Source organism: Calliphora vicina, chromosome 2 (genome assembly GCF_958450345.1).
Source record: "Calliphora vicina chromosome 2, idCalVici1.1, whole genome shotgun sequence".
NCBI classification, from domain to species: Eukaryota; Metazoa; Arthropoda; class Insecta; order Diptera; family Calliphoridae; genus Calliphora; species Calliphora vicina.
In genome coordinates, this window is record NC_088781.1 from 37,345,382 (window position 1) to 37,468,960 (window position 123,579).

Here is a 123,579-nt window from a genome sequence, read left to right on the forward strand (position 1 = left end):
TTTATTAGTTTTGAAGATATAAGGTTACCGAATTTACCCGTTTTTACCCTTTTTTACCCCCTAAACGTTCGAATTTCCAAAAATCCCTTCTTATCGGATCGTTTTGGGGAGGGAGGAACCCACAGTTAAAATTTCGTGATTCTAGCTTCAGCCGTTTGTGCTGTGCGATGATGAATCAGTCAGTCATTCAGTCAGTCAGTCAGTCAGTCAGTCAGTCAGTCAGTAACGTTACTCTTTTATATATATAGATAATAGCCAATAAAATATTAGTATTCATTCAAAATTATGTTTCATTTGAGTAGAATCACAAGCAATTTTTTTTTTTCGTGGATCGGTCAGGAACATTCAGAAACCATAATCAATTTTTTCCTACTTGAAAAACCGGCAGGTTTTCAATATGTTATATTGTTTGTTTCTGTTAACGGGTTTTTACAATTAAGAACTTTTTTAACTTTTATGTAAGGTTCGCAATTCACAGCACAGCCGAATATAACAATTTTCTTGATATTTTACATATGACCTCGAATACATAATCATGTTTCTATTACTGACCTTTGACATACAGTATAATTTACAATACATCATTTGAACATGTTGAACACAAGTAGCTTGCAATTTTTGCCACTTTGACAGATTCTTGTTAATGCTAAATCGAATGATTATTTAAAATTATCTATTTATAATAAACGATCAGAAATATGATGCCTTTTTTGTTGTTTGTATTCAACCATTAATTTAAGGAGATTAACGTTTTATTCAACTTTTATCCACATTATGACATTAAAGCCTTTGTGGTAAATAAAATCGTATATTAATATTGTTAAATATCAGGTTAGTTGTCATAATTAAAATTATTATTAATAAACATGTTGTGATTATAATGAAGGTTTTTTGGTGGCTGGTCGGTTATTAAATATACCTACTTCCATACACGCAGAGAAAAAATATGCTTCGGCATGGTTGCGACAACTACACTATGTTTTTTGTAACAATATATTGTTGTCGTACACAAAATTTATTTTTTTTCCAAAGTTGTTTTTTTCATTTTTTGGTAAAAAAAAATCTTTTCGAATTGTTTTTATAATTTGTTTTTGTTTTTTCAATTTTAAAATTTTTTTTTTAATATTTACCGAAAAAAACTTTTGGTGAAAAACAAAATTCGGGTTAAACAATATTTTTTTGGATTTTGACCCATTGTAGGTCCAACTTACTATGGTCTTATATACGTTGTGGCAAAGGTCTTTGAAATATCTATCATTCTATATTCATATTGTCTATATTAATGACATAAATAGGTCCTGGTTTTTCCTTATATCTCAGCCATTTGTGGACCGATTTTCTCGATTTTAAATAGCAACCAAGCCGGAAGAATCCCGGAGATATTGATGTATGATCGTGTATGTAAGTTATTTGGGGGCTTGGGAAAGTTGATTTCAACAGACAAACGAACAGGCAGACATTGCTTAATCGTCTCCGGTATCTATAAGGATCCGGAATATATATACTTTATAGGGTCGGGAAATTATATTGTGGAAACTTATATATAACCTTCTCAGGAAGTTGAAGGGTAATAACCATCATAGTATGTTTAAGATGCAAACAAAATATGATTACTTTTAATAATATATTGAGCTTACCATTTGTAGAATGCTTTTGCATTGGTGTCTGTGGTTGGTGTTTGTCTAAGCTATTATATGATTGATCGTATAATTACTTTTTATGACAATATTATTACTTTGGGTCCTATTATAATATGATTGCATTGGATCATAGTATGATTACTTCATAACATATTATGATCATGTATGACAATGATATAACGACTGTATTTGATCATATAATATGATATTTTATGACACCAAAAATCTTATCATAGTATTTTGCTCTTAGATTGTGTTTACCACAACCATATGCTTTTCTCTGCGTGTACTGCTGCCACTAAATTCAGGTGGACTACTCTCAACATGCTATCAGCTCTGTTTCATACATAAAAAAACTAAAAGTGCAACAAACAGCGACACCAACAACAAGCCATAACATTGGTACGACTAAGATCCATGTAAAATAAAATATTCTTAAGCACTTGACAGTGAAATATTATACACATGTAAACACTCATTCATTACATATTTGTAACTTGTCTTGATTATGATTGTTTTTCATTATTTTTATTTATTTTTATGTTTTGTATTGTTTCCTTTCTACTCGGTTTTTTTTTCTTATTGCCAGCCAAGACCATCCTTGGTGAATAAAAGACAATTTTTATATTGTAGTAAGTCAACAAAATGTTGCAACAGTTGCAAGTATTAATTAGCTGACATTTAAGTTACACCCGTATTGGGTTAATACGTTACATATGGATAAACAGACAGCCAAATAGACGGACATATAAAGCAGCAAGACTTTTACCGAATGTGTTTGGGTATATGTGGAGGTATAGAATTTCATTTATTATCAATTTTATACTTTCTTTTTTTTGCTGCATCGTAGATTAAACAAACAATTAATATTTAGCGTATAATATTTTGAAAATAGATTTAGGATCAAAAATTTTATTATTTGAAATATCGTATCGCATTCAGTTAACGGCATAGAAATATACAAAATTATCTTACTAACAAGTAAGAGAGCTATATTCGGATGTTCCGAATCTTATATACCCTTCACCAAATTATACTTCAAAATACAAATTTTAAATATTGTTAGGTAAGCAAAATTTACTTTTTTTCCAAAGCTGTTTTTATCATTTTTTGGAAAATTTTTTTTTAAATTTTTGGTGAAAAAAATCGGGTTAAAAAATATTTTTTCTGATTTTGTCCCATTGTAGGTCCAACTTAATATGGTCTTATATACGTCGTTGCAAAGTTCTTTGAAATTTGACAGAATTACTGAAGATTTGGATCCCAAAGATATCTGGGGTCTTCAGAAGATTGATTTCAACAGACAGACGGACATGGCTTAATCGACTCCGCTATCTATAAGGATCCAGAATATATATACTTTATAGGGTCGGAAAATTATATTGTGGAAATTACAAACGGAATGACAAACTTATATATACCCTCCTCACGAAGGTGAAGGGTATACAAATATATACCAAAACATCGGTTGCAAAATATTCAGACCAATTGGGAAAGACAATTAAAATAGAAATTAACCGTTATCGGCAAATTTTATAGGGTACATAGACTATTTTTACCTTTCTAAGATTCATAAATGTTCCAATATGAATTATACAATAACTTTGCCTAATGTTCCTAAAAATTTTAATAAATTTTAAAGTATTTTGAATATTTCAAAACATGTAAGAGTGTTGTATTCGTCTATGCCGAATCTTGTATACCTACCATCAATATGTCACAATAAAATATTTGTCTGATATAAGGGTTATGTGGGGGTTAGTTTCGGTCAATAATGGACCGCTCCTCACAAAAGTTGGTAAAAAGATTTATAAAACTTGTTTACGACCAATTTCATCACGATCGTAATTATTATGAGACATATTTGAATGTTCAAGTCATTTTCTGAGGGGGTCCTTGTATGGAAACTAGTTACTAATGTTACCCTATTTTGACCATACTTTACAGTATAATTTTAGAGTACTTAGAACTAATTTAGGCAAAATTCCATCAATATTGCCGCATAATCAACATATTTATGACTGCTCAGTAACAGTATTCCGGGGGGACATAAATAAGGGGGCTAGTTGAAATCATGGACCGATATTGCCCTCTTTTTTTGATGGTGGGTATAAAAATATAATGATGGCCCTTTGGGGTGTTATTAAGGTTATCATGAATTATATAAGACATCAAAAAATCGGGTACATACTAGGGTATTCAATCGATTAACCGTTAATCGGTTAACCGATTAATTTTGGACGGTTAACTGTTCGAATAATTTAAAATTGCCGATTTTCAAATAACAAATAAACCGATTAATTTGTGTCGATTAACCGATTAACCGAAATTCCTTTTTTTGCACTTTAACATATCTTTTTGTATTTATTTTTCCATTTCAATTCAAATACAAATTTCAAATTAAAATTATATATTTTTTCAAACATCCAAGAAAAATGTTTAGTGAGAATAACAACTGACATATTTAATTTACATGTATTTGAAACTTTGTTTGCATTTACATGTTTATTTTTTATTTTTTTTATTTTATTTTTATTTTATTCAGTAATAAAAAGCCAATTTGGCCAAAATAATATTACATAGTAATACAATAAACCTAAGTATAAAAAGGTTTAAATATTCAATAAATTTCATGTTACAATACTTTCAAATGGGCAGAACTTAACGAAACTATAAAAAGTATTCAATATTTAAAACAATCCGATGATATAACGAAATATTTGATATGCTTAGAAAAAAACTAAAAAAACCGAGATATTGGATATTCTTTATCATGCTTTCGATTTCTCCAACATCTACAATCATCGAGAGAGTTTTTTCCAAGTCAAGTTTTATTAAATCTAAAGAAAAAAATCGTTTAAGAGGAAAAAAATTAAATTATATTCTTTTTTTTAAAACATTATTTCAGAAGATCTCACTAAAATCCTAAAAAAAAATTTAGTTTTTTGTATACAAAAAGGATCTAAAATTTTTGTACCCAAAATTCGTGGTTGTATTTTCAATGTAAAATTAAAATAGACATTATTCGGTTAATCGAATAATTTTAAATTAACCGATTATTAACCGAATAAATCTAAACCCCGATTAATTATTTGCTCGGTTAACCGATTAAACTAGAAACCCGATTAATTGAATACCCTAGTACATACTCTTTAGTCATTTGTACATTTCCATTTTTATCTTTTAACCTTTCACCATGAGTGGCAAGGGTATTTCTAAATTTTTTTTCCAAAATCAAAACTTTTTTCGATTTTTTTTTCAAAATTGGCCCTTTTTTCGCATTTTGGAAAAAAGTTCGACATTTCAAAAAAAGTCAAAATTTATATGTCTTGAGTTTATTTTGATAGATATCCCACTAAGCGACCAAAAAACTCTTAAAGTCTCTTTTTGAGCAAAAAAAAATTAAAAAAGGCCCATTTTGGAAAAAAGTTCGATTTTACCAAAAAAAAATTAAAAATTGTATGTCTTGAGTTACAAAATATTTATTTTGATAGATATCCAAATCGCATTCCACTAAGCAATGAAAAGGGTGCTCAAGGAAAATATCTAGACTTTCTTTTGAGCAAAAAAAATAATTAAAAAGGGTACATTTTGAAAAAAAAAATTCAACAAAATTTTTTGCAAAAAAAAGTCAAAAATTGTATGTGTTGAGTTGCATGGATAGATATCCAACTCGCATCCCACTAAGCGACCAAATAGGTGTTCAAGGAAAATATCTAAGCTTTCTTTTGATAAAAAAGGCCCATTTGAAAAAAAGTCAAAAATGTTTTCGATTTCTAAAAAATTTCAAATTTTTTTTATTTAAAAAAAAAATAAAAATTCGAAAGATTGAAGAATTAGCTATCTAAACTATTTGGGACACGTTTTGCTAAGAACAATTTAAATTTAAAAAAAATGTTTAAAGTATAATTTGGTGAAGAGTTTATAAGATTCTACACAGCCGAATATAGCTCTCAATACGTTTGGAGTATTAAGGAATTAAGACAACAAGCCCTGAATGCCTTAATTAAATTGCCAAGATAATTAATTTGATTTTGAAAATGGATTAATTCTTTCGAACCTTGTTAAGCATTACAAATTTTAGGGAATTTGTAATACTTAACTCAACAATTTTGCAAACGATTTTCGTTTTGTTACCCTCATTAACAGGAAGTCTGGTTATGTGTTAACTAATAGTTATACTGTCAGTTAAAATTATTTTTGTATGAAAACTGTTAGTATAACTATTAGTTAAGGCTTCCTGTTAATGATGGTAACAAACAAAAGCGAAAATCGGTTGGAAAATTGTTTTACGGAAATATATCAACTTATTTTTGCTAGCACTAGTAACCATATGATTTATTTTGGTTAAATTTATAATCGAGAATTTTTAAAATTAGAACCTATGCTATGTATATAATTTAAACATACAGATTTAAACATACAGAATTTACTTTAGAATTTTTTATTATTGATGTTTAAAATATATCTCGAAAATTAAATTTGCCAAAAAAAAGGCAAGCTAAATATTTAATAGAAGCTTGTTCACCTCAAATATAAATTTTCCCCAAATAATATATTTTCATTTTGAGATCTTCGCTTCCAATAGCAAGCAATTTTTAATTTAACGTCTTATTTTCCCAAGTTTAAGCAGATGTATTGCATACTTTTAGGCATTGAGTTATTTTTAACATTGACTGAAACACCCCGTTACAAACATAATTTAGACAATCACCCCCTAAGATAGCGTTGCCAGAAAGTTGATGAATCACAAACAATATGATTTGATTGATATATAATAATAGGAAACAAAATATTTTAACGAATAAATTACAGAAATTACAGACACTTTATAATGTACACGAATTCACTTGAAAAACACAGCACTCAGTTGATGTTTATTCGAAAAGCGTCTCTGATAAACTCACTCACTACTGCAACCTCTGCCACTATTTATAACACTGCCATCTGCACTCTATATTGCTCTTTAACTGTCAAAGTTCGTATATTCTAGAGATTTCTAATACATACGCCATCTGTGGTGTACTTTCTACAATGTTCTTTAACTGAATATACGGTCGCAGCAAACAGCGTTGCCAACTTATGATCAATGGTCAACTGAAAGCTTTTATTCAATGTTAATAATTCCCACAGATATGTTACAGTTTGCTATTACAGCACTGTTATTTAAAAGCATTCTGCTACTTTTAAATCAGCCGTTAAAATCGTTACATTTGAATTCACGTACAATTTCGTAACAATATTTATTATATTGTACTCGTTTGCTCAGTATAATGGAATTATATGTACTAGGATCGCCCGTGGCCGAAAAATAGGTTTGCAGAAAAATACGATAAGTAATTTTGAGATTGCTATGTTTGGTTTTCCAAGTGGACATTTCGCCGTTTGTGATAGTTCTGTTTGCGTAATATTGGTAATAGAAACTAAATTTTAGTTTATATACATATAAGACTTTTAATTTCAACATGAAAAAAATATAAAACAACAAATACTATACAATAACTATACATTTTTACAAGTTATTACAAATTGTAATTGGAAAAATGTTAATTTTCAAGATAACCCAAAATCGAAAATTTGTATTTTTATAATTTTAAATTGTTTATAGAATAAAGGTAATATCGGTAATTGCAGTTATTTCGGGGTAACGTTAGCCAATCTTAAGAGAAAAAAACAAGAACGTAGGAATTTGTGGGAGAAAAATTTATTTACAAATTGTTACTAGTTATTTTTTACACCTGTAAGAACTGTTTTGTATTTATGCTATTGTCTGTCTAGTTTCCGGTTTGTGTTTTGGAAGCTTTATTTCAAATTTATAACTACAAATTTTAAAAATATAAACGTTACAAGATATTAGTTAAAAGCGTATTTGGGATTAACATATTTGACTGATCTCAAGAATTCATTAAATTAGAAAAGTTCACTAAAAAAGACATTGCTAACCTTGATTTAATACCCCTCATATATCCAATTCCTGGTTAAATTAAAATCACCGCAAGTGAAAATTGTCCATTGACAATAAAGTTATCGTATTTGGTCCAAACATCCCAGAGTCCACTGTGACAAACCTTTTATATTCATGACAATTTTAGACCATTTCTCCTATTGAAATCACGAAAATTTATTTACATGTGTAATTTTTTCCCGTATGTGTAATTTAGGCATGAGGCATGTGTAGTTTATAATTTTATCGGTGGCAACACTGACATCAACGCACCCAACAAACAGCTGTTCAATGTAAATATTTATCAACACCAGCCAACAAACAGAATCTAAAAATGCTCAAAGAAATTCTTAAATTCAAAAACTTTGCATGTTTTCGTAATGAAAGTAATAAAATAATTAAACGTGGAATAAATTGTATAAAGAAAGTTAAAACATGAACGTAAATATTTTAAAAGCCCAGAAAACCAAATGACACTGTGCAGTTGCAATTTGCAAGTCACACGGAAAGGACACCAGTTCTTTAAACGAAATAGAAAAAGTGGTTGCGGCCGTTTAAATAAAAGAAACTATTACAAAGTAATTGAGAATAAAGTTTAAAAAAAAACTTATATTATATTCAAACGGAAACTAGGCGTTAAGGCAAGTGCTGAGAAAACGTTATTTGCTGACAGTGAAATAGAAAAGCTTGCCAAAGAAGGCAGGTCAATTGTGTTGTGGCTTTAGCAACTGGTGGTTGCGACAAAAATTTGTTTGTTTGCCATCAAGTGTGTGATTGTGTGACTCAGAGTTTTTGGATTTATTTAAATTCGCATAAAACACGCTAACTTCTTTTTAAAACAACTACAATAATTACTTTAAGATTATTTCGATTTAAAAACGGAAAATACAAACAACTATAACAAATCAAAGTATAAACAAAAATGTCCGTTTATGCCTGGGTAAGTTTCATCAATTTGTTTTAAAATTTGAATTGCAAATTATTGTTTTTATGTACTCCGCACTATGTTTGTAGTAATGGTGTAATAAAATTAATGTTTAGATTTGTTACATTTCCAATTAATAATAAAAAACTGGGTCGGGCTGTAACGACTGTAATAAACGTTAACACTTATGTATGGTTTTCAAGTATGTATACTTTTGTATAAATAACTTTGTTTCGAATTTTACAACTACATGATTGATCAGATATTTTGAACACACGGCTTTCGTTTATATCTCATACATTTCTAGTAATTTGTGGAATAAAAAGCTGGTGAGGAAAAATTTTCCAACCACTTTATTCTAAATACTTTTTAACAGGTATTGCAACATGTGACGTGAAAACGTCTGGTCGCATATTCTGGGCGTTTTTCGGCCAATCCTCATAATAGATGGCCTCGTTTGGTCACACCAAATACAGTGCATTACCTTACCGACATGGATATTTGGCTTTGGTGTCGATTCGGCTGTTTTGCCGGACTTTACATACGATCTCTTACGCTTCAGATTATCGTCAAAAACGATTTTCTTTTATGTCGTTCTTTTTTATAGCGTTCAGGTATCATAATCATTGGGAGCTACTCAATCCCAATGATTTTGCAAGCTCTTGTTGAGTTTTATAACAATATTCATGAAGTAATGCAACCAATTCTTGGTCTTCAAACTTTTTTGGCTGGCCTGCGCGATATTTGTCATCATTGTCAAAATCATCACTTCTAAACCGCACAAAACATCTCTCGCACGTTAAAACTGGTGGAACACACTCACCATAAGCTTTGGTGAGCAATCGGTGAGCTTCAGCGGTACTTTTTTTTTAAAATTAAAAAAGTAAAGCAAACTTCCCACATATGACGATTCGTTGGTACAAAATTCAAAATTTTCGAAGCAAAAAAAAAAAATATTTGTTCATATGTACTGTAGACTGTCTTACTTGTAAACTTGGGTTCCAGTCTCCCTTCGACCATCTTACATTTGTTTTCAGATCACTGCCTCTTAAATTGTATTTGGATTCATTCGCAAAGAGAACAGTATTTCATTTCTGTCTCGACCAGTTTAAATGTTCTTTGGAAAATTATATACGAGTTGAAAACAAAACCAGCCTTATAGCTAACAGTTCAAGAACAATTTTCCAATTTTAAATTATTGATAACCTCCCGGAAAGTCATTTATGCCCTTTTTTAAAATGCTTTGCTATTAAATGACCTTGTTTTGGAGTGGTTTTGCGAGGTCTTCCTCCCAAATGTTAAGTTTTTACAGTAGTTGTCTCACGAAATTTGTTTAAAACTTTTGAATCTGTTGATTTATTAATTGAATATTTATTTCAGATTGTTTTTTGCTGCAATCCAGCATTAAAATCGTTTATTATTTATTTTTAAAATTTTTCCAAATCTTAAATTACATTTTTACGAACTACATATTTAAAAAATTTATTTTCTTACATATTAATTATATTTAAATCCTCTTGCAGAAGTTTAAAAGTTTCCAATGTATGTATTGTCACTCATTTTGGAAAAATAATTTTTATATGAAATTGGAGAATTTTTGAAATATTTAAGATTTTTTTTGCTAAATTTTCGAATGTTTTTTTATTTTTTTCTTTGATTACATACATATTTGCAAAATTTATGATTTTTTTAATTCGAAATTTTACATTTATTATTAATTTAATATTTAGGCGTTGTTGAATTGCTTTAAATGAATTTTTATCATTTATGTTTCAAATTCGCAAATAAAAGTTACGAAAAAAAAAAATTATAAATAACTCATCTGTCAAGCACTAATCCCTAAATGATCTCTTATAAATCACTCACTCAGCGATATAATACAAAAAACTATTTTTAAAAAATTAATCATTTAAATTAAAGTGGACCCAGGCTTTTTGTTTCGTGTTAAAAATAATACAAATACCCCTAAATAGAGTTTTTACAATTCGACTTTACTGATTAAACATAAATTTATATTTATACATAAACTTGTCATACCGTTGATGAATATAAACATTTTTAAGTATGTATAATTACTTTATTTTGTTTTTAATATGAAGTTCTTTATTTACTGAATTTACTTTACTAATAAATTTGTTTTAATTTTTCCTTTTTTTCTTTAGGGCGCAAATTCACATGGCCAACTTGGCCTTGGCTATGAATCGGAAATGTGTACTACACCTCAAAAATTAAAGAAATGCTCATTTACACCTTCAAGTGTGCGTTCAATTAGAGGCGGTGGTGGTCATGTTTTAATTTTAGATGCCTGTGGCCGTGTGCATGCCTGTGGTTGGAACAATCGAGGCCAACTAGGCTTAGACTCAATTCGAGATTGTTTAAGTGAATTTAAGGCTATACCGGGAAAATTCTTTCAGGTACGTTTAATTGATTACTAAAGAAAACAACAGTATAAACGAAGAAATTGTGACAATTTCACCAAAAAAATAAGTAAGATGATAAAGTAGAATTTTCCTATAAATCTACCACTATGACAAACAGAGAACTACACCAGCTTTTATTGAATATACGCTCGGGAACGAAGAGAATCTTACTCTTACAAATATTGTCAAACCAGCGACAACTGTATCAACATCAACAGCCAGATTTAATTGTATTTCAGAAATGTCCATGCATATTTCAGAGTATTATTTTTATTTTTAAATAAAATACATACAATACATGATTGTACCATGCATACAATACAATTGAAATTTCTGCAATACGATAAGAATTGGAAATAGTGTTGACAGATTAACAGAATGTCAGTTGAGCTCCGATGCCGTTAAATTTTTTTTCTCTAGAAAAATTTGTTTATTATAGATTTTTCTATAGAAAAATTTGCGTATTGCTGTTTTTTCTGTAGAAAAATTTGTGTATACCAGTTTTTTTCTATGGAATATTTGTGTATAATAGTTTATTCTTTGGAAAAAGGTGTGTATAACAGTTTTATCTATTGAATAATTTGTGTATAACAGTTTTTTCTATGGAAAATATGTGTATAACAGTTTATTCTATGGAACAATTTGTGTATAACAGTTTTCTCTATTGAATAATTTGTGTATAACAGTTTTTTCTTATGTAAAGTTTTCTGTATAACTGTTTTATCTGTGTATATAAATTTATTCTATACAAATTTGCGTATTGCAGTTTTTTCTGTAGAAAAATTTGTGTATACCAGTTTTTTCTATGGAAAATTTGTGTACAATAGTTTATTCTTTGGGAAAATGTGTGTATAACATTATCTATTGAATAATTTGTGTATAACAGTTTTTTCTATGGAAAATATGTGTATAACAGTTTATTCTATGGAACAATTTGTGTATAACAGTTTTCTCTATTGAATAATTTGTGTATAACAGTTTTTTCTTATGTAAAGTTTTCTGTATAACTGTTTTATCTGTGTATATAAATTTATTCTATAGAAAAAGCTTTGTATAACAGTTTTCTCTATAGAAAAATTTTTTCTCTATAAAATAATTTGTGTTATTTCTATAATTATTTCTATAGAAAAATGTGTGTATAACTGCTTTTTATACAGAAAAACTTGTGTATAACAGTTTTTGCTATTTAAAAAATTCGAGTATAACGGTTTTTTCTATAGAAAAATTTGTGTATAACAGGTTCTTCGTTGGAAAAATTTGTGTATAACAAGTTTTTCTGTGGAAGAGTTTGAGTATAACAGTTTTTTCTATAGAAAAATTTGTGTATAACTGTTTTTTATATAGAAAAACTTGTGTATAACAGTTTTTGCTATAAAAAATTTGAGTATAACGTTTTTTTCTATAGAAAAATTTTTGTATAACAGGTTCTTCTTTAGAAATATTAGTGGATAAAAGTTTTCTCTATAGACAAATTTGTGTATAACAGTTTTTTTTTACAGAAAAAATTGTATATAACATGATAACAAAATAATATCCCACAACTACTTTTAAGCTTCTTTACTTTTACATACTTCCTCTTTTTGTTTCCACTACCTCCTTCTAGGACGATCCGGTCGATGTTATAGCCTGCGGCTGGGATATGTCGGGCTGTATAACAACATCACGTAAACTTTACGTTTGGGGTTCAAATGCCTTTCAACAACTGGGCATATGTCAACGTGGTTTTACCTCAATACGCAAACCCTTTCATATGCAACTACCACGTAACGATACCCCAATACGCCTAAGCTTTGGCATGCGACACACTGCTGTACTTACAGATGATTCGAAAATCTATATTTATGGTCGTTTGAGAGTCTCTGATATAATGCCCGACGAAATAATTATAGTGAAAATAAGTCAAAGTTCTATGGTGGTGAAATTAATACCGCGCTTAAGTGGCGAATTGGCCATACAAAATATAGTCAGCGGGCAAAATCATCTAATGATGCATTTAGCAGCAGCCGAAGATCAGGCCGAGAATAAGGCACCCGCCAAACGGCTATTGGTATTGGGTGATAATAAATTTGGCCAAGCCAATTCGTTTCAATTCGACGAAGTAATTAAAGCTCTAGCATCCGGTTGGACTCACAATGCTGTATTGTTGCAAGACCATCGTATACTCTTATGGGGTCGAAATTGTTATGGCCAATTGGGTTCGGGTAGCTACACGGAAAGTCATCCCACTCCCATAGAATTAAAGTTTTCCAAGGCCATCATGCCGGTGCAACTTCATTTGGGCTCGGAGCATGGTTTGTTTATGTCCAAAGAGGGTGATATATACACTTGGGGTTGGAATGAGCATGGCAATTGTGGCAATGATTCTACCAATAATGTGTAAGCATGAAATTAATATATTGATTTTGAGATTTTAATAATTTTTAATTTGCTTTTTTATTTCCCTTTAGTTGCAAACCAAATCTAGTCGATTTGCCTACTTCGTGTAAAATAGCTGGCTGTGGTGCTGGTTTTTGTATTGCCATTTGTGATAGTACTAATTAAAACTTATGATTTGTTTTTGTACATTTGTAGTTTTATTCTATGACGAAAGTAATTGTTTGGGTGCCATTGAGTGTCTTAGTACTATAATGTGTTTTAATTTTGTATACTTTTTATAAGATTTTTATCGAAAGTTTATATTATTTGCCGCTTATGTATGCTTTCATTCTGTAACACATAATAAGAGCAAATTTCTTAAGCACAAATAAAGTTGTTAACTTATTTTAAAATTGTTTGTGTATTTTATTTGAAATGAAAGTCAGTAGTGAAGGTTTCAATGATGCGGATTTTATATTCTTTATTTGTTCAGGAATCATAAAACCTATATAATATATATTATATTATAACTGATTTTGCTACATAAAAAAACAATGTATATAAAAGATTTTATATTATTGCATACAGATAAATTTTAAAAACATCATGTTTTCTTAATTTTTTAATTTGTGAGAAATTTCTAGATCTCCTCTTTTAGGCCCTACTGACATTTTGTTCCAAAATTTCATGACTTCAACAGACAACGAATGGACATACATAGCTATAATTTTATTTATAAGAACCCAAAATATACAAGAACTCTCTGAGTTAGAAAGGGTCAAAATTTAACATTTTGAAATTTTGTTGAATTTTTTTTTTTTTGCTCAAAAGAAGCATAGGTCTTCTCCCTTAACACTTTAATGCATATTGTTGCCAATTGTCTACATACCATTTCCAATTAATTTTAGACGAATATAACCTTGATACTAATTCAGATTCTAATGCAGAAAAATCAAATGGAGTACGAAAAGTTTCAGTTAAAGAAATTCTAAATCAAACTAAAGCTAAACTCAATATAATAAATAAAAATCAACTAAATATTTGATAATTTATAGAAATAAAAGTAAAAATAATGCATTTAAGTCTCTGAGTGGGATGCGACTGAGATATCTATCAAAATAAAAGTAGCCTCACCAATCGCCAGATCTCAATCTCGTGGAAAAATTATGGGAAATTGTAGATCGACAAAATACGGTTATAAGGGAATGGCAAAATATTTCGAAGAAATATTAAATTGATTCTTTAATTGGTACAACAAAATACTGTGTCACTAAAAGGGCCAGCAAATTTGTATCCAAAAACTTAAGTTTCCCATGTTTTATCAATAGCACAATTTAATTAATTATGTTCTTATTTTATTTTTGTTAATATAAGTAAATAAAAGTACATATTAATGAAATACTAAAAAACTAAACTTTTTTGAATTGAATATGTATTTAGAAAAGTTTCCATTGTATTGTCAACCACTGTTTGGTGAATTTTTGAAAAAAAAATATCCTGAAAATTTTTGAAGCCCTCTTTAGTTTGAAGCCCTCTTTAGATGGAAAATTAATTTTTTTCAGTTTCTCTAAACATTTTGGAATTAAAAAATTACTTTTGCTAATTAGTATAAAAGAATAGAACTGTGTACGTAATTGTCGTTCCAACGAGATATAAAAGACAAAAATTGGTTAAAAAAAATTAAAGTTATTAAAAATTAACCCTTTCCCTGTCCTGTGCATCACATATGATTCACAGCAAGTTTCTTTCACACATCCGTGCCTCAAATATGATTCACAAATTATATTATTTTTTAATTAACAAAAAAAAACTTTGGACGTACGGCATAAACTTTTTTTTGTATGGGGACAGGCAAAGGGTTAACGTGTCTGAGGCCACTAGAACAAGAAATGTAGGAAACAAATTAATATATTTTGAGAAATATTAAAATAAAAGCTCATTTTTACTTAAAATGTATCCATATTTACCTATTCGCAGGTATGATTAAAAAATTTAATTTTTTGAATGGCAGTTTCAAAACTAAATTTTTTCTAGAAAAACTAATTATTTGGCCATATTTTGGCGAATTACTTTACTGTTATGAATTTTAAGTAAAACCTATTCAGAATATTATAGTCCAAGTAATTCTAAATATATGTAGTCTGATAGTTTTACTAAAATCGGAAAACTTTAACCATTAAATCGTGAAGGTCAAATTTTTCAATATTTGTAATTTCTCATGGAAAGATAGCGAAATGTTATATATGGTTGGGGCGATTTTGAAGAAACTTAAGAAAAATATAACATGAAGTCTAGTATTTATAATAAGGGCACAAAACTTAAAATTAACACTTGGGGTAAAACGATCCCAAACTTCTAAAATTATTAAAAACCTTGTCAATTTCAATAGTGCTGATCAACATTTGATTTTTAAAGCAAGCAAACTTAAAAATATTGTTTTAGCGGTATTCACAATGTACATATGTATATAATTTTTTTAGTATGAAAAAGTGCAATATTTTTGAAGGATGGAGTTTTAAAGTAGCATATTTTTAAATCTAATTAAGATATTGACTTGAAATTTTTTTTGTAAGACCTTATCTAAACAAAAAAAAATATAGCTCGGAATAAATGTGGATCAAATTGTTGCTAACATTTGCAATCCTATTAAAATTTTGATATAAATTTTAGTTTTACAAACTCAATGAATACCCAGCAAAAAAAGTGAGGAAGAAGATGCAGAATTTTCACAACAAATAGCATGCTTGATATACTTCCAATTTTGGTGAAAAAGCTATGAATTTTACATTAGCTTGTCATTGGAGGGATGTTGTTTATTTTTGACAACTTTTTACTTAATAAATTCGATGCTTTCGATGCGATTAAATTTCGATTTTAAGGTGTTATTTTAATGTAGGTAGTGGATACCTATATTTTTGGATCTTGGATGGAAATATAAATAATAGAAAAAAAGTGATGTAATTGAGCATTTATGAATTGATTTTAATGTAGTTATAAAATTTATGAAACAATGGTTGATTAATTTTAATGATTAAAAAATGTAAAAATTGTTTGTATACCAATTTGTACAGGTTTTAATAAATTTCATAAAATTCAAAAATAGTAGGAAACAATTACATCAACGAAATATTTATAATTCAGTGTCAAATACCCATATTTAAAATCACATCTTCAGAAAAGATTCATTTGCAACTTTAGATGTGATTAAAATGTCATATGTAAAGATGCACTTCCATTATTTTTTGCTGGGTATGTAATAAAATTATTTATTTATTAACGAAACTCAATGAAATTTTCAAAGTTTTTTAACTTTGTCATTCTAAATAACAAGGTGTAAAAAAACTTGTCAAAAGGTCAAAGGGAATCCCGCAACTCCTAAAAATTTGAGCGAAAATCACAAAAATGATTTTACAATTTTGCCTTCGTGGATGGGAAAATACTTTGGCGATAAATAGGGAACACATCAGTGTTTCCAAAGCTGCTTTTTGTTTTCTGATCCCAGCTTTGGGATTTTAGAACATGTGGCCCAAACTTGAATTTTTGATAAAATATAGGTCAAATTCCGAAAGGCGTAGGGGCGACATAATCGAAGAATATGACATGCTTTTTATATCAAAATGTTCTCCGTAAAGATATCTTTCAGATAAACATAAAATTGTTATATGTTCTTAAAGAAAAAAATCAACTATTTTTTGAATACTTAAATTGAAAATCGTTTATTTTTGGATCCATAATTGATATTGCTCTGAAATCGTTTGTATGTTATTCGTAATTTAGTTGTCTAACATTCGGTCCAAAAGTACGACCCATATTTTTAAAAAATCGGACAAAGGTATGGCAAAATTTTAAAATTTCAATTTTGAAATGCCTATAAATTATAAGAGATAAATAGCACACGCAAGCATGTTTTTCAAGACATAGACGAGCGTTTTCCAAAAATATAAACATCTTTGAAATCGGATAGGAAACAAAAAAATTGCACGTGTTTAAACATTTTATATGTCGAAGGTACCCTTCTTTGAGCACCCATAGCGCCGCCGCTGGATTATTTGTATGGCACATTTTAATACCTTAAACTCAAATACTCCTTGGCTACGCCCACTTCAAATTTTATCCCGATCGGACCAGCCGTTTAGAAATGCCAGATTTATTTCCAAAAAATTTTGATTCTGCCCCACTGTGCACTACTATAATAGCAAGTTAACCCTTTCTAAAAAATTCTCACAATTTTGACCACATATTTTATTGTATTTAAACCTAATATTTTTCGTGATTTTAAAAGTGGAGTGCTATTAATTTCCATTTTTGAGCTATAAAAAAATTAAAAGTTCAACTTTAGCTATTTGGTCGATCATTTCAGAGTCGATTTAACGATGTCCGTCCGTCTGTCAATCCATCGGGATGGCTGTCCATGTAAATTTGTGCGCAAAGTACAGATCGTAATTTGTATTAACTTCTGCTAAAGACGAAGCCTATTGAAACTAGTAAAAATCGGTCCATTACTTGACCTATCCCTCATATAAATGTCCTCCCGAAATAGGACTTTATCGGCCATAAATGCTTCATTTATATAGATATATACAATAATTCACAAAAAAGTTTTATATACGAAAACAAATTGTCAGCAGATCGATTAATAATTCACCATAGCTCTCATCTATGATAAACTTCAACACAAACAATTAATATAGAAATAAATCACGCGACCAAATTTCATGGCGATCAGTCCATAATTGGTCATAGCTACCATATAAGGTCCACTGTGAAATACCAATTCATTTTTATAAGTTTCACTTTTAAAAATAATATTTTATGCATTTTAAATTGGTACTGCATAAAATGAACTTTTCAGTTTAACGAACAGGCTTGGCAACTTATAGGTTCTTTAAAGAGGAAAACTACTGTACTGTATGATAGATTAAAGTCGATACATACCTAATATAAATAAAATACTTGTTATATATTTTACTTGCTTACATTTTAATAATAAATGCAGAACAAAAATGATTTTCCAAATGACAATTTCACATTAATCCATAGAAAATAATTCAATAAAATGGAATAAAAATAATTTAAAATTTAAAAAATATAAATAAATAAAAAATTACAACAAAGTAAAAGCGAAATTTAATTGTTGTTTTGAGGTCACATTTATACAAATTAATTAAACAACAAATTTCAAATAGAAGTCAAACAAGAAAAACCGTTAAATATAAAAGCAAAGGAGAAGAAATACTTTGGAATTTGCTTCACATTTAGTACAAATAATGGATCCTCAACAGCAGATGCAGCAAACGGAAAAAATAATTGTTGAGATGTTGGAATTTTTAGAATGTAAGAAAACTAATTTCAATTAAAAATGTTACTACAAACTATAAGGAAACATTTTATGTTTTTGATAAAATTATAAAAAAAATCGTTTTACATTTAGCTAGCAGCGAAGAAGAAAATGACCTTGACCATCCAACATCAGAGAAGTGCCCTGAAGATGCCCAAATTACGAGTATTAAAAAAGATTTTAATGATAATATTGTAACGGAAAAGCTTAAAATAAATACAAAAACTGGAAATGACTCGAAAAAATATAAGAAACCCACAACAGCTATAGCCAAGGAGTTAAAGAAATTGAAACAACAATTTCCCATATGGAATACCAAAGAAATTGGTAAGTAGATGAAGAAGAAAATAAGAAAACTGTTAACTGACTTTATGACCGTAATAACTCCTTAGCTAAGAACTATAAAACATTGCCAAATCTCCACAAAGCTCCTGAAACTTTGGATGATTGTTTAAATTGTAAAACATCTGCATCCAGATTTGATAAAGCCAATGTGCAGGTGGATGCTGATATTCCCGCTTCCGATTATGCCAATGTAGAGTGGCACAACAAATTAGAAGCTAATTGTCGTCGTAGTACTAGCAATTCGTACATACAAGAGATCCATAAAGCTATATATCAAGATACAACCGGTCACCCTCCTAGTGGCTCTGCGGACTACTATCAAGCAGCGCAAAATTATGCGCTTTATGGTAAACATTTTTTAGATTTTCCTGAAAATCTACAAGCTGTTCTAAACGATAAAAACTCACAAAATACCGGCGGTGCAGAAAATTCCAATTTGATAACAAACTTTGGCAACGATCTTTATGCGGTAAGTTGAGCTTACTTGCATTTTACTTTTCGTCATATAAAATTTTGAGACTTTTGTCGTAGTCAAGTCGTATCCGACAATCGTAATACGAATTAAATCGTAGTACGAAGTTAACAAAAATATTCATTTTCGAAAACAAGGACATTCGTAATAATCTTCTGAAACACAATCTCTTTCAGAAACCTAAAACCGCAACTCCAAATGCTATAGCTGCTCCCCTTACATCAGCAGCTGCAACCGCCGCCACTTATTATCAAATATGTAATAGTATGCAGGCACAAGCAAGACCGCCACCAGCTCTATCTAATAATACTCCTAGAAACTCAACAGCTTATGGTATATTTTTGGGCAATAAAGTCACTTACGTAGCCGGCACACCAACAAGCCCATCATTGATTTATAATCAACATAGTGCAACTACAACAAATTTCGTAGCGAATAGTTTAGCCAATGCAGCCCTAGCCACATCGCCAACCATCCTCTATACGAATCCCATGTTGACCACAACGACACAACAATATCTGAACACTTTCTTCAAAGAGTCTCAATTTCTAAGTACAGCGGCATTAACGACAAATTCTTCACAAGCGGCTACGGTGCCTTCGAATGCCAGCGGTGCTGGAATTTATGAACGTTTGCTGTACGCCCAACTGTTGCAACAGCAAATATATCAAACACAACAGGCGGCCGCCGTAGCAGCAATGTTCCAACATAAACAACGTGCCGCTGTGGCGGCTGCTACACTAGCTGCGGCAGCACGTCAGTCGAGCACTGGACAAAATGGAAATGTTATTGCAAACACCAACCGGGCATCGCCACAACATTTAACTACAGTGCCTTCAACAACTGCCAGCAGTAATGGATTAACTTTGAATAGTTGTATGCGACAAGCTAGAAGTAGTTCGCCATCAGAATTGCTGCGAATGAAGCAACAGATAACTCCCTCAATTCCGGCATCTGGTAATAATGAGAGCTCTAAATCTTCGAGCGATTAAGTTGGCAAATTTTATTCCTTTAGTTGTTAAAGAATTTTTCGTTTTATATTTAGTTTTATTATGAGAGTCGTTTTCGTAGTCGAAGTCAGTTTTTTTCGACAACTAATAATTTCAATATACAAATTCGAACTTTTTCGAATATTCCGTAAACACCTTAATTTTCCATACGTCAATGGCTCTCATAATAAGGACAATTCGTTTTAACTTTTTATTTCTTTTATAATACAATAATTTTCATTAGTAATTTCCTTGTAAATATTTGTTGTTAAATAAATTAACTAGTTAAACCGAATTTTAAGATCTTATATTATAAAACAAAACATTTTGAAACGGAAATATTCAGGCCTGTCATACATTTTGTTCCGAATGGTTTCAATTCCGTAGTTTTTATTCCGATCGATTTCGTTTTAGGTTCTTCAGAATCCGTGTAATTTATTAATTCGTTTTTCACATTAAAACAAATGTTAAGGTTTTGGTACAGAAATTGATTAAAAATTTTAGAAAACCAAATAATTACAATCAAATCTCAATTCCACTTTGAAAACTGAAAGTTGTTTCATTCCGAAAGAAATTTTCGTTTTACTTTTTCTGTAGAAGCAAAATATGGAATTAATTCCACTTCCCATCGGAATGGAATTCTGTGATAGGCCAGATTGTTTCAAGAAAATTAAAAAAAACAAGTAAGAGGCTATATTCGGCTGTGCCGAATCTTATATACCCTTCACCAAATTATACTTCAAAATACAAATTTTAAATATTGTTAGGTAAACAAAATTAATTTTTTTCCAAAGTTGTTTTTTTATTTTTTGGAAAAAAAATTTTCGAATTGTTATTTTATTTATTTTTTTTAAATTTTAAAATTTTTTTTTTTAAATTTTAAAAAAATTTTTTTTGTTTTTAAATTTTTTTTGGTGGAAAAAAATTCGGGTTAAAAAATATTTTTCCCAATTTGACCCATTGTATGTCCAACTTATTATGGTCTTATATACGTCGTTGCAAAGGTCTTTGAAATATCTATCATTAGATCTACATATTGTCTATATTAATGACTTAGTAATCCAGATATAGATCAAAAATATGTAGGTCAAAAATCGAGGTTGTCCTGGTTTTTTTTATTATATATCACAGCCAAATGGGTATAATAAATATGCCAACAAAGTGAGTAAAGGTAGGGTCACACATGGCAAATATTTGCTCAAAAAAGCGTAACCACTTTTTTAACACAAATTTGTTTGAAGTGTTTACTCTTACAAATGTTTTGTAAGATCAAACAGCATCAGATAAAATAAAACAAAATTTTTTGTTTTGATTCATCCAAAGTGAAATTAGTTTTTGAAATAAATAAATGACTTCAAATGTATTTTATTTAGTGGTTACGTCTTTTTCGTCAAATATTTGTCATGTGTGACCCTACCTTTAGTAGAAAAATACCCAGAGATAGCGGTTGCAGTCTATACTATATGTTATTATTAAACATATTTCCAATTTAGTGTATTTTACAGCACCCTGTGCATAGGTTGTGAACTTTACTAATAAACACAAGTTATACTACAAACCACCAGATGACACTTCTACAAAAGTTACTTATAGACAATTCAGTGTTGTCAATAAAGACATTAGAACCGAAAATAATTACTGTAAGCGACTGGTTGTGAACTTTACTATTAAACAAAAGGGAACTTACACAAACTTGTTACGGAATAGTTCCTGGATAGTAGAGATCACCGATGGTTCTAAAGCCCCATAGAGCGTTTAGATAGAGAGTTGCAGTTTTCTAAAACAGCTGATATTTTGAAACGTACAGTTCGTTATTGAGTCAATTACAATACGGCTGTGGCATTTGCATTAAAAAGCTATTACCTATTGACTAGGGTATTCAATTAATCGGGTTTCTGGTTTAATCGGTTAATCGAGCAAATAATTAATCGAGGTTTAGATTTATTCGGTTAATAATCGGTTAATTTAAATTTATTCGATTAACCGAATAATTTATATTTTCATTTTAAATTTAAAATACAACAACGAATTTTGTGTACATAAACATAAAAAACAGCAAATAAGGTATTTGAGATCATTTTTATAAACATATCGCCTATTTGTTGCAACAACGTCAAAACTCAAAATCCGTGTTTTATGAACTGAGTAATACAAAATATACGCTGTTCTATAATCTTTCATATAGTTTCATCAGTTTTCAAAAAAGTCAATTATTTTTTGTGTGTGAGAGTTTTTTTTGTTGTAAACATCAAAATTAAAATTCATGTTTTCTAGTATAAGTATAAGATAAGTGAAAATTTGGTTAAATACAGATTAGAAAGATATTAACATCTACTGTTTATATTTCTGAAATCGCATGATTTGTTGAAAATTTATTTAAAAAATAGTAAAATGTCATAAAATATTCAAAGACGTTTTTCTCGAAACGACTTTTTTGAATTATGACGTTGTTGCAGCAAATGAGCGATGTGTGAGTTTTTTAGGGTTTTAGTTAGATCTTCTGCAATAATCTTTTATAAAAATAATATAATTTAAACGATTTTTTTCTTTAGATTTAATAAAATTTTTTTTGGAAAAAAACTCTCTCGCTGATTGTATATGTTGGAGAAATCAAAAGCAAAATATTCCTTTTTGGATTGTTTTAGATTTTTATTAATTTAATAGTTTCGTTTAGTTATGATAAAAGACTAATTTCAAAAAAAAGTTACGTCTACACATGTAAATACAAACAAAGTTTCAAATACATACATGTAAATTAAATATGTCAGTTGTTATATATACACACTATGCATGTTTAAAAAATATATAATTTTAATTTGAAATTTGTATTTGAATTGAAACGGAAAAATAAATACAAAAATGTGCAAAAAAAAGGAATTTCGGTTAATCGGTAATCGACACAAATTAATCGGTTTATTTGTTATTTGAAAATCGGCAATTTCAAATTATTCGAACAGTTAACCGTCCAAAATTAATCGGTTAACCGATTAACGGTTAATCGATTGAATACCCTACTATTGACTGTAAAATAAGCAAATTCAAATTAAAATTATTTTTTTGTTTTTTAATTGAATATAATATAAACAGTATTTTCGAATATTCAGAACTAGAAAATCCAACCATTTATGGGCTATTATTATGTAAATACATATTTTATTATTTTTATAATGTTGTAAATTATTTTAGTAAAATATAATGCAAAGTAAAGTATGACAAAAATATAAATTAATACTACGGTTCTTAATCGTAAATATTTTCCCAGGAATAATGTGTCGGGAATTTCTTTATACATTTTCTTCTTAACATTACAATATTTAGATTGGTTCCGAAATTTGTTGCTAATCGGTTCAGGCAACCGATAATCAGTTGGCAAATAACCATTATGATTGAAATAACTTAATTTTTGTCTCTCAATTAAAATTATTCAGCCACAGCAGTAAAATTTTGTTCCAGAATTAAAATATTCGGAATTGATTATATACCGATATTGTTTGTCTAATTTGTATTCATATTTATAAAAATATCCGATAAATATGAAAGTAAAAAGTTTTTTAATTGTTTAAAAAAAAAAAATAAAAAAATCATTTGTATTTTATTAAAATCTAATAAAATGTTTGTTTAGACATTGAAATTGTATTATGATATATAAGTTCTTGATAAATAGTAAAGCATTGTTCACTTAAAATCCGGTCGCACTTAAGCTTTAATATCTACAAAAAGAAAAATGCGATTTCATAATGTTCAACCATAAATTTAATCTTATTTATTAACAATTATGAATATGCAAAAAAACTAGTTAAATATCCTTATTTCTAATAAAAATTCTAGTTTTTGTCTTTATGGTACCCATTAATTTTTGCACAACTTTTCGTTCCACCTGTGCTTCATATTTATTCCAAGCAGATAACATTTTTTTTATTGTCGATAATAGCGCTTCCATTTTTCTTTAATTTAGCTTTGACAATAGCTTAATATTTTTCAATTGGCCGAAGCTGGGGCCAATTGGGTGGATTCATATGTTTTGGTATTACATCGACTTTGTTGCTTCGATACCAATCCATGGCAGCTTTGGAATAGTAACAGGAGGCCAAGAATGGTGTTATCTAATAAAGGGTAGCACACGTTTTTGAAGACATTCTTTGATGTAAATTTTCGAATTCACAGTTGTAGAGGTTACAAAAGGAGCCATCTTAAGACCGCAACTGCAAATAGTTTGCCACACTATTACCTTCTCACCAAATTTATCCATTTTCGTACATTTGAATTTTTTATTGACATTCTCGCGGCTCTCTGCAACATAAAATTTACATACCGGTAGCTGTTGAAGGTCCATTGTCACGTACGTTTCAACATCCATGATAAGGCAGTTATTAAATTTTATTCCCTGGAAACTCTCTGCATAACCAGATTTCCTTCCCTCATGTTTGATATATTTAAAATATACAGATCTTAATTTTTCATGAATAAACAAATATATATTTCATCTATTTATTTTATGCTAAAACCAATACTTTATTATACAAAATTAATAAAAAGAGTCTAAAGCTCTAAATAGTTCTATATACATACAGAAAGTTCGTTTTAAATTTAAACGGCTGTAGCGAAACCAACACGGTTGTTGGCCAAATCGAAGATGGAGTAGTATTTGCCAATGAAAATATCACCCAAAATCCACATATCCATGCCAATGTTTTCGAAAGCAGAAGAGCAGACACCTTCCGATTGGAGAATGTAGTCACTGGCTTCAATGGTGAATGTAGTACCACCAATGTTCAAAGTCAAAGCGGGCAAGCTATCGACAGTGGAGCAATCGACGGTGTAGGTGTAGTAATCGTAGTTGAAGGTGGCACCAATGGCCGCTTGAATGTTTTCGTATTGAGAGTTGGGAACAGCAATGAGTGAAGTGCCAGTATCGGCAATAGCTTGGCAGTTGTCGCATACATTGACACCATTAACCTCAGCAGAGTTCATTTGGAATTGCCAATAACCTTCAGTGGAGACTGGAACATAAGTGATATCACCGGTATAGTGGCTATCATCAACACCACCCAAAACAAGAACACCACCATCATTAGAAGTACCTTCACGAGTCAAATAGAAGGAGAACAAGTTGGTGTCAACCAATCCTTGGGAGTACATGTTGTAGAAAGGAGGCACAACATTGTCTTGAGAAATAGCTTGATAGCCCATGCCCAAAATACCATCGAAGGGAGAGTAGGTGAAGGTGGTGCCGGGTTCATTAGTAGCAGCAGCGAATACTTGATTTGTAATAGCCAAACCATCAACTGTAACGGTATCTTCAACCAAATAGCCAGACAAACTGCCACTACCGTAGGCAATGGAGAAGGTTTCATCATTTTGAACATAGGTTGAGGAAGCACTGGGATCGTAGGTATTGTGGTTTTCACAGGCAGAATCACCGGAAGCACAGGGAGCTACAGGTACCCACAAGTTAGAGGAACCGGTATCGAATAAAACCAAGAATTCTTGAGCTGGAGTACCAATGGTGATCTTGCCATAGTACGAGTCATCGACGTAGTTCATTAAACTTTCTTGAACACCATCTCTGGGTTGGATTTTGATCAAATCATTGTATTTGCTCTTCAACTTGTACAATTCATTGGCCTTGCTTTTGGGCTCCTTGACTTTGTGCAAGGGCACAACAATGGCTGCCTCCGAGAGGAGAGCCAAACTCAAAAGTGTTACTACAAACTTCAACATGTTGTTAAACTATAAGCATTTCACCAAATTCAATTGACTTATATAGTCAACGAAATTGACTTGATTCAATATAGGTGCATATTCTGATATTGTGAGGGAGATTATAAAAAGCTTAAAAGAAATGATAAACAATTGTCAATAGGCCACTTATTATGCGACAAGTGCAACTTGCATTTAATATAATAAAAATTGTGGGAAATTAATCATGTAAAAAATGGCATATATCAGGATAGACAGAATATGGTTGATATATAATTTAATGATAACAACTCGTATACCTTATTTTTATCACCTTAAGGTATTTACAGACAACAATACTGATTATTAATATTTGTCAAGAACTTATTCATAATACAATTTCAAAGTCTAAAAAAAATACAAAATACATATGTATATTTTTTTGGATTTTTTTCAAACAATAACGACGATAAAAATAAAATGTGCTAAATACCGATGGACAAAGAATAATAATTTTAAGCAATATCCTTTAAGCAAAGATAATGTTGTAAATTATTTTAGTAAAATATAATGCAAAGTAAAGTATGACAAAAATATAAATTAATACTACGGTTCTTAATCGTAAATATTTTCCCAGGAATAATGTGTCGGGAATTTCTTTATACATTTTCTTCTTAACATTACAATATTTAGATTGGTTCCGAAATTTGTTGCTAATCGGTTCAGGCAACCGATAATCAGTTGGCAAATAACCATTATGATTGAAATAACTTAATTTTTGTCTCTCAATTAAAATTATTCAGCCACAGCAGTAAAATTTTGTTCCAGAATTAAAATATTCGGAATTGATTATATACCGATATTGTTTGTCTAATTTGTATTCATATTTATAAAAATATCCGATAAATATGAAAGTAAAAAGTTTTTTAATTGTTTAAAAAAAAAAAATAAAAAAATCATTTGTATTTTATTAAAATCTAATAAAATGTTTGTTTAGACATTGAAATTGTATTATGATATATAAGTTCTTGATAAATAGTAAAGCATTGTTCACTTAAAATCCGGTCGCACTTAAGCTTTAATATCTACAAAAAGAAAAATGCGATTTCATAATGTTCAACCATAAATTTAATCTTATTTATTAACAATTATGAATATGCAAAAAAACTAGTTAAATATCCTTATTTCTAATAAAAATTCTAGTTTTTGTCTTTATGGTACCCATTAATTTTTGCACAACTTTTCGTTCCACCTGTGCTTCATATTTATTCCAAGCAGATAACATTTTTTTTATTGTCGATAATAGCGCTTCCATTTTTCTTTAATTTAGCTTTGACAATAGCTTAATATTTTTCAATTGGCCGAAGCTGGGGCCAATTGGGTGGATTCATATGTTTTGGTATTACATCGACTTTGTTGCTTCGATACCAATCCATGGCAGCTTTGGAATAGTAACAGGAGGCCAAGAATGGTGTTATCTAATAAAGGGTAGCACACGTTTTTGAAGACATTCTTTGATGTAAATTTTCGAATTCACAGTTGTAGAGGTTACAAAAGGAGCCATCTTAAGACCGCAACTGCAAATAGTTTGCCACACTATTACCTTCTCACCAAATTTATCCATTTTCGTACATTTGAATTTTTTATTGACATTCTCGCGGCTCTCTGCAACATAAAATTTACATACCGGTAGCTGTTGAAGGTCCATTGTCACGTACGTTTCAACATCCATGATAAGGCAGTTATTAAATTTTGTCAAAACTTGTTCGTAAAGTAAGCCAGCATCCAGGCGTATTTTCCTGCTGTACTACGACTGGTTTATATTTTTTGGCGCGATCATTTTCAGATAAAACAGGATTTTCTTTAATACAACGCACTATTTTCGTTATAAGAACTTGGTCTCGTCTGATAACTTTTTTGGTTTATTTTTTCTTACGATCCGTGCTTAAGTTTCCTCTGTAACGTTTTATAATATCATGCACAGTACTTTTTGGAAACTTCAGTTTTTTTTGCTATCATTGCACCTGATCATGTTGGGTTTTTTCTAAATTGATTTTCCATTGCTCGCCACGTGTTCAAAAATTAATATACTAATTTGAAATTTTTATAGAATAATGGTTTTAAAAAAAGAAAACAACAATGTTGCCACTAGTTTTTTGTAAAAAGCTTATACAGTGCGACCGGATTTTATGTGAACAATTCTATAATACTCAGTATTGTCGTCTGCAAATACCTTAAGGTGATAAAAATAAGGTATACTATTTTTATACCCTTCACCTTCGTGAGAAGGGTATATATAAGTTTGTCATTCCGTTTGTAATTTTTTATTATTAAATTTTTTATATCAACTGTATTCAGTTTATCCTGATATATGCCATTTTTTTCCAAGATTAATTTCCCAACATTATTCACATATTTTTTTCGAATATCCACTTTAAATTAAATGCAACTTGCACTTGTCACAAAACAAGTGGCCTATTGACAATTGTTTATCATTTCTTTTAAGCTTTTTATAATCTCCCTCACAATATCAGTATATGCACCTATATTGAATCAAGTCAATTTCGTTGACTATATAAGTCAATTGAATTTGGTGAAATGTTTATAGTTTAACAACATGTTGAAGTTTGTAGTAACACTTTTGAGTTTGGCTCTCCTCTCAGAGGCAGCCATTGTTGTGCCCTTGCACAAGGTCAAGGAGCCCAAAAGCAAGGCCAATGAATTGTATAAATTGAAGAGCAAATACAATGATTTGATCAAAATCCAACCCAGAGATGGTGTCCAAGAAAGTTTAATGAACTACGTCGATGACTCGTACTATGGCAAGATCACCATTGGTACTCCAGCTCAAGAATTCTTGGTTTTATTCGATACCGGTTCCTCCAACTTGTGGGTACCTGTAGCTCCCTGTGCTTCCGGTGATTCTGCCTGTGAAAACCACAATACCTACGATCCCAGTGCTTCCTCAACCTATGTTCAAAATGGTGAAACCTTCTCCATTGCCTACGGTAGTGGCAGTTTGTCTGGCTATTTGGTTGAAGATACCGTTACAGTGGAAGGTTTGGCTATTACAAATCAAGTATTCGCTGCTGCTACTAATGAACCCGGCACTACTTTCACCTACTCTCCCTTCGATGGTATTTTGGGCATGGGCTATCAAGCTATTTCTCAAGACAATGTTGTGCCTCCTTTCTACAACATGTACTCCCAAGGATTGGTTGACACCAACTTGTTCTCCTTCTATTTGACTCGTGAAGGTACTTCTAATGATGGTGGTGTTCTTGTTTTGGGTGGTGTTGATGATAGCCACTATACCGGTGATATCACTTATGTTCCAGTCTCCACTGAAGGTTATTGGCAATTCCAAATGAACTCTGCTGAGGTTAATGGTGTCAATGTATGCGACAACTGCCAAGCTATTGCCGATACTGGCACTTCACTCATTGCTGTTCCCAACTCCCAATACGAAAACATTCAAGCTGCCATTGGTGCCACCTTCAACTACGATTACTACACCTACACCGTCGATTGCTCCACCGTCGATAGCTTGCCCGCTTTGACTTTGAACATTGGTGGTACTACATTCACCATTGAAGCCAGTGACTACATTCTCCAATCGGAAGGTGTCTGCTCTTCTGCTTTCGAAAACATTGGCATGGATATGTGGATTTTGGGTGATATTTTCATTGGCAAATACTACTCCATCTTCGATTTGGCCAACAACCGTGTTGGTTTCGCTACAGCCGTTTAAATTTAAAACGAACTTTCTGTATGTATATGGATCTATTTAGAGCTTTAAACTCTTTTTATTAATTTTGTATAATAAAGTATTGGTTTTAGCATAAAATAAATAGATGAAATATATATTTGTTTATTCAGAAAAGAAATAAGTTCTGTGTATTTTTAAAATTATCAGGCATCAGAGGAGGAAATCTGGGTTTGCAGAGAGTTTCCAGGAAATAAAATATTTATCTACATAATAATAGCCCAAAAATACTTAAGTATATTGGATTTTCTAGTTCTGAATAATCGAAAATTATGTTTATTTTCAAAGCTTGTATACATTTATTATATTTTCAATTAAAACGCAACAAAAATAATTCGAATTTGAATTTGCTTTTTTTATCATATGAGGGTCGTTTGATAAGGCTGATTGATTGAAAATTACAAGCATTAAATATTATACAAATTATAAAGGATTTGTCAAGGTCTTTAAAAATAACAATCAATTTAAAAGATACTAAATTATTTACCCAAGAAATTTCATTTTAAAATCAACTAGTAATTTATTAATGTACTACACATTTCGGGTCACCTTTGCTGTCATTGATTTCTTCAAACAAAATTTAATAAATTTTAAATCAAATTTATCTTAAAGTCAATAGTCGCTGGTAAATCTTAAAATTTATATGGTCGCCCACCACCGAAAGCAGACGCCGAGAAGATTATGCCGCGTATAACAAGATTCGTTCTGGCACAGCTGAGATCAGGATGAAGCAACAGGCTTAATGTATTTTGGTCCCGCATAAACCGTGCCGTCCTTAACTTGTAACCACTATAAGGCCATTGTCCTCATGGCACCCTCCACATATTCAACTATCCAGCCAATCCTACTTCACAACTTCCAGTGGATTTATGAATTCATCCAGTCGAAGTAGCACAATTCCTTGGAATTGTAAAAACAACAATATAGAATATATTTACTTTATGGGATCGCAAATGTATAACTTATACACACTCATGGTGAAGTATCAATATTACAAAATATCTCCAGATATACCGGATAACCTATGTTTTGGCAGTACTGATTTCTCATTTGTTAGATCAATTCGATCTAATAATTTACTTGATCTTTGAATTTTGTGCATGATAAAAGCTTGAATGTGAGCTTAAATTAATCAAAATTCAACATTTCCCATAAATATTATTTAAAAACATTTCCCAGTAGGTAAATATCAAATTGTTTGTAAGATAATAGGCAACAACATACTACCCTTAAACAATTGTTTTTATGTTAAGAAATTTTGCTATCATTAGATATGTAGAAATTTTTAGACTCCGTACAATATGAGTAAAAACCCAACCATTTTCTTATCAACTTATAGAAAGTCCATTTCATATTAAATTCAACTTGCACTTGTCACAAAACAAGTGGTATATTGACAATTGTTTAACATTTTTTTTTGAGTTTTTTTTTAATCTCCCCACTATACCGCTAGATATCGAACTGAGTCAATTTCTTTGACTATAAAAGTCAATTGAATTTGGTGAAATGCTCATAGTTTAACAATATGTTGAAGTTTGTAGTAACACTTTTGAGTTTGGCTCTCCTCTCGGAGGCAGCCATTGTTGTGCCCTTGCACAAGGTCAAGGAGCCCAAAAGCAAGGCCAATGAATTGTACAAGTTGCAGAGCAAATACAATGATTTGATCAAAATCCAACCCAGAGAAGGTGTCCAAGAAAGTTTGATGAACTACGTCGATGACTCGTACTATGGCAAGATCACCATTGGTACTCCAGCTCAAGAATTCTTGGTTTTGTTCGATACCGGCTCCTCCAACTTGTGGGTACCTGTAGCTCCCTGCGCTTCCGGTGATACTGCCTGTGAAAACCACAATACCTACGATCCCAGTGCCTCATCCACTTATGTTGAAAATGGTGAAGCTTTCTCCATTGCCTACGGTAGTGGCAGTTTGTCTGGTTATTTGGTTGAAGATACCGTTTCTGTTGAAGGTTTGGCTATCCAAAGTCAAGTATTCGCTGCTGCCACCAACGAACCTGGTAACACTTTCACCTACTCTCCCTTCGATGGCATTTTGGGTATGGGCTACCAAACCATTGCTCAAGACAATGTTGTGCCTCCTTTCTACAACATGTTCTCCCAAGGCTTGGTTGACACCAACTTGTTCTCCTTCTATTTGACTCGTGAAGGTACCTCTAATGATGGTGGTGTTCTTGTTTTGGGTGGTGTTGATGAAAGCCACTATACCGGTGATGTCACTTATGTTCCCGTCTCCTCTGAAGGTTATTGGCAATTCGAAATGACCTCTGCTGAGGTTAACGGTGTCAATGTATGCGAAAACTGCCAAGCTATTGCCGATACTGGCACTTCTCTCATTGCTGTTCCCAACTCTCAATACGAAAATATTCTAGGAGCCATTGGTGCCACCTACAACTACGATTACAACACCTACACCATCGATTGCTCCACCGTTGATAGCTTGCCCCCTATGACTTTGAGCATTGGTGGTACCACTTTCTCCATTGAAGCCAGTGACTACGTTCTCCAATCGGAAGGTGTATGCTCTCCTGCTTTCGAAAACATTGGCATGGAATTGTGGATTTTGGGTGATATTTTCATTGGCAAATACTACTCAATCTTCGATTTGGCCAACAACCGTGTTGGTTTCGCTACTGCCGTTTAAATTTCAAATTGCGAACTGGCTATAAAATAATTTTTATTCTTTTTGTATAATAAAGTATTGGTTTTAGCATAAATTAAATAAATGAACTACATATTTTTTATGTATAAAAATTTAATATTTGTGATTTTATTAAATATCTCAAGATATCTGTTCGAGGTGAGAGTTTCCAGGGAATTTGATTTGTATATACAAAATAATGTTGAGAGGTTGTAGTTCTGCTTCGAAATAATAATTAGTTTAAAATATAATACATTATTCACCCAATTCCTTTTTAAATCAAAGAATACTTTTGAAGAATTTTATACAAAATTTTGTTTCACTATAAGATATTTATTTTACTAATGTTATTCAAAAGGTCATAACATCATACTCTGCCAAACATATTAAAATTTTGTTTGAAAATTAAGGGCCTCATTTTATAAAATGCAAAGACAAACATTAACCCAATTTTGTATGGAATGTCAAGTTTATAACCTTTTTTCCAGTATTCTTCATACAAAGTGCTTATGTTTCTGAACGCTTCGTTTTATAAAATAAGGCCCTAAATTTGTCTATTAATTTCAAACAGAATCCCTTAACCGGACTTGTAAATTGCGATTGAAAAATCCTTTATATGAAAATTATAGGACTTGATCTTAATGAAAGCTGTTAACCACATTGTTTGAATACTGGGATGGGTTTCATAAGTATCATCCTGGAAATTCACCTCGAGTGTAAACATTTAATTTCTGAATGATTAACATTCTGGATAAATTTAAAAATTTTGAAATTAGCTAATTACACTGCCCAACAGCATTTTTATAACGACCCTATAACTCTGAAAGGGCATGTTGAGTAGATAATTTTTGTAGAATAAACTTATAGTCCAGCTGGTCTGAATTTTTTCTTAACAGTGAGTCAAAGTTTTAATTTTTTTGACTAAAGCTAGGTACTCTGTTCATATTTGCGAAAAATCATGGTTTTTTCATGCGAAAAATTTTATATGATGTTTGACAGCTTGCTGTTGCTTTTAATTTCGTGCGAAAGAAGTGCTGCGTATGTTATTTCGTGTGGAAAAATAAGGTTGCCAGATGTATTTCACATGTTTTCCACAATAAAAACAGAGTACAACTTTTGCGAAATTATTTCGCATATATTTCATTCCAAATATTTTATATGTAGTTTGACAGCATTTCGCACGAAATTTTGAACAGAGTACCTAGCTTAAATGGAAAAAATGTTGTAAGTTAATGTCTGAGAGAATTCTTATTGTATATGGTGGAATTTTATGAGGATTCTTAGTGGTCAGTTTGATCCGCTTTTCGAGAAAACAAAAAAGTCCTTTCAAAAAGGACATTAAGGATTCAAATGTTCCACGAAAATATTTGTAGGAAAATTTTAGTGCACCAAAGTTGCACGCTTAATTAGCAAAATAAGAAGCCATATTGGGTCTCACATTTTTTAAAAAAATTGCCAAAAATCTATTTATGATCCACTCCAACTTATCAGAATAAAATAAGCAACTTAGTTTATTTTCTGCTACTCTCCGGAGGCTTTAGAATTTTAAATTCTGCGTACTATAATATCAATTGCACTTCGAATCCTAATGAAGTCCGAATTTTTAATTTGACTGTCTTTATAAAATACCGTCAAAATCGGACATCGGAATCTGGGGTCTGAGGAGTTAATGTGTTAAAAACAATAATTTGTTTTTGGATAATTTAATTTTCAAGGACTTTCCATGTTTTTCGCTTCTAATCTTATTTCCACAAATCCTTGAAGTTGAAATTGGAGGTATGACAAACCTGTAAGATCTATATAAATTGTTTACTAAATACATTTTTTTTCGCGCGTACTTTCCAGTAACTTTAATTTAGAGCGAAAAAATACATTTACTCTCAATCTAAAAAAATATCCAAAAAGTACGCGAACAACAATTTGTAACAATAAGTTGTATTTTATTATAAATCAATTCAAAACTTTTGTTTTGTGATATTTTACTTCTTTTCTTTGCAAGACTTGTAAATTCTTGTCTCTCTTGCTCTCTCGTTACAAGTTTTTAAAAGTAAACGAACGGAATTCCGTAACTTTCAGTGATAATTTGTACAAATTATTACAAATTATCAAGTACGCGAACACAACTTTTGTCTAAATAATCCATATGATAAATAAGCTGCCACTGGTTTTTCCATTTTGTGTGTTTCTCAAAAGTACTTACGCATGCCAATAAAATCCAAAACTTTATCAAAAATCAAAACCATTTGTTTATTAAAAAGTATTGATTAGCGTTTTTAAATTTAGTATAAGTATTTTTTAGTAATTTGATATAATGCAGTAGATCTATTAATAAGTGGATTTTGATTTATACTCTAAGTACAATTGTATCGTATCAAATATGTGCGCTGATAGTGTTAAAATATATGTGATATCTCTACAAGTATTTATTTTGAATTAGTTCATAGAAATTTTGATTAATTTTAGAGGCCTGAATGTTTTGTTGTCCATATGTTGGGTTTTTATATAATTTATATATATAATAAAAATAAATGACGTTACATCCTGTTGTGATACTGTTTTAAAAGTTCTATCCCGCCTATCAAACCAAAAATTACGCTTTGTGATTCATATATCAGATCTTTAGAAGCTTTTTTGTAATTGTTAAAACAAACAAGGACTATACAAGGCGTACATAAATAAAAAATCCTTTTTTCAACACATTCTCCTTAGAGCTCTATACACTATGTCCAATGTTTTTTATATTTTTTTATCCTTCCAAAAAATAAGATTTTTCGAGATCATCAAAATATGTATTTAAATCACCTCGATAAACCTACTATTTTGACTACTGTTTGGTTTCTGGTGTGTTGTGGCGGATCCATGTTACGTCCACGGTTACAAAACTAGTCCCTATTGCAGTTGAACAACGCCAAACACTCCTGCGAAGTTTTCACACAATTACATAAACGCAATCGATTGTGAGCAAAGGCGGCACCCATCTTCCGGAAAGCATTCTCTTACCCAAGTGATCATTCAAAATTTAAACAATAGAGCCGTGTGAGATGCCTATGGTTTGCACAATCTCTCGCACTTTCAATCTCCAATCGGCCATATTTTTTTCAATTGTTTCGGGTGTTTAGATCTCAAGTGGGCGTCCAGAACATTTTCATCCCTATCTAGGCCCCATCTTGCCTTATATAGCTACTCGATTGTCTTAGAATTTTATACGGTCCTAGAATATACTTATACTTTTGTGCGTCTACAAACAAGATTTCGACAAAATCAATATAACCCCCACATTCTTGGTGGCCAATTTTATGGGGCGATCGTCATAACATATTGTGCCGTTATTGATGTATTTATGGCATATTTTGATTGAATTTCGTCTCATTACCGATATTTCAAGAGTTTTGTAGGTATTATAGTTATTATCGGAAGTAGATCTTGACGAATTATATACAAATCGTAGACATTTTTAAGATGTTTCTGTAAGTTAATGTAATTAGAAGCCGTTCTTTGATGTCGAATTTTAAACAGATAAGGATATTCAGGACAGATCCAACCAAAATATCATTTTATGATTTCTTTCATTTAAGCTTTCCTCTTTTAGGGGGTGCTAAAGGGTATTTAATTAAGCGATTCCTGTCTTTAAATTTACATAAAACAAAGTGTGTGTGAGATATCATGGAAATGTTTTATTCGTTTGAAAGGCGTATCCGAAATGTACAATTTTCCATGACTCTGGCGCATAAATCAGGCTGAATTAGACCGATTGCATGGTTTATGTTGGTTGTGATGGACACTAATTCGCATAGACCTATGCTTTAAGAAAACACCACAAGAAAAAGTCTAATGTGGTCAAATCGCATGATCTCGGTGGCCAGTTCACATCACTTCCATGTGAGATGACCATGTCCTCAAATCACTCGTGAAGAGCTCGTGGCATGAGCTGTGTGGCTCCGTCCTGTTGAAAACACATGTCGTTGGTGTTCATATCATACAATTCAGACGAAAAGAAGTTGGTAACAATCAACTTATAGCGCTCGCCGTTGAAGGTTATGACCTGGCCAACGTCGTTCTAAAAGAAATATGGACCGATGCTCCAGGGTCCATTCAGTGAACACACGTCGTGATTGTTGAACGCTCTATCCGTCCACGGTGATTTGGTAAAACAAACTGAATAAATGATAGCCATTTCGATAGATGTAGTTGCAACAATATGCTCGCTATCAACTATCAAAGCTCTACGATGAGTAGTTGAGGCAAAATATGTTCCAGAATATTTTTTTAAAGAAACGGTTGCTAAAGTTCGATTGCTTTACGACTTTCTAGAGCTGTGGTTAAGAGGCTAATTTATTGGTCAAACACTAAACTATGGAAACGATGAGCTAAATCACTAAACTAGTTCAATCTACTTAAAACTAAATTAAAAAAATTCACATGTTCAAAAAGTCCAGATAAGGCCTATTATTTAATTATTATTTGTTATTGTACTTATGATTATTCGTATTTTAGAACATAGATAAATTTAGTATTTTTCAATGGTGGAAAATTTGAAAACAAATAGATTAATTTTCATTAATAAAAAATAAATATATGTCAAATATAACACACTTTCTCAAGACGCGTTCCATGGTCGAAAAATTGTTAACGTGTGTTGTCTTGAAGTACTTTATTTATCTGTGTACAATAATTTTGAATGCGTAGATTGTTGGATGAATTTAGGGAAGAGATAAGGTCTATTTTATAGAAAACGAATTAAGGAATATGTCAGCAAATTAGACAACTTTAGAGTAAGACTCCGTTTTGATATGGATGTAGAGATCATTCTGAAATAATGTTTAAAATAAGGTATTTCTTTGTGGTTTTCTCATTATTTTAATCACAACCTTGCACTTGAATGCATCTGTGAGTTTACCGTTACCGGTAAACCAACCTCAGTTAAACATTTAGATGATATTGCAAAAATTTTAAACTAAAACGCAATTTGTTACAAAATCAATAAAATTCTCTAATACTAAGACTATATTTTTAAATTCCTCAGAGTCATTAAGGTTTAGTGCACAAAACTGTTATCATATTTAACAAAGGTACAAAATGAACCACTTCAAATTTACCAGACACAATCGACTAAATCTGTGCAAATATAAATTCATTTATTTACAATTTTATATCAACAAATTATTATTTTGGTAGTACTTGAGATAACAGGCATAAATAAATAATAAACACAAGTATCACGTCATAAATATATTAACAGAACTTAAATTGAAAAGCTAATTATATTGTTTATTAATTTGTTAATAAAAAGCTTTAAAAATTTATGATGTATGATTATAATTTAATATTTTATTTTCCATATGTTAGAGAAAATCTTAGAAAAACTAATTGCTTTTAAAAATTTAAAACTATAATTAAGGTAATTAATAATAATCAATTAAATTTATCAAAGTAAACGTATTTGTAATATTTTGTTTACGATTCTTTGAATGACATTTCAGTACATTGACCACCAAATGTTTTCAATACTGTAATCAATCATTAAAATTTTGAGCAGAAATTGTGTTCATGTTTTGTGATAAAATTTTGAAAGTAAGTTCAATGTATTTTTGTAGGAAAATCTCAGGGAAAGATACTTCGTAGGTGGTATAGGGTATTGATGGATTTGTCAAGCAATTATGCCGTGAATTATGTTTTGAATATTAAGGGTCCTCATGTAAACGCTTATATGCCTCGTAAACTGTGCAATCTGTGCATTTTTATACTCTCGCAAATGAACTGTCAAAAAATGTATGGAAATTCGTTTGCACAACTCGGATAAGTTTGCGCGACAATTTAGACTCGCAAACTTGAATTTATTGTGCATTTGATGAATCAGCTGCTTTTGTTTACTTTTATTAATAAGAAATAAAAATCAAATAAAATATAAAAATTTTGAGCATGTGAAAATTGTGTAACTTTAGAACAGAATGATTGTATTAAATGACATTGTATATGAAAGCATTAACCAACAGCTAGAACATAAATAAAATCTTACAAACTATGTATATCACCGTTTGTTCCAAAGATTTAACTTTCATTCAACATTTTTAAAATTAAAATTTATACAATTTGAAAATTTATTTTTTAAGGCTTTTGTTGAATTTATTTTTATTTGACATTTGTATCAAATAGAGAGAAATTTAATGTATAAACTTGCACAAAATTGAAAAGGTGGCTTCATGAAACACGTCGCGCAAATTTGCACAATTGAACAAATGGGAAACTTAAGCGTTTAAATGAGTACCCTTATTGTATTATAAATATTACGAATAAAACTAAAACCCTTATTTCGGATATAACTATTACAAATGATCTTGTTTTTAAGATATTTTACGGGAATACAAAATTAATATCATAGTAAGAATTGTGCTAAATTTCCCAATTATTGATAAATTCACTGACATTTATTGTTGGGGGATAAGCTAGTTCCTATGCGCATTTCACTGGTTGCTTAGGTCAGATCATTAGGAAACCTTTTCCCAAAAGGCTTTAGAAAAACTAAAGATATACAAATCAAGCTATAGACTCTCTATAGTGTCTGTAATTCTCATTCACTCTATAGTATAGAGTGAATGAGAATTACAGACACTTAAGTTTTATTTGTAAAAATATCAAAGCATAAACAAAACTCCAACAATAAACAGTGAGTTTATCAGAGATCGAAAATAACTCGTCCATATACCAAAAAACCCAAATTATGATTTATATTTTTGTGATAACAATAAAACACTGAAAATAACAGTTATAAAATTATTTTAATTTAAATGGTTTGGTAGGACCTTTATTCGTTTTTGTTGTTTTTTAATGGTTTGGTGTGAGATAAAAAATTCATTTGTTCTTGTTCTTAATAACTGTTACTTTCTCTTTTATTTACATACAATAACATATTATTAGTAATTTTCAACAAATTATGGAAATAATATGATAAGTATGATATAATGAAGTCTGAGTAATAGAAATGAGAATTTTTTTTAAAAATCTTTTGATAAGTTTTATATATTTAAGCGTTGATTTACATCAAATGCATTTTTGCGATTTATTTTTCATGTTCGCAAATAAAAGTCACAAGTTGACCTTTACGAAAAAAATAAATTATAAATCATGTTCTCGAATAAATCACTCTCTCAGCGATATATCACAAAAAATTATTTTTAAATGGCTGCGAATGAGAATTTACCATTGAAATGAAAGTGAACCCGTTATTTTCGGTCTCTGCTTTTCATACATTCCCTCTACAATTGGCTGGTTTTTTTCCGACTCAAACTGTAGTTGTAAGTGGGTAAAGAAAAAACAAAACAAAATAAAAACAACTTGCTTTGTTAAATAAAGAGGGCACCTGATCACAGATCGAACTCCTTTTCCTGATTAAACGCTTATTGGCCAAGTTATTAGCGAATTTAGATATTTAGAGTTTTTATATAGAAAATCGATTTTTGGTCAGAAATATGAATGATCACGAGCTCCTTTTCTTGATTAAACGCTTAGTGGCAAAGTTATTAGCGATTTTGTATATTTTGAGTTTTTATATAAAAAATCGATTTTTGTTCAGAAAAATTAGTGATTACAGATTAGGGATGCCAAACGGGACTGGGTTTTACAAATCCCGGGATTCGGCATTTTAGAAATTTAAATCCCGGGATCCCGGGATTTTTCGGGACCCCGGGATTTTTCGGGATCCCGGGATTTTTCGGGATTTCGGGATTTTTCGGGACTTCGGGATTTTAGTTAAACGTCAAAAACATCAAATTCAACAATAAAAACTATTATTTCATTAATATATTTAAGTAAAAACATAACAAATCAAAAACTAATGCGTTAAATTAAAATAAAATGGTCCATGATTTCCCCTAGCTCCATACAATTGCCCCCCGGAGTACTGTTTGGGCAGTCATAAATATCTTGATCTTGGCTGCGTTTGGATTTGAAGCGAGATTAGTATTATAAAAAATATGCTGAAATTTAGCTTTCTAAGTATTTTGGGTGCTTCAAAAATCTTCCTAAAATATCAAAAATCTCATAATATTTCGGGATTTGTTAATCCCGAAAAATCCCGGGATTCTTTTTCACAAATCCCGGGATTCGGGAAATCCCGATCCCGAAAAATCCCGGGATTTTCGGGATCGGGATTTCGGGATTGGCATCCCTATTACAGATCGATTTGCTTTTCTTGATTAAACGCTTATTGGTCAAGTTATTAGTGATTTTGGATATTTTGAGTTTTTATATGAAAAATCGTTTTTTGTTCAGAAATATGAGTGATCACAGATCGAGTTGCTTTTTTGTATTTTGCAGATGTATTTAATAAGTGGGCGTATTAATGAAAATTGCCCTGGTAATTTTTTCTTTCAGTAAAAACCACTATGATCATTTGAACAAAAAATTTGCCAAATCGGTGTAGCCGTTTTCCGATTTTAAATAAGTCGAAGAAAGTGGGCGTAAAAGTGGGCGTGGTTAATTTTTTGTTCCGTAAAAACCTACGTTGTGCTATGTCCAACATTTTACAAGAAAATTTTTCTAAATCGGTCCGTTCTATACTGATGCAATTAACAACGAACGACATTTGATTTTTATTTATATAGATATATATGTACATTAGCAAAGGTTTGAATTATGTATGTTTTTTTCCGCAAAAAAGTAATCCTTAATGAGCAGACGAAATTCACTTTTTTTCAATTTCTCCTCAAGTGACAAGATAGTCTGCTATCAATGCACATAGGTCTGGCGACCCACTTTTTTTGGCCAAAACTAAAATATTCACTTATATACATAAATTCATACAAATGATACAATTAATAACAAAAAACATAATTTTTTTTAAGTTTTTAATAATTTAATTTTTTTTTTGTTTTTTACTTCCACTCTGCCAAATTCTGAGTAAATCACAATTTTTGAAGTAAAAGTATCCTGAAACAAAAATTGATTTCTTCAAAATAAGCAAAAACTAGCAGAAAGTTATTGATGATTCGTAAGCACAAAATATCACTGTAATTTTGTGCGTTTTTGGTTGGTTGAAATCGGTTGAAATTATATAAGTTATATACTATTTTTTTTTTATAAAGAGTTAAAATCACAGATTTTTGAAAGAAAACTCAAGAAAACAAAAAATTACACCACGTGTTTCAGTTTACCACTGCACTTAAAACATTGAACTTTCTCCCTTCTAGAATAACGGTTAATTGAAGTTTGTAAAAACAAAATATTTTTTTTGTTTATCTGAAGTGTTTGCTACTACATCCTAACAACAAATATAGGAAAAACAGTTTTGAGTTTTGGCCAAAAAATGTGGTTCGCCAGACCTATGTGCAATGGCTGTCAAATACAAATTTTGACAAGAGTTAACTGACAGATGGCTGTCGCGGACTTATTGACCCACAACAAATTATTCAGATTTTGAAATGATGGGTCCGTAATTGACCATAAATCCCATATAAACTCCACTTCTGAAAATCACTTGAACGCCCTTAAATCTCTGATAAAATATGCTGTCAAGATTAGTCTCATTATTTACAATTTTATCAGTTTTATACCTTTTTACCTGTGATTACATAATAATTAATTTCTAAAAAAAATTTCAAATAGCCATTTTAATCGAGAGCCTTCATTATTGGTATGATAGATGATCAGATCGCAATATGATATTTTTAAGTCATATGAAAAGTGTAAAATATTCTTTAAAAAGTTTATGTCTGTTAAAACTATAAGTTATTATTTGCAAGACATGTCTTTCAAAAAAGTGAGTAAAAATTTGATAAGGTCATTTCAATAAATACGTATGTTGGTCAAAATTCCAATTGTGCAGTTATTTCCAAGAAAACAGCGATGGTTATTGTTAGTTTTATTAAGAAATTTGTTATCAATTTTAATTTAATAAATATAAGATAAAGTAATTAGAGTATTTACAATAAATAAAACCATATTTTTGTGCATGTTTATTTATTTACTATTAATATTAATTTGTTTATTTTACCTTAAATCTAATCTTACTTGGAAAAACATTGTATATGTCTGGTAAGATAAATTTAGCAGACTACAGAATGGCCGGTCTCTAGAAATTTTGTTTGGTATAAATATGACAAATTGGCCAAAATTAATAATCAGTAATTGTGTTGTCTTTTTGGGAGGAAAACACAATAGAGAAGGTAATGTAATTTATTAAACATTTAAAAGGGAGTAAAATCAATTTTAAAGTTTTTCTTTGTATTGTTTCCAGCGTTAAAATGTTGAAATCTATTGCAGTATTTGCCATTATATTGGCTGTGGCCAGTGCTGAATTGGTTCATGTGCCAATTCACAAGCATGAGAATTTTGTTAAGACAAACAAAGATGTACGTGCCGAAAAGTCTGTATTGCGCACAAAATACAACTTGCCCCAAACACGTGATTTGCCTGAAGAACAATTGTCCAATTCGTTAAATATGGCCTATTATGGTGACATTACCATTGGTACTCCTCCACAAAAGTTTGTTGTTCTTTTCGATTCGGGTTCGTCGAATTTGTGGGTGCCCTCTAGTCGCTGCTGGATCTGGGATGTTGCTTGCAAAAAGCACAATCAATACAATAATGCCGAATCCAGCACTTATGTTAAGAATGGTGAATCTATTTCCATACAATATGGCTCTGGCAGTATGAGTGGTTTCTTGTCTGAGGATGATGTTAACGTAGAGGGTTTAACCATTAAGAATCAAGTTTTCGCTGAGGCCATGAATGAACCCGGCAACAGTTTCACTGATGCCAATTTTGATGGTATCTTTGGCATGGCTTACCAAACTTTGGCTGAAGATGATGTTGTGCCACCCTTTTACAATATGTTCGCTCAAGGTTTAGTTGAGTCCGATATGTTCTCTTTCTACTTGAAACGTGATGGTTCTGCTGTCGAGGGCGGTGAATTGATTTTGGGTGGTGTTGATACCAGCTTGTTCAAAGGTGACATCACTTATGTTCCCGTTTCCCAACAAGGTTACTGGCAATTTGAAGTGTCTTCTGGTTCCATCAATGGTCAAAGCATATGCGACAATTGCCAGGCTATTGCCGATACTGGCACCAGCTTGATTGTTTGCCCTCAAGCTGCTTACGAAACTTTACAAGCCGAAATTGGTGGTACCTACAACAGTGATGATGGCAACTATTATGTGGATTGCTCTGCTATTGATTCGTTACCCGTTGTGAGTTTCGTCATTGGTGGCACCACTTTCTCTTTGGAGCCAAGTGCCTATATTGTTAATCTTGAAGGCAGCTGCATGTCCAGTTTCACTACTATGGGTACTGACTTCTGGATTTTGGGTGATGTTTTCATTGGCCGTTACTATACCGTTTTCGATTTGGGTAATAATCGTGTGGGTTTTGCTCCCGTTGCTTAAACTTTGATTGTAAATAAACATTTTTGAAAAACATATTTAATTTGTTCATATTTTCTTTCAAGAATTTGTTTGGTTTTGTAGAAATCAGTAATAATGATGAGACGTATATTGATTTTGTCATTCCGTTTGTAACATATCGAAATATTGGTAATAGAACCAAAAAGTATATCATATATTCGAGGTCCTGTTGAAAACACGATTGGGCCCAAACAAATTTCAGCCAGGAACTAGCCCTGGAATACTGTTTGCGCCGTCATAAATATGTAGAATATGCGGAAATCCTGATAAAATTTTGCACAAAATACTGTGAAATTATACTGTAAAGTATGGCGAAAATCGGGCAACATTTGTCCCTAGTCCTCATGCAAGCTCCCCCTGATTATGACTTGAACATTCATAATTGACTTATATTAATTAACTAGCTGACCTGACAGACGATGTCCGGTCCAAATTAGAAAAAATGTTTGTGTTCGATTTGAGAATTTCTGAGAAGCTGTTTTAAATGTGTGAAAATAGTTAAAAATATAAAAAATATAGGTTTGGGGTATGTTTGATACATATGTATGTATGTACAATGAATCTTATAGTGTTCTATTTACATTTTGATTGAAAGATCGATGATGTTCCGGTATCCAATTAAAATAAAGAAGTACTTTTTTCGATTGCTTTGCTGTGATATCATAATTTCGTTCATTGCAATTCTCTATGAAACACGACATTTTTTGTTTTGTCTGGCGTGTAAACAAATAATGCTGATGGAGTTTCGACTCAAGAATAGGCGACATACAATTGACCATACAAGAAGCATGGATTTTCAAAGTTAATGCCGCAAACACTCCATTACTGCCCTTGAGATTTGTTAATTGTCATTGCGAATGCAAGCGTTTAATATCGAATGGCATGTCGTTCGAAGCCAACTTCTTCTTCTTTGTACCTTCGTTTAAGTATTGTTGCTTCTATGGCTTTAATCATCATTAATTACTGCAAGTCGGGTGCCATTACAAAGACGTGGTTGGTTTATGTTTCTTAACATTATGATTACCGAACCGATTTTCAGTTGGAGATTGTGAGATGGTAATCCGTGTAATTCCAGCGAGTTTAAAAACTTGGTTGGATAGTTGACGACATCATATTAGGAAGTAACGCAATCCACCTATTTGAACGTCATCAATTCGACAGCAATTTCACTTTGAATCTCAAAATTTAATTCGTCTACATCAATGTTTTTCGCAGCTAGTATAGCACGTTCTCTCAACCCATCATGATTTTTGCAATTTTGTGCAATGTTTGGAAATACCTTTCGGATGAGTTCGGATTTTAGTTCGGTGAACTGGCAGAAAGCGAAATATCAACCTGGAGTTTGCCGTATGGAAAATACTTCTCCAAATTGTTCGCAGTCAATTTGAGTTTCTTGCATGTTTTCACAAAACGGACGACTTCAAACATCCATTAAGTTCATCGGCTGGCGTTGTAGATGGAATCACTGGAAATGTTTGTCGAAAATCACCTGTCAACAAAATCATCGAGCCACCAAACATTCATTGTTTCGTAAATCTTGCAACGTTTTGTCTAATGCCTCCAACATTTTATGCGCCATTGTACACTCATCCAAAACGATCAGTTTGCTTTGCTTCAAAACTTTGGACATAGCACTGTTTTTGAAAATGTTGAATGTTGGATTTTCATCGATTTGCATAGTCAATGACAGTATCATTCTGCGAACGTATCGTTGCTAAAATCAATGCGATCAAAAAAGTTTTTCCAATTCCTCCGGGAGCGTCCAAAATAAATCCCTCCAGTTAAATCTTTCACAACTTTCATAAGAGTGTAGTAGGCATATTTTTGTTATCGATTCAACTGTGGAACGTTTGTTCCATCACACACGGTTTCTTTGTATTTGCTCCACAAATCAGTCGGTTTGGATGGAAAGCATGTTGAGATAACTATCGAAAACAATGTTCGTATTTCATGAGCATTTGACGAAAGCACAGCATATCCGAGGGTGTATTCCAAATGATTGACATTATCGAACAATCGCAAGCATTGACACATTTCTACGTGTCACACAATTCACCATTTATAGTTCACAAATCTTGGAATGATTTTGGGCCATGAACGTTGACTAATAGAAATACTCATCGTTTCTTGGATAGACTGTATAAGTGGGACCTAATGCGTCGGTGGAAAATAAATGGGGAAATAAATGGAATTGGATTTCCTTGTTTTCGCCATTGAAATTTCTTTGACCATTAATTCCAAGCATTTCGTATAGTATAGCAGCGTTCGGGCAAATTCATCATTTAAAAAAATCTGGTCAATGTTGTAGATAGCGGTCGATCAACTCGTTGTAACACATTATCATCAGTAATGTACACTCTTTGACCATTTTTCAGATGTACGGCTAAATGAACAACAGTTGGATATCTTTCATGAATGGCAAATGAACAAATGCGCCAAATTGCTTCGTTACTGTTAACATTGCGGCCAATTTAAATTGAGTGACTTCAACGTTGGAATTCTCAGCACTAACTCCAATCACTTTTCTAAACTATTAAAAAAAAAAATTAGCCAAATCGGTTCTGGGATTTTAGATATATCGAACAAAAGTAGGCGAGGTTAATTTTTCTTTCAGTAGAAACTTATTTTGGATTACTACGAACATTTAAAAAAAATTAGCCACATCGGTGCAGCCGTTCTCATCAACTCATGCAATTACCAACGAACGACATTTGATTTTTATTTATTTAGAATATCGTGATGAAATTGATCGTAAACAAGTTTTATATGAACCTAAATCATTCTACAAACTTTTGTGAGGATCGCTCTATAATTGATCCACCATTTAATCCCTATATCAGAAAAATATTTTATTGCAGCATATTGATGGTGGGTATACAAGATTCGGCACTGCCGATTATAGCATTCTTACTTGATCTTTCTCGTTAATGAGATCATACAACATCATTTATTTTTGGGAATTCCCAGTAGAAAATGTTTTGTAGACACTTGTGGTTGGTGTTAAGTAAGGGTTATCTTTATACTGATAACGAAGCCGAGCCTTTTGAAATATTTCATCAAATATGAAATGATTCATCACCATATGCGCAATAAAATATACACTTTCACTTAAAAATTACAATCAGCTGAATTTGTGGAAGTAAAAATTTATTTACAATTTTAAAACAACAAATAAGTTTGAAAGTACTTGTGATACTATGTCATCTGCACACATTATAAATATTGTATTGAATATATTTATATACAACTTGTTGACCGGTAGCTATTTACTAATGTTAGTTCTTCAAGTTTCTCCAACCCACATACACATGCCTGTTCTTATTTATTTGCAAATAAAATATTTAAATTTGTACTGCATACTTTAGGGAGCTTTTTTATTACAGTTGACTGGACTAAGAAAAATTCCGAGTTTTACCCGGAATTTTTGATTTTTTTTCTTTATAAACCATCTCCTGAAAATTTCGAATCGAATAAAAAAAAAATCAGCCAAATCGCTACTCCAGCCGTTCTCACGTGATGCCATTACATACAAGGACCATTTCATTTTTATATATATAGAGATAGAAGAAGATAGATTAGTTTCGAATCATTAGATACATGACTTTATGAGAATAGGTAAGTCCATTAAAACTTCTCCATAAAACACCATCGCGGGACGACTCGCCATGCAAATACTGACCAGTGGGTTGGCTGAAACACAAAAATTAATCATAAACTAATTCATAGTCACTAATATCCTTTCTAAACTCTATAACTTACACATATGTACAATAAGTGTACCACCAACCGGCTTGACGTTCTAACGCACAACTACCCGTTGGCCAACCATCGTTATCTTTATCGATTGTGCTAAATTTTGAACCCACATTGTACCTCATATCATCCTCACCCATGCCATAGTATTTTCCCAAGGATTTTAGTTCATACATTTCCGTGGCATTTCCTACTACAAAATTATCGTAAAGAGCAAAACTGGACTCTCCTTCAAAGTTCTCTATATGAACATATAACTGCTGTCGGCCATTGTTGTTGGTAAGGGCATGTAAATTCTCCAAACCAATCCAGTACTCATGCTCTACATTGCCAAAGCCCTTCACGTAATCCGACCAAGGACGTGTAAAGTTTACCGAACCATCCTGGCGTCGTAGAATATGCATCCAATCACCACCTTTGGTCTGTGTATCACAGAACACCATTATTTGTTTATCCTTATGACCGGGCAATGATATTTTGTAGTAACCACTCTTTTGCGTGCACTTAGTGGCAGCTTTACAATCAACGGGAGCTGGATCTGGGTAACAGTGACTCAAAAATTCGGGCAGCTTATCCACACGTACATCGTATAATGGTTTATTTTTATAATTTTCGATTGCTTGATCTTTAGCTAAAATGCTGGATACTCTAAAAAAAGAATTTTAAAAATTCTCATAGCTTTAGTATAATTTTTAGCAAATTACTTACTGCCTTGTTAAAACATTCATTTGTAGTTTTAGTTCATCATTTGTTTTTATGGTATTTTCATAATTTTTCAATATTTCTAAATATTTTGCTTCCAAATCAAGATTTTTCAGCTTGAGACTAAAAATAAGAGACTTTAAAACAGAACTTATTTAAAGTGATCACTTACTTTTCCTCCGATTTCTTTACTGTATTCAACTCATCCAATAAAGTAGAATACTTTTCGTTGACTTCAGTTATTTTTTGCGTTAAAGTATCATTGTTATCCGTGTTACTTTTTTCTTCATGATGCTTAGATTTGCCTCTAAAAAAAATGGAGCTGTTTTTCAAATGTCTATATTATAAATTCAAAATTTTCAAATACTTTGTTTTCCATATGACCACAATTGCTGCAGGGATTTCTAACAAAAAAAAAAAAACAGAAAAACAAAAGTATTCTTAGATTTTGTCTACAATTATTTAATAGCTACAATTACTTATCACTTAAAACATCCACGCGTACTTTTAATATATCAATCGATTTCTTAACACTTTCCATTTGCACAAAGAAATTCAGATACATTTCTTGTATGTCACACAACTCAGCGCCCTAAAAATATTTGTATCGATATTAAAAATATTGAAAATTATTGAAAACATTTTAAGGAAATTTCATACAGCACAGATTATTGTAGACGCAATCAAAATAAATTGTTTTAAATACATCTTTAGTTAATGCGTGTTAATTTGATTGAGCAGAATTTTAAGACTGAAAGATCTTATATTTTTGTCTTGTTTAAATAATTTCGAATTTTATTAAAGATGAAGATGATAAGAATTCTGAGTAGAACGGGAGAAAATCTAATAAAGAGCACGTAAAGCAAAATATTTTGTTTATGAAGAGATTTTTTAGTTAATCTTAAGTAAATCCTCATAGCAATTCTGGGTGACTGTTCTGAACTATTGATTTTAGCTATCATTTGGAATCTCCACTAGTTACATAATTAGCTACGCACAGTGGTTTAGTAATGTGTTTTAAAAAATAATTCGGTATCTCGAGAACTACTAAAGACATTGTTATGAAATATCACATGGTTGGAGCTGAGGTATTTTGAAGTTGATTTGCAGTTGTTCAGGGCGAGTCCTCGAGTCTCGTATTCAGGGTTTACAATTGCTACTATATTAGCCGTCAATTGCTGTAAATATACATTTTTATCAATCTGCATACTAAAAATATAGTTACTATTATAATTTTGTATAACTCTGCTAATATAAATTGTTGTTACTATTCATATATTACTATACAAATTGCAAAGTTAGTTTGCAATTTCTAGTAGCAGATACAACCAGTTGTCAACTCGTTATTGTAGCACAACAACCAAAATATATGTTCGTGCTATAGCAGCATACACACTTTTTTGCCGAACTAATATTGCGCGTCAGCATTCGTTTTTGTTTTGTTGTGCTATCAATTTTCTCTGGCAGCAATTTACATTTCTTTGGTTGCTTTGCTATGGTTGCATTGATATTTCTTGTTTTTTGGCTATTTGGATGCTGCTAGTTATTTTATTGTCAAGTATGTAATACGAAATAACGATTATTCATTAGTGTAAATATTTTTGAATCTAACTGAGATATTGACTTGCATTTTTTTTGTAAGACCAAAAATTAAAATATCTAAACAAGAAAAAAAAATGTTCGGAATAAATGTGGATCAAATTGTTCCTAATATGTATTTGCAATCCTATTAAAATTTTGATAAAAATTTTAGTTTTAGAAACTCAATAAATATGTAATCTGTAATAAAATCTTTATTTATTAGCAAAACTCAATGAAATTTTCAACGTTTTTTAAATTTGTCATTCCAAATTACAAAGTGTAAAAAAACTTTTCAAAAGGTTAAAAGGAATCCCACAATTCCTAAAAATTTAAGCGAAAATCCCGAAAATGGCATTTTTTACAATTTTAACCATATGGTCTACATTTCCTTCGGGGCTGGGAAAATACTTTGGGGATAAATAGGGAACAAATCAAGGTTTCTAAAGCTGCTTTCCGTTTTTTGATCCCAACTTTGGGATTTTAGAACATGTGGCCCAAAGTTGAAATTTTTATCAAAAAATAGGTCAAATTCCGAAGGACGAAAGGGCAACATGTTCAAAAAATAGGACATGTTTTTTATATCAAAATGTTCTCTGTAAAGCTACCTTACAGAAAAACATAAAATTGTTATATGTTCTTAAAGAAAGTTTTTTTTTAATAAAAAAGATTTAAGTCACCTTTTCATCCAAAAAACAGCAAAAATCTACTATTTTTTGAATTCTTAAATTGAAAATCGTTTATTTTTGGATCTATAATCGATATTACTCTGAAATATTTTGTATATTACTGATAATTTAGTTGTCTAACTAACAAAAAAAAAATCGAGCCCGTTCGGTACAAAAGTACGACCTATATTTTTAAAAAAGCGGACCAAGGTATGGTAAAATTTTAAAATTTCAATTTTGAAATGCCTATAACTCGAAAAGTATAAGAGATAAATAGCACACACAAGCATATTTTTTCAAGACATAGGCGAACGCTTTCTAAACATATAAAACTCTTTGAAATCGAATGGGAAACAAAAAAATGGCACGTGTTTAAAAATTTTGCATGACGAAGGTACCCTATTCTGAGCCCCCATAGCGCCGCCCCTGAGGCATTTGTAGGTCCCATTTCAATAATTTAAACTCGAATACTCCTTGGCTATGTCCGCGTCAAATTTTATCCTGATCAGATCAGCCGTTTAGAAATGCCAGATATATTTCAAACAAATTTTGATTCTGCCCAACTGTACATTGGGTGTGTTTACTGATATGTTGTTATGCACTTATCAAGAACAGCAACTGATAGCATCAATTGCAGAAATGTCAATTGTGCTATAGCACAACTACAGAAGTGTGTATTTTTGCTAGAAAAGTTTGCCAGCACAACAAAATAAAACGAATGGAGTGCAATATTAGCACGACAGAAAAACTGTGTGTGGTACTAAAGCACGAACATGTATTTTGGTGGATATGCAATGGATTGTGTTTGCTACTAAAAATTGCATACTAGCATTGCAATTTTAATAGTAATACGAACGAACAGTATGAATATTTATATTAGCTGATTGTGATGAAATGAGATAATTTCATATTTATTGCATAGTCAAATGTAAGAAATATGTTGCTAGAGCTGAATATCGAAACCCTGCTCGTATTATTTTAAAAATCGCCAAAAATCCATTAAAGAACCGAATGAGCTGAAATTTATAATATAAGTAGTCCTTGACAAGATCTATAAAAAATATTTATTTAGGCTATCTCTTGTAGTTGATGAGATATTTAGGTTTATTTATTTAATTTGTGCACAATCTGTTTTGGTCGACATATTCTTTTAGAAAATCAGCTATATTGGCGATAAAATTCTAAATAAAATAGAAGACTTGCAAACAGTTATCTCTTCCCTGTAAAAAGTTTCACGCATCCAAAGTTGGAACATTTTTTTATGGTTTTTCCAAAAAAAGTCTCTATACTTTCAATTCATAAGCGTGTAAATTTGACTCAGTTAAGCGAACATTGAACCAATCAAACTTGGTTAATTTTCCAAAAAAAAAAATCGAAAAACGCAAAACAACGATTCTAGAAAAAGCGCCATATTTGTATAGCTCTATATGGAACTTAAGTCAAACCGTATGGTTACTATCAAACGGTAAATAACGCCACAGTGGGCACTTTATAAAAAAACATATTTCACCTGTTTTAGGAATTTTGTTGCTAAGGAGTGAGAACGAAAAAATCTTAAAATTAATAAAAAAAGAAACCACAAAACTTAAAGTTTTGATTTTTTTTATTTGATTGAAATTATTATTACAGCTTACAAAAATATTATTTTTATAGTTCTAATCATTAGTGATGAGTTTATAAACCTTTTCCGGAAAGGATTTTATAGAGTTTTTTGTTACTTTGTTCGAACAGATAGTTCATCTCCATTTAAAATCTACCACACTTTTGGCCCAATATCTCTCCACTGGTTAAGCTCCAGGCAGTTTGGAGGATTTGAATACCACATTATTGTTCTTGTACCACTCAATATCTTGCTTACCATGGTGACAGGATGCCAAATCAGGCCAAAAATAAGTGGACACAATAAGAAGTCTTATGAATGGAAGCATCCTATTTTTGTAAACATTCCTTAATGTAAATTTCGGTATTTATGTCAGCAAACATAAAAATATTGACCCGGAAGCTGGAAAAAATTTGCCAGAACATACGTTTCGTCATCAACAGGGCAATCAAAAGTATGGAATAACATAATTTTTGCTCTGCGTCGCACAGTGGCTCATTTTCTCTTTTCATCGGTCAAAACTCTATAACTTTTGAACCGATAGAGATATTTTAGAATTTTTTTTTTGTGGACAGATAACTTCTTATCTTATCCTGCAGTTGTTGCGCAATTTAAGGTTAAAGTTGAACTTTTAATTTTTTATAGCATTTAGTATGAAAATGCAAATTTTTTGTTTTTTGAATCAGCTATACTTATTAAAAAAAAGTTATCAGCAGATAAAAACAAGTAAGGAAGTGTGTTCGGCCAAGCTCGACAATATAATACCCTACACTATAATTTATTTTCGTGAATGATTTTCGGAAGCGGGTCTTATATTGGAGCTATGACTAATTATGGACCTATCGCCATGAAATTAGGTCGTGTGATTTATGTCTATATGGAAGTTATTTCTATTGAATTTTGTGTTTATACCAACATTTTTAAGAGATTTATGCTCGTTAAAGTGATTTTCGGAAGTGGGTCTTATATGGGAGCTATAACTAAATAACTTCGGGAGAACATTTATATGGGTGCTAGGTGAAATAGTAGACCGATTTCAGTAATTTTCAATAGACTTCGTCCTCGGGCCGAAAAAAATGTATGTACTAAATTTTATCGCAATGTATTCAAAATTGCGACTTGTACTTTGCGCAGTCATATGAACAAATAAAATAAAAATAGAACAAAAATTTGGGAGTAATTTCATTCACATGAAAAAAGTGTTCAACAAACAGGTCAAAACAGGTCAACAAGTATATATAGGCTTAAAGAGGACACTTTGGACTTTCTCCTGGTTGTAAAATTTGTTTAACCCCTTTTGACCCTAAACACTTTTACTCCACTGAAATTCAAATTTGGCTAAAATATAGTACCTGAGAAAAAAATTAATAACACATCAGGTATAAACGGTACAATGACAAATCATATCAGCTCTTAAAGACTATTATCCTACCAATATAACAAAAGAAAAATCATCCAATTATCTATAATAGTTTGCGAGTAATAATAATTTACTTCTGAGCAAATTTACAAAAATCACATTTTTATAAAATGACATAAAATATTTGACTTTAACAGCATGCCACGCACACAATTGACAATATTTTTATCTAATTTTTTGGCTACCTTAGTTTCAATGTGTTTACTATTGAATGGCATTAAATCAGAGTTAACAAAAAGTTGGACTTTTGGCCGATGAAATTGAGATATGAGCCACCGTGCGTCGTATAAACATATGAGTTAGTTATTTATCCGTTTCAGACAATTTTAAGATTTTTGCCATCGATTTGTTAGTGCATATTTTTGCATATTTTACTCTTTACAGCATATTTTATCATTTATAGCATATTTTGGCATATTTAGTTTATAACTGCATATTTTTGTTGCATATTTTCTTTTTTTTAATTATTTTGTTTTCTTAATATGATTTTATTGTTTGCATTGTAATTTTTCATTTCTATATTTTACTATTTATGCAGAACATCCTCTCAATACTGATTGTTGCACAGAGAATTCATGTGCAATAATATCTATATTGTTGCACATGAATTCTGAAAGTCAAATATTATCCTAATAATTACTAAAAAGAATTAAGTTTAAAATTGATCAATTGATTAAGATTGTCTAAGAAACTCTACGGAAATCTAAAATAAAGATTTAATTTGAAAATTTGAAAACTTAGGTAAATACATAGTAATTTATTGCAATAATAAAATTAATTGAATCAGACTATTTTCTATTATACATGAAAATTTAATTTAATTTATGAGCTCAATATTTTTTTTACTTTCTATTTATTTGTTTAATAAAACTTTGAAATTCAACAAAACCCGACTATTTTTAAGTGCATATTTTTATATTTTAAGAGCATATTTTTCGTTTTTAAGTGCTTATTTTATGCGCATAAAACTCTTTTTTTAGAGCATATTTTTGGTTGCCCTGGTCATCAATTATGCAGGAGGTATACATATTTTTTTTATAAAACTTGAGTTCAATTTCCGTGCTCAGTCTTTGGTCTCTTGAGTTTTAGCAGCGTTCCTTTCAGGAATTTTTTGAGCCTTGTATGTTTTTAAACATGCATTGGCTTAACTTTTCGTGCGAAATTTTCCTTCACGAATGTGAATTATCCCCAACCAAGAGTAAAAAAAAAAATAAAAAAATATGGTTAACTTAGTGAGCAAACCTACTAAGTCTATTATTAAAGGTTAGTCAAGTAGTTCTAAGATAACTAATATTCCATTTTATTCATTAATCTCTAAAAGCCCACCTAGCTATGATTTATTAACTCTATAAACAAAACCTACAGAACGTATTATAATTATAATGAAAGTCAATTCCTCTAACCGAAGACGTATTAATTTATATGTGTAAAATTTTTAAAACTTAATTTTTTTTTTAAATTTTTATATTTTTTTTTGATATTTAGCAAAAAAAAACTTTTGGTGAAAAAAAAAAATTGTATACGTTTATTTATTATATACGTCGTTGAAAAGGTCTTTGAAATATCTATCATTAGATATCCATATTGTCTGTATTTATGACTTAGTAATCCAGATATAGGTCAAAAATCGAGGTTGTTCCTCATATCTCAGCCATTTGTGGACTGATTTTCTCGATTTTTAAATAGCAACCGAGCCGGAAGAATTTGATGTATGAATCGTGTATGTAAGTTATTTGGGGGCTTCGGAAAGTAGAAAGAACACACAGACGAAAGTTGAAAGAACAGACAGACGGATATGGCTTAATCGACTCCGCTGTCTATAAGGATCCAGAATATATATACTTTATAGGGTCGGAAAATTATATTGTGGAAATTACAAACGGAATTACAAACTTGTATATACCCTTCTCACGAAGGTGAAGGGTAAAAAAACACATTGTTTATATGTTTACTTAAATTATTCTATGAATTTTTTGTTGACTTTGTAAATAAATTTATTTATGTAAATACAAAAAACATTTATTTAATCAATCATATACAGTTGGAAAAATAAGTCTGGTTAAAGAAATTAACAGACTTTAGAATGATCGACAATGGTTCTAATGGGTATAAATATGAAAAATTTGCCAAAAACCCAAACAGTATTTATATTGGCTGTTTTTGGGCCAATCATAATAATAAAGTGTTACGAGTATATTCTGCCTAGATGAAAATGTGGAAATATTTATTTCTAATTTGCCTTATAGTGGCTTGGACCAGTGCTGATGTGGTTCATGTGCCAGTCCATAAACATGAGAATTTTGTGAAGACCAGCAGCGATATTCTTGCTGAAAAGTCTTCATTGCGCACAAAATACCAGCTAGCCCAACAAAGTTCTTTGCCTGAAGAACAATTGTCCAATTCTTATAATATGGCCTATTATGGCCACATTACCATTGGCACACCACCCCAAAAGTTTGTTGTACTTTTCGATACTGGCTCATCGAATTTGTGGGTGCCCTCTAGCCTTTGTAAGAAAACGGATGTTGCTTGCAAGAGGCACAATCAATACAATCATGAAAAATCCAGCACTTATGTTAAGAATGGTAGACCTATTACCATTCAATATGGATCGGGCAGTATGAGCGGTTTTCTGTCTCAGGATATTGTTACGCTAGAAGGTTTGGAAATTAAGCATCAAGTTTTTGGCGAGGCCACAAATGAACCCGGTAATAGTTTCACTTATGCCAATTTTGATGGTATCTTTGGTATGGCCTACAGATCTTTGGCTGAAGACAGTGTTGAGCCACCCTTTAATAATATGTTCGCCCAAGGTTTGGTTGACTCCGATGTATTTTCATTCTATTTAAGGCGCGATGGTTCTGCTATTGATGGTGGTGAATTGATTTTGGGTGGTGTTGATGACAGCTTGTTTAGTGGTAAACTCACTTATGTTCCCGTAACCAGGAAAGGTTATTGGCAATTCAAGGTTTTGTCAGCTTCCATCAATGACCACAGTATTTGTGACAATTGCCAAGCTATTGCAGATACTGGCACCAGCTTGATTGTTTGCCCTCAAGCTGCTTACAAAACTTTGAATAGCCAAATTGGTGGTACTTACAACAGCAAAGATGGCAATTACTATGTGGATTGCTCAACTATCTCTACGCTGCCCATTGTTAAGTTTGACATTGGTGGCACGATCTTCAATTTGAAACCAAGTGCCTATATCATTAAGCTCGATCACAGCTGTGTTTCCAGTTTCACTACTATGGGTACAGATTTCTGGATTTTGGGTGATGTTTTCATTGGCCGTTTTTATACCGTTTTCGATTTTGCCAAAAATCGTATTGGTTTTGCTCCTGTTGCTTAAGAATAATGTTAAGATGTAAATAACTATTAAAAAAAAATCATAAAAGTAGGTTTTATATAAAAAGAAAATACTAATGTATTTTATTCAAATCTCCATTATCGCAAAAAAAATATATAATTGTGTAAAAGTACTTTATTTGCCGTGAGTATAACTATGAAATTTTTCGTTGTCAAATCGTACTCAAACATATACTAAATTGTCCATCCCTGCTACACAGAGACTTATCTAATACAACAACCCTTAAAAATACTGGTTTTGTTATTCTATGCACTTCAAATTGAAGTCTTCAAGTAGTTTTACACCTTTAAAATTCCTAGACAACAACCATGACCGAATTATTGTTCATATCATTGCCAACACTAGTCGAAATTGAAAATGAATACGGTCTTAATACCATTTTTCCCATAGAAAACACAGCCACACACAAGATTTTCTACAGAAAATGCCATTATATATAACATTTTCTATAGAAAATACCGTTATACACAATATTTTCTATAGAAAATTCTGTAATACTCAATATTTTCAAGAGAAAATACTTTCTAGTGCCCCAATTGTTGAGAAAGCCTAATGCAGTAGACATATTAACAATCCTCATACCAGTATCAACACATCGCCCACATAAGCAACAATTTTTATCCGTTTTTTGTCTAGTTCAATGAGAATAGAGTTAACAGCGATAAGCACAAGGAGGAGAGAGATCACTAGGCACTGAGGGCCTCGTCCAACTTGTATGGACTTAACGCTATTAACAAGATTTGCTGTAACTAGTCTTGATTTCAATATGGACACTAGAGTGCTCCAAAAAAATAAAATTGCGAATTTTGACCGTCCCCCCATCTAGAATTGTTCTACGTATTGTAGAAACATGTTGTGTAAAATATTAGTATGATAGGATAACGTTAACTGGTGGCGCAACGACGCTGAAGTTTTGAGGTGCATTTACAAGGGGAAAAACAGCAATTTTTTCAGTTTTTGTAAAAAATTTGCCATTAAATAATGACTTTTACAATTTAATTTAAAGGAATCGAAATGTGTACTTAATTGTCGTTATAATAAGATATAAAAGACAAAAATTGGTTAAAAAGTGTTAAAGTTATTAAAAAATCGCCAGGCCATTAACGTGTCTCAGCCCACTAGAACAAGAAATGTACTAACAAAATTAACATATTTTGCTAAATATTAAAATAAAAGCTCATTTTTACTTAAAATATATCCATATTCACTTGTATATGACATTTTGTCTTAGTAGGAAATCGTTAACCTATTCGTAGGTATGACCAAACAAAAATAATTTTTTAACGGCAGTTTCAAAACTCCATTTTCAAATTTTGTTAAACAATGAATGAGCGAATGAGCCCAATTTCCTTACTGTTATTAATTTTAAGTAAAATCTGTTCAGAATATAATAGTCCAGGTAATTTTAAATACAGTCTGAAAGTTTTCCTAAAATCGGAATACGTTAACCCTTAAATCGTGAAGGAAATTGGGCTCATTCGCCAAAATATGGCCAAAAAATTAGTTTTTCACGAAAATCGCAAAATTTAAATCGCAGTTACGGAAAAACTATAGGAGGTATTGACATACTTTTTTCATATTTTTATTCCCTATTATGTTCTCAATAAATCCCAATGTGATGATCAGCTAATTCTGAAATTTGTTTAACAAAATTTTTAAAAATTTGAAATTGCAGTTTTGAAACTGCCGTTAAAAAAATTAAATTTTTTTGGTCATACCTGCGAATAGGTTAACGGTATCCTATGAGGACAAAAACTCATCTTTAATAACTACTAAATTTTTTAACCAATTTTTGTCTTTTATATCTTATTATAACGACAATTACGTACAATACAATACATAGAACAACTCTAGAGGCGGGGACGGCCTGTACCTAGGAATTTTTTTTCGCCAATACAATCTTGGAGCACTCTAATGGACACTAACCAGTCGCTGATATACTCTTCAAAAAGAGCATGTTGAATTGCAAGACTAGTTACATTATTGAGAGCACCCTCTATGTCCGGTAAGGCTGCCACTATGTATTGTTTTAATTCGAGGGATCAATCTATAACTCTTACGACTTCATGTAGAGCTGTCTGTAGAGCGACCCTTAATGTAGGCATGGTGACTGCCTATAGAGCCCTGTTGCGCCCTTTAGTCGATGCCTTATATGAGAGTCGATGAGTTTTCCAAACGTTTTAAGTTGGAAAAATTAAAGACTTATTGGAGGACTTTTCCTTCGCATTCTCATGATTTATTTTGTCGATTTTGGGAATAAAAACAACCTTGACCCTCCACCAGTTAGTCGGAATATGTTTAAGAGAGAGTCAGTGTGAAAATATTCTTTGAAGCCAGGGGATGATATGCTTTTTTGCACTTTGTAGCAGCTTTGTCAAAATGGTGACTTGAATTGGGAGAAACTATTAATCGCCCATTTCATTCTATCTAGGATATAATGTTACTGTTGATATTGAATAAAGTCTTATTTTCACTCGCAATATCCGTAACATCATCCTTGTAACTTGGAAAGTGAGTGTTCAGTAGGATATCAAGTGACTCTGCCGAGGATTTGGACCAGGAGTCATCCTACCTTTTTCCCCATTGGGTAGAATTCTACTTAGTCTTGCATAGTCCTTTGTGTTATTTATAGATTTGCAGAAACTTCCCCATGAGTTTCTTTTTGCGACTACTAAAGCTTTTTGTAAGTTTTTAATGTATCACGGTATGTTTGCTAAAGTTTTGGTCCTTCTTGGGAACCTAATTTTTTTTCCGTCAAGTTCTAATTTCGAAGAAAATCCAATTATGGTTAGAGAACGAGCTTTTGTTGGATACCCTCCTGCTATCTACTGATACCTTAGTCCTAACATTTATGAGTGCAATATCTAATACTTTGTCATTCAATCTCATCCGCTTCACTGCTCCTCGTACCTGTTAGCCTGAACTCGTTTGCCTCCCTCACCAAGAAGCTTAAAATTCACCTTTTCAAGTTCATCTTAACCAGATTCGGTGATGGCGAGAATTAGGTATGTGACCATCGCCTTGTCCATCGCGAATGATGGAGCAGTAATCCATATGAATTTTGGGGTTTTGCAGCTTTAAACACTCCAACATCTTATTCCTATTGGTAGTCATCTTTGGTAACCAAATCCGTGTACGCGGTCACATCGAAATTTCTTGAGCAGGGATCAGGTTAAGGCTTAGACCTTCAATGCATCACTGATCTTTGCGATGCATTTGCTAAGAAAGTATTTTGAGAACTTGTCCAGGCGTTTAATCACCCTATAACCCCATTGAATCTCACCAGAGTCAAAACTAGGTGCCATACTAGTTCCATTAGTGAACAAGTGTTCCAATACAAGCTCAACTAATTTGGACTCGATTTTTCTGTTGCCAGAGCCATTAAAAGTTGAAGGGTCGTCTGTCAGTTCGTGGTTGTTGCTGGTCTCGGAGAGGCTTTTGTATCGGCGAGCATTCTCCTTTTAGGCGATTTGTCTCCCTCTGTCTGAGAGCGAATGCGATTGCACCTTTCAGTGTCTTCGGCTGCTGCCTTAGATGTGCTGGGTACGGAATCCAAAAAAATGTGTTACTCATTTACAACACCTTGGTATTTTACGCGATCTTTCATGGCACTTGCTGGCAGAATTCGTAGTAATCTTGTTAAGAATGTCTTGGCGTATTTTGATTTAAGGATATCTTCCAGACTCTTCCTCCTTGTTCTTTTTTTCAATTGATTGTCAATCTTGGCATTCGATTGAAGAGGTTCATTTGTCAGATTTTTAGGCTGAAATCTCTTGACTGGAGTCTAGAAGGTCGTGTTCTGATGACGACCCGAGTTCATCGGTTTTATTTAGTGTATTGTTGTTCATAATGTTGGTCCCAAGAGTAGGCAAGTAAAAGAATGGACCATCCATGCAGTGACGGCGTACATGGACTAGACAAAATAATTACATCCCAGTACCGGATGGTAACTGTTAGCGACTAATATTCTTTTACCACTAATCAGGTTTTGGTCGCTGCTACGTTAACCTTACAAGTGGGGGAAAGGATAAAAAGGGGAGAGAAAGGATTAAAAAGGATAAGGATGGGGGATAACCTTTGGTCGCGAAATCCTTTCACCACTTCGCACAGAGGAATGGCTTCATAAATTTTTTTGCAAAAATTATAAGGATTGGTCGTAGAGCGCTGAAATTTGACACCGAAAATTATATGGACCAAACTAAGAAAAAAATAAAATTTTATCAAAATCGTCCACGCCCAACGCCCACTGCCCATAAAATCCAAATTGATTTATTCGCATTAAATTGTTTATATCCAAGCAAAAGTCTAGAAATTTGGTACATACATTTATTGAAACAAAAAAGGTACGCACGCCAAGTTTCAATAAAATCGGTCACGCCCACCGCCCACGTAAATAAATAGATAAGAATTTTTTTGATATTTCGTTTATTATTCTACAAAAAGTTTTAAGTTTTTGTCCTGTTCCGAAAATTATTTTTTTTTTTAATCGAAACAAGACACCATTCATTTTATTAAAAAAACAGCTTGGGGGAAAGTAGGGCCACATTTTTTTCCATGGAAAATCAAAAATAAAATAATTTTTAGAGACTATAGATTTGGTTGGTCATATCTACTTAACGGTTTATGATATCCCCATAATTTTTTGTTTATTTATGAAGAAATGTTATATTTTTCAAATATGTTAAAGGTAAATGGTATTATTAGGAAAATTATACATATATAAACCACTGAATTGCGTGAAAATATAAGCAAAATTTTTGCTTAACACCCTTGCATGGACTTTACTTCAATTTTTTAAAAATAAAATTAAATTTTTCTTAAAACTAATCATAATATTCTTTAGACCCCTTTTACTCGCATTATAAATTCAATTTGAGCAAGAAATATACCATTTTAAAGGAATTTATTCACAGAAGTGCAGAATATATATTATATCGAAATCTGTTCTGTTTTTTAGAAGTTATAAGCGTTGAAAGATGTTACTAACACATAAGCAAAAACGTGTACATGTGAACCTTAAGCTAAAAAGTAAACAAAGCAATGCGTGTTTCTCCAATTTGTTGTTGTAAATAAATAAGAGAAACAATTAAACAGTATTGATTTCGCTCTATTTTATAGAAAACAAAGAAGAAGACTTTAGTAATTTAAAGTCACTTAAAAAAATTTATTTTGAAGGTGTTTTTTTTTATAAACATAAACAATTTTTAAATTTATCAAAGATTTATAAAACTAAATTTCCATTAAAAATTGTTCTTATTAACCTTTGACAAATTTAAACTGTTTATACATATGGGGATAAATATGTAATTGTACATAAGTAAATAGTTATTTTATAATATGTGCAGAACTATTACTGTGACGGTTTTCAAACTTCATACGAATCAATTTCTTATCACTGCATGAAGTTTAATCAAAAATGGGACGGGAAGGAACAAATGGTGCGTCACCTCCCATACAAAGTAAATTGTTATTTCTAAATATTTTGTGAAATATAATTGCAAGATTTTTAAAATTGTGTCTAAATAGCTCTTTTAACATTTTGCATAGTTTCACTAAAAATTTTCGGGATTGGAATAGTGGGCGTGGCACACCAATACAAAGTAAAAATTTAATTTCGAATATCTAGAGAACTATAATTGTAAAAGTGTTTAAACTTTTTACAAATTAATTTCTTATTACTGTGTGGAGTTTAGCTGAATATAGACGGAATTAGATTAGAGAGCGTAGCACCTCCCATACAGAGTAAATATTGATTTCGAATATCTGGGGAACCAAAATGTAAGGGGTCGGAAAAGGAGTTGAGTCACCTCCCATACAAAGTAATAATTGCAATGTTCTTTAAACTTTGTCTGCATTGCTCTCTTGCCATTTTATATAGATTGGCTGGTAATGATCTGGATTGCATTAGTGGTCGTGGGACAAAGTAAATTAATTTTGAATATATGGAGAACTATAATTCTAAAAGTATTTAAACTCGGTATCAATCAATTTATTACCATTCTACGGAGGTTAGCTAAAAACGAATTTATTCCTGATTACTGTTCGAAGTTTAGCTAAGCATGATCGGCTTACTAGGAATAACCACTCCCTTATAAAGAAAAGTTAAAGTAAAGCTTGATATTTACATAAAAGGTTTAAAAATGGGTGGGATCAGAGCAGTGGAGTGAACTGTAATTGTAATAATATCAAGTGAACTGTAATTGAGAGATTCTCAATATTTTGTATGTGTAGTTAGGTTTTATCAGAAATCCATTCATATTTTTTTAATTTTACTAGGGTAGGGGTAGCGAAGTGCACCGGGTTATGCTAGTATTAATTAAAACTATAAGTGTACATTTCATCTTTAACCCTTTAATGCATATTGTTGCCAATTGTCTACATTTCAGTTCCACTTAATTTTAGACGTATATATACGTCTATATAGCTTGATATATATATCAAGCTTATATATACGTCTAAATGGAGTACGAAAAGTTTCAGCTAAAGAAATTCTAAATGAAACTAAAGCTAAAGGAAATATAATAAATAAAAATCAACTAAATATTTGATACTTTATAGAAAAATAAATGTAAAAATCATTTAAGGGTTAAACATTTCTCTACAAAACTGCATCATTTGATTTTTAAATTGAGTTTTTGAAAAATTTACTTTTTGACACTAAAAGCCCTCTGTGCATCGCGACAAAATTTTTATCCAGGTGGTGGTTAATATATATGGAAATTTAAATATTTTTAAAGTCAGAAAGAAGGCTTGTATAAAAAAGATGATACTATCGTACTTTTTTTGATACCATTTTATAAGAAACTATGTTAACGTATTTAAAAATAACACTAAGCTAACATTACAATAAATAAATTTACCTACAAAGTAAATAAATAATTTAGTATTGAATACATTGGATTATTTTCACAAGCATTTTTTTCCATTTTCTAATTTAAAGTTTTAGAACTTTTTTTTGGTCCATTGTTATTAACATCACTTTCAGTTCTTTGAGACAAAAATCTGAGACTTTTTTACTGTCTAAAGATTTTTTTTAGGAATATTTTCTTATCATTAATTTAGTTGTCGATTTTGGTAATTGAATTTTCAAAGCAAAAAAAGTAAACTGCAAAAAAATTTACGAAAATATTGGCAAATGAAACTGAACGAGTTTGTGGGGGGGAAAGCACATATTTGTAATTTCTTTTAGAGAGTTGTCTACCACAATTCTAATAAAAACAAGTAGCTAAGGCAGGTGTGTAGGTAAAGAGTGGGGGTACAATTTTTAAACTTTATTTTTTTGGAGTTTTCAAATCGCATCCATATTTTTTGTAAATAATCTGTATAATCAGTAGCGTATTACACATTTTTTAAAAATGTACTTTTTATGAACTTATTCTACCATCATACTTAAGTTGCTTGGCATCATTATCTCATGTTGAAGAAAGTTTTCAGTTACGACATTATTCCCCAACATGTGACCATTTTTGTGTTACAAAACAAGCTACGCCTCTGTAACTAAATAGAAAATTGTGTATTTAGTCGGCAATTTACGGGGCATATTTACTTTTAGTTGGCAGAAAAAATAATATTAGACAAGAAAAAACTTTAGTCTTTCTTAACATTTCACGCTTAGTTTTTTTCCCCCCGTTTGATACTTCAGGGTCTATGCCAAACAAGAAAAGGAAAAAAAGAACAAACAAAAAATAAGAACCTCAACCAAAGATTGTAATTTAACATTAACTTTATTTGAAAACATTGTAAAGTTTTCATACATGTGTGTTTGGAAAATGTCTCGAAGAAAATTTCAAGTGGTACTTGATGTATTTTTTTCCCTCGTTTTCAACATTTTTCATGTTGAAAAACGATTGTTCTTTTCTCTCTAGCTCGCCGTGTGTGTTCGTATGTTAGTGATGTATGTAGGTTTTATTATCCTTATTGAAGATGTCCTTAAATTGTGCACACACACTCCCATCTATATAGAAGTAGTTTTGTTGTACATGTGATGTTCAATTGTGGTTTTCCAATACATACAATTAGACTTAACTCACACTTACTTAAATATGTATGTATGTGTGTTCATACAAATAAATAGATGCTCATGAAGTGTATGTTCACGACATGCACGCGCATGCAATCAGGCATTAAATTAGCAAGGATTTCGTTTACTTCTTTGCCATTTTTTTGTTCGTTCTTCGTCGCTTTGTTTGAAAAAAGTTTGTCTCTTTAGTTTATTGTTCCGTTTTCTTTTCCCACAAAAGAAATGAAAATAAAGAAAATGTTTTTCTAATTTGTAAACTGTTTAAAAGCTATTTATTTGTGCAAGAAAAAAGAAAATCATAAAAAAATTCATTGTTAATGTGATAAAAAAATATATTTAATTAAAATTAAATGAAAAACTGAATTTGGAAAGAAATTAAAAAATGCTGGTATATTCTTAAAATTGAGCTACGTTTATGCTATTTGTTTTATTTCTTTTTAACTTGTTATTCCGATAGTTATGTAATTTCACATAGGCGTAGCAGAGGAGTATTTGATTTTAAATTTCGGCCTTCATCAGTAGCGACGCACAGTAGCGTCTGTATAACAAGTAGGGTTGCAAAAATCTAACATTTCATGTGCCTCTAAAAATATTGAATACACTATTTTACAGGAAGTTGTCCAACGATTTATGTACATATATGCTACTCTTAATAAAATCAGATTTATAGCCCTTCAAAGTTGAGTGATTTTCAGTGTTCCAAAAAATAGACAATTTTTAGGCAATTTTGTCCGCTTTCAAATACAGTATCTCAAAAACTATATATTGGATCGTTACAATTTTTGATTCCATTGATAGATCTATTTATTAAGAAAAGAATGGACAAAAAAAATTGTACTGTTTGCTTTGTATTTGTCTATTTAAATCAATATTTACCAACTATCCAATTTTTCAATATTTCTCAACTTTTTATGGAATAAAATAAATAAAAACAAGTAAGAGTACTATATTCGGCCGTGCCGAATCTTAAATACCCTCCACCTAAATATGATAGTATAAAAGCTGAAATAATATAGCAATTGTTAGAAAGACTAGTTTACGCAGAAGATATTTTATTTCAAATGTACAAAAAATTGTATCTAATTCAGCAATTTATAACTGAAATTCCTATTAGAACGTTTGACACAGTTAATTATTGTCTTTTAATTGAGAAATTGTCGTCTAAACTTAATTTTTCTAAATCTTCGTGTAAATTATTACTTTTTTACATAGGTAACCGTTAACAGTTTGTTGGAACTGGGTTAAACGATCTACAATATCTGAGTGTCAAAGTGGCGCACAGTGGTATGAGAAAAAAAGAGGGAAGTAAATCTGTAACTTCTAAACCCTTAGTCCGATTTTAATGAAATTTCACATGCGCAAAGGGGAAGTGTTGTCGAGTTTAAGTCTGGACCTCATGATATGAAATTTAACAATTTATATACTTAATAATTAGTTAATACGTTTGGATCAACATTTTTCCCTTTTAACCTCAAGTGAAGAAACAGAGTATAAAAAAGGGTATACAAATATATTTAGACAAATTTCCAAATAATTGGTTGTGGGACTTATGTGGGAGCTATGACCTATTATGATTCGATTGTCATAAAATATTTTTACGTGATTTTTATGTATTTATATGAGAGCTGTGGCCAATTATGGACCAATATTCACAAAATTCAGTATTATGATTTTTGAATACAAATTACTGATCTGTGTACCATTTTGGTTAAATATATGGATGCTATGACCTATTATGATCCTATGTATTTAAGGGCTTTTTTTGTAGAATTTCATATAAACAACGCTATTAACAAGAGTGGACCTTATGTGGGACCTATGCCGAATTATGCACCAATATTTAAAAAAATCTTGTAGTACGATTCTTGGATACAAATTACTGATCGGTGTAAAATGTTGGTTCAGTATAGATTTTTATGGATATTTATGCAGGTTAATATGTTTTCCTGAAGTGGTTCTTATATGGAGGTTATGACCAATTATGGGCCTATCATCATAAAATTTGGAACATCGATTTTTGTATATATTGAATAAATTTGTTTTGAATTTCAACCTGATAACTATATTTGTAAGAAATTTATGAGGATATTAGTGATTTTCGGGAGTGGACCTTATATGGGAGCTATGGTTAAATATGGACCGATATTCACAAAATCCAGAAGTATGATTACTGGATTCAAATTACTGGATCTGTGCGTAATTTCATTTTGATATCGATATGTTTTTAATACTTTTTAAGGTTAATATCTTTTTCCGGAAATGGGCCTTATAGGGGAGCTATGACCAATTATCGGAAAATCTGCATAAAATTTGGAACAGTGATATCTATATATATGAGTATAATTTGTGTGGAATTTTAGCATGATAAATGTATTTATAAGAGATTTATGAGTACTTAACTGATTTTTGGAAGTGGACCTTATATGGGAGCTATGGTCAAATATGGACCGATATTCACAAAATCCAGTAGTATGATTTCTAAATATAAACTATGGATGTGTGTGAAATTTTGTTTTGATATTGATATTTTTTAGATATTTATGTAGGTTATTGTGTTTTTCGGAAGTGGTCCTTATATGGGAGCTATAACCAATTATCGGCCGATCTTCATAGAATTAGGTACAGCGATTTTGGTATATATGGGGATTATTCATGTCGAATTTCAACTTGATAGCGATATTTATAAGACATTTATGCTTATTTAAGGGATTTTCGGAAGTGTACTTTATATGGGGGCTATGGTCTAATATGGGCCGATCCACGAAAAATTTTGTAATATAATTTCTTTTACCATGAAACTTATTTTTGCTGAATTTCATGTGGATATTCCTATTTTGTAGGCATTTATAGACATAGAACCATATTTCGGGAAGATATTTGTATGGGGGCTAGGAGAAATCCTGGACCGATTCTTATAATTTTCACCAGAGTTACTCCTTTTATCATAAAAGTAACGAGTGCAAAATTTTATGATATTAGCTGCAATATATTTACAAAAAATGCCCAAAAATATGTGAAAATTATCAATTTTTTTTTGAGGTTGTCCCACATTTTCATTCATTACTTTGGTTCCACTGTACCGATTTCGCTGATTTTCAATACCAAACTGCTTAGGACAATAATAAACAATTTTCTTGCAACTCTACTATGTTTGTTTGCGTATTTTGGACGAGAGCGTGTTTTACACAGACGGACAGACGGACAGACGGACAGACGGACAGACGGACAGACAGACGGACATGGCTCAATCGACTTAGAATTTCATAAGGATCAATAATATATATACTTTGTTGGGTCTCAGATGAATATTTCTCAATGTTACACACGGAATGACAAACTTATATATACCCTCATTCACCACTTATGGTGGTGGAGGGTATAACAAGTAAGAGAGCTATATTCGGCTGTGCCGAATCTTATATACCCTTCACCAAATTATACTTCAAAATACAAATTTTAAATATTTTTAGGTAAACAAATTTTTTTTCCAAAGTTGTTTTTTCATTTTTTGGGAAATAAATTTTTTCGAATTGTTATTTTAAATTTTAATTTATTTTTTAATTTTAAAATTTTGTTTTTTTAATTTTTTTTGGTGAACAAAATTCAGGTTAAAAAATATTTTGACCTATTATAGGTCCAACTTACTATGGTCTTATATACCGTCTTATATATCGTTGCATAGGTCTTTGAAATATCTATCATTAGATATCAATATTGTCTATATTAATGACTTAGTAATCCAGATATAGGTAAAAAATAGGTCAAAAATCGAGGTTGTTCTGGTTTTTTCCTCATATCTCCGTTATTTATGGACCGATTTTGCTGATTTTAAATAGCAAACTTCTCGAAAGCATGTCTGACAGAATTATTGAAGATTTGGATCCCGAAGATATCTTCAGAAAATTGATTTCAACAGACAGACGGACATGGCTTTATCGACTCCGCTTTCTATAAGGATCCAGAATATATATGGGGCATTTCATGTCAAGTGAACCAACTTTTGAAATCGATGTCTTCCAATCGACAATTATTCAACAAGATCGGTCGAGAACTCTCTGAGTTATAGGGGGTAAAATTTTGACATTTTGGTCAAACAGGTGTTTTTTCTTATCCATGTAACTTATTACCTATTGTTCTTAGCAAAATGTGTCCCAAATAGTTTAGATAGATTTCTTCAATCTTTCGAAAAAAATATTTAAAAAAAAAAATAAAAAATTTTTAATATTTTTTTTTCCAATTAAAAACTTTTTTGACTTTTTTTTTTTAAATGGGCCTTTTTTTCTTAAAATAAAGCTTAGATATTTTCCTTGAACACCTATTTGGTCGCTTAGTGGGATGCGAGTGGGATATCTATAAAAATAAATATTTTGTAACTCAAAACATACAATTTTTGACTTTTTTTGCAAAATCGAAAACTTTGTTGACTTTTTTTTCAAAATGGACCCTTTTTTAATTTTTTTTTTGCTCAAACAAAACCTTAGATATTATCCAGATATAGGTAAAAAATAGGTCAAAAATCGAGGTTGTCCTGGTTTTTTCCTCATATCTCAGCCATTTGTAGACCGATTTTGCTGATTTTAAATAGGAAACTTCTCGAAAGCATGTCTGACAGAATTACTGAAGATTTGGATCCCGAAGATATCTGGGCTCTTCAGAAAATTGATTTCAACAGACAGACAGAAAAACATGGCTTAATCGACTCCGCTATCTATAAGGATCCAGAATACATATAATTTATAGGGTCTGAAAATTATATTGTGGAAATTACAAACGGAATGACAAACTTATATATACCCTTCTCACGAAGGTGAAGGGTATAAAAAAACTATAAATTTCTATATTTGTTTCCTTGATACACAGGGCAGCAAAATCTAAAAATTAGAGGCTTTTTAAACTACAACCAATTTTGATGAATTGTTGTTTAAGTAAAATTGTGATTTTTTTAGACATTTCTCCACATAATTTATAATTACTCAAAAATGTTTAGTCGGATATTATTAAAGTAAACTTTAAAAAAATTAAATTTACAAATCCTTTAATCAGTAGTTTCGGAGTTATAATAACAAATTGAAGCAAAAAATATATTTTTTACAGGAAAATAGCTAATTTTCATGAAAAATCGAAAACGGCGGAAATTGTTCAGGTTTATTGCTTAATCGCAAAGCCACATATAATAGCAACAAAATGAGATATCGATCTTAAAAATCGATTGATTCTTTTCGAATTTATTCACAATTAAATGAATTCGCTCATTTTCACAAAATTTTAGTTTTTTGTTTGATGTACATAAAACTGAGTAGTTAATGTTCTTCTTTTGAATGATTGAATTTTGAAAATTTTTCTCCATGCTATGTACAAACTTTCACATATATATATATTGCGTTTTAATCGGCTCAGTAGTTTCGGAATTATAATAACATATTAAAGTAAAAAATATATTTTTTACATGAAAATAGCAAATTTTTTTGTTTTAAAAAAATCATGAATAATCAAAAATGGCTAAAATTGTTCAGTTTTATTGCTTTATTGCAAAGCCACAAGTATAGGAATTCTGAGGTAATATTTTACAAAAAAATAATTTAAATCTTTTCAGGAAAAAAAAGAATTTTAATTTTTTTCTGGAATAATTTTAAATCATAAAAGCCTTTAAAAATAAATATAAAAAATCAAAAATTAAAACAAATACATTTATTTTACTTCCCATAAACTTGACTTTTTCACAAATTTAAATTTTGCTAGCCCATAGCTAGGCACTTAAAAGTCGCAGAACACTTTTCAAACACTCATTTCATAGTTCGATCAATTATATATTATATGCATTTTAATTTTCTTTTATTATCTCATTTGGTTCAATTGTTATTATTTTTGCAACGAAAAAGCTCAAATGGCGTCAAAGAAAGGCACCTCTGACATGAATTATGTCTACAGCACACGCAAGCATGATTTTTATCAGCCAAAATCTTTGAAATTGAAAGCACCACAAACAATTTATGCTTCCAATTTCATAGATTTTAATATGTTCTTAAAAGTCATGTGTATTCAAAAAATAATCGATTTAGAAAATTTTTCACTTTCGTATTTTTTAAAAAAAAAAACAAAGTTTCTTAAGTATCTTTAAGCTAGAAAACGCTAAAAATTTACTAATAGGGGTATATATACCCTTCCGAATTTAACCTATTTTTTTTATACCCTACACCACCATAGTGGGAAGCGTATTATGACCGTCCGTCCGGTTGGCTGGCTGTCCATATAAACCTTGTGCGCTGAGTACAGGTCGCAATTTTGCAGATATTTCGATCAAATTTGATACATATTATTTTTTCGGCCCAAGGACCAAGCCTATTGAAACTGGCTGAAATCGGTTCATTGTTTCACCTAGCCCCCATACAAATGTCCTTCCGAAATTGGACTTTATCGGTCATAAATGTTTAATTTATATATGTATCTCCACAAATTGCGCTCCAAATAAGTTCTATATATACAAAATTCATGTCACCAAATTTTGTTACGATCGGTCCATAATTGGTCATAGCCCCCATATAAGGTCCACTTCCGAAAATCACTCAAAAATATAAATTATTGAAATTTTAAAAGAAAAATGTTTTTGCTCTTTTAATTAGTGTAGGGTATTATATGGTCGGGCTTGACCGGCCATACTTTCTTACTTGTTTTATCGAAATTTTGAATTTAGGGAAACAGTTTTACATACTGTGATGCATTCATAATTTTCTATATGCCATAACTAGACCAAATGTAGACTTTATGGCCAAAATTTGGGATTATTTGTCTGCTTTTTTTTAAGTTACGGGATTTTTTTTTATAAATCGTCATTTTAATTCCATCTTTATATTTTCTATTAAAAAGTGTATTCGGCTGTGCCGAATTTTGTACACCCACCATCAATTTGTGCCAATAAAATATTTTTATGATGCAGGAGTTATATGAAAATCATTCCATAAAATGCAACAAAATGAAGCAAACAAAGCATTAATAAATAAGAAAATTAATTTTAAAAAGTTAGAAAATATTGTAATATTTTTTAAGTTTTGAAAAAAAATTAAATTTTAAAACAAAATTCTTAAATAATAGCTTTTTCTATATTAAAAACTGAAATTTCAATTTGTTAACTATATTTGCCAATTTGTTTTATTGAAATCTGTTCGTTATTTTGACACTTATTTATCTTATACCACTAATTAATATTAATCATACGCTCTAGATCACATTCTCCTAAAATAAAATATTTTATAAGAAAAATAAACACTTGTTTATGTCCAATATAAAATATTTTTGTATTTTCAAGTCATTTTCTAAGTAGACCTTGTATGGAGACTAGGGACAAATGTTGCCCGATTTTCGCCATATTTTACAGTATAATTCTGGAGTACTTAGAATTAATTTGTGCAAAATCTTATCAGTATTGCCGCATAATAAACATATTTATGACTGCTCAAACAGTATTCCGGGCGACATTTGAATGGGGCTAGGTGAAATCATGGACCGATATTGCCAACAGAGAGTATTTTATAGTTGTAACTAAAACAATTTAGAAGTGACAACAAAAGTTTGGTTGCTTCAACCGAAATTCTTCTTTATCCACTGATTTTCTGTAGTTAGAACCGAAAATTCTATGTGTGCAACCGAATCATTCGAATGGCAACAAATTCGGTTTCTATTACGAATCTGTTTTCTCTATTTGTTCCCTATTTATCCCCAAAGTATTTTCCCAGCCCAGAAGGAAATGTGGACCCAATTGGCAAAATTGTTAAAAATAGCATTTTTGGGATTTTCGCTCCAACTTCTAGGAATTGCGGGATTCCCTTTGACCTTTTGCCAAGTTTTTTACACTTTGTCATTTAGAATGACAAATTCAAAAAAAAGCATTTAAAATTTCATTGAGTTTTGTTAATAAATGACGATTTTATTATATCAAAATTTTAATAGGATAACAAATATTAAGAACAATTTGATCCTCATTTATTCCGAAATGACTTTTTTTTTGTTTATTGAGTTTCTAAAACTAAAATTTATATCAAAATTTTAATAGGATAACAAATATTAAGAACAATTTGATCCTCATTTATTCCGAAATGACTTTTTTTTGTTTAGATAAGTAATTTTTTGGTCTTACAAAAAGAATTTCAAGTCAATATCTCAATTAGATTTAAAAAGATGCGACTTTAAAACTCCGTCCTTCAAAAATATTGCACTTTTTCATAATAAATTTTTTTATAAATTGTATTCAACAACAAGTCAATGGTTCTGACTTTTTTTGGAGGACGGAGTTTTAAAGTGAGTCCATTGGCTCCAAAAGTACGCCCTATGTTTTTAAAAAAAGTGGACCAAGGTATGACAAAAATTAAAAAATTTAATTTTGAAATGCCTATAAATCGGAAATTATAAAAGATAAATAGCACACTCAATCATGGTTTTTCAAGACCTAGCCGAGCGCTTGCAAAAAATATATCTTTGAAATCGAATGGAAACCATAAAATGGGACGTATTTAAAAATTGAGCCCCCAATACGCAGCGCCTATTTTCAAAAAAATTTGATTCTGCCCCACTTCTATAGCCGTACTTCTGACAAATTTTATTAGATTCCAAGATGTAATAATCTTCGATCCTGTATTGCGGGTCATTCGCATACAATTTGTTGTACCGAATACTTTTCTTCCTCGTTGAAACAACTTTTACAACAGTTGTAACGTCGCACAGTGGCGCCATTTGAGTTTTTTCGTTGCAAAAATCATAACGTTTTTTTATGAAAAAATTTTTTCAAAATGTTACCTCTAGAAAAACATGGGGCTAGGACGGGCAGCTGGAAATTGTTGCATTAGGTAAAGGAATAATCAAAGAACTTATTTTGAAAATATGGCAAATATAGAAATTGATAGTTTTTTTTTTATTTTCCATTAATGCAATGTTCAGAAATATTGAAAAAATGGATAGTTGGTAATTATCGATTTACCTGGACAAATACAAAGCAAAAAGTACAATTTTTAAATTTAAATAAAATTTAAATAAATAGGTCTATCAGCAGAATCAAAAATAATGACGATCCGTTACATAGTTTTTGATATATTGTATCTGAAAGCGGACAAATTTACCTGAAAATGGAATTCGGCCACCACAAAACCAAAAGATTTTAATAAAAAAAATAAATGGTTGACCTGGATCCGTGCCTGATACAATTATGTAGTTTATTTCGTGGTTGATTAAATATTTTATAAATTTCCCGGGCATGAAAGAATTGTGAAAATCCTGAAAAATTAGAAACCCCTAATCAAAATCTAACAACAAATGTTTGTTGTGTAATCATTATTTGATTAAAATTATTAATTAATTTTAAATTTTGTAGTATGTAGTAATATTGTGAAGCATATTATGGCTTTGATTTAAATATATAATTGAATTTTATTATTAGACAGGACAAAATAACATTTGTATATAATAATTAAAATAATCGTTGTGACATTATTGTATTGTATAAATAACTGTAACATAAATATAATCTTTCCTGGTGTTGTGTCTATGGATGTGTATAAATTTTCAAAAATGTTGTACTAGTAGATATTTGTTTATATCATTATAACAACAATATAAATACACTGACAATTGTTAAAAATCCTTTATGTTTTTTTTTTAACTTTATTAGCCCTCCCCCATTCTTTTCTGGAAGGGATGATTATATATAAATTTATACATAGTTGTATGTATGTATGTGAATATAAATGTCTATATTTGTGTATAATGAAGTATCCAAATTTACAGTCAATGGCAAAATAATGGAAATATTTTAAGTATTTTTAAATATTTCAGCATGAAACTACTTTTTGCAGTAAGTGTTTAAATCACAATTGGTCAATTCACAACGTCCTTATCATGTCCTAATATTTCTAATTCTGAAAGGGCATGTTGAGTAGATAATTTTTGTGGAACAAACATATAGTCAAGTTGGGCTGAATTTTGTTTTTAATTTTTTAGTTTTGGCTTACTTTAGTAGAGTAATGAGAAATTCAGAGATTTGTATCAGAATTATTTCCATTTGCCAAACTTTCCAATATTTATTAGCTCACTGTACATTTAAAAAATTATTTAAATTATATGACAAATGTAAACAAATTAGTTTTACATTATTATCATTGTTGCTCATAGTTGTAATAATAAGTATTCATTACCATCATCATCCATATTATCTTCGACGTCCTCATTGTCATCCATCCACTAACAAAAAATACAAAAGGGATTTATTGTAATTAATTTCAAAGATGAAATAATGTATATTGTGTGTATTCAAATTGAAATACAAATAAATCAATTAAATGTTATTTAAACTTTGTGCTAAAAAAGTTTTATTTCAAGTTGAAATTTGTTTTATTCTTGCTAGTTTATTGTTTAAATCGAACAATAAAAATGTCGGAAAAAGTTTTTATTTAATTGTAATTGAGGTACTTTAATAATATTGCACAAGCATTTAAAAATTTCTAAAAAGAAAGATGAATGAATTGCGATCAACGTCGAAAAGAAACCAAAATATCTACGAGTTATCTTAGACATATAGCAAGGACAATCTTTATCAGACAAATGTTTGACTAGAAACCCGAATGATCCGGCATTCAGAAGTAATTTCGAAAATGGAGAGAAATTCGAAAACGGAAAATAGTCACATTGTGTTTTAATATACACTCATATTTCACAGTTTATAGTATACAAGAACTGAAACTGAATGCAACCGCTTACACTATTTATATACAGCGTCATCTTACAGTAGCTTCATGAATTACCTTAACGGACAAAACTAGAATGTTCTATTTCTAGAGCTTTTAGTAGCTATAATTTTAATGTTGCTATACTTATAAACAAAGTTAATAACTGCGTGTTATCAACATTGTTGATAAGTAGAAGTTTCTAGCAATGGAAATAATTATAAACAATAATGAATGTTTCAAGCAGCCGTTACAGATAGAAAAAAAGTGGGAAATAAATTTGTAACTTTTAATACTTTAGTCCGATTAGAATTAAGTTTGACATGCACATGGAAGAAATGTTGTTGAGTTTAAGTTTGGGTCCATCAGGGATGAAGCCAGGAATGCCCAAAGTAGGACACTTCTAGTATGTTCAATAGAGTTTCCCTTAGAATTAAATATTTGAAATGTTGAAACGGTACCCTCTGAATACTTTCGCAATGACATAAAATACTAACAAAATTTTTTTTGACTTGCTCTAAGAAGGGCAACCCGTGCCGCTCGTTGCTCAAAATTTTGAGGTGCATTTTCAGGGGGAAAAAAGGCAAAATTTTTCAGTTTTTGTAAAAATGTTGCCATTAAAAAAATACTTTTGCAATTTAATTGAAAAGAATCGAAATGTGTACGTAATTGTCGTTCTAATGAGATATAAAAGACAAAAAATGGTTAAAAACTTTTAAAGTTATTAAAAAATCGCCAGGCCATTAACGTGTCTCAGGCCACTAGAACATGAAATGTAGCAACAAAATTAACATATTTTGAGAAATATTTAAATAAAAGCTTAGTTTTACTTAAAATATATGCATATTTACTTGTATATGAGTTTTTGTCTTAGTAGGAAACCTTTAACCTATTAGCAGGTATGACCAAAAAAAAATTATTTTTTTAACGGTCTTTTTAAACCTCCATTCTAAAATTTTTAAACATTTTCTTAAACAAATTTTATAATTTTTTGAGCATCACATGGGGATGTATTAACAACATAATAGGGAATAAAAATGTGAAAAAAGTTTGTCAATACCTCCTATAGTTTTTCCGTATCTGCGATATAAATTTTGCGATTTTCGAGAAAAACTAATTTTTTGGTGATATTTTGGCGATTAAGACCAATTTCCTTACTGTATTAATTTTAAGTAAAATATGTTCAGAGTATTATAGTCCAGGTAATTCTAAATATAGTCTGATAGTTTTCATAAAATCGGAAAACGTTAACCCTTAAATCGTGATGGTCAAAAGTCAAATTTTTCAATTATTGGAATTTCTAATGGAAAGATAGCGAAATGTTATATATTTTTGCTTCGATTTTGATGAAACTTAAGAAAAATATAAAATGAAATCTAGTATTTACAGTAACAGCTCAAAAATGAAAATTAACCCTTAAGAGCACTTGGGTTCAAAATGACTGTGTTTTCGTGATTTTAAAAGTTCAGGGTCATTTTGACACCAAGTGCTCTTAAGGGTTAATTTTAATTTTTTAATCTTATAAGAACCCAGAATATGTTGTGATATGTTACAAACGGAATGAAAAAATCATCTTTCGATGGTGGGAATGAAAATGTTAATTATCAAAATTTTTAATATTTTTCACAACTATACTTTCTTACTTGTTTCTATTAAACATTTTTCCAGAAAAGTTTATTTTGTTAGCTAGACATGCTTGCTGTATTAACTCACTAAGAAAAGTTAGTAAAATTAGTATTTCTTTCTTTTTATACCTTTCGCCTTCGTGTGAAGGGTATATAAAGTTTCCTCAATATAATTTTCCGACCCTATAAAGTATATATATTCTGGATCTTTATAGATAGCGGAGTCGATTAAGCCATGTCCGTCTGTCTGTCCATCTGTCTGTTGAAATAAATTTTCTGAAGACCCCAGATATCTTCGGGATCCAAATCTTCAATAATTCTGTCAGACATGCTTTTCTATTTAAAATCAGCAAAATCGGTCCACAAATGGCTGAGATATGAGGAAATAACAAGGACAACCTCGATTTTTGACCTATATCTGGACTACTAAGTCATTAATATAGACAATATGGATATTTAATGACCTTTGCATCGCCGTATATAAGACCATAGTAAGTTGGACCTACAATGGGTCAAAATCGGAAAAAATATTTTTTAACTCGAATTTTTTTTTCACCAAAAAAAACCAAAAAAATTTAAAAAACAAAAAAAAAATTAAAATTTAAAAAAAAAAAATTTTAATTTTAAAATAACAATTTGAAAAAAATTTTTTTCCAAAAAAAACTTTGGAAAAAAAATATTTAAAATTTGTATTTTCAAGTATAATTTGATGAAAGGTATATAAGATTTGGAATATAGCTCTCTTACTTGTCTTATATAACTTTCGTTTTTATACCCTACACCACCATAGTGGGGGGGTATAATGCGTTTGTGCAGATATTTGTAACGCCCAAAAATATTAGTCAAAATCGGAAAAATATTTTTTAACCCGAATTTTTTTTCACCAAAAAAAAACAAAAAAATTTAAAAAACAAAAAAAAAAAAATTAAAATTTAAAAAAAAAATTTTAATTTGAAAAAAATTTTTTTACAAAAAAAACTTTGGAAAAAAAATATTTAAAATTTGTATTTTGAAGTATAATTTGATGAAGGGTATATAAGATTTGGAATATAGCTCTCTTACTTGTTTTATATAACTTTCGTTTTTATACCCTACACCACCATAGTGGGGAGGGTATAATGCGTTTGCGCAGATATTTGTAACGCCCAAAAATATTAGTCTAACACCCTTAAAGTATACCGATGGACTTAGAATCACTTTCTGAGTCGATTAAACGATGTCCCTCCGTCCGTCTGGTTGGCTGTCCATGTAAACCTTGTGCGCAGAGTACAGGTCGCAATTTTGAAGATATTTCGATCAAATTTGTTACATGAAATCGGTCCATTATTTCACCTAGCCCCCATACAAATGTCCTTCCGAGATTGGACTTTATCGGTCATAAATGTTTAATTTATAATTATATCTCCACAAATTGTGCTCCAAATAAGTTTTATATATACAAAATTCATGTCACCAAATTTTGTTACGATCCGTCCATAATTAGTCATAGCTCCCATATAGACCCGTTTCCGAAAATCAATTTAACGTGCATAAATCGCTTAAAAATGTTGGTATACTCACAAAATTCAACATAGTTAACTTTAATATATACATAAATCACACTACCTAATTTCATGATGATCGGTCCATAATTGGTCATAGCCCCCATATAAGGCCCACTTCAGAAAATCACTCAAAAATATAAATTATTGAAATTTTAAAAGAAAAATGTTTTTGCTCTTTTTCTTAGTGTAGGGTATTATATGGTCGGGCTTGACCGACCATTCTTTCTTACTTGTTTTGTTTGCGAATACCCTTAACAAATTGTTTTCTTTAAATATTCAATGATTCATGAAATCATTGAAATAATAACTCAAATTATTTATCAATATGTGGTGGATTGGTTTGTTTATGTTTGTGGCCAAAAAAAAACATTTTTTTCTCCAAATATTTGTATGTGTTAGAAATTGTTTAACCACAATAAATCTGTGAAATTTAACATCTGACAAAATATTTTGAAACAAATTGTATAAATTTACAAAAACTATTTTATATACATAAATTTGAGCATTTTTGAGGTATTTCAAGTATGTTTATTTAGGACAACTAAACCAAAAACTAAAGTAAAGATAATAAAATAATTAAAACATTTAAAAAAAATAATAATTAAAACTTGTTTAACTGAAAGAGCAAAAAAAATATGGGGTAATTTCGAAATTTTAAACTGTTTTGAAGAATATTTATTGTTATTACTATTGAAATATACTAAAATTGTAATTTTTCATATGTAAATATATTTCAATAACTAAATTCAATTCCGACCAATTAATAATTTCTCTTATGAAAACATACAACGACAACACATCAAAAGATTGACATTGCATGCAACTTTAATCATTCAATTATGTTTCAAAATTTCACTAAAATACCACTGTCAGTTTTAACACCCTCTGTTGACATTGATACAACGCTAAATGCTAACAACTGACAAGTGGTGGCTTCTCATATCACATTTTCTGCTATATTCCTACATACAGACTTTTTCCTACATAATATTATTATAATTTTTCGGTGGCTGAATCCTCTAAAATCCACACAATCATGCCGACAGACAGACATAGGACAACAGAAATATCTACAGCCAACCAAACAAAAGCTTTTATAACATAATTTGTACATAAATTTTGAACAAAATTTGTATAAAGGATTTTGTTTGGGGGTGTGAGATGCTTTGTAGTTAGTATGTTTTAAATGTATACGCGATAATGCCACAGGTTGTTGGTCAGGGTTTTATGGCTGCCACAACAATAGAACAACATATCTTTAATGCAATGACAGGTAGGATGACATATTTTCAAATACAAACGCACACTTTTACATACATTTGTACATATATGTGTGTATTCGTACACTGACTGGAAGACTAAACAAAACAATGATAACAACAATAAAAAAGGTCTTAAACAAATAATTAATTTGCATAAAATTGTATTGTAATTATTTAAGGGTAATTTAAAGCAGGGAATGAGGGCTTAGTTATGTTTAAATTATAACGTTAAGTTTAGCTGGACCAATCTAATAGATATTTTTAAATACATACTTCATTATTTCTACTAAATTCAAGATGATTTAATAATTCATATTTCATAGTAAGTCGACCGAGGGACGAAGCATTTAGCACGTCGGATTATAAATAAATTTGAAGGAGTATGTACTATAAGAAATACATACTCGGAGACCCATAGGATCCATTGTTATACCCTTTAGAAAGAGAAACAAGTAAGACAGCTATATTCGGCTGAGCCGAATTTATATACCCTTCACCAAATTATACTTTAAAATACAAATTTTACATATTGTTTAGGTAAACAAAATTAATTTTTTTTTTCTAAATTGTTTTTTAATTTTTGTTCAAAATTTTTTTTCCTCGTTTTGTTAGCGTCATTGTGAAACCATTTCCTCTTCCCAATTTTTCCCCTCCATGATATTTTTATGATATTGTTATCATTGCATTAATTGTTGTTTGACTGCTTGGTGACGAAGGTATAACACTGGTCACCAAACAGTCTTTTTAACATCAATTAACTCATTGGTCTTCAATATCATATAAAATAGACAATTTAGTTGAATTTTCCTCTTATTGTAATGACAGCTTGACTTCTGCAACATACGCGGGTTAAGGGCGAATTTTTTGTCTATGTATGTTCACGTTTGTTTTCATAGGCCGGATGTTTTCGCCTTATGTGAAACGCAGGTATCTGAGAATGCTGATCCACAGGATTTTCAGATACCAGGGTATCACTTTCTATCGCTTTTTAATTTCCACCGGGGAATTGCCATGTACATTCGCAATGAAGTTGTGTGCCAGTACCAGCAATCATTGGGTACGTATGATGCAGAATTTAACTGTCTCTGGGTTAAGTTCAAAATCAGGGCACACTATTTGCACTTCGGGTTTCTCTACAGAAGTCCAAACGCGGGAAGGGATATTACTATATCTTGCTTTGGTGCCCTTTCCGACTCCATATCGAAGATTCTTGAGTTGTCCTAACAGTGAAATTGTTGTTGCTGGTGATTTCAATGTTCACAACGCCTCTTGGCTTCGCCATTCGAATCATACAACCACAGAAGGCCAATATGTTGAGTTATTCGCGGCGCAGAATCACCTTGTGCAACTAGTGAATGAACCAACACATATCTCATGTGTTGATGGGCACCAACACAACACCCTCGACCTTTTTCTAACTTCACACCCTCACAAGTATGAAGTAGATGTTTCTACACCTCTTGGAAATTCGGATCATTGCACCATTTCCGCCTCCTTTTCGCTCTCCGAACTTCGTAACGTTTCACAACCAGCTACGAAACGTTCTACTTTCATTTACGAAAAGGCTCGTTGGGCTGAGCTCAACGACTTTTTTCGGCATTTTAATTGGAAGCTCTGTTTCATGAACAATAATGTCAATGTCATGGCGAAAATGGTCGAAAACATAATTATGATGGGGATGAAAACCTTCATTCCAACAAAGAAAATTTCGATTAAACCTATGGAAAAGTCCTGGTTTAATCAGAAGTGTAAAACTGCAATCAGATCCAGAGGGGAAGCATTCAGAATATGGCGTGATAACAAAAATGCCGAAACTGAATCGCTGCGCAAAAGGGCGAGATCTTCGTGTGCCAAAGTGCTGAGGCGTGAAAAATCTCTACACGAGCAACGCCTCCGAGCCAAAGTTCTTGCTGCTCCTCGGGGCAGCAAAAGCTTTTGGTCATTCGTTAAAAGAATAAAGGATAATGCTAGTTCCTCAATTCCTACCCTTTTAAAGGGTGGCCAATCATTCACTGACCCGGTTGATAAAGCTAACATTTTGGCTGAATTATTTGCAAATAATTCGAATTTAAAGGAAAGCAATCAACCACTACCCGAGCTTGAAAGAGTATCAGTAACTATGCCGAATATATTCTTTCACGCTCGCGCAGTTAAAAAGGTTTTAGCGGATCTCAATATAAACAAGTCTCCTGGACCGGATGATATACCAGCACTGGTCTTGAAGCAGTTTTCTTCGACGCTAGCCCGTCCGTTAGCAAACCTTTTCAGCATATTATACCGTGCCGGAAAATTTCCTATATGTTGGAAGGTTGCCAATGTAACGCCAATTCCAAAAAAGGGAGAGGCTAACAACCCTGAAAATTATCGCCCAATAGCAATTTGCTCTGCACTTTCCAAAGTAATGGAGAGTATGGTTAACCACCATCTTGTGAAATATCTAGAGTCGAACAATTTACTTAGCGACTGGCAGTACGGCTTTCGTAGAGGACGCTCTACGGGGGACTTGCTTGCCTTCCTATCGGAAAAATGGTGTCGTTCCATTCACCGTTTTGGCGAAAGTAAAGTGGTGGCTCTAGATATTTCTAAGGCGTTCAATAGGGTATAGCATGGTGCGCTCTTATCGAAACTTATTGCTTTTGGTGTCGCTAACGACTTCTCTCGATTTATATCGAGCTTTCTCAGAGATCGCACTATACGAGTTGTTGTAGATGGGATCTCATCAAATAAGTTCAAGATTAATTCAGGGGTACCGCAAAGCTCCGTTCTTTCACCTACTCTATTCCTTCTTTTTCTAAATGACCTTTTAAGTCAAACTTCCAACCCTATCTATTCTTTTGCAGATGACAGCAACATTTGCCATTCATATTCATTCAACTATGGGCCAAGCCTTTTGGAGATTGGGGCAATGAGGCAAAACATGAATGATACACTTAACCAAGATCTTGTGACAATCTCCGAATGGGCTCGTGCGAACAGAGTCAATTTAAATGCACGTAAGACTCAATGTTGTATGTTAACACACAAACGCACGACAGATCATCTGCTTCTATGTGTGGTGTAAATATTAAGGAATCAGAAGCTATCGATGTTCTAGGCATGAGAATTCAGTGTGATGTTCGCTGGACAAAACATATTTTTCAAGTGTCGAAAGAAGCATATTTTCCTAGTTCCAACACAATGCATTGCATGAGTAGGGGTCATCCCCTGAGTGCTGGTCCAAGCAAAAAAAAAATATATCCCCGAGTTCATCATGGAATCTTTCTCCTAGCCATTTTTGCTTGAGATCTTGAGTCTAGGACAGTTACATAGAATATGTTCCACAGAAATCCTGTGCTCCCATATTCCACATAGTATATGTAACAAAGGTAGTACACCCACGTTTAGCATTAAATATGGGGAAGTGTTTACAGATATCAATCTAAACAACAGTTATAAAGATCACATAAGAGGGTGGCTACCGACTGTTCGTAGAAGGTTGTTCAATAAGGCCCAGCTCACAGAACTTTTGACTGTACTGGAACAACTATAAAGTATGTTTTAATAAGTATAAAGGAGATCTCAAGAGGGCAAAACGAAATTCATGGATATCATACTGCAAATCCGTTGATAACGTCATTGAGTTATCCAGGTTCCAGCGAATTTTATACAAAGAACGAAAAGTAGTAGGGTACATTCAAAGAGAGGACAACTGATGGACGGAGTCTAGCTCAGAGACACTCTCTCCTTTCTTATGGAAACACAATTGTATTGAGGAAAGGATTTTAAACCTATCAGCCTGTCGTCTTATCTGTTGAAGACTCTTGAGCGACTGATATATCTTTATCTAAGGATTATAGTTTATTGTTTTTAGCAGACTGAGAGCCAAAATATTTATCTCTCCATAGTATTTTTCACCAATAAATAATTGTTAGCCGACTGAGAGACCAGGCATTTATCTCAACGAGTTGAATATGTTATTCAAGTAGTTGTTGGCTGATTGGGATCCGAATCATTTTGAATGCTGATTCCTTGCATATTTTTCTAAACGTCAAACTTTTAATTTTTTTGGCCCAAGGACGAAGCCTATTGAAACTGGCCCTTACAATGTCCTCCCGCAATTGAACTTTATCGGTCATAAATGTTTAATTTATTTATGTATCTACACAAATTTCGCTCCAACTAAGCTTTATATATACGGAATCCATGTCACCTAATTTCATGATGATCGGTCCATAATTAGTCATAGCTCCCATATAAGACCCGCTTCCGAAAATCTCTTTAACGAGCACAAATCTATTAAAAATGTTGGTATACACATAAAATGCAACAGAAATAACTTTCATATATAAATTAATCACATGACTTAATTTCATGAAGATCGGCCCATAATTGGTCATAGCTCCCATATAAGGCAGATTTTTTAAGCTCCGAATTAATGTTAATATTAAGCTGTACCTCAAATGCATTAATTTCCACGTCATTTTTAAATAGGTGCTTATAAAAGCAGAAACGTTACTCACGTGGGGAAGTCGGAAGAAGTATTCAAGAGACTCTGTTTTCTGAAATGGTGTAGGAATTATTTCACTCCATCTGATCTCCTCCCTTTTTTACCACCTATATCCGAACGCTTTATCCAACTCTATTGATTCGCTGGAGAACCGTCGCAATGTGGAATGCGTTTCACAGCTCTATCGATACTACGATGGAATGTGTTCTGATGGAATTAGGGAACTTGTTCTTGATACCCGCAGATCGATCGATATAACAATGGAATGTATTCTGATGAAATTAGGGAACTTGTTCATAATACCCGCTGATTTCACATCTCTTTGTGTCGATTGACCAGTGGACCGCACAACACACTATATTCGTTTTTTATCCGTACTGTACGTATGTGGAACAAATTTCCCTCGGAAGTCTTTCCTATCATTTTCAATGTAGAAAACTTCAAATGGAAAATAGTACAAGCCCCCTCTTTCCTCCCTCCCATTACATATTTTCCTAGTTGCAACACAATGATTCGCATGAGTATGAAAATCTATATGGGGGATTTCACGTCAAGTGAACCAACTTTTAAAATCGATGTCTTCCGATCGGGATGCGAGTGGGATAGTATCAAAATTCTAACACAAAAATTTTATGTCTTGACTTACAAAATATTTATTTTGATAGATATTCCACTCGCATCCCACTACGAGACCAAAAAGCTCTTAAAGGAATAGACCTAAGCTTTTTTTTGAGCAAAAAAAAAATTTAAAAAAGGGTCCCTTTTGAAAAAAAGTTCGATTTTGCCAAAAAAAAGTCAAAAATTGTATATCTTGAGTTACAAAACATTTATTTTGCTATATATCCCACTCGCATCCCACTAAGCGACCAAACAGATCTTAAAGGACTAGACCCAAGCTTTCTTTTGAGCAAAAAAAAAATTTTAAAAAAGGGCCCATTTTGGGAAAAAAGTTCGATTTTGAAAAAAAAGTGAAAAATTGTATGTTTTGAGTTACAAAACATTTATTTTGAAAGATATCCCACTCGCATCCCACTAAGCCACTAAATAGGTCTGAAAGGAAAATATCCAAACTTTCTTTTGAGCAAAAAAAAAATAATTAAAAAAGGGTCCATTTTGAAAAAAAAGTCAACAAAGTTTTTGATTTTGCAAAACATGTCAAAAATTGCATGTTTTGAGTTACAAAACATTTTTTTTGATATATATCAAACTCGCATCCCACTAAGCGGCCAAATAGGTCTTCAAGGAAAATATCTAAGCTTTATTTTAAGAAAAAAGGGGTGATTTTGAAAAAAAAGTTTAAAAAGTTTTTGATTTCGGAAAAAAATATTAAACATTTTTTATTTTTTTTTAAATATTTTTTTTCGAAAGCTTGAAGAAATCGATTTTAAAAGTTGGTTCACTTGACGTGAAATCCCCCATATATGAATTTGGTTCAAAATTGCTTCATACCTTCATTTAATTGTAAGGAACTGAGTAACAAAATATATAAAATAATAATTATGCAAATCTTTTGAGAGACGATTTTTGGTTATTTATTTCTTAACTAAAAGAGTGGAGATAGCAGCCTTTGCTTCTATATCCCTAATATACATATAACATTACTCAGAGTTTTACTTTTCGCTGTGAAGCTCAATTTAATACAGGATTTCTGTTTGTTTTATATAACACACTTAAAACCTAAATAGTTTTGCAAAATTGCTTTTTGTTGGAAAATTCATTAAAAGAACGTGACTTTTAATACATGTATTTAATTATGTACAAGGTGGCGCAAAAGTAATCCTCCTATCAGAAAATGCCATAAATTTTGCGATTGGCTCCTAATGTCAGTTCTGTTTTGACATTTGTGTAGTAAACACATGCGAAATACACGTTAATAAACAATGTTACGCTACACTGCTCCAGAACGCGGAATATTACTGACTATTTATTTGACCAATAATCGGTCGGTGACTTCATCAAAAATAATCATGAGTGATGAGGCCAATTTCCATCTTAGCGGGTACGTAAATAAGCAAAATTTACGCTTCTGGGCCAAACGGTTACTGGGAATGGTGAACGCTACAGAGCAATGATCAACGAGTTCTTCAAGCCGCAACTTGATGAATTGGGATTGGAAAACATATGGTTCCAACAGGACGGTGCAACGGCACACACTGCACGTGCCACAACCGATATGCTGAAGGATGCATTTCCCGGGCGCCTAATCTCCCATTTTGGCGATTTGCACTGGCCAGCAAGATCGCCTGATTTGACCGCTCCAGACTTCTTTTTGTGGAGCTTTTTTAAGTCGCGGGTTTATGTCAAAAAGCCTCAGACTCTTGCAGCTCTTAAAGACAATATCCGTCAAGAATGTGAGGACCTATCGCCGGAAGTTTTGGCCAAAGTGATGGAAAATGCCATAAAAAGGGCTCAAATGACAATCAACTGTGGCGCCGGCCATTTACATGACATCATATTCTCGACTTGATGTAAAAAAAATCAAAAGACCAAATAAAAATAATCCACAAGAAGAATCAAAGTTTTTAATTTTTTTTTAATTACAGCCAAAAAACATCGGAAGTTTACTTTTGCGCCACCTTGTATGTATGTTCTTTTTTTTTGGGAAACAAATCCTGTTTGTAATACCTTAAACTAAACTGTGCTGCATTTGGCCAAAGTCCGATGTTATCCTAAGTAAAATTATGTACATATATTTATTTCAATTAAAAGGAGTACATATAAATGTATTCTAAATAGTAACAGCATTGCTAAAAAGCTTATTATTAAATAAAATGTGCAAGCGTATTCTATGGAAAATAAAAATGCATATTTAGGTTAATGAAGTTTTGTGTTAAATTGTAGAAATTTATTCAGGTACACGTTTTGTATGCATTTGGAAATGTGGCCCAAATACTTGTTTGGGTTATTAAAATATGCTTAAGTACATATGCATGTGTGTTTATTATAAAATTTACAATATAAAATTAAAAAAAACTAACAAAATAAAGCCTATTCAAAATTTACTTATGTATATTACCATATACACATATTAAAATGAATTATTTTTACTCCTTAAGTTATGCTTTATATATTATACCATAACCAACCAAATAACTATGCTTAAATTTTGTGTTGTTTATAATTAATACTATTTAATACTCTCTCTCTCACTCTCTCTTCTTTTGTTTAAAAATAATTGCAAAATTGTATTAACTATTTTCATTAGCCAAACAGAGAGTAGATAAGATTAAGAAAATCGATGTTCATGAAGGAATTTCGAAAAAAAATTAAATGTGAGACGGTCTATTATGTATATTAATATACACATATTCAAATTAATTATTTTTACTCCTTAAGTTATGCTTTATATAGTATACCATAACCAACCAAATAACTATGCTTAAATTTTGTTTTGTTTATAATTAATACTATTTAATACTCTCTCTCTTCTTTTGTTTAAAAATATTTGCAAAATTATATTAACTATTTTCATTAGCCAAACATCACTATTGTTGTTTGTAATTAAGAAATGCTTTAGGTATGAGTATTTTTTTTTGCTCTGAAATGCAGTTCGTTTTAATTTACTTACCCGTCACCTTGACAATATCGCTATGGCAAAATGAAAACAGCTTGAATTGTTTTTGTGAACATGTTGTAATATGATTTATTTTAAATTCATAACGTATGAAATTTCAATAGAAGGATTTTTGTGCTGTTTTTTCTTATACTCCAAAAACAAAGTTTTCAATTTATAGAGTTTTAAAGTAATAATTTTTTCTCCCCCTTGCTTTCCATATAGCGGAGTAGATAGAGTTACTCCCTTGAACCTAAAGTAGTAGGTTGCTGATACTTAATCAGAATAATATTTGCTTGATATCAAGATACCGTTATGAAAATTTCTAATAATTTTTAATTTATAATTCTGTCAATATATGGAATGTCGAATAATGTACAATTTTTATGAAAAACAAAGAATAACCAGAAGTAAAAGGCTTTCGGACTTGCATTGAACGGTAGTTTTGACTGCGGTTTAAATATATTGTTACGAAATTGTACTTGAATTCAAATATAACGATTTTAACGGCTGATTTAAAAGTTGCATAATGATTTCAAGTAACAGTGCTGTAAAACTGTAACATATCTGTGGGCATTGTTAAATAAAAGCTTTCAGTTGATTTGATTGTATGTTGGCAACGCTGTATTCGAGTTCGAATAATCAGTTAAAGAACATAGTAGAAAGTACACCACAGATGGCGTATGATCTAGAATATTCGAACTTTGACAGTTAAAGAGCTTTCTAGATGGTAATGCAGTGGTATAAATAGTGGCAGAGGTTGCAGTCGTTAGTGAGTTGATCAGAGACGCTTTTCGAAGAAACATCATCTAAGTGCCTTAAAGTGTGTTGTGTTTTTTTTCAAGTAAATTCGTGTACATTATAAATTGTGTCTGTAATTCTGAGAATTTATAAACGTGTATAAGAAAACATTGAGTGGCTATTTAATTCTGTTGTTGTTGTACATTTTAAAGAAATAAAGAGTTGTTACAATTTACAAACTACTAAACGGCTTTTATTTGCAATCAAAAGTATCCGGTTTATTTAAAGGAAATAAACCAGCGTTTTGAAAAGGTTAAAACGTAACAATATCTATGTAAAAACAAAGACCATATAATGCCTTACGCTGAGTATATGAGTAAATTAATTTTTATTTTAAAACTTCAATAATTTTTTCTCATGAGTACTTTGAGCACTTTTCAGAAGCGGGTCTTATATGGGAGCAATGGCCAGTTATGAACCGATCAGCATGAAATTAGGTCGCGTGATGTACTTCTATATGAAACTTATTTAAGTTTAATTTTATGTAGATACCAACTTTTTTATGAAATTTATGCTCGTTAAAATTATTTTCGGAAATGGGCCTTATATAGGAGCAATGACTATGGACCAATCGGCATGAAATTACGTCGTGTGGTTTATGTCAATATGAAATTTATTTTTGTTGAATTTCATGTTCGATATGTATTAAAAAGTAATGAATATTTATTTATTTTTAGCTTACTGAAAAATTTGCTCAAGTTTAATTAGAATTTTAGTAAGTTCACCATTATGTAGTATCTACAAAATGAGGCCTTTAACATTCATTAAAACTTTCTAAAATAATAATTTCAAATATTATTATATTTAATAAATTTCCTTTCATTGCGATTCGTTTATATGGAACAAAATATACAAATGCAAATTACTGGTATTTTCCTATACACACCAAATACTTATCTGTCATTAAAACACAAAAACAATCATTTGAAACTTTTACCTTCCGTTTCCTCATACCACTACTATTTATACTTATATGTATGTATATTAGGATGGTCCAGTTTGTATGGAGGAGATATAAGATATCGATGTTCCCAACTATAATGAAAGCTTAGTTTGTTTAAGGATTTTTCAAAAATATTAGTGGCGCTGAATCTCACCGATTGCTCACCAAAACTTATGGTGAATGTGTTCCATCAGTTTCAAAGTGCAAGAGATGGTTTGTGAGGTTCAGAAGTGGTAATTTTGACACGGTAGACAAAGATCGATCAGGCCAGCCAAAAAAGTTTGAAGACCAAGAATTTGAGGCATTACTCCATGAAGACTGTTGTAAAACTCAACAAGAGCTTGGAAACTCTTTGGGAGCTACTCAAACAGCAATTTCAAAATCTTCGCGAGCAACAGATTTCACCCAAAAGCTGGGAAATTGAGTACCATTCGAATTGAAGCCGAGAAAATATTATTTTACATGTCCGAAATTATGCTTGAACGCTATAAAAGAACATCATGTTTGCACCGAATAATTACTTATGATGAAAAATGGATCCATTACAATAGTCCGATCTTTGTGAAGCTTGGGAAACCAGCCCAATCGACAACAAAGGCAAATATCCATGGCTCTAAGGATGGACCGAAAGGGTTCTATCTATTATGAGCTGCTGAAATCTGGCCAAACCATAACAGGGAACCTGTACCGGATGCAACAGATTCGCTTGAAGCGAGTATTGACCGAAAAGTGCCCAGAATATGCGGCCAGACATGTAACCGTAATATTCCATCATGTAAACGCTCGGCCACATGTTGCAATACCTATTAAAAAATATTTAGAATAAAGTGGTTGAGACGTTTTGCCTCTCCCGTTTTATAGTCCAGACTGTACCCCGTCCGAATACTATTTGTTTCGATCGATACAGAACCCTCTCTCCGGAATACGATTCACTTTGGAACAGAGTATTTATATTGTACAAATGTTTCAAAATAAAAGCTCAAAATTTGAACGAACTTCCGCATTTTTAGGTCATACACCCAATAATGTGTACATTTTTCATTTGTGACCCCATGAATTATTTATATTCTGGATCGTTATGGATAGCGGATGTATAGGACGCCTGTAAGTTGAAATCACCTTTCCGAAGCTCCTAAATAACTTACATACATGATTAATGCATCAATATATCCGCAATAGTCCCCCTTAGGCTACTACATAAATTTAGGAAAATCGTCCCAGAAATGGTTGATATTTTAGCAAAAAACCACGAGTAACTCGATTCTTTAGCTGTTTTTAATCTAAGTATATCTGGATTACTAAGTTATTACAATAGACAATATGGATATCTGATATTATAGACCTTTCCAACGACATACATATATAGTCATTTTAAATTCATTAACATAAATAGTTAAAATTTATTAAAATGTGTGAATATTCATAACTTTGACTAATATGCCAGATGGAACATTGAAATCATTTAGGTTCATAGAACGAGCGGCTAAAAATAGATGAAGTTGTCGGTATTTTTTGTTTGAATCAATAGATGGAAAAGATGGAAAAATCAAAATGATCCGCCAATTTTTACAACCACCTCCCATACAAAGTGAAAATTAAATTTTGACCTACGGCATTGTTTTTTGGTACATAGACTTTTTAAACCATCTTCAGTGTGAAATTTGAAAAATATCCGCCCACTTCCCATACAACTTGCATCAACTCAATTCTCACAAAAAATAAATATTATAATTGTAGAATGGGCTCCTGAAAATATATACCTGATCCGCCCATTTTACGCCCATAGAAAAAACAAATAGATAAAATATGAATACGTAATTTAAGTATAGTCTTTTAATAATTTTTTAATACATTATCGTACTCTAATTTGTTTTAATTTCAGCTTTGAGCGAAATCTATTTATAAATGGGTCTGAACACAATAAAAGAGTATGCATTACGTCTTCATTAGTGGCTACGCGTCCAATTCTTCGCGAATGATGTAATCTATAGACCATATAGTCATTATACCTCGCTTCCTGAGCTTCCTCGGACAGCATACCTGATTTTTTTGGACCAGAACTCAGGGGATGACCTCTACTCATGCAAAGCATTGTGTTGGAACTAGGAAAATAGGTTATGGGAGGGAGGATAGAGGGAGTAGTGTTTGTGGACATTAGATTACAATTTTCCTATATTGAAAATGACAGGAAAGACTTCAGGAGGAAGCTTATTCCACATATGGCCAGTACGGCTAAAGAACGAATTTTCTCTGTAATGTGTTGTGCGATCCACTGTCCAGTCGACAACGAATTGACAAGCCCTTGCCGAAGAACGTAAAAAACTACGGGTTTCGGGAACAAGTTCCCTAATTTCTGCAGATCACATACCATAGGAGCAGCTGAATTTTTTTAAAGCTGTAATTTGACATCTTTCGTTAAACAGCGCTCCACAGCGCTAAAAAGATGCAGTCCACTGAAGTTGATGAACATTGAAATTTTGATGTTGTTAATATTTTGTTCAACGAAATATTTTGTATGGCACTTTTTCCAACTTTTTATACCCTTCACCTTCGTGAGAAGGGTATATATAAGTTTGTCATTCCGTTTGCAATTTCCACAATATAATTTTCCGACCCTATAAAGTATATATATTCTGGATCCTTATAGATAGCGGAGTCGATTAAGCCATGTCAGTCTGTCTGCCTGTCTCTCCGTCTGTTTGTTGAAATCAATTTTCTGAAGACCGCAGATATCTTCGGGATCCAAATCTTTAATAATTCTGTCAGACATGCTTTCGATCGGTCCACAAATGGCTGATATATCATTAATATAGACAATATGAATATCTAATGAAATACCTTTGCAACGACATATATAAAAGTTGGACCTACAATGTTTCAACATCGGAAAAAATATTTTTTAACCCGAATTTTTTTTTTCACCAAAAAAAAAAAAAAAAATTTTAAAACAAAAAATTTTTTTATAAAATTGAAAAAAAAATTTCTTTTTTAAATTTAAAAAAAAATATTTTAGAATTTAAAAAAAAAAAATTTTAAAAATTCAAAAACCAAATTTTTTAAAAAAATTAAAAAAACCACTTTGGAAAAAAAATTAATTTTGTTTACCTAAAAATATTCAAAATTTGTATTTTGAAGTATAATTCGGTGAAGGGTATATAAGATTCGACACAGCCGAATATAGCTCTCTTACTTGTTCTTAATGGAAATCTCATCTATGACAATAGTCATTATTAGGGGGCGGATTTATATGCAAATGCATGTTTTTTCTCGAACGTCCAAATACAATGTAGAATAATTATCTATCCGAATCGCACATTTTGCTGCAAAATGGCATCGATTTGTTAGTGCATATTTTTGCATATTTTATTGTTAATGCATATTTTGTTATATTTTACTTCAAAATGCATATTTATATGCATATTATGCCAATTTTTAATAAAAAATAAATTTTTTGTCGTTAATGGGCAATACATTGTTTCGACAAAAAATTTTTTGTCGAATTTGTTATAGAAATAGCAGTAAATGTTATCGACTAACTTCTTTCGACATCGAGAAACTGGCATTAAGTTCTTCATTTCTCTATCAGTAATTGAAAATTATCATTTCAAAACGTTTTTCTTCAAAAAAGTTTAGTTTTTTTAAGTATCAAAAATTTATTAAATGTATCGAAAAACATTCATATTTGTTTTCATTGCAAATTCGATTTATAAGAGATTTTGTAACACATAAACAGTTACCGCTCCTGACAGTAATTTCCAAGTAGTTTTACTAGACTGTCGTAAACTAGTGATTTTGGATAACTTAGACCCAAATGCACTACACAATTAACATTTAAATTCCCTGCATTATATATTACATAGAGACACTTACAGTTGCGAACAAGATAATAGCAGTACCACGAAATTTTAAAATATTTTAACTTTTTTCAAAGTGTACTGTGTTTGACATACAAAAGAGAGTGGACGTCGAATATATTAACTGCAGCCTGAGCTTCCAAATATACCCAGTTTAGACCCGCTAGTTCACAAAATATTCCGATATTTGCTTGTAAACCAGTCGGCATTCAGCGTACTCCAAACAAGTACCACTATGTATTTTTGTTAATATTGGCTTTTTCCTTGGACTTTGTTCTGTGAAGTTTGCATTTAGAAATCATCCCCTTACTGTCATATCAATAACTTCTAAATTTCATTCGGTTTTTATTACCTTGACAGATTAAATGGATTCCATCTGATGATTCTGACGATATTTCGATCGTCCTGAGGTGCAATTTTCCGTTTGCAGTTCCTATTTTCTATTTTTTTCTTTCTATTCAATAGCGTTTGATATAAAGTTGAATATATGGAAAAGATTTTCCATATTTTTTTAACGTTAAAATTAATTTTCGCTAAGCAATGGTGCTATGTATTGTGCAACCCACTAAAACAGGTATTATATAAAAAAGAACTATATTTAACATTAAAAATTCAATAAATTCAGTATATTTAACTAAATTTTACTTTTATCTTAAAAAATATTTGACTTCTTTAAAAAAAAAATAAAAAAATGAGTTCAACAATCCGGCACTGCTATTTCAATGTTAATAAAAAAATACATATTGTCAAATATAAGAGCCTTTATTTCCGAAATTATAGTTATTTTTACAAAAAGCATATCTCACAAAAAATGTACAGGCTTGACCGATTATGGGTATAAACAAAATTTTAAGTTTAAAATTTTTAAAGACGTACGTCGTTTCAAAAAAAAATTTTAGTGGTACTGCTATTTTCTTGTTCGTAACTGTATGTAAGTGACAATTTTATGTAAGTGACAAACTTTATGCTAGATTACATCGGATGTATAAAGTAACCAATTGACTTCTATCTGGATTACAAATAGCACGTCAAATGAACCAAAATATATAAATTGGAGTCAGCCTAGTGATTCGGTATTATTAACAATTTCCGTCTATAAGGGATACATTTACTAATTGCTTAATTGCTGGGTTATTATGAGATAAATATTAAGGTTGGATGCTACTCTACAGTACGATCAAAATATTGATGATTTTAAAAGGAAAGTCACAATATAGAAGCTCTAAAGATTATGGCTTTAAACAAGTATTCATACCAATTAATATATCCATCGTTTTTTTAGAACAAAAATTATTTTAAAAATAGTTTTAGAACTGTAATGGTTTAATTCCTGGTATAATTTGAATAGTTCTAACTGCTGGCAATAGTGTTGTGTATTTTTTGGACATTTCGAAATCCATACTTAATTATTTTATGTTTCTGCACAAAAATATAAGTGCATATTTTTTAAATTTTTAGGTCATATTTTGATTTTTTTGAAGCATATTTTAGGCGCATATTTTCCAATAATAAATGCATGAAAATCCGCCCCCTAGTCATTATATATATAAATATACAACAAAGTCTAATGATAAGTTTACTGTGATTGTATATACAGTAAATTTGCACTCCATTTTAAACAAACGAACATATATGAACTTCTAGTATGTCTGTCCAAACAAATAATAAATATATCAGCATAATATTTCGGAATCATAATATTCAGATATCTGGCAACAAAATACCAAAAAATTATCCAAATCGACAAACATGAAAAAAATGAATTTCGGCCACTCTTAAACCAATATGAGAAACTAACTCCACAAACTATACTTTGATTTATATTGAGTACAGCGACACATTAATTTTTCCTCCATACAAACGAGGCCTCCCTAACTTTATATCTCTCTCTGTCTCTCTCCCACCAGCCAGCATCGTTTGTATTTGATTGTATTTAATTCAGCATTGTAAAATTTAATCTTCTTATGCGGCAATGGTAGCGATGGATTTCATGCAATTCAATATTCAGAATACTGAATGAATACTTTATATTCATTAAACATTTTGTTTGTGTATTTGTGTTGTTGTTAAATTTTTTTTTCGCTTTTCGGGGGAAATTTTATTCTGCTGACATTAATTCCATAGATAAAGTATGTGCTGCATGAATTGTTTATGTTCTTTTCATGTATGTATGTGTATATGTACAGGTGTATTACATATGTAAGTGTGTGTGTTTGAGGTATAATAAATTAATATTTAACAAAATAATTATTATATGCATCCGGCTTTTGCTTTGTTTGTATGTATGTCTATCTATCAATGTAGATTTTGTACTACAATTATTATTTTGTACAACATTAAAACATATACACGTTTATGTTTTTTTTTTTTTTTGGTTTTAAATGAAAATGTTAAAGAGTTGTAAAACACAAATGTACATTTGGAAATATAGATTATTTTCATTGTCAATGTGTTTGTATTGTATGTGTATGTGTGTGTTTGTGTTATTGTTTATTTGTTATTGAAATTATCGCTTGTTCAATTGACATGAAAATCCATCCTAAAAGTATGCTTTATTTTCAATGTTATTGATAAGTTCTAACACAATAATTGAAAATGAGATAGATATACAGTTTATGGAAATTTTCAAATTATTAAAGAAGTATTTATCACAAAAGTGATGATTTTGACACGGAATAAATATATAGCACAAGACAGCCAACAAGCTTTGAAGACCAATAATTGGTGGCTTTACCCCATGAAGGTTGTTGTTAAACTCAACAAGAGCTTGCAAAATCATTGGAAGCTACTGAATCAGCAATTTCAAAATGTTTGAAAGCAGCTGCAATCATCCAATAACAGCGAAAATGGGTACCATACGAAGTATAGCCGAGAGACCATGAAAGACGATTTTGTATGTCCGAAATGACGCTATAAAAGAATATCATTACGATAACCTGAAGCGTAAGAGAGTCCATGGCGCTAAGGTAATTCTCTGTATTTGGTGAGAGTAAAACTATCCTATATAATATGACCTGCTGAAATTGGGCCAGATTATCACTGGGAACCTGTACTTAACGCAACTGATTCGTTTAAAGCAAGCATTGGCGAAAAACTCACAAAATATGGGGCCGTAAATAAAATCATAATATTCCATTATGACAATGCTCGGCCACATTTTGCAATACCTGTTAAAAAGTATTTAGAATGAAGTAGTTGGGAAGATTTGTCTCTTTTAAAATAGTTAATATAAAGTTAGCTTTTCAAAAAGTATAAATTGCTAATACATCTTCTTAGAATTTTTTTAGATAACTTTAAAGTACTTTTCCCCCAAAAACTAGCGAAAAATCGCTTTTTTGGAAATTTGTAAATTCAAATGCATACAACTTTAGAGTCAGTAACGATTGTTAAGCAATTGTTTTTTTGTTTGACATATGCATTTGTTGGTAGTCCAATCGGGAAATATTTGGATCCGCTATTATCAAAAAACTTTAGTAGAATGGGTAAAAATATTGAAAATTTAATTTTCAAATGCAAATATCTCCTAAGTTATAAGAGATAATTGATATTGCAGTGCTTAGTGAGGAGATTCTATATATGTACGTATGTAATTTTTGGAAATCGGAATACAGACGAAGAAATATGATCGTTTAAAATATTGAACATACCCGAGATGTCCTACTTTGGGGACAGGTGGACGCACCCCAAGTGGGCCTATGCTGTTCAAATTCAAAATTTAAACTAGAAAACAGTTCTTCTTTGCTTTAGAATTTACAGATTTATTTCACTATAAGTGGTGAATGAGGGTATATATAAGTTTGTCATTCCGTGTGTAACATTGAGAAATATTCATCTGAGACCCAACAAACTTATGAAATTCTAAGTCGATTGGGCCATGTCCGTCTCTGTAAAACACGCTCACGTCCAAAATACGCAAACAAACTTAGTAGAGTTACAAGAAAAATATTTATTATTGTCCTAAGCAGTTTGGTATTGAAAATCAGCGAAATCGGTATAGTGGAACCTAAGTTATGAATTAAAATGTGGGACAACCTCAAAAATAAATTGATAATTTTCACATATTTTTGGACATTTTTTGTAATTATATTGCAGCTAAAATCATAAAATTTTGCACTCGTTACTTTTATGATAAAAGGAGTAACTCTGGTGAAAATTATAAGAATCCGTCCATGATTTCTCCTAGCCCCTATACAAATTTCTTCCCGAAATATGGTTCTATTGTCTATAAATGCGTACAGAATAGGAATATCCATATAAAATTCAGCAAAAATAAGTTTCGTGTTAAAAAAAATTATATTAAAAAAATTTTCGTGGATCGGCCCATATTTGACCATAGCCCCCATATAAAGTACACTTCCGAAAATCTCTTAAATAAGCATAAATGTCTTATAAATGTCGGTATCAAGTTGAAATTCGACACAAATAATCTTTATTTATACCAAAATCGTTGTTCCTAATTCTATGAAGATCGGCCGATAATTGGTTATAGCTCCCATATAAGGTCCACTTCCGAAAAACACAATAACCTACATAAATATCTAAAAAATATCAATATGAAAACAAAATTTCACACAGATCCGTAATTTATATTTAGAAATCATACTACAGGATTTTGTGAATATCGGTCCATATTTGACCATAGCCCCCATATAAGGTCCACTTCAAAAAATCAATTAAGTACTCATAAATCTCTTATAAATACCTTTACCATGCTAAAATTCGACAAAAATAATACTCATATACATATATATGACTGTACCAAATTTTATGCAGATTGGCCGATAATTGGTCATAGCTCCCCTATAAGGCCCATTTCCGAAATTCGGCATAGCTCCCATATAAGTCCCACAACCAAATATTTTGAAATTTGTCTAAATATATTTGTATACCCTTTTTATACTCTGTTTCTTCACTTGATGTTAAAAGGGAAAAATGTTGATCCAAACGTATTAACTAATTATTAAGTATATAAATTGTTAAATTTCATACGTTCAAATAGGAATTTTAGTTATAAATTGCTGAATTAGAAACAATTTTTTGTACATTTGAAATAAAATATCTTCTGCGTAAACTAGTCTTTCTGACAATTGTTATATTTCAGTTGTTATATTTCAGTTGTTATACCATCATATTTAGGTGGAGGGTATTTAAGATTCGGCACGGCCGAATATAGTTCTCTTACTTGTTTTTCTATGCCACTGTGACTGGTAAAAGACTTCAGACAAAATTAGCGTTACTTCGAAAGCGAATTATGAATACGAAATTCTCATTGCCAATGTCAGTCTTTGAAAGTAGTCGTTAAAGACTGCAGGATAACATGCATAATAATAAAATTCACCAAAGATGGTTTGAGAGTGTTAACATACATATTAATGATTTCTGATGATTTAAGTCAAAAAGTTGTCACTTAATGTTTGCTAATATACATACTTATGTTCGGCAACCGAATTTGATGCCAATCGACTGATTCTGCGTTAAGCTACGTTTCCGCAAACACCGTAATCGGCACCGAAAACGAAATTCCATACATTTGCACCGAAAAATGTATGGAATTTCATTTTCGGTGCCGATTACGGTGTATACGGAAACGTAACTTTAGTGCACGAATTTTACAGTTATTTTAGAAGGGGTAACTAAAGTATAGTTGTTTTAACCGATATTCTTCCTTATCAGCTGAATTTCTGTTAATAGAACCAACAAAAATTCTTGCGATGAGGCCTTTCCCTCTAGTTCTTATCTTGCCTTCATCTGACAGACGGACATATGGATGGACTTAGTTGGATGGTTCCCAATTACTACTTTAGAGCAAAGACACATTGAGAATCAAGAAACTTCAGACTAGTCAAAAGAAATTTATTTTATTCTTTCGTTTACTGAATACAACGATGCAGCCTGGAAAGTAATCGACGAAATATTTGGTCAATTCACAAGGTCTCTTATAATGTCATATTATCATAATGTCCTAATATTTCACAATGGTTTAAAAATGTTGATATTGCATTTCAAGCTAAAAATTCCTAAAATAATACTACTCTGTATGCTATGTTTATTGTGTTGTCGTAACCAACCAGCAGAACCTGCGCCGAACGCCTAAGAGTCGGTTAAGCCGTGCCTCCGATTTGTGAAATATTATGACAATATGATTGATAAGAGTCGATTGCAAGACGAAGTGAATGCTTAGCTAAACGATCTAAGAATGGTGTTATTGCTAACGATATTACAGAAAATCCTTAAATTGTTTATGATTTTTTAAAATTTATATTTTTAACTACTTAAATAAGTAAAGTATACTGACATTAAAAAAAATCCTAAAATATTTACTTTCAAATTGCCTTATCATTTATAACTACCATTTGTATTTATTCATTTGGTAATTTAAGGATTCCTTTTGTTTTGGTTGCTTTTCACAAATTCTTAATAGTGTCTAATAACGAACACTTTGAAGTGCAGACATAAAAAATTGTGTTAAGTACTTGTACTTTAAAATGTTTCTTTTCTAATATTTTGAAAAATCATGATGAATTGTTGGAAATTTATAAGATAATTAGTGATTTGCCAAATTAATGTATTGTAAACTGAAGTTTGAGTTTGGTTCGTGGTGCTGCTCATTAAATAAATGACTGGCGAAAAATGAATACTTTGATTTTTTTTTTCACTCTCGTGTTTAAATGGAAAAGTTTTGCAAATAAATCATGTTCTTTTTTTGTTGGTGGGGAAATCATATATTTGAAAGATAAACATTTAATAAAATAAAGCGTGTGGTGAATAGCATAATAAATTAGTAGTAATTTATGAAAGAAAAAACAATCAAGGAGATAAATGTATGTCGTTTCAAAGCATGTTCGAACTTACTTATTATGAGAATGATGGCTATTATGATAACAGGTGCACTTAGAACTACATCATTTAAGGCACTGTTCACTATTCATAACGATTTACCGCTTGTCACAAAAGCTTGAAAATAAAAAAACCTATGGTCATATCAAAATATTAGGAGTAGTCATTATGGAACTCTCTGTTTTCAATCATGGTTTTATGGCGATATTGAATTTGAGAATGTTTCCTTGGCTAGCAGATTACGGTAGCGTAATTCAAGCCGCAATTATAGCTATAAAACAACTTCAATATCAACGATAGAAGAGCGTCAATTAGATACATAGAAACTGAGTATATCAGATCAAAACTTTTTCTAGAATATTAAGTGTCTTTAGAATCATTCATCGCTTACCATTATGTGGGTTTTAAATTCTGGACTTTATGTTATATTTTCCTCAAGTTTCATTAAAAAATTCCAAATATTGAAAATTTTGTCTTTTGACCTTCACGATTTAAAGGTTAAAGTTTTTCGCTTTTTTAGTAAAACTTTCACACCATATTTAAAATTACCAGAAATATAATATTATGAATAGGTTTTACTTAAAATGTATAACAGTAAGGAAATTTGGGCTCATTATCCAAAATATGCACAAAAAATTAGTTTTTCTTGAAAATCGCAAAATTTAAATCGCATGGTACGGAAAAACTATAGGAGGTATTGACATACTTTTAACACATTATTATTTCCTATTATGTTGTCAATAAATCCCCATGTGATGATCAAAAAATTCTAAAATTTGTTTAACAAAATTTTTTAAAATTTGAAAATGGAGTTTTGAAACTGCCGTTAAAAAAATATTTTTTTTGGACATAGGTTAACAGTATCCTACGAAGACCAAAAAATTAGCTTTTATTTAAATTTTTCTCGAAATATGTCAATTTGGTTTCCTAAATTTCTTGTTCAAGTGGCCTGAGACACATTAATGTCTGGCAAATTTTTAATAACTTTAACCTTTTTCAACCAAATTTTGTCATTTTTATCTTATTACAACGATTATTATGTTCACATTTCGATTCTTTTGCATTCAATTGCAAAAGTATTTATTTAGTAGCAAAGTTTTTACAAAAACTGAAAAATTGGAATTTTTTCCGAATTTTGGCGATAATACAGTTTTTGGGTCATTTTGACCCAAAAACTGTATTATCGTAGAAACAGGGTTAATTTCCAAAAAAATTGATTTAATTTAATATTCATTAGTATAAATAAATCTACATACATATTTCTAGAAAACAATGCAGAAAGTTAACGAGTTTCACCTATTTATTCCATATAAATAGTAAATATAGTTTCACAATATTCCACACGGCACTCTACAAAATTTGAATAAAACAATTTTTCTATACAACTGATTGTCACTCTAATATAGATATTTGCTGAATTCACAACAATTTGTATCGTGTATCTTGTATTAAATACAATTTTTGTTTATTAGTTTGTGAACACCCATTGTATATTGTATGAATGTTTTTGAAAGCGTAGTATGTATAACAAGTAGACCGACTCTCATTTTTTCAAATTACTCTCTCACATATACGGGTACTATGTGTGCTCAGAGAAATTTATAGCTGTAAACCAATACAACTTTTTAAAAACATACAAAATAAAAGTGTATTAGTGTATTTAATTTTTGTATGAAAATTTCCAACAACAAGCTTACACTATTGTATTTGAATTCAATAATACACTCGATACAATGATACAAGGGGTTTTGTGAATTCAGCAAATGTATATCAACGTATAGGAAATTATATATTTTTTTCCACAATTTATAACTATTTAAGAATTAAAAAAAAATATAGAAGACATTTCCAAAAATATGGAAATAAAAAATCTTAGCTGAAGTTTTTAGAAGATTTTAATTTTTAAAATGTAAGAAAAGTTTTGTTTTGTTTTGATGAAATTTTAAACTTATATAGACATTTTTTATCGAAATTCAAAAGTGAAAAAGAATTTTGTGAAGTGTTATTGAGAATCCTACAACAAGCTTTTCAAAAATCCTAGAAATGGTATTTTTTAGATTTTTGACATTTTTGATAGTACCGAGGTTTAGAAGTTACAGATTTATTTCCACTTTTTTATATATAAGTTTGTCATTCCGTGTGTAACATTGAGAAATATTCATCTGAGATACAATAAAGTATATATATTATTGATCCTTATGAAATTCTAAGTCGATTGAGCTATGTCCGTCTGTCTGTGTAAAATACGCTCACGTCCAAAATAGACAAACAAAATTGCTAAACTTGCAAGAAAAATGTTTCTTGTTCTCCTAAGCAGTTTGGTATTGAAAATCAGCAAAATCGGTTCAGTAGAACCGGAGTTATGAACAAAATGTGAGACAACCTAAAAAAACATGATAATTTTAATATAGTTTTTGTTATTTGTGCAAATATATTGCAGATAACACCATCAAATTTTACACACATTATTTTTATGTTAAAAGGACTAACTAAAAATTATAAGAATCGGTCCATGATTTCTCCTAGCCCCCATACAAATTTCTTCCCGAAATATGGTTCTATGGTCTATAAATGCCTACAAAATTGCATTATCCTTACCAAATTTAGGAAAACTAAGTCTCGTACTTAAAAAAATCCAAACACCAAATTTTTTGTGGATCGGCCCATATTTCACTATAGCCCCCATATAAAGTTCACTTCCGAAAATCACTTAAATAAACATAAATGTCTTATAAATGTCGCTATTAAGTTGAAATTCGTCATAAATAGTCCCCATATATACCAAAATCGCTATATCTAATTCTATGAAGATCGGCCGATAATTGGTTATAGCTCACATATAAGGACCACTTCCGAAAAACACATTAACCTACATAAATATCTAAAAAATATCAATATCAAAACAAAATTTTACACAAATCTATAATTTATATTTAGAAATTATACTACAGGACTTTGTGAATATCGGTCCATATTTGACCATAGCTCCCATATAAGGTCCACTTCCGAAAATCAGTTAAGTACTCATAAATCTCTTATAAATACCTTTATCATGCTAAAATTCGACACAAATAATACTCATATACATAGAAATCACTGTACCAAATTTTACGCAGATTGGCCGATAATTGGTCATAGCTCGCCAATAAGGCCCATTTCCGAAAAAGATATTAACCTTAAAAATTATTTAATACAAATCTATATTAAAATGAAATTACGCACAGATCAGTAATTTTTATCCAGAAATCATACTACTAGATTTTGTGAATATCGGTCCATATTTAACCATACATAGCTCCCATATAAGGTAGAATCCCTAAAATCACTAAAATCCTCATAAATGTCTTACAAATTTAGTTATCAGGTTGAAATTCGAAACAAATTTGTTCAATATATACAAAAATCGATGTAACACATTTTATGATGATAGGCCCATAATTGGTCATAGCCTCCATATAAGAACCACTTCCGAAAAACACATTTTACGCCGATCAGTAATTTGTATCCAAGAGTCGTACTACAAGATTTTTTTAAATATTGGTCCATAATTCGGCATAGCACCCATATAAGGTCCACTCTTGTTAATAGCGTTGTTTATATGAAATTCTACAAAAATGGCCCTTAAATACTTAGGACCATAATATGTCATAGCATCCATATATTAAACCAAAATAGTACACAGATCAGTAATTTGTATTCAAAAATCATAATACTGAATTTTGTGAATATTGGTCCATAATTGGCCACAGCTCTCATATAAATACATAAAAATCACGTAAAAATATTTTATGACAATCAAGTCATAATAGGTCATAGCTCCCGCATAAGTCCCACAACCAAATATTTTTAAATTTGTCTAAATATATTTGTATACCCTTTTATATACTCTGTTTCTTCACTTGAGGTTAAAAAGGAAAAATGTTGATCCAAAAGTATTAACTAATTACTAAGTATATAAATTGTTAAATTTCATAGGTTCTAATAGGAATTTCAATTATAAATTGCTGAACTAGATAAAATTTTTTGTTCATTTGAAATAAAATATATTTTGCGTAAACTAGTCTTTCTAACAATTGTTAAGTATATTATTTCAGCTGTTATACTATTATATTTAGGTGGAGAGTATATAAGATTCGGCGCGGCCGAATATAGTACTCTTACTTGTTTCATTTCCTAACTGATTTAATGGGTTTAACGCCTTGTGGACCAAGGCTTTAAATCGTTGAAAAAGTTATATTTTTTTATGGAATATTGAAAAAAAGGACTTCAGAAAGTTATTTACAAAATTTTAAATTTGTGGAGGAACCGAAAAGGACCTGGAAAGATCCGAAAGGAACCTAGTATCGTTGGGTCAGCATCAGCCAATAGATAAAAAAGTCATAGATTTTTGTTTAAATTTTATTAATATATTGATTAGTTTTGTAACTTTTATAAAATGTTCTATTAGAAGTCTATTTTATGGTATTTTGCGAAACAGCATTTATTATCATTACAACATTAATAAACTCCATAATGAGAACACGAAATAATTCACCGTTATTCTGGGTAAGCGAGTTTGCCAATAGGCAAAAAAAATGTATTAAAATATAGGCAAACAAAATACAATACTGTACTTCAAAGTACTTTTGGGCAAAATTGGTCAAAATATGTTTTGTTTTCATGTTTTAAGCTAATTATTGTTATGGTACTTATAAGTACCGTCGGTCGACAAAGGGTTAAGGTGGAAACAAATATACGGTTTAGGAAACATAAAACCTGCAATTCCAAAAAAAAAGAAATCCCAATTATCGATTTTTTGGGAATTTTGCCCAAAAAGTACACATTTGGTCAAGAGCAGGTATAGGAATAATATGAATGACTTAGAATACATCACAGTATCTAAAACTGTTTTTAACGATAGCTTTCGATGTTGAGATATTTTTTAAAAAAATATAAAAGCTTATAAATTCTTGTATTTAAGGATCTTTCATTTGATATCCGTCTAAGCCTCTAATCGGTAAAATTTATAACATTTGCTAAATGTCTTTCACCATTTCCATAAATTCAATTTAAATTGCAAACAATTCGGAAACAAAAAATCAAATCATATCGATTTGTGTTAATTCTCCCTTGTGATTTAGCATACGATGTGCGTCGACATCAAAAAACGTTTAACATAAATTATCGCTTAATAACGCTGTGTTATAAATCTTAAGTTTGGCAATTTGGCACAAACTGTGTGCTCGGAATGCCAACACCTTCCACACAACGCATACTAATACCTTCAAACACATACAAGTACATTTATATACACAAATACAAACATACATACATATGTTAAGAATGTATGCAAACAAAAAAAGAAAAACCTTAAATTCTTGAAATACATACTCAGCTTAAGATTGTACCTGTCTAATAACAATTTTCATAATATTCGCTCATTCTCCTAAGATTTCAAGGAAAAAAAAAAAACTAAAACTGAAAGAAAAGTTGTCAGCATATGTTACCAGATAGATAAGCTATTATCATATTTTAACATGAAATCAGTACGAAAGAAATTGCCATCCCCCACACTATATTCTACAAGTACGAGTATTTTAAAAAATTTTTCGCTTATTTTTTTTTTCTCTCTCTATGAAATCGCAGACATTTTTCTTTGCAAAACATATGAATATAATGGGAAAAATATTATTTTCATATTATGCAAATTTTGATTGTTTTCAACATAAAATGTTGAAAGACGGCTACAAAACGTATTGGATTGTAGGGTTTTTTCTCGTTTTGAAACATACACAATTTAAAAGGATTCTTTGTTTTTTTCTTTACTTAATGTCAATTTATGTTTGAAGGGTAATTTTTGTCGCTACTTGGATGTAATAAGTATGTTTGGAAATAGTTTTGGGTTTGTAAGGAAGATCGGTTCATAATTACTCATAGCTCCCATACAAGCCCACTTTCGAAAATCACTTTAAGCATAAATCTCTTAAAAATGTTGGTATCCACATAAAATTAAACAGAAATAACTTTCATATAAACATAATTTCATGTTGATCGGTCCATAATTAGTCATAGCTTCCATATAAGGCCCTCTCCGAAAATCATTCAAGAAAATAAATTACTGAAATTTTGAAACAAAAATATTTTTGCTCATTTACTTAGTTTAGGGTATTATCACTATTTACAAGACATTTAAGTGGATTAGTTTGTTTTTATTAGAAATGGTCTTTATATAAGAGCTCTGATCAATTATGGGTCAATCTTTATAAAAGTCAGTTGGTCGATTTTCACATACACACAGCCTCAAAAGTTAGTAAACACCAGCGAATTTTTTGATTTTTTTAGGATCATGAAAAACATTATAGTCCGACTTAAATCTTTTTTTCACAACCGAATATATTATTCAACTCAATCTCCAACAAACCGAAACATTAAAATTTTAAGCGATAAATAAATTTTGGGATTTTTATTATCTTAAAAAAAATCAAATATTTTGGTGTATACTCACTTTTGAGGCTCACTGTATATGAGAATTCAACTTAATAACGAGATTTTCGCCTATTTAATTGATTTTGGGTAATGCACTTTATATGGGGTCTATGTTCAAATATGGACGATATTCAAGAAAGCCAGTGGTATGATTTTTGCATTTATATAACTGAGCTGTGAAAAATATAGTTGGATGTCGTTATTTATATAGGTATAGGTTATTTATATAAGGACTATTTACGGGCCGTTTAATTTTAATCCCAAGTGCCATTAAGGGTTAATTTCTATTTTTGTACTGGTATTATAAATACTGGACTTCATGTTATATTTTCTTAAGTTTCAGCAAAATCGGCCCAAAAATAAATAACATTTCTATATCTTTAAATTAGACATTCCAAATATTGAAAGATTTGAACTTTTACTTTCACGATTTAAGGTTTAACGTTTTTAAATTTTAGTAAAACTTTCAGAATATATTTAGAATTATCTGCATTATAATATTCTGCATAGGTATTACTTAATATTCATATTCAAAAATGGCCAAATAATTGGTTTTTTATCGAAAATTTCAAAATTTAAATCGCAGGTACGGAAAAAATATAAGAGATATTTTCATAATTTTTTCATATTTTTATTCCCTATTATATTTTAAATAAATCCCAATGAGATGATTACAAAATTCTGAAATTTGTTTAGCTAAATTTTTAAAAATTTGAAAATGGAGCTTTGAAATTGCCGTTAAAAAAATTGTATTTTTTTGGTCATACCTGCGAATAGGTTAACGATATCCTAAGAAGACAAAAACTCATATACAAGTAAATATATATATTTTAAGTAACAATGAGCTTTTATTTTAATATTTATCAAAATATGTTAATTTTGTTCCTACCTTTCTTGTTCTAGTTGCCTGAGACACGTTAATGGCCTGGGGAATTTTTAATAACTTTAACATTTTTTGACCAATTTCAGTTTTTTTTATGTCTCATTAGAACGACAATAACATACACATTTCCATTATTTTAAATTAAATTGCAAAAGTAATTTTTTAATGTCAAAATTTTTACAAAAACTCCAAAAAATGCATTTTTTCCTCAAAACTTCAGAGGGCTTGCGATTTACCTAAAACTTTTTCAGGACAATTTTTTACCAATGTTCACCAAACTGGAGGGTGAGACTGGCCAAAATCCAACTTTCGTTTATTAAGGGCCACCCTAATGAACATATAGGCAATTCCATATCATCGTACGTGATATTTGTACGCCTATAGAGTGGACTAGATTTTGCCAAAAAAAGAGTATTTGAAAAATAATTTGGTCTTTATGTTCCATTCAGAGAGTACTATATTTTAAAGTAATAAAAAGTTCTTTCGAAATATTGTTGGCCAAAATATTGAGCGAAATAAGGGATAAAACGGAACTCATTTTGAGATTCATGTAGAAATATGCGAAAATATTCGAATAATTTCTTACACTAAAACAAATATTTTTCCTTTACAATCCATCATATTTAAATAAAAAAAATAATCTTTGGATGATTTTATAATACATAAAATGTAATATCGTACGTGACATACCGTACGTTATAGATTTTTCTCTTATAATAAAACAATATATTTTCTGTCAATATATGTATACAAAAACTAAAAAAAATAAATAGAAAATATATAATCGGTTTCAATAAACAATTTGACAATAGCAAAAAAACCAACAGAGTCAAATTTATTTCATACTACAAGCTAATTGGGAGCCTAGTTTTCGCCGCAATTTTAGCCTAAAACATTAAAAAATTAAATATAATCAGCTTAAACTATTATTTTTGTCTTTAAAATGTTGTAATATGATCTAAATACTTTCACATAGTAACATTTTATTATTTTCATCTTGAAAAAAAGTTTCAAGGGTTTTTGTGTTTTCAGTCGTGGTAGCGATTCTCGTGGAATTGCCGAACGTTAACCTGACAACGATATTTATAGGAGATCTTGGCATATTTATGTGTTTTTCGGATGTGAGTATTTTCTTTTCATACGAAACTTAATTTTGCTGAATAGCATTAGAAATTTGTATGCAGGGTAAGAGAAATCATTGACCGATTCTTACCATTTTCCACAGAGATTGTCCTTTTGTTATGGGAATATTGTTTCGAAACAGTAATTTTAATTATTGTTACCGCAATAATATTTAAGCGGTAACGGAATTTTTAGTTTTTTCGGTAACGGTAGCCAAGTTCGCTTTAAACAAAATACGTCAACATTCTGTGAAAAATATCAATGATAAATTTTGGACGTTGCACAGTGGTATGAGAATAAAAAAAGAGGGAAATAAATCTGTAACTTCTAAACCCTTACGCCGATTTCACATGCGCAAAGAGGAAGTGTAGTCGAGTTTAAGTTTTGAATTTGGACCTCATGACCCCACCAGGAGCGGGACCAGGGGTTCCCAAAGTAGGACACCTCGTGTATGTTCAATTTTTAAAATTATCCTATTTCTTCGTTTGTGTTCCGATGTACACAAACAGAATGTCCTCGTCGAGCACTACATAAAACCTCGTCGTAGCTATCAACTATCTCTTATAGCTTAGGAGATATTCGCATTTGAAAATTTAATTTTCAACATTTTTACCCACCCTACACCAGTTTTTTGGTCACCGCGGTTCCAAATATTCTCCACATGCATTTGAATATAAAAAAATTAAAAAAAGCGATTTTTCGCAAATTTTTTGGGAAAAAAATACTTTTATTCTTTTTAAGTTATCTAAAAATTTTCTTAGAGGATGTATAATGAGTTTATACTTTTTGAAAATCTAACTTTACGCCAAATATTTTAAATGAAAAAAAATATTTATAATTTTTGATACCGACGGGATCAGATCCATTCAAAAAATGCCTATTTTTTATGTAAAATTCAACTTTAGGGCAAAAATTCCCAAATCGCATACTCGACATCAAAATATAGTAACCTATTTTAGATGGCCCAATAAGTTCTTAATTATCTTCTAAAAGGTTCCGATAACCCCGCCCCTATTATGGATAATATAGCCAAAAAACGAAAAAACCCATTTTTGAGATTTTTCAAGATTTTTTTGGGAATTGCGGGATACTTGATAACAAATTTCAAAATTTGTTTTTATTTTTCCATTTTAAATAGAATTATCTACATAACTGTGAAATTTTATTAAAAAATATTCATAAATAAAAATTTTATTTCAATTTGAAAAATTTGTATCTATGCAAAATTCAATAAAAAGCATTTTTTGTGATATTTTCCAAAAAAGTATTCCATGAATTTTTTAATTGTCAAAAGTTATATACAGTTTTGAAAAGTAGACAAAATCCTCTATCCATTGATATATAACATGTCTACCTTATGTTTTTTACATGTCAAATAAATTAGGGAAAACTTAACAACTCGCTGAGAATTTACCTAGCGTAAATCGTGGTAAGGGTTTAGAAGTTACAGATTTATTTCCCCCTTTTTTTATTATCATACCACTGTGCGTTGTCCCACAACTCTGGTTCTTCTAAATCGATTTTAGTGACTTTCAATGCCAAATTGCTTAGAACAATGATAAACTTTTCTGTTTTAGTTTTGTTGATTTTGGTGTTGCATTTTGTACCTCAGACCCAAACTGATGAGCATAGCTTACTTAGAATTTCATATGGGTCAGGAATAATATACTTTCTTGAGACCCATATGAATATTTCTGAGTGTTTGTTTTAAAAGACAGGGCAACAAAATCGAAAAAAAATAGAATCTTTTTAAACCACTACACAATTTTGATGTATTGTGGTTCCAGTAGTACAAATGTGGTCCAAATTTTAAATTCTATGGAGAAGATTTTATTAATTTTTTTTTTGTAAAATTGTGAATTTTTTTAGATTTTTTTCCACATAAGTGATGATAACTCAAAAAGGGTTAGTCCGATATTATTGAAGTAAACTTAGGAAAGTTCAAATTTACATAGCCTTTAATCCGATTATATATTGCGTTTTAATCGGCTCAGTAGTTTCGGAGTTGTAATAACAAATTGAAGCAAAAAGTATATTTTTTATGTGAAAATAGTGAAAATGTTTGTGTTTTAAAAAACTAATGAAAAATCGAAAACGGCAGAAATTGTTCAGGTTTATTACTTTATCGCAAATCCACATATAATAGCAACAAAATTAGATATCGATCATAAAAATCGATTGAATCTTTTCGAATTTATTCACAAAATTTTACTGTTTTGTTTGATATACATAAAATTGAGTAGTTAATATTCTTCTTTCGATTGATTGAATTTTGAAAACATTTTCCCCATGCTATGTATAAATTTTCACAATCGGCTCAGTAGCTTCGTAGTTATTATAACAAATTGAGGAAAAAAATAAATTTTTTTAGGTGAAAATATAAAATTTTTTTGTTTCAAAAAAATCATGAAAAATCGAAAACGGCAAAAATTTTTTTGGATTTATTGCTTAATCGCGAAGCCACATGTTATAGGAACAAAATGAGATATCATTCAGAAGAATCGATGGATTCTTTTAGAATTTATTCAGAATTAGGTGGAAACGCAATGTATAAACAGATTAAATGTTATGTAAATTTGAATTTAGAATTTATTCAGATTTAGGTGAAAACGCAATATATAAATGGATTAACCCTATGTTATTCGCAATTATTTTCAAACGAGACTAGTCGCAATGTATCAAATTGATATCAACAAAAGAAAGGCGCGTTTGAAAATAATCTCTCCACTTTTTATTTCGAAAACATAAAAACAATATTAAATGCAATGTATTTAAAAGAGCAGTAAAAATATTATTTTCTCAAAAAATAGCTTAAAATTTAGGGTGTTTAAAAAATTTACAATAAAATAATGTTTGCCAGTATCAACCAGATCAGTTGCGAGTAACGGAGGGTTATGTAAATTTTAACTTTTCTAAATTTACTTCAATAATATGGGACTAACCCTTTTTGGGTTATCATAAATTATGTGGAGAAATATCTAAAAAAAATTCACAATTTTAGAAAAAAAATCGATCCATAAAATTAGAAACCATGATGCATCAAATCTATATAGTGAATACTTTTTTGGTGTTGACCTGTGTAATCAAATAAAAAAATATATCTTTAATATTTAAATATTTTTCTAAATATTTACATTGTTTACATGTTATTAAACTTAAAACGATTTAAATTTCCTATACCTTAAAATATTGTTGAAGAAGTAGAAAATTCAAAGAGTTACATACATTAGGATGGTTTCGTTGCCATGGAGATATAAAGTTTAATTTATTTTAAGATATTTTTATAAATTCTCAGAATAATCTTTAGTGTACAAATAATTGATATCGATATTGTCTATGTTAATGACAAAAGGATAAAAATAGCAGTCGAACTAGAAAAATAGTGGAAATATTGATGTATTAATCACGTATGCAAGTTTTTTGGGGACTTGGAAAGTTGATTTCAACAGAAATACGTACAGACAGATATGGCTCTCTATAACGATCCAGACTACTTTATGGGGTGGCAAATGAAAAATGTAGGAATTACAAACGGCATGACAAACTTATATACATAAATATGTATACCGTTACCACACATGGCGAAGGGTATAAAACTGTATTGGGAGTTATTTCATTTCATAAATATCAAAAACTGACTTCACTCAGAAAAGTTTTTTGCATTGCCGGCCTTTGGGCGGGCGCTACGGTTTTCTCCTCTGGAGTGTATCTAAAACTGGCTTCGCTCAGAAAAGATTTTTGCATTGCCGGCCTTTGTCAGGTTGCAACGATTTCTTAATCTGGTGCGAAATGAAAATCGGCTTTCTGAAATATTATAAAACCTTTCTGCAATGAAAGAAATCTTTTCTGAGAGAAGCCAGATTTTGATACACCCCGGAGGAGAAAACCTTAGAGGCCGGCCGAAGGGCGGCAATTTAAAAAACTTTTCAGAGCGAAGCCAGTTTTGATACACCCCAGAGGAGAAAACATTACCGCAATGCAAAAATCTTTTCTGAGTGAAGCCAGTTTTTGACACATCCCAGAGGAGTAAAACTTTGTGCTACGCCATATGCCCGCAATGCTTGCTTCGGATTGGGAATTATTTCATTTTACCCTTTGGTAGTTATTTCATTTTTCAAGTTTGGGAATTATTTCATTTTTGATGGGAATTATTTCATAGGAAGTTATTTCATTGGGAGTTATTTCATTTGGGATCTATTTCACGGTACCATTAAATCTTCAAAAAGTCTACTAGTAAAGCAATGATCCCGCTGCCCAAAGGTTTACGTTAGTAGTGATTAAGTAACCACTCTGCAATTAAGCAAGTAGTAAATGTATCCCTTATAGACAGTAATATTCACTAATCTTCTATCACTTGGCTGACTTCAATTTATATATTTTGGGTCATTCGACATGTATGTGCTCTTTGTAGTGCAGAGGGAAGACATTTGGCTACTTTATACATCCCATGTAATCTATCGTGAAGACAATAGTCACTTTAGTGTCTCTAAGTAACCTAGAGTATAGTAATTTTAAACGTTTATATTGTACTGCACTTTAGAAAGTAATATTTTTACCCACCAGAAGCAAGCTATTGGAGATTTGTCGGAAGAAGGATTTTTTTTGACAAGCAATCGTTTATTAGACTGGTACACGTACATTATAAAATATGTAGTGATGTAGCTGATCAAGTAATCGGATGTAACCAATATGTGAATCCAAAGCATTGTCCATTTTAGACCAGCTATCAGACTGTCTCATTGTAATCAAAAATTGTCAATGTCCTAAGCAGGGCGTCAGCTTAGCACATGCACGTGTTAAAATAACTAGTCACGTAGCTAGTTATATAACTAGTTGTCACCCTAAATGAAGGGTAAAATCAATAGTTCGGCACTGTCTCCTAGAACTTCTGGACAACTACAACTTTTGGCATTGAACCATCCTAATATACCACATACTTACCTAGATATACCGCTTATATTTATATGTATTCAAAATGTATAAAATTTCCAACAAACGTTTTCAATATCCCATCATCATGGCAAATCAATATTAGATCATTCTCTACATTTTAACGTATTTTTTCTCCTATATTTATGTGAGTGTATTTTTTTTTGTTTGTTTTTGAGGTAAATCCCTCATGTTTTCTTAAATCTATAAATTTTACTTGTTCTGTTTTTTTTTGTTGTTTTGCCTAGCTTAAGATTTTATAGATACGGATTTATATAAATGTAGTATATTTTTGTGTTGTTTGAAACTTATCGCTTAACCGCCAGCTATATCAGGTTGTCAACACATTCCTTTTTACTTAGTATGTATCCTCACACATTTATATATTTACTTATCTTATATATGTATTTATATATACATATATAGACACATTTACAATTTTTATACATTTTGAAACAGTTGTTTGACATTAGAAGCCATTAAGGTATCATGTCACGTTAAATGTTAAGCTTATGTCACATTTCATCATTGTCTTTAAGGCAGGATAATATTTGGTGTGTCTGTGTATTTTTGAAATATACAAATGCTGTACTTATATTGGTACAACATGTAAACTGGTATGTATTTTCTTTAAAAATTATATTTTCGATTTTGAATTCTGTTTTACAGCTATTAGTTTTGTTTTCGGATTCCGAGAAGAGCTGATATTCTAAGAAATTTGGGGAATAAAATCTTACTTTGGGTGTAATCACAAAATTTAAAAAATGGGAACTTGGCCTACAACCATCACTAGTTATTTTTGTTCGCGATTGGAAAAAATTCATACGTTTCGCTTACATTTGTACTTATATTCACCTCAGGAATATGTACAAAAAAAAATCAGAAACAAATTGCCTTGTGTGGGAATCGAAACGCCATATTCGATAGTTTTTTGGGTTTGAAAGTCATGCTTAATACTACTGCTCCATGTACGAGTTATTTTATCGTAAATTAACAAAGGTTTTAACATAAACATATAAATTAATATAAATGTATTTTATTGGGAAAAATATGTATATCAAGCCCTTAGCGCCAAATTATCGTAAGCGACATTTTCTTAATTCTTTTTTTATTGCAGAAATTAAAATTTTATGGACCGACTGCTGTTTTAGCGATCTCAGAATATCAAAATTGTTAATAACTTCAAAAATATAGGGGGTGAGATTTTATCGTAAGTCAATCTTTACATTTTACAGTAAATGAATTTTATCGTAAGCGACACACAGTGTTATAGAAAACAAGTAAGAGTACCATATTCGGCAGTGCCGAATCTTAAATACCCTCCACCTAAATATGATCATTTAACAATTGAAATAATATAACAATTGTTAGAAAGACCAGTTTATGCAGAAGATATTTTATTTCAAATGTTCGAACATTTTTATCTAATTCAGCAATTTATAACAATTTATATACTTAATAATTGTTTAAAATTACACGTTTGATTCGAAATTTTTCCTTATTAACCTCAAGTGAAGAAACCGAGTATAAACAAGTAAGAGAGCTATATAAGATTTTCGCTATAAATTTGATTTTCGTGTATCATAATTTTTCTGAAGGTTTTTTCGGAAATAGAAATAATGGCGTTCTTTGTTTTTGGAAAATTTTCACTCCTTATGTAGAGCAAAAATGGTTGAATATATTGCAAATATGATTTCACAAGTCGATTCTGCATCAAAAATTAATGCAATTGATGTTTTTTAAATCCTTAAAAATAGTTCCAAACACCCACAACAAAGGGCGCAAATTTCATAAAAAAAAATCAGATTTGCAATATATTTAACCGGTTTTGCTCTACAGAAAATTGTGCTCAAAATCCGCATCATAAGTAGTGAAAATTTTCCAAAAAAAGGACGTCATTATTTTTATTTATGCAAAAACCTTCAGAAAAATTATGATACCCGAAAAAAAAATGAACTGACCTGGTCACAAACGAACTCTAATGTATATATCGCTGGCTTAATAAAAAAAGGCCCTTTTTTTTGGCCAATTATGATATATGATTTATCGAAATAAACGGAAATCTGGACTTAGGGCCTTTTTATGTTAAGCCATATATATATACCCTTCACCAAATTATACTTCAAAATACAAATTTTAAATATTTTTATGTAAACAAAATTTTGTTTTTTTTCCAAAGTTGTTTTTTTATTTTTTTTCAAATTGTTATATTAAAATTTTTTTTTTTTAATTTTTAAAATTTAAAATTTTTTTTTTTTTAAATTTTCCAAAAAAATGCTTTGTTTCTTAATTTTTTTTTGGGTTAAAAAAAAATTCGGGTTAAAAAATATTTTTTTGTGATTTTGACCCATTGTAGGTCCAACTTACTATGTTCTTATATACGTCGTTGCAAATGTCTTTGAAATATCTATCATTAGATATCCATATTGGCTATATTAATGACTTAGTAATCCAGATATAGGTCAAAAATCGAGGTTGTCCTGGTTTTTTCCTCATATCTCAGCCATTTGTGGACCGATTTTGCTGATTTTAAATAGGACACTCTCATGTATGACAGAATTATAGAAGATTTGGATCAGGAAGATATCTGGGGTCTTCAGAAAATTGATTTCAACAGACGGACGTACAGACAGACGGACATGACTTAATCGACTCCGGTATCTCTAAGGATACAGAATATATATATTTTATAGGGTCGGAAAATTATATTGTGGAAATTACAAACGGAATGACAAACTTACACAAATATATTTAGACAAATTTCAAAATATTGGGTTGTTGAACCTATATGGGAGCTATGACGTATTATGTAGTATGATTTTTGATAACAAATTACTGATCTGAGTATTATTTTGGTTCAATATATGGAAGATATGACCTATTATGGGCATATAGTCATATAATATTGTAACGTGATTTCTAAGTATTTTGTAGTATGATTCTTGGAAACAAATTACTGATCGGTGTAAAATTTTGGTTCAGTACAGATTTTTTTGAATATTTGTGCAGGTTAATGTGTTTTCCGGAAGCGGTTCTTTTATGGATGCTATGACCAATTAATGGCCGATCATCATAACATTTGGTACATCCCTTTGTATATATATATTGAAATTTTTTGTTTCGAATTTCAGCCTGATAACTCTATTTGTAAGAAATTTATGAAGATTTTAGTGAGTGGGCCTTGTATGGGAGCTATGGTTAAATATGAACCGATCTTCACAAAATTCAGCAGTATAATTACTGGATACAAATTACTGATCTGGGTATAATATCATTTTGATGTCGATATGTTTTTTGCATATTTATCTTTCCGGAAATGGGTCTTATAAATGATCTATGACCAATTATCGGCCAATCTACATATATGATATATGAGTACTTAACAGATTTTCGGAAGTGGACCTTATATGGGAGCTATGGCCAAATATGGACAAAAATCCTGTAGTATGATTTCTAAATATAAATTACGGATGTGTGTAAAATTTTGTTTTGATATTGATATTTTTTAGAAATTTATGTAGGTTTTTCGGAAGTGGTTCTTATATGGGAGCTATAAACAATTATGGGCCGATCTTGATAGAATTAAGTACGGCGATTTTGGTATATATGGGTATTATTTATGACGAATTTCATCTTAATAGCTATATTTATAAGATATTTAAGTGATTTTCGGAAGTGAAAGAAATTTGTATGGGGCCTAGGAGAAATCGTGGTCTAATTCTTATAATTTTCACCAAAATTAGTTCGTTTTATTATGGCATGGAGTTATCTGCAATATATTTACACATTTTGTTTTATAACTCTGGTTGTACTGCACCCAACTGCTTAGGAGTACAGTAAACACATTTTTTGTAAGCTTACCAATTTTATTTGCATATTTTGGACGTGAGCGTGTTTTACAGAGACACATAGACGGACAGACAGACGGGCATGGCTCAATCGACTTAGAATTTCATAAGGATCAAGAAAATATATACCTTGTTGGGTCTCAAATGAATATTTCTCAATGTTACACACGGAATGACAAACTTATATATACCCTCATTCACCACTTGTGGTGGTGGAGGGTATAAAAAAATGATTTCGTTTCTAATAAAATCTATTGGGTGTGGGTTTTAAAACATTTGTAAAATACAAATTTATTCATGGTATTGTTAGCTATGATCGCATCAAACGAATTAGTTGCGTTCGATACAACCTTCTCAAATTTCCAACATTGGGCTTTCAGATGATAGAGAACAATTTTAGAAGTATCGAAAATCTAAAAAGTGTAAAATAAGAACCATGCTAATATTCAATGTCTACAGGTATTTATAAATATTGCACCTAAAACTCCAGGATATATAAAGTGTTCATAAAACATCAATGCATACAATTCCTTTGAAAAAACTTGGATAATTTTAAAATCCCTGGAGTAACATAAATTCCTTTAACAATTGTGTTTTTCTAAATCAAATTCAAATGTCAACGGCATTAATGGAGCAGTTTAAAAATTCCATTAAGAAAACTTAAATTGATTTCAATATTGACACATTAAACTTATTTTAAATGATAAAGTTTTATTTTATTAACTCTATTTGGAAATGAACAATGAAATCGATGGCAAACTTTTGTACTAGCAGACGTGTGTAAGGTTTTTTCATCGATTTTTCACAACATTAAAAAATCTAAACAATAAATATCCACTTTTGACCTCTCTAGGGTATAATAACTTTGAATTTTAAGAATTTGAAAGAAGAAAAAAAATAGAAATTATATTGAAACTTATTGTTAAACTATGTAAGTAGAAATGTATCCACATTATACAGCAGTATAAAGAGTATGGAAGTAGCATAAAAATGTAAGTCAAGACAAGACCTGAAAAAAAAATTGTCATCAATTTAACCTGCATAAGCTTAGAAATATTTATACACAATCTTAGCCATCATCCCTCCTGTATAATTTAATACAAGCTGGAATTCCTTAGCATAACCTTAAACTACCAAAATAAGAAAACAACAAGTTTTAAAAAGTATCAAGCAAATAGAAGAAATAAAAACTTCTTAAGCCATGTCTATGAATGGCTGTTAAGGAAGGTATAAATAAATGTTTCTTACCTCCTACCTCAGCTTTTATTTGTCACTACTCCTTGTATGGTTGGCTGCAAATCCCTTTTCTCATGCCACAAACTTTGTTGCTTTGTAGTTTTTGTTACCACCAATGATTAGCATGAAAAACACATTTTTCTTTATGCATAAAACGATTTAACCAAACAATATAGGTATTCATACTTTGGTTCTTTCTACAATTTCCCCAAAAAATAACCATAAGAAAAATATGTTTTTTAAGTAAGTTTTTTTTTCCATCAATGTGTTTAAGTGCGAAAATGTTCAATGATTTAGAGGGATTTACTGAAACTTAAAGTGCACACGTAAAAATGATTAGATACAGGGAAATGTTTTATGGTTAAAGTCTCTAATATTTCAAAATTTATTTGAATATGGGCATATGTTGAAATTAGATTACTTTACTTGAAAATAATAGCCTACCAATATTGATTCGATTCCATATAATGACTGGGCAGAAATATATGTAACTAGCCGTGGACCTATTAAATTTGGATAACAAATTTTAAAAATATCGAGACAAAAACTCACATATCTCCCATGTAATTATTTAAAATTCAGAGACTTCGTTTTCATTACAATTTCATTATTACTCGTAAATATTCTGATCCCAAAAACCTTGATAAATCCTCTCGAAAAACTTCAAATCTTGATGGAAACGCTCTCCAAGTTCGTTACTCATGTTTCTGAGGTTTTCCGTGAAAAACTCCACATGAGAATGTAAAAAGTGTATTTTGAGGGACATATTTACACCCATTAGTTCAAAATGATGTAATAAATTCGCAGCAATATCTCTGTAATTTTGAATTTTCTTATTCCCCAAAAATTCTTGAACAACAAGTTTAAAAGAATTCCTCGCTGCTTTTTCTACATCGGTTAATAGACACTCAAATTTGGTATCACCCAAAATTTTTGTTATTTGAGGACCTACTAATATCCCTTCTTTTAATTTAGCCTCAGAAAGTCTCGGGAACACGCTGCATAAATATTGCAATGCTGGTTTTGTCTTATCTAAAGCTTTTACGAAATTTTTCATTAAAACTAATTTAATGTGGAGTGGCGTCAACCACTTCATTTTACCTGGAATATATTCACTACAATTTGTGCAAATCGAATGAGGGACCCACTTTTTATTCTGATTTGACACGGGGAATCCAAAATAATGTAAATAAGCATTTTGCAGTGTTTGTGTTATAGGAAAACCTCGATTTAACGGAATAATTTTTCCGCAAATAAAACCAAAATGGTCTGGGTTTATTTTACACTTTCTAGAGGAAAGTTTTTACTTTAGAGTTTTGTATTTAATAGGGATTTATTAACGTTTATCTACAGGACAGATGTACTTTTAAACAGTACTTATTTTTTCCCGTTAATTTTTTGTGGAGTTTGTCAAAAAAAAAAAAAAAAAATACAAATCTGAAAGTATTTAGTAGCTTCGCCAGAGTGTTGTGTGCCCAAAAATTACCACAATTCGGTACACTACAGTATGCATTAGTAGTACTCAGGGTAGGTGAAAAATAAAAACCCATAAATCTCACAATTTTGATGTATAGGTGAGAAAAAAACAAGTAAGAGTACTATATTCGGCTGTGCCGAATCTTAAATACCCTCCACCTAAATATGATGGTATAACAACTGAAATAATATCACAATTAGAAGTTAGAAAGACTAGTTTACGCAGACGGTATTTTGTTTCAAATGTACAAAATATTGTATCTAATTCAGAAATTTATAACTGAAATTCCTATTAGAACATATGAAATTTAACAATTTATATACTTAATAATTAGTTAATACGTTTGGATCAACATTTTTCCCTTTTAACCTCAAGTGAAGAAACAGAGTATAAAAAAGGGTATACAAATTAGACAAATTTCAAAATATTTGGTTATGGGACTTATGTGGGAGCTATGACCTATTATGATTCGATTGTCATAAAATATTTTAAAGTTAGTTTTATGTATTTATATGAGAGATGTGGCCAATTATGGACCAATATTCACAAAATTCAGTATTATGATTTTCGAATACAAATTACTGATCTGTGTACTATTTTGGTTTAATATATGGAAGCTATGACCTATTATGGTCCTAAGTATTTTAGGGCTATTTTTGTAGAATTTCATATAAATAACGCTATTAACAAGAGTGGACCTTATATGGGAGCTATGCCGAATTATGGACCAATATTTAAAAAAAACTTGTAGTACGATTCTTAGATACAAATTACTGATTGATGTAAAATTTTGATTCAGTATAGATTTTTTTGGATATTTGTCCAGGTTAATGTGTTTTCCTGAAGTGGTTCTTATATGGAGGCTATGTCCAATTATGGGCCTATCATCATAAAATTTGATACATCGATTTATGTATATATTGAATAAATTTGTTTTGAATTTCAACCTGATAACTATATTTGTAAGAAATTTATGAGGATTTTAGTGATTTTCGGGAGTGTACCTTATATGGGGGCTATGGTTAAATATGGACCGATATTCACAAAATCCAGAAGTATGATTACTGGATACAAATTACTGATCTGTGCGTAATTTCATTTTGATATCGATATGTTTTAAATATTTTTTAAGGTTAATATCTTTTTCGGAAATGGGCCTTATAAGGAGCTATGACCAATTATCGGCCAATCTGCATAAAATTTGGTACAGTGATATGTATGTATATGAGTATTTATTTTGTCGAATTTTAGCATGATAAAGGTATTTATAAGAGATTTATGAGTACTTAACTGATTTTTGAAAGTGGACCTTATATGGGAGCTATGGTCAAATATGGACCGATATTCACAAAATCCTGTAGTATGAATTCTAAATATAAATTACGGATCTGTGTGAAATTTTGTTTTGATATTGATATTTTTTAGATATTTATGTAGGTTATTGTGTTTTTCGGAAGTGGACCTTATATGGGAGCTATAACCAATTATCGGCCGATATTCATAGAATTAGGAACAGCGATTTTGGTATATATGGGTATTATTTATGTCGAATTTCAACTTGATAGCGACATTTATAAGACATTTATGCTTATTTAAGATAGTTTCGGAAGTGTACTTTATATGGGGGCTATGGTCAAATATGGGCCAATCCAGAAAAAATTTTGTAATATATTTTTTTTTTACCACGAAATTTATTTTTCCTGAATTTTCTATGGATATTTCTATTCTGTAGGCATTTATAGACCATAGAAACATATTTCGGGAAGAAATTTGTATGGGGGCTAGGAGAAATCATGGACCAATTCTTATAATTTTCACCAGAGTTACTCCTTTTATCATAAAAGTAACTAGTGCAAAATTTTATGATTAGCTGCAATATATTTACAAAAATTACCAAAAATATGTGAAAATTATCAATTTTTTTATCGGTCAAGCCCGACCATATAATACCCTACACTAAGTAAAAGAGCAAAAAAAATGTTCTTTTAAAATTTCAATAATTTATATTTTTGAGTGATTTTCGGAAGTGGGCCTTATATGGAGGCTATGACCAATTATGAACCGATCAGCATGAAATTAGGTCGTGTGATTTATGTCTATATTAAAGTTAACTATGTTGAATTTTGTGTGTTTACCAAAATTTTTAAGCGATTTATGCACGTTAAAGTGATTTTCGGAAGCGGGTGCTATGGGAGCTATGACTAATTATGGACCGATCGTAACAAAATTTGGTGACGTGAATTTTGTGTGTATAAAACTTATTTGGAGCGGATTTTGTGGAGATACATTTATAAATTAAACATTTATGACCGATAAAGTCCAATTTCGGGAGGACATTTGTATGGGGGCTAGGTGAAATAATGGACCGATTTCAGCCAGTTTCAATAGGATTGGTCCTTGAGCCGAAAAAATAATATGTACCAAATTTCATCGAAATATCTTCAAAATTGCGACCTGTACTCTACGCATAAGGTTTACATGGACAGCCAGTCAGCCTGCCGACGAGACGGACGGACATCGTTTTTCGTGATTCTAAGTCGATCGGTATACTTTAAGGTGGGTGTTAGACTAATATTTTTGGGCGTTACAAACATCTACACAAACGCATAATACCCTCCCCACTATGGTGGTATAGGGTATAAAAATACTACAACTATTTTAGAAGACTTTTTATATTTAGAAAAATGTCACAAGCGATCTGGAAAGCTTGAAAACTTACTCAATGCTTTGTTAACTACATATACATCCTACAAGTATACTGAGTGAAAAATCATTTTCAATGTTTAGCATTATAAAAACAAAGGATACAAATATATATACTCCAAAGCATTTAAACTGTGTTTTATTGCTATGAGATTGTTTTAACATTCATAAGGTCTTCAAATATTTGTCGTTAACGATCTTCGGGTGAAATTTAACCCGAATAGAAAATATATATTTTTTGTATTTTTTTTTTTTAAACCTAACGTAGT

The 123,579-nt window shown here is 30.8% G+C and overlaps 8 protein-coding genes and 1 long non-coding RNA gene across 9 annotated transcripts; 6 read left to right on the top strand and 3 right to left on the bottom strand.

Annotated features, from left to right (window-relative positions):
- Positions 1–7,918: 7,918 nt before the first annotated feature.
- LOC135951953 (secretion-regulating guanine nucleotide exchange factor) lies at positions 7,919–13,700 on the top strand. The gene is made up of 4 exons (XM_065501711.1): positions 7,919–8,524; positions 10,672–10,923; positions 12,533–13,305; positions 13,377–13,700. Exons 1-4 carry the CDS (start codon positions 8,507–8,509, stop codon positions 13,468–13,470), a joined length of 1,137 nt encoding a protein of 378 aa, XP_065357783.1. The 5' UTR covers positions 7,919–8,506; the 3' UTR covers positions 13,471–13,700.
- A 4,631-nt stretch (positions 13,701–18,331) lies between these two features.
- Positions 18,332–20,668, top strand: LOC135951957 (uncharacterized). Its single transcript, XM_065501716.1, has 4 exons — positions 18,332–18,618; positions 18,716–18,949; positions 19,015–19,436; positions 19,616–20,668. The coding sequence occupies exons 1-4, from the start codon at positions 18,552–18,554 to the stop codon at positions 20,429–20,431; spliced, it is 1,539 nt and encodes a 512-aa protein (XP_065357788.1). The 5' UTR covers positions 18,332–18,551; the 3' UTR covers positions 20,432–20,668.
- A 4,325-nt stretch (positions 20,669–24,993) lies between these two features.
- Positions 24,994–26,170, bottom strand: LOC135951582 (lysosomal aspartic protease-like). The gene has a single exon (XM_065501259.1). It carries the CDS (start codon positions 26,147–26,149, stop codon positions 25,016–25,018), a length of 1,134 nt encoding a protein of 377 aa, XP_065357331.1. The 5' UTR covers positions 26,150–26,170; the 3' UTR covers positions 24,994–25,015.
- Positions 26,171–28,691: 2,521 nt separating this feature from the next.
- LOC135951116 (lysosomal aspartic protease-like) lies at positions 28,692–29,880 on the top strand. The gene has a single exon (XM_065500697.1). It carries the CDS (start codon positions 28,725–28,727, stop codon positions 29,856–29,858), a length of 1,134 nt encoding a protein of 377 aa, XP_065356769.1. The 5' UTR covers positions 28,692–28,724; the 3' UTR covers positions 29,859–29,880.
- A 1,496-nt stretch (positions 29,881–31,376) lies between these two features.
- On the top strand, positions 31,377–32,621 carry LOC135950219 (lysosomal aspartic protease-like). Its single transcript, XM_065499748.1, has one exon. The coding sequence runs from the start codon at positions 31,399–31,401 to the stop codon at positions 32,530–32,532; it is 1,134 nt and encodes a 377-aa protein (XP_065355820.1). The 5' UTR covers positions 31,377–31,398; the 3' UTR covers positions 32,533–32,621.
- A 10,009-nt stretch (positions 32,622–42,630) lies between these two features.
- LOC135951404 (lysosomal aspartic protease-like) lies at positions 42,631–43,942 on the top strand. The gene is made up of 2 exons (XM_065501052.1): positions 42,631–42,689; positions 42,761–43,942. Exon 2 carries the CDS (start codon positions 42,768–42,770, stop codon positions 43,905–43,907), a length of 1,140 nt encoding a protein of 379 aa, XP_065357124.1. The 5' UTR covers positions 42,631–42,689; positions 42,761–42,767; the 3' UTR covers positions 43,908–43,942.
- Positions 43,943–47,466: 3,524 nt separating this feature from the next.
- LOC135951428 (ryncolin-1-like) lies at positions 47,467–48,684 on the bottom strand. Its single transcript, XM_065501081.1, has 4 exons — positions 48,553–48,684; positions 48,387–48,503; positions 47,685–48,326; positions 47,467–47,615 (listed from the first exon to the last, which is right to left on the bottom strand). The coding sequence occupies exons 2-4, from the start codon at positions 48,404–48,406 to the stop codon at positions 47,501–47,503; spliced, it is 777 nt and encodes a 258-aa protein (XP_065357153.1). The 5' UTR covers positions 48,407–48,503; positions 48,553–48,684; the 3' UTR covers positions 47,467–47,500.
- Positions 48,685–48,730: 46 nt separating this feature from the next.
- LOC135951297 (uncharacterized) lies at positions 48,731–49,104 on the bottom strand. Its single transcript, XR_010575963.1, has 3 exons — positions 49,041–49,104; positions 48,860–48,972; positions 48,731–48,784 (listed from the first exon to the last, which is right to left on the bottom strand). It is a non-coding gene; the product is annotated as an uncharacterized LOC135951297 (long non-coding RNA).
- Positions 49,105–55,797: 6,693 nt separating this feature from the next.
- On the top strand, positions 55,798–57,060 carry LOC135951901 (lysosomal aspartic protease-like). Its single transcript, XM_065501648.1, has one exon. It carries the CDS (start codon positions 55,853–55,855, stop codon positions 56,996–56,998), a length of 1,146 nt encoding a protein of 381 aa, XP_065357720.1. The 5' UTR covers positions 55,798–55,852; the 3' UTR covers positions 56,999–57,060.
- The last annotated feature ends 66,519 nt before the right edge of the window (positions 57,061–123,579 follow it).

What these genes read in the sequence shown, in the direction of transcription:
- LOC135951953 (XM_065501711.1), top strand. An exon ending in TACCGGGAAAATTCTTTCAG is followed by an intron (nt 10,924 to 12,532) that starts GTACGTTTAATT and finishes ACCTCCTTCTAG; the next exon opens with GACGATCCGGTCGATGTTAT. An exon ending in AATGATTCTACCAATAATGT is followed by an intron (nt 13,306 to 13,376) that starts GTAAGCATGAAA and finishes ATTTCCCTTTAG; the next exon opens with TTGCAAACCAAATCTAGTCG.
- LOC135951957 (XM_065501716.1), top strand. Translation starts at nt 18,552, where the DNA reads ATGGATCCTCAACAGCAGATGCAGCAAACGGAAAAAATAATTGTTGAG. An exon ending in GATGTTGGAATTTTTAGAAT is followed by an intron (nt 18,619 to 18,715) that starts GTAAGAAAACTA and finishes TTTTACATTTAG; the next exon opens with CTAGCAGCGAAGAAGAAAAT. An exon ending in ATGGAATACCAAAGAAATTG is followed by an intron (nt 18,950 to 19,014) that starts GTAAGTAGATGA and finishes ATAACTCCTTAG; the next exon opens with CTAAGAACTATAAAACATTG.
- LOC135951582 (XM_065501259.1), bottom strand. Translation starts at nt 26,149, where the DNA reads ATGTTGAAGTTTGTAGTAACACTTTTGAGTTTGGCTCTCCTCTCGGAG.
- LOC135951116 (XM_065500697.1), top strand. Translation starts at nt 28,725, where the DNA reads ATGTTGAAGTTTGTAGTAACACTTTTGAGTTTGGCTCTCCTCTCAGAG.
- LOC135950219 (XM_065499748.1), top strand. Translation starts at nt 31,399, where the DNA reads ATGTTGAAGTTTGTAGTAACACTTTTGAGTTTGGCTCTCCTCTCGGAG.
- LOC135951404 (XM_065501052.1), top strand. Translation starts at nt 42,768, where the DNA reads ATGTTGAAATCTATTGCAGTATTTGCCATTATATTGGCTGTGGCCAGT.
- LOC135951428 (XM_065501081.1), bottom strand. Translation starts at nt 48,406, where the DNA reads ATGAATGTTTTAACAAGGCA. An exon ending in ATGAATGTTTTAACAAGGCA is followed by an intron (nt 48,327 to 48,386) that starts GTAAGTAATTTG and finishes TTCTTTTTTTAG; the next exon opens with AGTATCCAGCATTTTAGCTA. An exon ending in TACACTTATTGTACATATGT is followed by an intron (nt 47,616 to 47,684) that starts GTAAGTTATAGA and finishes TTTGTGTTTCAG; the next exon opens with CCAACCCACTGGTCAGTATT.
- LOC135951901 (XM_065501648.1), top strand. Translation starts at nt 55,853, where the DNA reads ATGAAAATGTGGAAATATTTATTTCTAATTTGCCTTATAGTGGCTTGG.